This window comes from Gigantopelta aegis, chromosome 13, assembly GCF_016097555.1.
Source record: "Gigantopelta aegis isolate Gae_Host chromosome 13, Gae_host_genome, whole genome shotgun sequence".
Classification (NCBI taxonomy): Eukaryota; Metazoa; Mollusca; class Gastropoda; order Neomphalida; family Peltospiridae; genus Gigantopelta; species Gigantopelta aegis.
The window spans coordinates 33,800,680-33,944,858 of record NC_054711.1 but is presented as its reverse complement, the minus strand read 5'-3'; the positions used below and the strand labels follow the sequence as shown (position 1 = coordinate 33,944,858).

At 37.9% G+C, this 144,179-nt stretch overlaps 3 protein-coding genes across 3 annotated transcripts; 2 read left to right on the top strand and 1 right to left on the bottom strand.

Moving 5' to 3' along the window:
• Positions 1–16,199: 16,199 nt before the first annotated feature.
• On the top strand, positions 16,200–17,585 carry LOC121387276 (protein ALP1-like). Its single transcript, XM_041518301.1, has 2 exons — positions 16,200–16,259; positions 16,767–17,585. Exons 1-2 carry the CDS (start codon positions 16,200–16,202, stop codon positions 17,583–17,585), a joined length of 879 nt encoding a protein of 292 aa, XP_041374235.1.
• A 22,767-nt stretch (positions 17,586–40,352) lies between these two features.
• Positions 40,353–113,574, bottom strand: LOC121387878 (chitin synthase chs-2-like). Its single transcript, XM_041519112.1, has 16 exons — positions 113,444–113,574; positions 100,497–100,606; positions 97,840–98,245; positions 89,943–90,081; positions 89,098–89,911; positions 87,787–87,880; positions 85,683–85,855; positions 83,409–83,485; positions 82,522–82,630; positions 81,972–82,125; positions 81,153–81,363; positions 79,859–80,059; positions 65,344–65,510; positions 47,781–48,011; positions 45,294–45,912; positions 40,353–41,646 (listed from the first exon to the last, which is right to left on the bottom strand). Exons 2-16 carry the CDS (start codon positions 100,565–100,567, stop codon positions 40,571–40,573), a joined length of 4,542 nt encoding a protein of 1,513 aa, XP_041375046.1. The 5' UTR covers positions 100,568–100,606; positions 113,444–113,574; the 3' UTR covers positions 40,353–40,570.
• On the top strand, positions 108,335–108,958 carry LOC121387275. Its single transcript, XM_041518300.1, has 2 exons — positions 108,335–108,467; positions 108,702–108,958. Exons 1-2 carry the CDS (start codon positions 108,359–108,361, stop codon positions 108,956–108,958), a joined length of 366 nt encoding a protein of 121 aa, XP_041374234.1. The 5' UTR covers positions 108,335–108,358.
• Positions 113,575–144,179: the final 30,605 nt, after the last annotated feature.

The window sequence follows — 144,179 nt, the reverse complement described above, 5'->3', positions numbered from 1 at the left end:
TGCATATAACAAAAATGGATTGGGCACAAGTTATCCAACTTACGAGGCCCTCTCCTAATAACATACAATAATGACAATAACGGCGACTACAATTATTACAATAATATACAAACAATTAAATATTCAAAGAGAAGTATTTACATGCTGCGTAACTGATTTAGATTTAATTAGACATTATTATTATTATTATTATTATTATTATTACTATTCAAAACGCTGTGTTTGTTTAATATATTTACTTATGTACAATATAGAATATATGTTTGTTAATAGTACCATTTACAACAGTACTGCCATACAATACTAACTGCAGATTAACCGGTGTAAACGTTTTCAAAGAATCTAAAAGAAGTTTTCTCTGTATGGTAAAAAGATTACATTAAAAACAAAATAATGATAGCAGTTTTCAGAGTGATATCCACAATTACAAGAGGGATCTGGTATAAGTCCACAACGATATAAATCGGCATTTAAAGTACAGCAACCATGTCTTAATCTAGTGTGGGAGATATTTTCCTTTCGATTGCCATATGAATATAATGAAATTACCTTGCAGCTCTGAGGTGCTACTGCTTTTTTGAAAGTGGAAATTCCTTCACGGTTTTGAATTTCTAATGGCAAGGTATTCCACAGGTCTATTGTTCAATATAAAAATGACAAGGATCTTTTATATGCATTTTCCCACAGACAGGTAGGTGGGTCGTTTTGAACGACATATAGACTTTACTAACAACCAACTCCATCACACTTTAATCAGTGGCTGGAGTTAGCTCAGTCGGTTGAGTGCTCGCTTGAGCTGCTTGCGTTGCAGGATCCAATCACCTCGGCGAATCCATTCAACCGATTGGGTTTTTTTCTCGTTACAACCAGTGCACCACAACTAATCAAAGGCCGTGGTAGGTGCATGTTAGTTGTTAGTGAGAGAGAAGTGGATGTAGTGGTGTTACACCTACCCACTGAGTCGTTAAAACTCACTCTGGGTGGGAGCCGGTACCGAGATGCGAACACTACTACCTACCAGCCTTATGTCTGATAGCTCAACTACGACACCACCGAGGCCGGTTTTACTAACCACTTACACTATCCTGTTTTGGTAGTACTCCACCAAATAGCATCTTGGCTGAATGAATGAACGTTTGTTTAACGACACCCCAGCACAAAAATACATATCGGCTATTGGGTGTCACAAATGGTAAGCATATGGAAATATCATTTATATCTATTCATGTAAAACCACAGTGTAAGTAGCTGTGGGGGGAAAGTATAATATAACACATAAAATCAAGGTAAGTATATTTTAAAACTTTGTATAGAAGTCAAAGTGTTTTAAAAACTTTACAATTAATTCTGGATGGAATTTAAAAGATTCAAAAACATTTTTGTTGCCCAATATATCATTTCTCGTCGGCTTGAGATGATCACACTCCACCAAAATGTGCCGCACAGTCAGTGTACAATGACAATGCTCACACTGAGGGGGAGGGTCCTTCTTTACAATAAATGAATGCGTCAGATATGTATGGCCGATGCGGGCACGGCACAAGACTACTTCATCCTTCCTGCATCGCCTGTAGGATGACTGCCACTCTCCCAGGACTGCCTTGACAGAATGAAGCTTGTTCGCAACCGCACCGTCCCAATCGTCTTGCCAAGTCGAAAAGATATATTGGTTAATATGAAATTTAAAATCACTGTAGGGAACACCAACATGGACACGGGGCAAGTTCAAAGCAGACTTGGCAGCAACATCTGCCTTTTCGTTACCCTTAATGCCAACATGGCTGGGTACCCAACAAAATATAACATCTTTATTAGCAATTGATAAAAAGACACACTTTCGTATCACCATCCCAACCAAGGGATGCTCCAATTTCATGTATTGTAGAGCTTGGAGACACGAAAGCGAGTCTGTAAAAATAATATACTTGGATGCACATGAATCCTGAATCTGTTCCAGGGCTTTAATGATTGCCCAAATTTCAGCGGTAAAGATTGATGCTGAATCGGGCAATCTCATGGATATTATTGCGTCTGATGGAAACACTGTAGCACAAGCCACAGAATTCCCATCCCGTGATCCGTCTGTGTAAACAGGAATGTAATCACAGTACCGCTCGTGGATTTCCATGAAATGTTGTTTATAAATAACTGCATCTGTGCGGTCTTTTTTCAGATGCACAAGATCGAATACAATTTTTGGTTGTTTGATACACCAAGGTGGCAAAATAAAACATGAAGGCGTTTCCAAAATGTCTGTCAAATCAATGTTGGAAACTGATAAAAACTGCTTAATGCGAAGACCAAATGTTCGAATCGCATTCGGTTTCGCATCAAATAACTTCATATATTTATCATCAAACACCGCATTGTGTGCAGGATGTTTTGGCATTGATTTAATCTTTGTAGCATACTGCAGAGAAAGCTTTGCACGTCTAGCACCCAAACTAGGTTCGTGTGCATCGACGTACAAGCTCTCCACAGGAGATGTTTTGAAAGCGCCAAGACAAAGCCTAAGTCCCTGGTTGTGTATAGGATCTAGCATTTGCAAGTAAGACTTACGTGCTGACCCATACACAATGCACCCATAATCAAGCTTAGACCGAACTAAAGATCTATAAAGTCGGAGCATAACCTTTCGATCTGCTCCCCATTCAGTCTTGCCAATAACCTTTAAGATATTGAGAGCCTTTAAGCCCTTCTTTTTCACATACTGTAAATGATAGCCTCCTGTCAAAAATAACCACCAGAAATTTGGTCTCCTCCACAACTGGAACTGGAGTTTTGTCCAGAAACAGCTGAGGATCTAAATGGTGACCTCTTTTCTGGCAGATATGCATACAGACGGTTTTTGACTTTGAGAATCGAAAGCCATTGTCAGTTGCCCGTTGTTGAAGTTTATTCAAACAAAGCTGCAACTGACGTTCAATAATACTCATACTGGACGATCTGTAGCAAATCTGAAAATCGTCGACATATAACGAGCTATCAACGCCAGGTTTTAAACACTGGGTGATGCTGTTAATTTTCACGGAAAATAAAGTTACAGACAGGATGCTACCTTGAGGCACACCCATCTCTTGGGAGTGAGAATCGGATAACGTAGATCCCACTCGTACCTTGAAAGACCTATTCTGTAAGAAATTTGAGATAAAGTCAGGCATACGGCCTCTTAAGCCCATGCCATGGAGGTCTTTCAAAATCCCATACTTCCACGTGGTATCATAAGCTTTCTCGAGGTCAAAAAAGACCGATACCAAATGCTGGTTATGGATAAAAGCATCCCGACAAAACGTTTCAAATCTAACAAGATGATCAACCGTGCTACGTCTAGTCCTGAACCCACATTGCATGTTAGTAAGCAATTTGTGGGACTCAAGATACCAGACAAGTCTACGGCTGATCATTCTTTCCATGGTTTTACAAATGCAACTTGTCAAAGCAATAGGGCGATAACTGGTAGGATTTGTTGGATCAGAAGGAAAGTCACCCGAAATCCAGATTTTGTTAAAGATATTTAATAGAACCACTAAGGATGATTCAGGTAAGTGTTTTAAGAGTTAATAATGTATTTCATCTAGTCCTACTGAAGTATCATGGGCTCTACCTAGAGCGTCCTGCAACTGCATTTTCAGATGAAAAGTTAATAGGTTGCTTTTCAGCTTTATTTCTGACAGATGTAAAAGCATCTGTACTAAAAGAAGAAGAAGAGTTATGAGAGAAATTGTCTGCCAATGCATTAGCAATGTCACGATGAGACGTCACATCGGTGTCGTTGACAGACAAATGGCGAACTGTATTATTGGATTCTTTTCCCTTGATTTTACGTATCCTATTCCAGACAGATTTCACAGATGTTTGAGAAGTCAATTTTGAGACATAATTTCTCCAAGATGATTTCTTACTCTGTCTGATAGCTTTACGAGCCTTTGCCCGAGCAATGCGATAAGTATTCAGGTTATCCCCGGTAGGTTCGCGTTTGAACCTCTCGAGGGTCCTGTTACGCTCTTTGATTGCATCTTTGCATGTCTCATTGAACCATGGTTTGTTGAAACGCTTCGGTACTGCCGAAGTCTTAGGAATAGTTTCCTCTGCAATATCTTTCAAGATGGAGGTGAACAAAGACATGGGATCATCGGCACCAAGCATGGCAGTTTGTTGCAGTCGAGTGCTGCATAGATGCCGAAATTGATCCCAGTTTGCCCCCGTCAACCTCCATCTCTGAGTCCTTTCAAGTGATTGAGGTCCATCATTCTCCAAAATAATTGGAAAGTGGTCACTACCACAAGGGTCTGGACAGACTTTCCAGGAGAAATCAAGACAAAGTGATGGACTACAAAGGGTTAAATCAATGGATGTGAAAGAACCACTTGCAGGATGAAAGTATGTATGACTTTTATCATTAAGTAATATTAAGTCATTTTTAAGAATTAAGTCTTCTAATTGTTTACCTCTATTATTTAAGTCATTGCATCCCCACAAAGTGTGGTGAGCATTAAAATCTCCCATGATAATAAAGGGAGTAGGGAGTTGATCAAGAAGACCTTGAAAGTCCCTAGGGTTAAAATTATAATTGTTTCGAGGCGGTAAATAAACTGAACATAGAGTAATAGTTTTATCAGCCGTGATCTTTACAGCCACAGCTTGTAAATTTGATTTTAATATGACTTCACTCTGGGGAATGTTTTCATTTACAATAATGGAAACTCCCCCAGACGCTCTATTTTCAGTTTCTTGACATTTATGGTAGAGATTAAATCCTCTGATGTTAATACTGTCAGTATCCTTCAGGAAGGTTTCCTGAAGACACACTGCAAGAGGATTATACTTTTGAATTAGAAGACTTAATTCATCAAAATTGGGCCTATGCCCACGACAGTTCCACTGGATAACTTTATTTTCCATCGGGAGGAAGTATGGGTTTTATCTTTGGCTTTGCTGGTGGTCTTTGTGATCGGCAATGATCTGGAGATGAAATCTCCATATCATCATCACCGATATCGGCCAAAGTATCATACATATTGCTGATCGGGACCGAACGAAGTTCGATCTTTTTTAGCCTACCAGACAGTACTTCTGTAGCTTTCTTTGGAGATTTCTTTGTGTCATTGCCTGTCTTAGGGAGACTAGTGCTCGACCTATTTGGTGGATTTTTTAAATCCAATGACACTTGTGTTTCAATTTCCTTTTTCTGGGGTGTAATGTTTAGTTTTTGTGCTACTTTTTGCACCTGTTTTTGCGCCTTCTCAATATCGGACAGCTTCTTGTACTTGGCTTCATCACAATGCCAGGTGAGGTCTGTGTTGATCGCAACACTTTTAGTGGCGACTTTGGCAGCAGCTGCATATGACTTGTCACCGACTGTAGGTGTTGCTGTCTCCACCAACCTCCTGGCATCCGTGAAGGACAGTTTATTTTGTACCTTCACCTGTTGAACCCTTTTCTCCAGCTTCCACCGCGGACACTCTTTCGAGTATGCACAGTGGTTTCCCTTGCAGTTGATACAAAGTGTATCGTTCTTACATGTCTTGCTGTCATGGTCAAAGAGACCACAACGAGCACATGTAAGTTTTCCACGACATGTGTTCTGACCATGGCCAAATCTCTGGCATTTGAAGCAACGCAAGGGGTTTGGAATAAAGGGCTCAACAGGAATATTAAGGTAACCGGCTTTGACAGATTGAGGAAGGGTAGGGACGTTAAAGGTGAGGATACAAGTATTCGTCGGTAACAAGTCATTGTTTCGACGAACCTTTATCCTCCTCACCGCAGTAACACCCTGAGAATTTAAATTTTCGCAGATTTCTTCTTCAGTAACACCTTCCAAATCTCTGCATCTGATCACTCCCTTTGACAAGTTGAGGGAGGTATGCGGAGTTATCTTAATCGGCACGTTACAAAAAACTGTTGACTTGAGGAGACAAGTTGAATGCTTGTCGGTTGAACATTCAACCAACAGCCCATTTTTAATTTTTTTAACTGATTTTGGCTCACCAGCCAAGCCAACAATTGCCCTTTGAATGGCAAACGGGGATAATTTGTTCAAGGCCCCATCATCAGTAGAACTGATGACAAGAAACCTTGGCCAATTTTGTGAAGAAATCACTTTTGGATTTCTTCACACTTTTCTTTGATTTCATGGACTCCTCGTCCGAAGACAAGAAGTCCGAAACTTCGGTGTGGACCTGAAAAGGGGTCCCATCAGAATTTGTAATTAATTTTTTGGTTAAATCCATATTTAATGAATAAAAGGTTCATCAACCATGCCCCCCACCCACCACCGAGTCCAACAAGGGAACATGGTGCTGCGGATAACCAGCAGACAGCCATGCCAGGGATACATGGTTGATATACTTGGGCATTAAGAAAACAAAATCACCCAATTGACCCTAGCCACCGCCCCAAGAGTAACAAATACATATGGTATATAAAACAATGTTTGCTCTCGACTAAATGTAAACAAAACAAAGATTGTATGCTCTCGAGCTTGGCGTGACCAGCCGATTGATCAGGTCGGGCCTACCTGACCGCCCGTCTATTTGAACTCCGGACCAAAGTGATGTATTGTCAGAAGTCATACCCGCAGGTATGCCCCAACTCAATCACCAGGATCCCATCATCCATTTTCACGGGTCGCACCTCATGGCAAACAAGGCGCCCCAAAAGGGGAGTTGTACTGTATTAGCCATTCTCAAGGAGAATGTTTCACCCCTGCACCACGGTGAGGTTACAGTTTCATTATATTCATATGGCAATAGAAAGGAAAATATCTCCCACACTAGACTAAGACATGTTTGCAGTACTTTAAATGCCGATTTATATCGTTGTGGACTTATACCAGATCCCAGCCCAGATTATAATAGATTGTTGTACATGCCATCACATTGTAAATCTACTGCATTTGGTTGACAACCCCATATCACAGGAGCCGGAAGTTTTGAACCCCAATAGGCATTTTCGTTAGACCGATCTGCACTGACACATTTGGCTGAGCTGCCTTACGACCTCGACACTTTCGCTTTGGATTGTCGACCTCTGTGTACAAGTTGTACATACCAGAGTGGTATGTATAAATGTTAAATGTTACAGCACAAACGCTGCCGAGTGCACACACCCCTTCTTTCTTCCACCGGGAAGTCCCACATCAGTTGTCCATGGCATTCTGGAGCCAAAGTGCGGTGGTCGTTGTATGTACTATTTATCATTTGCTCCAGTTTGCCCATGTGGAGGACCCTGTATGTGTCGGCCTCTGATCTGATGATAAAACCCAAATAGAAGCCCATAAATACTAGCACTACCTCATTTCTTAATGTTTTCTGGTATCTAGCATTTTCATTGATAGATTATCTCCCTTGGACTGTTGGACTGTTTTCACCAGTACTACAATGCCAAGTTGACATTGTTTGCAAGCCATATTTTTCAAATCCGACTCTTTGTGATTGTGTTTTGTAATCACATAAATAGTGTATTTATCCAACAAAAATGTGATTTGCATGCTACAAAGTATGTAATGTGTCACTTTCATATAAAAGGTATAATTTAATTCCCCTTTTCTCATTTTTTCCCCTTTCCAACCTATCTCTGCCCTGATACGAATGAATGAATGAATGAATGTTTAATGACACCCCAGCACGAAAAATACATCGGCTATTCGGTGTCAACCTATGGTAAATGTAAACCCAATGTGATGATCAACATCAATATAAAAATTCAACAGTTAAATAAAAAACAGTGTAAAGGACTGTGTAAATATACAAATATCACAGATAGATATAATTAAAATTTAGAATAAAATTCAGTATCACGTAAAAACTGCAATAAAAGTTCTGGATGGAATCGAAATGATTCCATCACATTTCTTTGTCCAAATAAATATTTTCGAGTTGCTGACAACTGCTTACACTCCACCAAAATGTGCCGCACAGTCAGAATACACTGACAGTGGTCACACTGAGGTGGAGGATCTTTCTTTAAAGGGATATTCCTGAGTTTGCTGCAGTTTTTAAGATGTTATCGACTAACAGAAACTTTTTAACGATTGTAATTACATATCAAATATATTTTTTTTGCATAAAATATTAGTGGCTGTATATTAAACGTGTTTCTGATCGTTCTAATATTTGTACTAGGTTAAATTTCATCTTATTGTGTAAAATATTGTTTTTTCGTACGTACGAAATTATTTGAAGACAAAATCCAGTTTGGGCTACTTACAAATATTAAGACGACCAGAAACACATTGAATGTACAGACACTGAACAAGAAAATATATTTAATATGCAAGTTTAATCGTAGAAATATTTTATTAGTAGGAAACATCTTACAATGCAGCAAACTCAGGAATGTCCCTTTAAGATAAATGAATGGGTCTGCCCTGATACACGCATGTAAGAACTATTGTAAGAAGTCAATTAGAATATGTAGGGTATTCAGATTAAGTACATTAGCATCATTTACCTTGAACCTATGGTGCTGTTCAAACACTACTCAGTTTCAGTTGGTGGGTCTGCCACAGATCGCAGTATTCTGTATGGCGCTGTCGTTGGCAATTGTCCAACTTCGACACCATGAGCCTCAGTGTCCAAGACTTTTTTTGTCATGGACTTGGTTAGTCTGGCCGTCCGTCTCATTTCGTACACACCTGCATCCACTTTCGCACACTTCCTGGATTTATTGTGTGGAATGTCCCCTTTCTTAAATCCACATTTTGTACTTTTTCTCACTGGCGGCATTTTAAAACGTTAAATATTCTAATAGGAATGGGTGATTATTTTTGGTCAAGTGACAATTGTGAAATGACTGTACCAGCATGCTTGCTTTTAATATAGTTTAAGCAGCTGACCTAATTACCAGTGATTTAAATTCATATTGAGAGGGACACCCATCTGTGAGTTAATTGTTTGACAGTTTGACTCCTCAACACAGTAACCTCTGACCTAGAGGTGTGATAAACCTTGTTTCTTAACTTTGTTTACATTCCTGCAATGCTTGGTCTTGTACAACTTGGCACATTTGAAAAGACCCATGGCACTGGAATACTTTCTTATAAATGTTGGTTAATGAGACCTGCTCGTAGCAGAATTTTCAAATTTTTAGGTTACGAGAGAAAATAGTTCACTAGTCTCTGTATGTAGGTGACATGGTGCATGAATGAATGTTTTTAAGGAAAAAACAACATTTGATCAAATCGAGATTTGAATTATTTCTAAGGAGACGAGAGCTAACACCCGTGAAAAGGACACATAGATTTTGGGAACATGAGATAATAAGGAGGAGATTGGAACAGAGTGCTTTTTTTCAATCTAGTGCGGGAGCTTCAGTTTGATAAAGACAAATTTCATCAATATTTTCGTATGTCTCCCGAGAAACTGGAGTATGTTTTGGAATTTGTGGGTCCAGTTATAAGTAAAAAGACCGTTCTCCGTGAGCCTCTTTCAGCCAAGGAAAGGCTGGTGATATGCATCAGGTATTATACTCTTCAGTGATGTCATGCAGGGCTTAATACTAAACAGCCTACACTCTTAATAATATTATATATCGTTTTATCGGAAACGGCAATACAACAATTAATTAATACATTGTATAATAATACAATGCCACACAGAACCGATCATCTTAGATTGTTGCCATCACAGGCCCGTAGGCAAGGGTGGGCAAAAGGTATCGAGCAAGCCACCACATCGTGAAAATTACTTTAAAAGCATCACAGTTTACCTCCTAAAATAAAAATAATTTTTTGCGATTTAAGGTCTTTTTATTCGTTAAAAAAAAGATTCACGGATGCCGCTGCAGAATCCTGGCTACGAGCCTGCATGGTTGTTACCGATAAAACTATAAATACTGTTATTCTAGACACTACTACTAACAAAATGACAAACACTGACGACTATTTACATTTTTATTTTTACCCCTCCCTTAAAGCCGCACACCCTAGTTCCATCCAGCGAAAATAAATTATAATTTGGTTAATCTACAAACCTGTAACACACTTAGATCACGTTTTTATCAAATGGAGTGAAAAAGCAGGTTTTATATCGATAAATACCATGGGAATCCCCATGTCCCAATTGCTTGAAATAATTTTGAAAGTTAGTATTCTGATGTCACCGGTAGATGTCGCTCGAAGCACAACAATGCCTACGTCACGACAAATTTCACAGAGTGCGCACAGACTTGGGGTACGTTCTTTTCACCTCTCCTGGACATGTTCCAACTGTTCTGTCCTGGTTGTATCCCCTCTCCAGATATCGTAAGACTTAGCAAAATTATTGGTTTTAAGGGTTTGTAACGTTTTGTATTGAGACACTTACTTGTCTGAACTTTATTGTTACTGAAAATGTTCACGAACTGTGAAGAAAAATCTCACAAATGAACAACAAATCGGATGTTGATTGCGCGAACCGTGCACGAGAAAACAAACCGAACCAAAATGATAACGGTCACGTGGTATACCAACATCTGTGACGTTTACACAGGAAGATTCCCTCTAAAACTAGATTGGACCTCGATAGCACGTCTTGTGAAAAAAATGCATTTCGTGGTTTTACAAACATCAGGATTACCAAAAAGCACTTCAGGTGAATGGAAATGTGTCTTCTAAATAATAAAATGTCTTCTAAATAATAAAATGTAAGTAAAGTGCAATTTTATTTGTGAAAAATGGGGTTTAATAGCGAAAAACAACGCCGTAATGGTTAACAAATAACTGTAACTAGGGTGTGTCCTTTTAATTTTGGCATGAGATTAATTTAGCAAAAGGCACAATGGCACACAGAAGAAAGAATAAATTCCAATGATCAAAATCAAACAAGAGTCGAGGGGCCCTACGAATAGCGGTCCCTCGCATATTCAAGATATCAATACAAGGAAACATCAAAGAGATAAGTTGCAGACAGAGGTCAAACAATATCAATCAATATGAAGTCACCCCCATCCCCATCTCAAAGCGACAATATCTAAAACAATAACAAAACATTTTCGCCTCCTAGTAATTAATATTACTGGAATAAATTCAATTAAAGTGCATGCGTACTCTGTAATTTCTATAATTTAAAGTTTCATCTTAGTGTCACAAAAATATTCACACTACAAATTTAAAATAAATTCAGTTATGATCAGGTATGATTGTAGAGAAATCAAAGAAGGCTGGTCTTCTTTATTTGGTACAATTATTTTTATCGATATCGCCAATTGTACTGAATGGTCCTTATGGTTTTTCAAAGTACCCCACCCATATTTCGTAGCGGCCTACTTTTATTCACAAATTCTGGATCTGCCCCTGGTGTTTCCTTACATTTCAAACTTCATTATATACTTAAGCAATAAATATAAATGTTTTGGTTTTAAACTAATTATCTAAATTTCATTCAGTTAATATTTTGTTTACGCATTTCGTTTCATGGCGGACAGTTAACGGCCAATTATCTCACTTTCTGCTATATTTAGTGGCGGATCCAGAATTTGTGCCTTTGTCTTTTAAAAACTGTCTTTTATGACAGATAGGTTTTAAGAATTGATTGATGAAAGAAAAGAAGAAAATACTTCGACAATATAAAGATAAATATATAATGAGTATTGAGTATTTTGATTCATTTATTCATTATATATATTCATTGACCTTGCAGTCATGTCAAAAGCACTTCTCTCAGTTTTTGTATTTACTGGGTGCTGTTGTTGTGAGTGTTGAGTTGGTGTTTGTAGTTGTGTCAGTGTCCGAGTGTTTTGTTTGTTGTCTGTGTGGTTCATGTAAAAAGTTTGGTTTTGCGACTATTGCCCGGGCATGAATGCATGTGTATGCTGCGTTAATCATAGCTGGCCCAGTGTTGGCGCCCATGACGGGCATGCCAGCCTGATCCCTCCTCCTCGATTGCATATACAAGTCCCACACCTGGTTCTCCATCCACAGTTTGGTGTTTGCAGACATCATTCGAACCCATCGAGAAATCATCACGAAGAAGTCATCTTCACGTGTTCTGGCCTCGATGTTTGCCGTCACCTTTCATATTTCTTCATCAGTGGAGTTCATCTGTTTGGACATTTCCATAAGCAAAACATCTAACTTATCAATTGTCTCCGATTGACTCTTTTTTGTTCTCTTTGGTGTTGAGGAGATGGAGCTCACACATGATAATGTGGATGGGGTAGGTGCTGTGAGGCTGGTGGCCTTCCTTCTCTTGGGCATTGGACTACTGAAAACAGAAAGGGTTATTATTGTTGTGGCTATAATATATTTATTAAATGCTAAATTACATGTTGCTGACCTTTCTGATTCCCTTGCTATTTATTTATGAATGTATTTTTATTTCTGTCAGATTCTTGCCACCGGGGAAACATATACATTTCTTGCTACTCAGTACCGTGTGGGTTTGACAACCGTATCGAAAGTAGTACCTGAGGTGTGTTCTGCCATTTGGCAGACCTTGCAGTCAGTTGTTATGAGCATGCCACAGACCTCTACAGACTGGGTGGAGATCGTTGCAAGCTTCGAGAAGAGGTGGAACTACCCGCATTGCACTGGAGCTGTCGATGGAAAACGTAGTCATACGCGCACCATATATATTTTTGCCTCCCAATGCTCTCAACCTGCCAGATGATGCTCCTATTAAAGGAGCTGAAGAGTTTGGTCCCGTCCCTTATGTTGTGGTGGTAGATGAAGCGTTTCCATTGCAGCGACATATAATGCGACCCTATCCTGGACGTAACTGCACTGAGGAGAAACAAGCCTATAATTATAGGCACTCAAGAGCACGAAGGATGGTAGTGTGCCTTTGGGATTTTGGCAGCTAGATGGCGTGTGTATCAAACCAAAATGGCAGTGTTACCGGAGACTGTTAATTCTATTATCCAAGCCTCAATAATCTTGCACAATATGTTGCAAAAATAATCAACCCCTGCACTGGCTACAGAATTGATTGATGGTCAACAACCAAATGATTTAGATTGCTTAGAGGTTCTACGTTCCCTTGGCACTCGGGGAACTACTGAGGCAGCCAACATCAGGGACACAGAAAGAATACTTTGCAAAATATCCACTGCCATGGCAGGCCGATTATGTTAAGAGAGGATTCCGTGATTAAAGATATATGTCTTACCTCAGTGCAGACTCTTAAGTCAGAATGCTCTTCATCAGACGTGGGCAATATAGGACTAACATCTTCTTCTTCCCCACTGAAGAGACGCTCTGGTTGCCTCTGCGGCACATTGCTGACTGTGCTGTGAATCAAATTAAACGTCGTGAATATCGTATCTCCCAATTCACAAGTTGTGAAGAGCGTTCATTTGGCGAAATAACCCGTGAACACAACTTGTGAACTGGGGTAGGTCGTGAAAAAAAATGGCGGCCGGAAGAAAAGTAGTTTATGGTAAATCATGAAATAATTGCAATTTTAGTTGTCATTCAAGAGAGTAGCATAGATATGTATAGTCATTTGTATCTGATAACCATTGCAGATTGAAAACAAAGTTATTTCACTGCTAAATGTTTCCAATTAATGTGTTATCGCCACGATGTATTATTTTCACACGGCTGCAACATCATGATCAATGTGTGTGTGGGGGTGGGGGCGGGGGCGGTAAATCGGGAATAGAAGGTTAGATTGCATCTAGTAGATATATCAGTTAGAACTATTAGCTAATTATAGTCAAAACATTACAGTATGGTAGTGTGCACTTTCACATGAATGCAATATTAATCAGCCGTGTTTAGACACAACACTGACCGGTCTATTTTGTCAACGGTTCTAGGGGTGGGTGGGTGTTTATGCTTCCCTAAATAATTTGCATACACAAATTGTCATTGTGCATGCAAAGTTACTGAAATATGTTTCTAATTAAAAATTAAAAAAACATTTCCTGTTTTATACATGTATTTAATATACATTACTACAAGTAAAACATTATGTAAAAAGATATATTTAAAGCAACCACGAACTGTTCTTAAAGAAAATAGCATCATCCACAGATGATCCATTTGGTTAGGTTGTACCGATCACTGTGCATCATCATTATCATCAGCATCATCTCGCGGACAGCCATCTGGATGATCTGGACAAACGTATCCATCCTCAATCAACATACTGTGTAGAGTACAGGCTGCCAGTATGCGTACTACCAACTCTAGGTTAGTGTTCTGAATGTCACGAACTCTGCATTTCGTCATCCCAAAAGCATTTTCTATTATCACACGTCCTTTAGATATGTTGGTATTTTGTTGAATATCCGCAGCAGTGAGACTGCCATTGTCACGTTTTGGGGTAATGATGAATGGGAAATCATTACTGACATAGGCCGAGTCGCCTAACAGTTTCCACTGGTTTCCCAACAAGACACCTTTTTCAGCATACAAATCTGACTTTCTAAACATTCGTGCATCATGGACCCGTCCTGGAGGTCCAATAAAAACATTTAACAAATTTTCCTTTCCAATCGCAAACCCCCTGTAGTAGTACGGAGTAATATCCTTTTCTGTTTAAATAAGAAATACCAGATTTGGCTGGACGAATAATTGCAAAATGACAACCATCGACAGCTCCAATGATGTTTTCCTGACCTGACGTACGAAAGAATTGTCTGGTATTGTGTATTGTTTCATGTCCGTCTGGCCACTTGATATATCTGTGTGAAAGGTGATGGATGGACATTAATATTTTCGTAATTATTTGATGTGCGCTGCCTTGGCCAACGTTAAATTTGTCAGACATTTCCCTAAATGAATTGGCATTGCTCATGTACCAAAGGAACATCAAAGCTTTTAGTTCTAGTGAAATCTGTGGAGGCCCTCCAAATCTAACATGTGAGCCATCATGGCCAAATTCTGTTAAGAAGCGGATGAATGTATCGAGCTGCTCCCTGTTCAAGCGTATGTGTCTTCTTAAAGTGTAGTTGTCCATATCAAGGAACAGTGTACATGCCTCCCCCGTCTTAATAACTGGCATGTGTATATTCCGCCATCTCTTCTTCATCAGAAGCAGTAGTCTGGAAATACAAATTAAAAATAGCATTAATTATAAAATTAAATTATTTTTAAATAACAATGTACTAGTGTACCTGGTAGCCCATACTTCGGATCTACATAGAAACTACCGAGATGTGAGTGCGTACATAAATTACGAAATTAGCAAATATTTTGAAACTATAAACATGTAGAGAAAAGGGTTTTTTTGTTTACTTTTCGTGCCCCTAAGAGTACATGCATTTCCACTCAAATTGAGTACTGTATATAAAATATATTGTGCGTATATAGGCTACGCATCTGCAATCCACCCCACCCCCGTATGCGCTTTGGACTAGACACTCCTCCCCTTTCAATGCATACGTACTAGTAGTAGTATATGGACGGCTCCTTAACAGACACAATCCTGTGCATTATCATTTTTACTGAACAAAAGTTGTACCTGTTTCTAATTCTCTTCTTCCGTAAAAAAAAATGTAGCATACTGTAGAATTCATCCATAACTAGACCATGGATGGCGCAAACTAGGCCTAGCATGGCGTCCATCTTGTCTATTTCTCACTTTAACGCTCTCCGCTTGGTGAAGTCGTGTTCACATGTTGGAACTGGTGTACTCACGATATTCACGAGCATCAAATGAACACAGCATAACATTTTCTTTGAGAATGGCCAATACAGCACAAAATTGAAGTTTTGAGTAAAATTCATTATCCGTAAAATTCTGTGATATTTGTGTTTTTGCACAGTTCTTTACACTGGTTTCGCCGACGACATGACTTCACCCACGAAAGGCTACTACAGGAATTGCGTTTAAACGAACCAGATGCTTACAGGAACTTCCTCCGAATGGATAGCACTACATATGATGAACTACTTGCGATGGTTACTCCCATCATACAAAAAGAGGATACCATTATGCGTGATGCTATTCCCACAAGTCAACGCCTATCAATAACCTTACGATACTTAGCCACTGGGAACACATTTGAAGATTTGAAATTCACCAGTGCCATATCACCGCAATCAATTGGAAAAATTGTTATGGAAACCTGTGAGGCCATTATATCCTGCTTGAAGAATTATATACGCGTAAGTATGATCTTATTGTGATGTAAAGATTTGCAGCCAAAACACAAAGTAAAATGTAAACTACACATATCATTTTAAACTTTTATTCCTTTTGAACAGACAATACAATTGAGGCCAATGCGTTTGGGTATACAAGTTGCTATGGCTGGAAATTTGCAAAATAATGGCCAAGAGCCGACTGAGAAAGATCTGCTTGATCTTGCTCATAAATGGCCTGGCAACGGTAACTTCCTGAATTACCCATACCTGGCGGAGTAACGGAATTACCGCCTCCGATACTGTATGGAGTACTGGGTCTACTACTAGCGGAACTGTATGGAGTACTAGGTCTACTGACGGGGTTATTTACTGGCACAGAATAATACGGAGTAGGTCTACCAACGAAGGCATTTATTTGTACAGAATATCGTTTAAGTGTTCCCATTTGTCCTTCAAAGATAATGTCATTTATAGCCTTCTTAGCCAGCAACTGTTGATTGTGGGACATTTTGGAGAGTTCAGATGCCCATGCCTTTGCAATTGGCAGATTTTCATCATTTGGTTCACTTAGGCGTTTACACGCTAAAGAAAGTAGTTCCTGCCGTTGATCTTCGTTGTCTGTTTTGGTAGTCTTCCTTTTCTTGTTTGGCTTACTGGTTGAAGTGTTCGGGACTTTCGTTACAACATCAATCTGAAATGATATTTAAATTTGGAAAATAATGCAAATTTAATGTGTCACTTGTATTTTCAGCTACCGGCCACAGAAGAGGAATGGATTGAAGTGGCAAAGGACTTCGAATTGCGATGGAATTTCCCTCACTGCCTGGGAGCAATCGATGGCAAACACATCAGCATAAGAAAGCCCCCTCATTCGGGGTCTTTTTACTATAACTACAAGAAGTTCTTTAGTATTGTGCTAATGGCCGTAGTTAATGCGAACTACGAATTCCTGATGGTAGATGCGGGAGTAAACGGCCGCGTCTCTGATGGAGGAGTCATCACCCATACTGATTTCGGACATATGTTGAGCAATAATACTCTCAACATTCCGCAACCCGCACCCCTCCCTGTGGGCCCTCGCGCCCTTCATCCTTTTACTTTCGTGGGGGACGATGCTTTTGCTATGACCGAGAACTTGTTGAAGCCCTATAGCCCATCGGCTGCATGCAGGTTGGACTTGCAACAGCGCATTTTCAACTATCGTTTGAGCCGTGCGCGTCGAATTGTAGAAAACGCCTTCGGGATTCTTGTCTCTCGATTTGGCATACTCCAAAGGTCCATACTACTTTCGCCCGAAAAAACCTCCACGGTAACTTTAGCATGCTGTTATCTACATAACTTTCTGAGAAGGAAAGTTGCTTCATATATCACACGTGAATCTGTCGATTGGGAAGACAAGGAAGGAGATGTTCAGGACGGCTCATGGCGGAAACAAAACTTACCAATACATGACTTACAGGCAAACACTAGTCGAAACTCCACCAACATAGCAAAGTCGACAAGGGATATGTACCGCGACTTCTTCTGCAGTTATGGGGCTGTTCCTTGGCAATGGAACAAGTGTTCTTAATCATACCATTGCTTATCAATTAACATCTGTGTTGTACTGAATGATTTCCCTCATAGGTATATCGGATGGCCCATTAAATGTTTAAAATATTTTGCACCGTAATTCTCTACAACTGCTGCACATATAATGATGTAACTTACAGAGAACAAATGATCATCATGTGTCAAAATATGCCATGCCGGGAAGTTTAAAATGGTTGAGGTTGTTTCAGGTCACTAGATATACAGATGTAATAAAATTGTTCCCAGAGAAATAGGCTGAGCATTGTCTTTGGGCCATTTTATTGGACCACCCTGTATGTAATTAAACTGATTAGGCCACTGTAATTACCCATAGCGGGCAGTGAACTGTACATCTTTCATTATGTGATAAATCACAAATTTATTAATTGATCATTGTGAAACACAAAGTGTTGTAAGATATCATTTGGCATAGTGTAAACTTCTAATTTCTAATAAATATTTCATACTAACCAAGTCACCCTCGTCTTCTTCGCCGACTTCTGCTTCTGTTTCTGCAGTCATTTTTATCGAACTGACAGATTTTGCCGGTGTCTCCTGGTCCTGCAAAAAGTTCATGGCATCAAAATACCACTGGGTGGATTCGTAGATGTCATCCGTACTGGTGCCGGACTTCATTGACTGCTGCACCTTGTTGAGTTCTTTGCGGTAATTTGTTCGCAGAGAATTGAACTTTTTGGTCAAGTCCTCCCTCGACGCTGTATGGTACTTCTGTTTGTATTTCGCAAGCAAAGTGTCATACGCGGCATCCTTTTTGTTTCTGTCGCTGTACTCTTTACTTTTCACCTTCCAGAACGCTGGTAGACTGCGATACACCTCAATGCATTCGAGGAGGAACTTCCGCTCCTCTTCTTTGGACATCGTGCCTCTATGGTGTCCCGATGTAGAGTGACGAATATTGTGTCAATATTATTGGCAGGACCCATCCACTATCCAATAATATTGCGCAACCGTCAATAAAAATATAATGATTTTGATTTTGCTCAATATATTGTGCAATGCTTCAATATGACAGGTAGACGGTCAATATTATTGCGCAAACCTGAATATTGCACAATAATATTGCACGTGGATGGGCCGCTTTACCATAGTTTGACACCCAATAGCCGATGTATTTTTCGTGCTGGGGTGTCGTTAAACATTCATTTATTCATTGAGAAAAATCGCTCAGCGTTTTATCCCCAGCGGTTTACCGCTCTGCCGTCGGGACGTTCCGCACTCAGTGTAATTGATTCTATGTAAAAAAAACACTAGTTCTAAAAAAAAATTCACCGCGCGGTTTTCCGTTACCGCTCTCCAGTGTAATTAGGCCTTTAAGCCGAATACGAACTTGAATGGGCAAATGTTCAATTCGCATGGGATGCTCGACGCAAACAGTTCCATCCCCAAAGAATGGTGCATTTCAAAGACTGTTAGGCGAGTGATAAAAAAATTGTATTGTCCGTGACTGCATATTACCTATTTTTAAAGAGACATTCCCGAGTTTGCTGCAATGTTTAAGATGTTATCGACTGACAGAGACTTTTTGACGACTGTAATTACATATCAAATATATTTTTCTGCATAAAATATTAGTTGCTGTATATTAAACGTGTTTCTGATCGTCCTAATATTTGTACTAGGTTAAATTTCATTTTATTTCCTAAAAGCTATTTTTTCGTACGTACGAAATTATTTGAAGACAAAATCCAATTTGGGCTTTTTACAAATATTAAGATGGCCAGAAACACATTGAATATACAGACACCGATATTCTAAACAAGAAAATATATTTAATATGTAAGTTTAATCGAAGAAATATTTTATTAGTCGAAAAACATCTTACAATGCAGATGTGAACAAGCTTCATCCTACCAAGCCAGTCCTGGGAGAGTGTCAGTCATCATACAGGCGGTGCAGGAAGGATGAAGTAATCCTGTCCCAGCATCGGCCATACACATTTCTGAGTTTGCTGCAACTTTTTAAAGGTGTTATCGATTAACAGAGCCTTTTTAACTAATGTAATTACATATCAAATATATTTTTCTGCATAAAATATTAGTGGCTGTATACTAAACGTGTTTTTGATCTTTCTAATATTTTTACTAGGTTAAATTTCATACGTACGAAATTATTTGAAAACAGAATCCAGTTTGGGCTCCTTACAGATATGAAAACGACCAGGAACACATTCAATGTACAGACACTGATATTCTAAACAAGAAAATATATTTAATATGTAAGTTTAATCGTAGAAATATTTTATTCGTTGGAAACGTCTTACAATGCAGCACAAACTCAGGAATGTCCCTTTAAAGAAGGACCCTCCTCCTCAGTGTGAACATTGTCAGTGTACACTTACTGTCACATTTTGGTGGAGTGGAATCATTTGAAGCCGACGACAAATGATATAATATTATTTGTCGACAGAAATATTTTGGAATCGTTTCAATTCCACCCAAAATTGATTTTATAGTTTTTAAAGCGCTTTTGATTTCTATACGAAGTTTTAAAATATACCTAGCTTGATATCTATATCGTATTATATTTTTCCGATAGCTCTTTACACTATGCTCTCGCATAATTGTATAAATAAATAATATTCTGGCATATGTTTTCGATACGATAAGCAAAAAATTAAAATATAATATAAGCAATACTTCGTACATATAGTAATACTTTACCTTTCTCAAGTCACATTGGTTTATTGTGAAAATTGTGATAATATCCCATGAACGCCAAGTTTTCCTAAAACAAAAAAAAACCCTAGCCGCTAAGTTGTATAGGTGTTTCCGTTATATTTTGACAAACGTCGTATGTTTTCGATAGTTTCATTGGTTGACTATTTTTGTCCATGTTATTGTAGTGTAGGGTCTATACTCCGTGCAATAATTTACATGAAAATAAATTCATGAAATGTTTGTAACTTGTAAAAAAATATTGAATAATTATAAGACCAATAAACAGTGTTTACTGAAAACATATTTGCATTATGTTTTTGTCATAGGTTAATGTCTAATCCTCTTGTTCTATGTATCAATGGTACCACATCCTTACAGGCGATGCAGGAAGGATGAAGTAGTCTTGTGCCGTGCCCGCATCGGCCATACATATTTGACGCATTCATTTATTTTAAAGTGTGAACACTGTCAGTGTACACTAACTGTGCGCCACATTTTGCTGGAGTGATCATTTCAAGCGACGAAAAATGATATATTTTGCAACAGAAATGTCTTGGAATTTTTATAAAGTTTTTAAAACACTGACTTCTATACAAAGTTTTAAAATATACTTACCTTGATTTTATGTATTGTTTAATATTTTTCACCCACAGCCCTTTACACTGGTTTTACATAAATATACTTACCATTTGTGACTCCCAATAGCCGATGTGTATTTTTGTGCTGGGGTGTCGTTAAACATTCATCCATTCATTCATACTCAGACAGAGGTACAGAACTATACGTTTTCAAAAAATCTAACTCCAGCAAACCACCTTGATTTGTAGTAAATGTAAACATGCCCCCACCACCACCAGAAATTACCGAAAAGAACATTGCTGTGATCTTCATCTTCTCGTCCTCTGACACCCTTTCTCACCAATGTTGCCCAAATTTACAGCGCAAAATAACCAAAATGGAAAACATTTGAATGTTTACTAAAACCATTATTATTAAAAGATCAATATTGAGAGTCAGTATCTCAAATTTCAGAACTCGGACAAAAAAATTTCGAGCTCTTCGTAGAGCCCATGATACTTAAGTAGGACCAGATGAAATTCATTATCAGTTTTAATAAATATATAGCAGAGAAATCGCTGGTAAACGCCAACGCGACGCATGTAGGCGCACACGAGCGGCATGAATGAATGAATGAATGTTTAACGACACCCCAGCACAAAAATATATATTGGCTATTGGGTGTCACAAATGGTAAGTATATGGAAATATCATTTATATATATTCATGTAAAACCACAGTGAGCTGTGGGGGAAAAGTATAATATAATGCATAACATCAAGGTAAGTATATTTTAAAACTTTGTATAGAAGTCAAAGTGTTTTAAAACTTTACAATTAATTCTGGATGGAATTTAAAAGATTCCAAAACATTTCTGTTGCCAAATATACAATTTCTTCTCGGCTTGAGATGATCACACACCACCAAAATGTGCCGCACAGTCAGTGTACACTGACAATGTTCACACTGAGGGGGAGGGTCCGTCTTTAAGGGGACATTCCTGAGTTTGCTTCAATGTTTTAAGATATTATCGACTAATAAAATATTTCTACGATTAAACTTACATATTAAATATATTTTCTTGTTTAGACTATTAGTGGCTGTAAATTAAACGTGTTTCTGGTCGTTATAATATTTGCACTAGGTTAATTTCCTAAAAAATATTTTGTTCATACGTACAAAATTATTTGGAGACAAAAGTCCAGTTTGGGCTTCTTACAAATATTAAGACGACCAGAAACACATTGAATATACAGACACTGATATTCCAAACCAGAAAATATATTTAATATGTAAGTTTAATCGTAGAAATATTTTATTAGTCGGAAACATCTTACAATGCATCAAATTCAGGAATGTCCCTTTAAAATAAACGAATGCGTCAGATATGTATGGCCGATGCGGGCACGGCACAAGACTACTTCATCCTTCCTGCATCGCCAGTAGGATGACTGCCAGTCTCCCAGGACTGCCTTGACAGAATGAAGCTTGTTCGCAACCGCACCGTCCCAATCGTCTTGCCAAGTCGAAAAGATATATTGGTTAATATGAAATTTAAAATCACTGTAGGGGACACCAACATGGACACGGGGCAAGTTCAAAGCAGACTTGGCAGCAACATCTGCCTTTTCGTTACCCATAATGCCAACATGGCTGGGTACCTGTCACGGGGATCCTATAATACCCGTAACCGAATAAAACACGATTATCCAAATATCTCTCCTAACTGTATATCTATTAGATCTCTCTATATCGGGCAGTTTAAAACCCATAGTGGCTCGTCTCTAGGTATAATCAGAGATAGATCTATATATAAATATGTGTTATTATAGCACGTTTAGTTCACTAGAAAACACAACAAAAACACAATACACTTTGGAATCTGTATTAATACTACGCTGACAAATGTACTGCCGCAGTAGTTAATTAACAACAACAATAATAATAACAACCCAGAACTAATCACTTAATTAGTTAATCACTAGGTGTCTAGTTTACACAATATTCTAATCACTTCGCCGTGATACAACACACACACGTGTGATAATTGAGAAACGCTTCCAGGGGAACTTAATTAATAAAGGAATTACAAATCTATTCCTACTTGGTAAATTTTTAATTAACCCTTAACTACTCATTCAGTAACCTTGTAATACAGACTTAATACTGGTACCTATCACAATAAAGACAGTAACATACAGTTTACCTAGGTCCTCTAGGATGACCGGCTAAGCTTTATTTATTTTAGCACAGTGAAGCCTACAATTTACTTTGTCAGTTTACCGGAAACACTGTCTAAATAATATTGGTATAATAGAGTATTACGATATTTTAAGTCACATCAATCACATACAACAGAGCAGAAATGTATATTTACCAGTCCAAATGGACTAACGTTCCCTGGCCTGCCTTCCAATATGTTTCTCCCAGATATCTCTAAAACCCTAGCTATTTATTATAAAAAAAAACGAATATCGCCTGGGGGCACATCGCGGTACTGAATACCTACAAGTGATATTTCCACACCGACCAAGACGGGATTTTTCTCTTAGATGGCCAGACTTACTGTCGCCTAGTCGCCAAATCACGGTCGTAAAAACCGCACTCGCGGAGGTATTACGTAACTACTGGCCACATGGCCTCCCCACTGGTCCGGGTGTGTATTGCAAACAGCTCGACCACCGTCGCGTGGAGGTATTACGTAACAAGGTGCCCACCTGGGCTTAAGTGCATATTGGGACTGCACACTGCCCTCTAAAACAATTAATATCGCCACAGGCGAAAAGAAATTAAGAGCATGTTCCGTCACACACACCCACCTCAAAAAGGATATTTCCTCTACTCTAGGAATAGGAAAATATACTACATTAAAACAAAACAAAAGGTGCGTTAACCGACGCATCCGGGCATTTACAACACATACTAATAAGGTGACTACCAGTAATCACACTGAGTCTCTGAGTCCCTGGTATACAAATAAAATATATAAAAACAAAACAGAAATCAAGAATGTCAACACATTATCATAACGTTCAACTTCGGAACAGAGCATCAGCGATTACATTAGATGTGCCCTTGATATGTTCAATGGTAATTGGGAATTCCTGCAGAAGAAGACTCCATCTCAAAACTCTGGTTGGTGGCTTTCATTCTGTGAATGAAGGTAAGCGGATTATGATCAGTAAAGACCACCACTTGATGCACTGCCGATTTCACGTAGATCTGAAAATGCTTCAGAGCTTGTACCATGGCCAAAGCTTCCTTCTCTATAGTGGAATAGTTCACCTGGTGTTTGTCAAACGTTTTGGAGAAGAAACTTACAGGATGGTCCAGTCCATTTTCCTCTTCTGGAACAGCACAGCTCCAGCTCCCACCGTTTTCCAGGTTTTCTCCGTAGGCAGCTGTCGAATCGGTTGTTAGCGTTGGGTTTCAAGCGTCACTGGCATCCACAGCTAGCTTGAAAGGCATTCGGTAGTCTGGTGCTGCCATCACGGGAGACGAGGAGAGCATCTGCTTAGGACGATTGAATGACTTCTCGCATTCATCTGACCACTGGAACTTCGTTTCCTTCTTTTTCAGTGTCGCACGTTTTCCAGGTTTTCTCCGATAGGCATGCTGTAGGTTATTGTCTTTATTGTGATAGGTACCAGTATTAATTTTGTGTTACAGATTAATGAAAGAGTAGTTAAGGGTTAATTAAAAATTAACCCGTTAGGAATAGAGCTGTAATTCCTTTATTAATTAAGTTCCCCAAGAAGCGTTCCTAAATTATCACACGTTACTGAACGAGTAGTAAGGGTTAATTAAAAATTAACCAGTTAGGAATGGTGTTGTAATTCCTTTATTAATTAACTTCTCCTGTAAGCGTTTCTCAATTATCACACGTGTGGGTGTGGTGTAACGGTGAAGTGATTCGCATATTGTGTAACTAGACACCTAGAGATTAACTAATTAAGTGATCAGTTCTGGGTTGTTATTATTGCTGTTATTAATTTACTACTACGGCTGTACATTTGTCAGCGTAGGATAATACAGATTCCAAAGTGTATTGTGTTTTTGTTGTGTTTCTAGAGAACTACGTGCTATATTAATATATACTTTATATAAGATCGTATCTCTGATCATAACTAGAGACGAGCCATACTAGGGTTTAACAGCCTGTTACAGAGAGATCTAATAGATATACAGTTAGGAGAGAGATTTTGATAATCGTGTTTTATTCAGTTACGGGAATTATAGAATCCCCGTGACAATAACCTTTTAGCAAATTGATGTGACAATACCTACTTTTCCTAACCCTATCAGGAGTGTTTATCACATACCCTGTCTCATTAACCCGTTCGTGCACAACATAGGGCCCGAAATACCTGTTCTGCACAGAACCCCGTTTAATGGGAAGGTACAGCAGCACCTTATCCCCTGGTTTAAATTCCCGACTCCTGGCCTTCCCATCAAACACTGATTTTATTTGAGCATGGCTCAGTTGCTTCCTAGCTAGTTCGGTCGCCTGCCACCTCCTACTCTCTTATTCATTAATACTCCCTTATCCATATAATAACCTGATATCTGATCCTCCATCTCACCCTCTGTTAACAATGTAGTGCGAGCTGCCAACAATTTTGGATCAGCCCCCTGATCTAGAATTAACTCTTGTCTATTACAAGGTAAGTCCCCTCTATCAAACACAACTGGTTCATCTACCCTTTGCGGGAGGTCAACAGGTTCCACCACATTTAGTTCCTCAGTTGACGTATCTACCATTTTACAGATGACCTCACCCACTACAATTTCATGGATCACACACGTATCAGACAATCACAAATATCCTCTGGGTCTCGTGCTACCCTTCTGGCCATAGCCATAGTCATTACACACGCAGGATATCTAATCTCATCAACCTCACTCTCTTCTATTGGTAAAGTGCTGTCTTTTATTAACAATTGTTAACATTTCGGCTGACAACACTGACTAGTCAAATCATTACCCAACAAAACTCCTATGTTTTCAACAGGCAAGTCCTTTACAACACCCATAATGACTGGTCCTGTCACAAACTTCGAACACAAGAAAACCTTATGTAACTGGACAACCATATTGTCTCCAGTAACTGAGGTTAAGGCCAAACTACGTCCTGTATCTGAATTTTCAATACCAGCTAAACACTTTGACGTTATAAGCGACAGGTTACACCCAGTATCTCGATAGATCGATATTGCCTTAGGACACAACTCTTGTTTGACATCACAAACCATACCAGTGGACACATACGGGTTTACTTTCTCTGCCATGGGACGAACCATTAACTCTCTCGCTAACGGAGCTGGCCTCACTAAACCGACCACTTGCGCATTATCGCGTTTCCTTTTAAAACAGTCCCCGACAAGATGGTTATCCTTTTTACAGTAACTGCAATATGGACGAAAAGTTCGTGCATTGGCTGATAATGCAGGTTTATCCTTACTTTGCCCACCAGGTGCATTCCTTACCTGACTAGCTGACCAACTAGACGACTCTCCCCGATAGGTACTTTCCCGGGAAAAACCTGGCTGAAATTTCTTTTTATCACCCTGTTGTAAAGAGCTACCCTGTAGTGCCTGAGCTTTGTGTATTAACACGTAATCATCTGCCACTATGCCTGCCTCCTCTATCTTTTTGACATCACGATCCTCTAAATGAATACGTAAGCTAACTGGTAATCCATTTATAATGTCCTGTAAGATCAACAACTCCCGTAACTCGGTATATGACTCTACCTGATGAGACACCACCCATTTATCAAACATCCCTGCCTTCTTAGCCACAAACTCACTATAAGACTGACCCTGCGTTTTTCTCAACTCGCTATACCGTAAACGATAATCCTCAGGTCGTATTTCATACGCCCTCAACACTGCCGCCTTAACTAGGTCGTACTGACTTGCTCGCTCATCACTTATTGAATTATAGGCTACACTAGCCTTCCCCTTAAACTTAGACACGGCTAACAATGTCCACTTAGACTACGGCCAATTTAGCTGCTTAGCGGCCCGTTCAAAAAGTTGGAAGAACATACCTACCTCCTGGTCATCAAATACAGGCACTGATCTATAAGCCTCCGACATGTTAAACCCATTTCCTACTTCTCATCTGACTTCTTCAGTATTCAACTTTAACTCATGTTCCACCTTTAATTTTACTAACTGGAATTCTCTATCTTCTCTACCCCTCTTCTCTTTCTCTCTCTCTCTATCCCTCTCTCTATCTTCTCTATCTCTATCTTCTTTCTCTCTATCCCTCTCTCTCTCTCTCTCTCTCTCTCTCTCTCTCTCTCTCTCTCTCTCTCTCTCTCTCTCTCTCTCTCTCTCTCTCATGCACGTTCTTGTCTTTCGTACTAAAGTTTTTTAAAAGCTAATTGTTGTTCCACACTTAACTCATTTATCTCTATCTCTGGAACAATCTCACTGTCTTCCATAACAGGCCTATCACGAAAAACTTCCTGGATAATAATTGTCTTTATATCACCTAAGGTTTTAGCTTATGCTAAATCAATTTCCCGCTCACTTGCGATTTCAACTAACTCGGCCTTACGTGCTCGCTTAATCTCCACTACACTGAGCGTAGGCCTATCCAGCAAATTCTTATCCATGTTTCGATATGACGCACTTATTATTAATTAATTTTCTAGTGAACAACGTTGCTACTTCTAGTTAATTTGTAAAAATAATTTATAAGGCCCCCATTTACAAACAATACTTTTTTAAATATGCATGTCCCGTTTCAGATCCGGGACGAAGCCCCCAATTTTCACTCCTGTCACGGGGATCCTATAATACCCGTAACTGAATGAAACACACGATTATCCAAATATCTCTCCTAACTGTATATCTATTAGATCTCTCTGTAACGAGCAGTTATACCCGCGTGGCTCGTCTAGGTATGACCAGAGATAAGATCTTATATACAGTATATGTAATATAGCACGTTTAGTTCAGTAGAAAACACAGCAAAAACACAATACTCTTTGGAATCTGTATTAACCTACGCTGACAAATGTACTGCCGCAGTAGTTAATTAACAACAACAAATAATAACAACCCAGAACTAATCACTTAATTAGTTAATCCCTAGGTGTCTAGTTTACACAATATTCTAATCACTTCACCGTGATACAACACACACACATGTGATAATTGAGAAGCGCTTCCAGGGGAACTTAATTAATAAAGGAATTACAACACTATTCCTAACTGGTTAATTTTTAATTAACCCTTAACTACTCATTCAATAACCTTGTAATACAGACTTAATACTGGTATCTATGACAATAAAGACAATAACCTACAGTTTACCTAGGTCCTCTAGGATGACTGGTTAAGATTTATATATATTAGAACAGTGAGCCTACAGTTTACTGCGTCAGATTACCGGCAGCACCGTCTAAATAATATTGGTATAATACAGAGCAGAAAATATATAATTACCAGTCCGGACGGACAACGATCCCCTGGAGCCTTCCTTTGTTTCTCCTGATATCTCTAAAACCCTAGCTATTTATCATAAAAGCCGAATATCGCCTGGGGGTACATCGCGGCACCGAATACCTCTCTTTCTTAGAAGCCTAGACTGGTCGTCGCCTTGTTCGCCAAATCACGGTCCTAAAAACCACACTCGCGGAGGTATTACGTAACTACTGGCCACATGGCCTCCGCACCTGGGCTGGGTGTGTATTAGAGGGTACAGCTCGACCACTGTCGTGCAGAGTTATTACGTAACAAAGTGCCCACCTTGGCTTAAGTGCATATTGGAACTGCACACGGCCCTCTAAAACAATTAATATCGCCACAGGCGAAAACAAAATTAAGAGCATGTTCCGTCACACACGAATAAATTCGAAGCAAACCATACAGTTATAACTAGTTGAGACACACAGTGGCAACATCTATAATTATAATAAATAATTTACTGACTGTGCGCCACATTTTCATGGAGTGTGATCATCTCATGCCTACGAGACATGATATATTTGGCAACAGAAATGTTTTGGAATCGTTTAAATTCCATCCAATGTTAATTGTAAAGTTTTTAAAACACTTTGACTTCTATACAAAGTTTTAAGATATACATAACTTGATTTTATATATTGTATTATACTCCCCCCCCCCCCCCCCCCCCCCAGCTCCTTACAACTGTGGTTTTACATAAATATATATAAATAATATTTCCATATACTTACCATTTGTGACACCCAATGGCCGATATGTATTTTTGTGCTGGGGTGTCGTTAAACAAACATTCATTCATTCATTCTATAATAATAGGTACCCGTACTCCTACGTCCAACACACTTTTGAGATAGGTACCATGAGTAGGTATTCCTACTCCTCATGAGTAGATACTCCTGCTGAGTTAAAGTTTGTTTGTTTTCTTCCAACGACACCACTAGAGCACATTGCTTAATTGATCATCGGGAGTCAAACATTTGTTAATTCGGATACATAGTCAACTGAGGAAACTTGCTACATTTTTTTCCATTAGCATCAAGGGATCTTTTATATGCACTTTTGCACAGACAGGATAGCACATACCATGTGCTTTGATATACCAGTCGTGGTACACTAGCTGGAACCAGAACTAGCCCAATGGACCCACCGACGGGGATCGATCTTAAACCGACCGCACATCAAACGAGCGCTTTACCACTGACTACGTCCTGCCCACACAGGCAGGAAAGCACACCCCACGGCCTTTGACGAACTGTGGTGCACTGGTTGGAACGAGAAAACCCCAAACAGTTGAATGGATCCACTTAGGTGGTTTGATCCTGCGACACAAGCACCTCGGGTCGAGCACTCAACCGATTGAGCTAAATCCCGCCCACTGCTACTCAGATACTCGGCCTCACCTGTCTTGGGCTGGACACACTCAGGCTAAATAAAAGGTTGTGTTCGCGACAGGCATACTAGAACAGTTCTCTGATGGAACCATATCTAAATTTACCCATACCACACAACCTCGGCAGCGCACTGGATATATCATGGGGATACTGGGTTCGAATTCACTCGGTGATATGGACTTCTTTTTTTTAATCCGGGTATTGGCTCTAACCCAGAGCGAGTGCACCGTCCATCTTAATGGGTAGGTATGATCTAATGACATTCAAATAATTTAAAGTGCCAAATTATTTGAATGTCATTAAATGTTCTTACTTACAATGAGTAATACAATCGAACCGGTATATAACGACCACGCAAGGGATCTAGCAAAAGTGGTCGTTATAGGCAGGTGACTGTTATATACAGATAACTAAAACAAATGAAATAGTTTACTATGAAAACTACTACTACAGTGGAATGCATAAAATTAATGTATCGGCAGTCGTCACAGAAATATAAAATAAGAGAAAAATTATAAATATTTTTTTTACATAAAAATGTCATTCAAAGCATAAATATATACTACTCAAAAGAATTTAAGGGTCAAAAATGTATAACCAAATAAGTTTCAGAGTGTATTAGATTGATGATGTAAACTACACCAAAAATTTAATTTATTGTTCCATATTTACAAAAAAAAACAAATAAACGTCACTGTATACAAGAAAGTCACATGACATGCTGTCAGTTGAAGGTTGTCAAACATGGATTTTACACATTAGAACATTCGTTTAATAGTGTGTGAATCCACCCCTGGCGCGAATACACTCGACACATCGTTGCCTCATGCTGTTGATCAGACGTCTGAAGAACTCTTGGGGAATGGCCTGCCACTCTGCCATAAGAAGTTGACCCAGATCATGAAGGTTGGCCGGAGGGGCATGGTTATCCCGAACTCTCCTGCCTAATTCGTCCCAGGCGGGCTCTATTGGGGCCAAGTCAGGCGAATATGCTGGCCAATCCATCCTGGCGATACCTTGTTCTGAGAAAGTCCGTTACCACCCTGGCGCAAGGGTCTGGCATTGTCATCCTGCAGAACTGCCCCGCCGCCAATCTGCTGAAGGCCTGGGAGAACCAACGGCCGGATAATCTCATTCAGATAGCGGATTCCATTCAGATTGCCATCCACCACATAGAGGGGGGGGGGGGGGGGGGGGGGGGGGTCCTGTGGTGGATAGAGATGCCGCCCCACACCATGACACTGCCACCACCGAAGCGGTGACGTCTAACGTTAACGTCAGCGAAGCGCTCCCCAGGACGTCTGTAGACACGAACCCGACCGTCGTTGAACTGGAGACTAAACCTGGACTCATCAGTGAACATCACTCGACCCCAATGAACACGTTGCCACCGCAGATGAAGCGTGCACCAGTGACGTCTGGCCGTTCTGTGACGTGGTAGGAGTGGTGGTCGAACAGCCTGGCGACGGCAGCGTAGATTATTGGCTCTCAGACGATTGCGTATGGTTTGATCAGACACTCGAGTTCCAGTCGCAGACCGCAGATTGTCACGTAATCGGCGTGCAGTGGTTGTGCGTTGACGTAGAGCCATATTGGTGATGTAGCGGTCCTCTCTATTTGTAGTGCTTCGGGGTCTTCCCGAACGTGGACGATTTCGAACAGAATTCGTTGCTTGGTGCCATTGCCACAGTCGGCCAACGACACTCTGACTGTTACCAAGTCTCAGAGCAACATTTCTTTGCGTATTGCCATCCTGAAGCCAAGCAATAGCCCTTCCTCGATCTTCGATAGTCAGTTGACGTCGTACCATTGTCGAATTTGGACTGTGCACCGTACACGAACGCAAGCTCCAATTATACGGAAATTCAGCATTGGGAACATGGAATACACATGCAAAGCGTGCAAATGAAGCGCTTTGTGAAAAAGCAAGTTATGGGCACTTAGCAGGCCTTTGGTCCTAATTTACGTGCAAATGTAAGCATGTTTTCGCCATTAGAACTAGTCGACAGTGTCAATGACAGTGGATTTTAATTCATTTATGGGTTGCTTAGACCCACTTTCGTCAAAATGGAACAATACCATGCGTGACATTATGGTCTAGCTAATATAATTGACATTCAGAAAATAATGTCGAAAATATCGTCTGACCCTTAAATTCTTTTGAGTAGTATATATATAGAACACGTTTTGTTCAAAGTCACTATTATTTACCTTTTGAAAAGTCATTCATATTTGATTGCTTTCCACTGTATTCTGTTACTTATTAAATTAGTCCACAAGACGCAGAAGCTTGGAGGTAAGTGCAAGTAAGCAGTCATAATAAATCAACTGCCGCAAACTGCTTGTGCCATGTCTTACCAGCAGCAAACACACATTTTGCTGAGGAGTCGTGTATGAAAGTTGGTGTTAGTCTTACTTGATGGACCCACTGACGAGTCGTGTATGTAAGTCCGTGTTAGTCTTACTTGAACCAGTGACACTGACGAGTCGTGTATTAAGTCCGTGTTAGTCTTTCCTGAACCAGTGACACTGACGAGTCGTGTATGTAAGTCGGTGTTAGTCTTACTTGAACCAGTGACACTGACGAGTCGTGTATGCAAGTCCGTGTTAGTCTTACTTGAACCAGTGACACTGACGAGTCGTGTATGTAAGTCCGTGTTAGTCTTACTTGAACCAGTGACACTGACAAGTCGTGTATGTAAGTCCGTGTTAGTCTTACTTGAACCAATGACACTGACGAGTCGTCTTTCAAATGACTGACAACATCACGCAGATGCAATTACCATTGATGGAGCGTGTACGTGTTTTGCTTGAACTTGAGTAAAACAATCACTTTATATTGTGACTGAAACAGACCATTGCATGTATATATCTTGTGACCGTTATGGCAAGTCCAACTGTCCACTAGACAAAACAAATAATAGTGATCAGTATAGCAGTGGTCAACCACGCTTTCTTAAAAAATATTAGCTGCTGGCCATATTGAACAGGTGTGTTATATACAAGTCGAATAAAGGACATGAAATGGGCGGGAATACACTGGACAGGATTTATGGTGGCCGTAATGGACAGGTGACTGATAGTTACAGGTAACCGTTAGACTTCCACTGTATTCGCTTTGCTACAGACCCAGTAAATCTGCTAGTTTAGTGTTTTAGAAAATACAACAAATCTGTTGCCAGTAATTCTGTAAACAAACATATTTTTTAATGCATTACGGGATATGTACATACATTAGTAAAATAAGTGAACACATGGAATTATAAACCAAATTGTATTTACTACAAGCATAGTAATGTCTTCCTTCATACCAAGTTGTAATTTGGGATTGGATGCCAATAGAGTCGAACTGATACCGTTAACGTCTGGCACTATACTGTGTATCGACGGTTTGGCTTCCAATCACTATTTGCTATTCGAATCCTCTTGTGTGTATTATGTATTATATACTCTTCATAACAGTAGGGGAACTCTAATAAGAATTTACAATTGCCAAAATATTATCTGTGGGGAATGGTTATACGATAATAGTGAATTAATTGGGCAAACATGACAACCGGTAGTTCAGTATTACAGTAGGAGGTTTTATGACCACCAAAGATCTTGAAGGACGATTGGGGTCAGAATTGAAATTTGAAAAGTTGAAGGGGTGTTTTTATCAGTAAATCGCAAATTCAAACAATAAAAATGACTAAAAATAAAACAATAAAAACTGTATGATCAACAGAATGAAAATGATTGAGAGAAATATTGTTCCACAGTGATTAATCGACCTTCCTGGAAATTGTCAAAATCGAGAGTGACATCCTACGCACGTGTACGTGGCAATTGCATTATGCACGTGCAAACTATGGAATGTGTGTCGGTGTGTTGATAAACAGACCTGAACGTTCTTTACTAGGATGTCTGTGGTGAAAACGTATTTTCGGTCTAATATTTGATATTAACATTAATATATCAGGTTCCCCTACTTGTTTTGAAGAGTATATATTGTGCGTGAATATCTGCTGTGCTGATAAGATTATAGCTTAAAGCAATAAAAGAATAAAAACAAAACAGTATTATTTGTCTGATCCCTTATTTCTTTCCATCAAAGAAATGTCTTGGTGCTTGTAATTAAATAATTTACTGTCCGAGTGTTTTATTTCATTTGTTCGGTGGCGTCGTGGTTAAGCCATCGGTCTACAGGCTTGTAGGTGCTGGGTTCCGATCTCAGTCGAGGCATGGGATTTTTAATCCAAATACCGACTCCAAACCCTGAGTGAGTGCTCCGCAAGGTTCAATGGGTAGGTGTACCGACCAGTGATCCATAACTGGTTCAACAAATGCCATGGTTTGTGCTACCCTACCTGTGGGAAGCGCAATAAAAGATCCCTTGCTGCCTGTCGTAAAAGAGTAGCCTATGTGGCGACAGCGGGTTTCCTCTAAAAAACAGTGTCAGACTGACCATATGTTTGACGTCCAATAGCCGATGATAAGATAAAAATAAAACAAACTTTACTTTTCATTAAAATATTACTTGTATGATCCTAACCAGCCTGGATTCTAAAACTACTCCAGGTTTATTTCTCAATACTAAATTTTGTTCACATTTTACCAGTAATGTGCTGTTGAAGGGGCCATCTCCGCATCGTTAAATGTGGTTTAATCGTGTTGAAAAAAAAGTTATTTTTAATTATTAAAATAAATTTTGCGAATAAAAATAATTAATCATGTAAGTGACAACAGGATTTGTGAATGTACTACAAGTGCAACGCATATTGCAATTAGTGTTAGCCAATTACGATAGGAGTCGAAATAACGACATGGGTTGCGACATAACATGTCTGTGTTTACATAGCTGTTTCAGTTACATTGGCACGACTTTCAGGCTGGGGAGACAACTGATGAGAAGCTGCTTCATTTTGATCACTCTTCATTTGTCCTGTTCTAGAATAAGCTTCCGAACTTTGGGGTAGTTCTTTCCAGTTACATGGTGCTGAAAATTAAAGAAAAGGGTACAACTTGAAGCTTCAGCCTGTAGGGTAATCACTGTCTTGCCTAAACCTGCGTCACGAACTTCATTACCAGGCGCGTGCAGGGGATGGGTTTCTGTGGTCAGAAACCCCTGCTCAAACCGAATTTAATTTTTAAATTATATTTTTCGTGGAGCATATGCACCGAATCCCACTAGAAACTTCCTTGCTACAGTCTAGACCCTTCTTGCCTAATTTCCAGCACATAGGCGTACAGGTTCCCAATTCTTTAGGAGGGCAGGCTGATTTGTGCTTGAATTAATCGATAATGCCCGAATCTGGATAACCACATTTATTCAATTAGCATCAATTGCAAACAACTATGTAGGTTTGCAAACGACTCACTGCGCATTTTGTGTATTGATTACAACTATTATTATGGATAAAATGATAGAAATACATCGTGAAAAGGTTAGCTATTTTGCACGAATTGGAGGATTAGCTGTAACATTAGGGGAACAATAATTTATATTTTGTATTTATTACTAGCATGAAACAAAATATATTCTTCAAAAAAGTAGTGGAACCTGAAATATTAATATCAACTATTAGACTACAGACATCTTAGGAAAGAACGTTCAGGTCTGTTTATCAACACCGAAACACATTCTATAATTTGCACATGCATCACGCAGTTGCCCCGTACACGTGCGTGGGGTGTCATTCTTGATTTTGACAATTACCAGGAAGGTACATTAATAACTGGAACATTATTTCTGTCAATCTTTTTTAATTCTGTTGATCATACAGTTGTTATTGTTTTGTTTTTAGCCATTTTTATTGTTTGAATTTGCGATTTACTGATAACAAATATCAACTTTCAGATTTCACTTCTGACCCCAATCGTCCTTCAAGATCCTTGGTGGTCATTAAACCTTCTGTAATACTGAACTACCGGTTGTAATGTTATCCCAATTAATTCACTGTTGTCATATAACCATTCCCCACAGCTAATACACCTTACAATTTTGGCAATTGTAAATTCTTATTAGAGTTTCACTGCTTTTTTTTAAGAGTATATGATCAAATTTACCCACAGCAAATAATCGTAGTCATACATATTCACAACTTCTAGAAAATTAAAAAAACAAAAAACTAATTTTTCTTCAACAAATTTATTAAAGTTAGTATCTATTTTCTAAGCTATAGAATAACATACTATTAAATAAATAATAATACTACTAATAAACTAACTCATCATTTTGATTAACTGATTTTAATTTAAATTGTTAAGTGTCAATCGTAACGAGTATTTGTCTGCACGTGCATATTCAGTCTTTTCTTGCATCAAAACTATTATATTTAACACATGAAACAGACGCGGCAAATATGATAGTGTAGTTTATTTATGATAAAACGGTAAAATAAAGAAGTTACTTTTTCAGCCATCTTTGTTTGTTCGTGTAAAATAATGGTTTATTTATCGAATGGATGGAAGAAAAAAAATCCATCATATGTGTTCGTGTGGGATATAAAAAGTACACCCTCAGCGGTGGAAATTTCGACCCTGGGACTCTGCAAGTCTCGTCCCAGGTCGAAATTTCTTCCACCTCGGGTGTACTTTTTCTATCCCACATGACCACATATGATGGAGTGTATTAGTCTTGCATAGCTAGGGGTGGGAGAAATAAGACGTAAATAAGATTAATGATGCACTGGAGCATGTATCGGTTTTATTTCAACTTCAGTAAAACAAAAGCGTTATATTGTGATGGCGCAGGTCAGTACATGTATATATATATATATATATATATATATATATATATAGATAGATATAGATATCTTGTGACCGTTATGGCAAGTTCAAACGTCCGTTTTGGACAAACAAAAATATTGGTCTTTTTAAGTTTGTGGCCAGCAGGTTCAACTATTAATTTTGATCCAAAAAATAGAGGTCGTTGTCCGCAGGGACAGGTGACCGTTATATACAGGTAAAATAAAAAAGGAACATATATATATATACATGTATATACTCTGAAAAGTTTGCATTACCGCTTAAAACAACGAATTAATCAGGCTGTTCAGCAGCTCATGAGAAACGAGGACAAAAGAAGGAAAATAGAAAGAAAAGTAGAACAAAAGTAGGAAAACAGAAAGAAAAGTAGAACAAAAGTAGGAAAATAGAAAGAAAAGTAGAACGAAAGTAGGAAAACAGAAAGAAACGTAGAACAAAAGTAGGAAAACAGAAACAAAAGTAGAACAAAAGTAGGAAAATAGAAACAAAAGTAGGAAAATAGAAAGAAAAGTAGAACGAAAGTAGGAAAACAGAAAGAAAAGTAGAACAAAAGTAGGAAAATAGAAAGAAAAGTAGAACGAAAGTAGGAAAACAGAAAGAAAAGTAGAACGAAAGTAGGAAAACAGAAAGAAAAGTACAACAAAAGTAGGAAAACAGAAAGAAAAGTAGAACGAAAGTAGGAAAACAGAAAGAAAAGTAGAACAAAAGTAGGAAAATAGAAACAAAAGTAGGAAAATAGAAAGAAAAGTAGAACGAAAGTAGGAAAACAGAAAGAAAAGTAGAACAAAAGTAGGAAAACAGAAAGAAAAGTAGAACGAAAGTAGGAAAACAGAAAGAAAAGTAGAACAAAAGTAGGAAAATAGAAACAAACGTAGGACTGAAACAGCATGGGCGGATCCAAGGGGGGGGGGGGGGACCAGGGAGACGCGTCCCCCCAAAAAAATTGTTCAAGTGCCCTCAAAATGTCCAAGTGCCCTTTTTGTTTGTAGAATTTTTTTTTTTTTAAGTAAACAATAATTATATTGTAGATAAATGAAATCAAGATTTTCGTGTACATGCGCAAGCTTGCAAATATGTGTCTGTGTTATTGAGTCTCAATGGGGCCCCATTGAGGTTCTAACGCGAGTGACGCCAATTTACTTCATTATTGCTAGTATATTATGACGTAGAACTGTAGGAATTCATATTAATTGTAAATATCAAAACTTGTAGTAAGGTGCCCTTTTGACGAGTCAATGTGCCCTTCTTTTTTGGTCCCCCCTAAAAATATTTCCTGGATCCGCCCATGAACAGCACATGTAGAACATTGTACATGCTCGTACTGGATACATAAATGTATGAAATACGAATAAAAAACAGAAAGAAGCTATTATTGGGAACATACCTAAACGGACTGTCCTAGTTTGCAACCATTGTAAGATGTTTTCAATTAACAGAACGTTTTAAAATGTCAGTACGTGTATATACAGGTAGCACTAAACCAAATAACATCCTGCTGGGTCAAAGTGCGAGGTGCAGTCCTGTGATTGGTTATAAATGTGAGTGTGTTGGTTGTAAACAAAATTAGTTTCATCTGGGCTAAAAATGTATGCAGTTTTATTTCATCTAGTACCACTGTGTCAAGTAGCCTTGTGCTTGGAAATGTATGGGGTACCTGTACAAAAAAGTACTCAAATTTTGTGTGAAACTAGGGGTGTTGTAAATACATCTGGTTATACCGAAAATGAGTCTTGAAAGGTACCATTTTCTGCAGTTAATACTTTTGAGGTAGGGGTTGTAGTACTGATAGTTATGGGTCATAGATTGGTTGATATATTGCATATAGTGTTTTTAAACACAAACGTTAACATGGTCGCCTATGGATTTACCTACAATATGTTTCTTGTTATCCTAATGTTTGTCGTTGCCAAATCCTTATTTTACCTCCAAATAATTTGATACATACAAGAACAAAAAAAGATATTCGAGCTACAACAAATATTAGGGCGACTCAAGACACATTCGAAATACAGAATCTGATATTCTAAACAATACACTATTCAAGATGTACTGTAGTTGTTAATAGGATTTGGAAATATGTTACAATGGTGACAAACTCAGGATAGTCTCTGATGCTCAATTTGCACCTGCAGTTTTGGTATCCAATATAACAGGAATCGTATGCAACAATTAGATTCGACAATTATTTGAAATTGTTGAATTGTATGAATCAATATACAAATACAATACATGTAATGCTGATGCATCTTCTAGCACACTAAACCAGATTAACATGATAAAGTTGTTCATGAAATATTAAAGCAATAATACATACACAAAAATGACATTGTACATTGTCAAATTATACTGAATTTGAAAATAGTTACTAGACCTTATTTTTTAGACACTAGATATTAGTTACATAAACTTTTAACAAAATATTGTCTGCTAACATAAACTACATGTTAACATGTTAAATGACTTAATTACGTATTCAAAACAATGTACGCATGACATAAGTTTCATAATGACAGGAAATCAAGAAAGCTTCCAACATGAAAATAATATTTATATTATAGTAATTAAAGGGACATTCCTGAGTTCGCTGCATTGTAAGATGTTTCCAACTAATAAAATATTTCTACGAGTAAACTTACATATTAAATATAATTTCTTGCTAAGAATAGCAGTGGATGTATATTCAATATGTTTCTGGTCGTGTTAATATTTGTAAGTAGCCCAAACTGGATTTTGTCTTCAAATAATTTCGTACGTACGAAAAAAACAATATTTTAGGAAATAAGATGAAATTTAACCTAGTACAAATATTTGAACGATCAGAAACGCATTTCATATACAGCCACTAATATTTTATGCAGGAAAATATATTTGATATGTAATTTTTATCGTTAGAAAGTCTATGTTAGTCGATAACATCTTTAAAATTGGAAAAAACTCAGGAATGTCCAGTTAACATTTGAGTACCAGATATACAGACAAATTATAATATGGAACCAACGTTACTGTCCGTAGAAGAGATGGTAAATGCTACAAATGTCAGCCAACATGCTGTAGGTTTTTTTTTTTTCTCATAACATCAGACATTTGTGTTTACTTTTATAACAATACAAGCAATATGCATACGTTTAAAACAAATAACGGCATTTTGAAATTGCACATCACAAAACAAAACAAAAAGTAGGTATTTTGAAGAAAACATAGGAAAAATAGGATGAAGACAAAAAAGTAGGAAGAGGTGGGGTTTTTTTAACAGCCTGATTAATATATAAATGGCAATCCAGCCCACACCCTAGCTGCCTGCATCTTCCGGCGCCTATGGTACATTCATTTCGCGTATTAATCTAAGTAAAACTAAGTAAATAACAAAACCAAATATTTACTCTGATAAATTTGAAATGATGTAAGTATTGTTTTTTATTGGCAAAAGAAAAAACACACCAAAACAGAAGGTATGTATATGTAAGTAACTGCAAAACGTTAAATATAAAGAAAGTTGGTAGAACGTAAATGAGAAACTAAAATAGTAAATGCAGAATAGCACTAAGTATATACTATGTGTAGAAATACATCTCTGTAATACGTATAAAACGAAAGAAACGCTCAAAATAGTATGACGCGATCCAATTCGTTTCAGAGCAAAACCAAAAACCGTCAACGAATATTAGCTTTTTTATCGGAAACCAAACTGTGTCTTTAATTATGTATTACATAACGCGTCTCTCCGCCATGTACAAACACCGACAACGTGTGTTTGTGTGTGTGTGTGTGTGTGTGTGTGTGTGTGTGTATATATATATATATATATATATATATATATATATATATATATATATATATATGATTACTACGCTCGAATCGAGGACAGATTTTGTTTTATTCTATAAAGAAGGGTCACATAATACTTGAATGGAATGCTAGCCTTCTCTCACACATTTATATTAGTCTCGTCAATGTTACTAACAACATTTTGCTTGAACCGATAATCTATTGAATTTGAATGCACACACAATATTCCCTTCATACACAAACGCACACACTTATGTAAGACTGTCACTACATATATTGTACAGGAGAGGGCCTCATATGTAAGTATACTTTTATATGTTTATATATGTGTCCAATCAATCAATGAGAGGGCACCGCCTTGATGTTTTCGTACTTCCCCGACACTTTACCTGCCTCTAGTCGATGTCTGCGAATTCGTCGCTGTGCAGGTCCAGGCGGTGGACCAGAATCAGAAGAGGCAGAGTCAGTCTTCATCCTTGTCGTCTGTTGTCGATTCTGCATGATGGTTGCCTTCCGAGCCAGCGACCGCTTCACCTTGTCTGTAGATGACGCCATTTTGCTTAAGGCCTCGACAGAGACTTTGTTAAAATGTTTCACCGACTTCTGTGTCTTTCTGAACGGCCCCTGGCGAGGTGAAGCGCCGTCGCGCCCTACTCCCGTTACGTCAGAGAAGTTCTCTATAAACACGTCGTCGTAGTTCGTAACAGGTGCACGGGCCATTTTGTTTCCTATGATTTTGCGGCTAACTAGTCTCCTCCATTTGTTGTTTTCGCGATCAGCGATGATGTTATCGGTCTCTGTGGAGTCCAGTACTGTGTAAACCTCTTCTGGTTCTTCTTCTTTTGGTCGCTGTAAGTCCTTGACAAGCTGCACGGCTTCTTCTCCTGTCATGTTCTTCAACATTTTCTCAGATTTCTTTCCTTTCATAGTTCGTCTTATATCGCTAATCTTCGTGAGTGAAGCAATGTGCAGAAATGTAGACAGCCGGTGGAAGAACATCCCAAAAAACTGAATGACCAGCAACACGCCAAAGACTAACATGAAAGCAAAGGAGATTGGTTCAAAATTTTGTCCATTTGAGTCTCCAGTGGCACAGGGAAGGTTGATGGACAGATTTGGGGTAGACTCTGACACTAGTTGAAGAGTGGAGATGAGGATGATGAAGAGGCCATTGATAAGGAAGAAGAACAAGCAGGTTCTGTTTCTGAGTTCGAGTAACTCAGTCTGCATAGCTTTCTTGTGCTCGACATTTTCCTCTATTGGGTACAGATACTCTTCGATGAGTTCATCCCAGAACGTCTTCTCCTCGGTGTTCAGTGTATCCAGCTGTCCATTGCCAAGGGTAGAATCATCAATCCACATGGGTTCCGCTGACGTCAGCTGGAACACTTCTGGTTGCTGTGTTTTCGTGCTCTCTAAAATGATATAGAAAAGGGCTTGTTTAAGGACACTCGAGACTTAAATTACTAATTGATTAGTAGCTATTTGACGTTGGACAATTAAAGGGACATTCCTGAGTTTGCTGGAATTTTTAAGACGTTATCGACTACCTGAGGCTTTTTAACGATTGTAATTACATATTAAATATATTTGTCTGCATAAAATATTAGTGGCTGTATATTAAACGTGGTTCTGATCGTTCTAATATTTGCACTAGGTTAAATTTCATTTTATTTGCTTAAATATATTTTTTCGTACGTACGAAATTATTTGAAGAAAAAAATCCACTTTGGGCTTCTTACAAATATTAAGACGACCAGAAATACATTGAATATACAGACACTGATATTCTTAACAAGAAAATATATTTAATATGTACGTTTAATCGTAGAAATATTTTATTTTTCGGAAACATTTTACAATGCAGCAAACTCAGGAATGTCCCTTTAAGTGGAGCCTATAGAATATTTGTGATATTTGTTTTAATTAAAAGTAATGATGAAGGCCCAGAAATTATCTCCCCCTTAGAGGTCGCGTCGTCACTATACACCCTAGAGTCTCGCTTTAAACAGCTGTTCGGTAGTGTGCTTTGAAGCCACTGGTCGTATAAAATTACTTTGTCCACCACTATACCAACAGAAAAAGTGGTCATATTTTGTTTAGACGATGAGGCACTGCAAAACGAATGTCTGGACTGCATAACGGATCTAGTATATGACAAAATACAATAAAAACCAAACAGTGAATCGCTGGAAAATGAGACGTTTGTGTGTCATTGCCAAAAACATATCCATTCTCGGTGTGTGGATTTTAAAAAGATTTATTATTTATATATTATTTGAATAAAATCTAGTGGAAATATTATATTTTCTTCCTCTTATATATGCTACATGTATGTGGACATTTGTTTATTTGTGTGTTTTGTTCACTGCTTTTTGGTGAAGGGGGAGAGTTTTGGTGGGTTCATCCTACCCCCTCCCCCCCCCCCCCCCATGGCATTGATCATGTTTGTTGTCGATTATTAATCAATTAATTTATTTATTTTGAATCAATAATTTCACAAAACTAAAAGATAAAGTGTTGTAGAAACAACACACTTTTAACTTTCTGTACAGGGCCAGCGGAGTGTATTTGAAAGTGGGGATGGGGTTGGGGTTATACTGTCAGTTAAAAGGTTGTGGTGTGTGTGTGTGTGTGTGTGTGTGTGTGTGTGTGTGTGTGTGTGTGTGTGTGTGTGTGAAAGAGAGAGAGAGAGACACACACACACAGAGATAGAGAGAGAGAGAGAGAGAGAGAGAGAGAGAGAGAGAGAGAGAGAGAGACGTATTTGAGGGCCCAAACCTGTTGGTTGGGGTTCGAAGGCATACTTATCCGGAATAAACTTAAATATCAGATGTTAACATAGGGCCTATGACATCTCCAGACGTTTGAGCACAGTAACAGGAAAAAAGAGGAGACCATGGCCCTATCGGCCCTCACCTCTTCCGCAGGCCCTAATACACAATTTGAAGAACAAGACAAGTTTTTCGAGACATGCAAATACAATATAGACACAGAATAGTGAAGATGTTTCTTGAAACCGACCCCCATTTTTTTTTAAGTTAAAAAGAGTACAAGTGTAGTTTTTTTTAATAAGTTTAGACCAATCTAATTAAAATTAGCTCCACTGTTACATGTGGATCTAACACCAGCCAGTTGGGAGTTCATGTCCACTAATCAAAACCTTACTTGCAGAATCCTGCCAGTGATTTAAAACTAATTTGAAAACATTCCGAATTATCCTGAGGGTATACGACATGTTTCGTGTGAATTACGAATGCCTTAAAACATGTTTTATTTGATAAAATAAATAATTTGTAATGTAAAACTGAAGACTGATTTAGTTAGTTTTTGTTTAATAAATAAATAAATTATTTTTAATGTAAAGTTGAAGACTGATAACCCACCCCGTACGTATTGGTATCGTTCGCTGTATTGCGGCCACTAAAATAGACTCGCCCGATATTTTTAGAATTTGTATGCTCCCAAATAACGTTATAAAAGGCGAAGTGTGATTGGTCAATATTTAAATTATTATTTACAGACGAAATGTTACCTGGACATTGGGGACTACGCAGTGTTGTTAGCAATCCGATTAAAATTAGTTCTACTGGTCTAAATAAGGCATTCGTAATTCACATGAAACATATCGTATACCCTCAGGATAATTCGGAATGTTTTCACATTATTTTTAAATCACTGGCAGGATTCTGCAAGTAAGGTTTTGATTGGTGGACATGAGCTCCAACTGGCTGGTGTTAGATCCACATGTAATAGTGGAGCTAATTTTAATTAGATTGAAGTTTAGACTGACCTAACCTAATTTCTTAACTAGGAACAACTTTAATATGTACCTCATATACAGTAACAAAGCATTGATTCATATTGGAATTGACATATGTCTGTACGGAACTGACATATGTTGGTCATGGATTGGATGCGTGCCATCTTGCCCATTTGTCAACCATATAGCAAACGTATAGCAGTGAACTATAGTCCGTCCCATCCTTCTACAAATGTGTTTGTGTAAATAATTTGGTTTGCTTTAAGAAAAAAAAGTCAAAGTATTTTGTGTGAAAAAAGCGTTCCCCGTGTGGCGGATTATAGACATTTAGACTTAGACGCGTTTAATTGCGTACATTTACTATGCCTAAACACCTGCGTCTACGAAAAATAGGCTTCGTAAATTCGGCCCTTAGAATATTGCTTTCATATAGGGTGTATACTACCAAATCAAATCCCATAGACGACAATAGTAACATATGAGGCTAAAACTCCTACCTGCAGCGTATCAATCAACATAAACGCCACGGATATAAATACTACAACTCCTCGCCCTTAAAGTGAATCAGAAAATTGGGGGTCAAGCTGCTCGTTTCTGAGATAACGGGTAGCGTCTATGACTACCCTAGTTCCGCACAAAATTCGAGTACTTTTTTTTACAGGCACCCCATACATGTTTCAAGCACAAGGCTACTTGACACATTGGTACTAGATGAAATAAAATTGCATACTTTTTTTACCCAGATGAAACTATTATTTTTTATAACCAACACACTCACATTTATAACCAATCACAGGACTTGTGGTGCTCACTTCTCTATCAAAAGTTGGGTGCACCTCGAACTTTGACCCAGCCGGACGTTATTTGGTTTAGTACTACCTCTAGTAACTAAGAACGTATGATGTTGTTTTGTTAATGAATTTGGGCCCTGGTTTTCTACATGTTATTATAATGATAACTGGACGTTAATTAAGCACCACCTAATGGCTTATGCATCGTATAAACACTGACATTAATGTTCTCTGTATACAGACTTTCATGACATCAGTATTTAATATGTTTTAGGGGAAAAGACAGAAACCGTAAATATGCTTGAAAATGTATGGCAATTAATTATGGAACTGGAATCACACTGATGTGTTTCTCATAAGTAATTTATTCATGCTATCTTAGTAAACTGCCAGTAGTTATAGAAACCTCATCGGCATTGACAACTACTTCTGGGCCTCCTTTTGGCTGCAGTACAATTCAGGTGGTGCTTAGTTAATTTCCAGGTGTATACAACAAAGAAATACCAACCTTCTTGAATGTCATCGAAGTGTACAGACACGGGACGTGACCTTCTTCTGCTAGTGACACCTGGTGACCGTCTGTCGGACTCGGACCTCGAAACACTCCCGCCTGTTAGCGCCTGCTCGATACCGTCCAGTCTTGACATGATGACCTTCAACTTACTGTCGTCGTCCTTGACAACGGTCTCTGAGAAACACGTGCACTTAAAGAGGGAATCCAGCCACAGCGAACGGCCCCCTGAGCGCGAGTCTGGACTTCCGATGAACTTTCCCCACCAACCTTCAACTCTGCTTCCAGTTGGTTTGTTGTCTTCCGGTTTGGCAGGTGGCGCTGCTTGCTTGTTTTCGCGCGTGCCCCACGAGACGACGTGCAGGTTTCCGAGGGAGTAGATCATGAGAAGCATGGACATTGACGGGATGGAGAGGAAGTAGAGGAAGCCGTGCAGGATGCACGTGAACTCCTGTGGGTGGAGGACGGCCGCCATTAGGAAGATGGCGATCACAGCGGTCAGGAAGATGGTTGTCACGGAGCAGTAGCCGAACTCGGCCGCCTGGCTGATCAGTCCCACCAGAATCAGCATCATCAGCAGACTGTATATAGCCGAGAGGACACCCGCATACGCCAACTGAATCAAACAAACAGAATTAAAATTTAAACAGAATAGAAAAGAATTTGTTTTTTAAAGTAGAAGTGATTAAAATAAATGAAAGTTAATAAATAAAACATTAGTCTGTTTACGGCTATAACCCCCAGATCTATTAGCATATACTAAGTCAAATTAAAAACTTCACAATATAAAATTTGAAGAAAGTCAACGAGTGTTGAAAGCAGACATTTTTCAGGAATAAACGTTGTAATGGCAATGTCGACACTCCATCACAACCCACGTGACCCGATCCATAGCAAGAGCACATCACCATTGAGGCAAACGTGATTTTGCACGTGCCACTGGTCACGTGACTACAATAGCACACGTGTTTTCATCGTTACTTGTTCACAGTAATCCGATACAAAGAAAAAAAACATTAAAACAATATTTGTTACGACCTGTTTCGATGCCACGCCTCACAGATGTGCAGCGTGAACATGCCGTCGGCACGCGGGAATGTCAGTAGCTGACGTTGCAAGGACGCTGGGTTGCAGTCCATGGGTAATTTGTGATCTGCGGACACGAACATAACAAACGGGCACCACAGCTGATCGCCCCCGACCGGGCAGACCACGTGTGACATCACAGGCAGATGACCGTCATATTGTGTTACGTCACCCTCGCAACCGTTTCAGACATCGGGTCTCCGCGCAAACGATCCGAAATCGGCTGTGAACCGTCACCTCCACGCACGGCGCCCATTTGTTGAAACCATTTTGACATCAACGTCAACTGTGGGTACAACACTATGGAATAGAGTCGTGTTTAGCGATGGATCAAGATTCACACTGCTATTTATCGATGGCAGGCAGAGGGTTTGGAGACGACGTGGTGAACGTCATACTCAGTGTTGTGTCAGTGAAGTTGACAGATACGGAGGCGAAAGTGTAATGGTTTGAGGTGCTTTCTGTGGAAATGGACGTTCTCGAAGTCTTGTCATCCATGGCAACCTCAACGCTGCTGCATGCCGCGACCAGATGCTGGCCCAGAAATTTGTGCCCTTCATGGCAGCTCATGATCCAGGCCGGATCTTTCAGCATGACAACGCCAGACTCCACACGGCCATCTTGACAAGGGAATACCCGAGGAACGCGGGCATCAATGTCATGGATTGGCCTTCAAGGTCGCCCGACTTGAATCCCATCGAACACTCCTCGGATGTGCTGGGAAGACGTCTGTGCACTCTTAGGAACCCTCCATAGACTTTGCAGGAACTTGATACCTCATTAGTGGAACAATGGCGCCGTATCCCTAATGCAGTCTTTACACTCATCAGGCAGTCAGTGAGAAGATGTTGCCTTGCAGTTGTGGGTACACATGGAGCGTATACGCATTACTGAACCTGTGATTTCATCAGACGACCCTGCTTGTGAATTACCATTTTTACTGTTTGTAGTTTTGACGAATGATGTGGGCGCATCGAACTGATTTGTGACTCAACATTTATTCCTATTCTTTTTTTGGACGTCATACAATAATAAAAAAAAAACTTATTTAACACGTTCGTCTGTCATATTTGCTAATTAGTCAAGATGAAACGGTTGTGAAGTTTTGAATTCGATTCAGTATATATTAAACCATATACTGTATAATGCTAAAACTCATATGAAACATTTCTTTTGTGCAAACTAAATGAAAATGCTGAAATCTGAACATTTATTCATATTAGCATTACTGTCAAACAGCTATATGTGGCTGAAAACGAATCAGTGTGCATTTTAACATGGATTACAACTAATAGTGTGGGTAAAATGATGGAAATACTTGGTTAAATGGTCTAAAATGGTTAAATGGTTAAAATATCTAGAAAATTCATTCCTGGATCACATAACAAAACAAATTACCTGGGTATCGCTTTTGGCGAACAACACAAGCAGAACAAAGATGGCGATGGGGATAACGTTCAGTATAAATGCGCCATACAATGGGATCGACGGTAAAGCGACATTGATGGCGCCAGTGACGAGGAGAAAAATAGTTCCAGGTGTGATGATAGAAGACGCCATCATGATCATCTGGTAGATGATGTATAGACACGAGATGTCCTGGTTCTTCCGTGTTACATTCTTCCAGTCCTGATTAAATAAAGTAAATAATAATAATAATAATAATAATAATAATAATAATAATAATTCATAATCATAATCATAATCATAATCAAAGAAAAGTTTAGACGGGGAGTGGTTGTCTTACACTGGGGTTTCTCCCAAAATACCACTAATGTATACTGACACACAATGAAAACGCAAAAACAACTTTTCATTGCAAATAACGACAAACTATTGATGAATTGATGGATAATGTAATATGACATTAATGACTGGTATTCATGAGATACATTCACATGGAAACATGGCCAGTTATCATCAGTAATCGAGTTGCATTCACCCCCACCCACCCACCCCCCATATCAAGGTCAGTATCTGGTGTGTCCACCATTGGCTCGTGAGCATGCGTGAAGACGGCGGGGAAAGGATTGGCACAAACATCTCAAATAAGCCGCAGGAATTTCCTCCACTCCTCCTGCAACGCCTGTGCAAGCTTAGCGACGTTACGCGGTGGTGGCTGGCGGTGACGTACACGACGTCCTAACTCATCCCACATGTGTTCAATTGGGTTCAAATCCGGTGAAACGGCGGGCAAGTTCATAACTGTGATACCGGCTTGTTGCAGGACTGCCTGGGTAAGTCTTGCAGTATGTGGACGGGCATTATCTTGTTGAAACAGAAGGGGACCTCCTGGTTTTCGGTGACGGCGCAAAAGTGGCTAGAGAACGGGTCTTAGAATAACGTCAACATAACGCTGGGCTGTAAGGACATCGTGGACAATGCTGAGATCACTCCTGAAATCATAGTTGATTGCCCCCCCCCCATACCATCAGACAACCGCCGCCAAACCGATCACGTTCCCTCACACATCCGTCAGCGTACCGTTCATGGAGTCTCCTGTACACACGTGCTCTTCCATCGGCAAAGGAGAAAGAGAAACGGGACTCATCTGAGAAAACAATGCTCCGGTAAAAGGCTGGTGGATGATTACCATTCTGGAGAGCAAACTGTAGTCTCGCAGCACGATGTCGTGGTGTCATGATGTTACCGTTGTACGGGCGTCTGCATCCGAGTCCAGCCGTTCTGAGTCTACGGATGACCGTCATCGGATAGATATGCCTTCCATGACGTCATATCGTGTTGCTTGCTGTCATCGTCGCAGTTCTGAACCGGTCACGAAGGTGGTGTCGTCGAATCTGCCGATCTTGGCGTGGGGTCGTAACGGGACGTTGACCAGGTCGAGGTTGATCACGGACACTCCCGGTCTGTTGATGACGTTCAACAAGTCGTCCAATAGTTGATGGATGTACTTTGAAGGTCCTAGCAACTTGCCTTTACGAAGTCCACCCTTGAACCATGCCCAACGCTCGTTCCCTTTGTTCTTCTCGGGAGTCGTGGGATTCTTAATGTGACGAGGAATATGACACCGTTACGTGACTTTTATGTGTCCACATACTGGCATTTCGTATGCATTGCATGCAGCATGATTGAGCATGTAGTGAACGCATTTCACAACATGTTCTGCTATTGTATGTGTAACGAGAACAAACCCAGGATTAAAACCCAGACAAATGTACCAATCAGTGGCTTCCTCTCATAAATTGTTATTTTAAGTCCAATAAAAAAAAAAATTCATTAATCACAACAAAATATTGAAAAATATCTGTTTTGCGTTTTCATTGTGTGTCAGTATAGATAACTGAGGCTAAATATACGGCTGCCATGTATAAAGTCACTTCTATGTTTAGTGGCAAAGATGGCGGCGTCCACGGAGGTTGTATTTATGGAATTCATCTCTAATAAGCAATATTTAGTAAGATGTGATCCTGGCGAAGTTTGGCATCGGTAAAGTAAATATAAGGGCGTCGGTAGTGCAAATCAAAACATGATAACTGATCAGAACAATTGGAACCTGGTAAAACGATCTTGTATATTATTATAGTACTAGATATACAACCCATTTGGTGTGGTGTGGTCTAGTGATAGATAGGAAGGAAGGAATATTTTATTTACGGTTATATGGCGTCGGACATATGGTTAAGGACCACACAGATACTGAGAGAGGAAACCCACTGTCGCCACTTCATGGGCTACTCTTTTCGATAAGCAGCAAGGGATCTTTTATATGCACCATCCCACACACAGGGTAGCACATACCACGGCCTTTGATATACCAGTCGTGGCGCACTGGCCGAAACGAGAAATAGCCCAATGGGCCCACCGACGGGGATCGATCCCACACCGACCGCGCATCGAGCGAGCATTGTACCACTGAGCTACGTCCCGCCCCCTAATTGACAGAGTCGGTCCGGGTAATATCGTACGGTAAGGTAACTCCATACACACGAAATAAACATATCTATTTAATGTTGTTGTGTTTTCATTACCCAACATTCAATTTTATGGTCCCAAACTTAGTTACTGTGAAATTCCAGCTATTTATGTCTATATTTAGTACTAGCTATCGCGTGGTGAGCTGATTGGCTGAGAGTTCTTTCCGCGGCAAGCCTGAACATCACATCCTTGACAAGAAAGCATCAGCAAAAAATCTTAGCGTATATATATAATAGATTTCATAATGTAAATTAATTATCATTTAAATTAAATAAAGTATATGCATGCTTGATTGTTTTTAATAAAACAATTAAATTTAATAATGAAATTAGCCTCACTCAATGAGTGCGTTATTACATAACAGAAGCAAATTCCGTACATACTGATTGATTGTTTGGATAAAAATATTCTAAAACAAAGTAATTTTATGTTGTGTTTTGTACATACAGATATGGAAAATATTGTGATGAAATTAAGAAAACGAGAATTGGGATGTAACACGGATCTGGAAAAAGTCATCCTTTAACAAGAACTTAACGAAGCTATTTATTGAGAGCCACGTTTCGATAATGAACAATTTATTATCCAAAATCTGCTCTCCGATCTACTTGCAGACCCAGTAATTGGAAAAGATGCAACATATGCAATGTGTGCATTCAGCAAAGTGAATTATGCTGAATACGAACTTGTATTAATTTGAATAAGATGGTTTGGCCAATTAGGCAGAAAACCATGTTATCTGCACCACTATAATTAACCTAATAACCTACATAAAATCGATGTAAATAAAATATGTCTGTTTGATTTTCGACATTGTCAGTGTTTCTTTTCTTTTTTTCACAGACATTTAACACTTTTGTTTTCAGCACAATGCCGCAAAAGAAAAGTAAAGAAAATGTTAAAAGTAAATACGCCCCAAACAATCTTCTTGATGCCGTGAATACAGTTCGAAACAAGGCATTATCACTGAGAAAAGTGGTATCTCATTTCGGGGTACCAATGTTGACGATACAAAATAGAGTGAGCGGCTAAATAGATGACACAGCCAGCCCCGGAAGACCGACCGTCAAACCAGCTGAAGTAGAAGACCTGCTTGTCAGCAAAGTGAAAACAGCCGCTTTGCAGGGATTTGGTTTGACGAGGAGAATGTCGGCTATTCGTGTGGCTAGGCCCGTCAAACGTTTTCAATTAAAAACGCCATTTAGAAATGGTATTCCTGGTAAAGATTGGATTTCGAGGTTCTTAAAAAAACACCCGGATCTAAGTATAAGGTCCCCCACAGCGCTGTCAACTGTCCGCGCTAGGATACTTAATCATACAGTTACCGAAAAGTACTTTCTGGAAATATTAGTTTCGCTCAGGATTAAGGATATCCCCGTGCGCACTAACTAACGACCGCCGGTAGTAGGGATGCATAGTAGGTGGTTACAAGTGCCTCTTAACAATGCCAGAAGTAACTACTGAACACACCCCGAAGTGGTCAGACTAAGCCCACAGCTAAAAGCTCATGTGGAACAGGCGTGTGGCACAGATAGCCACAAGAGACAAGCACCTGTCGCGGTTGGAGAGACAAGGACTGGGATGTGGAGGTGAACAACAAAAGAAGTTGAACGATAGGAGTTGCCAGATCGGGAAGAAATGAGATGGAATTCACAGGAGAGAAAGGAAAGTGGGTAGTAGGATAAACAAAATAAAAATAAAAAATAATAATAATATATATATATATATATATATATATATATATATATATATATATATATATCCCCGTGCGCATTTGGAATATAGATGAGACCAGTGTGCCACTGTTGCATAAGCCTGCAAAAATAATAGCAGAGAAGGGAATTAAAGACATTCCGGGAGGCTGGGAAATAGTAGGGATAACGTGTCTGTGCTAGCCTGCATAAATGCCGAAGGGGAGAGATACCACCAATGATAATCGTGAAAGATACAACAGACAGAAGCCTACATGCATATAATACAAAAGATGGTGTTCCTGGGGCTGTGTACACTTACCAGCAGCAAGCGTGGATGAAAGATGCGTTGGGAGAAATCTGGTTTAAAAAATCATTTCCACAAATAATAATGCTAGATTCGCATTCTTCACATGAAACGTTAGGGTTTCTTGAGGCACAACATGAAAATAACATCACTGTAATGGCATTCCCTCCCGACACAACCCATTGGCTTTGCCCTCTTGAGAAATCTGTATTTTGCCCTTTGAGTCGTGAATATAACCGTATCTGTTCAGAATTCATGGCGCAAAATCCAAATAATATGATTAACAAATGAGAATGGTTTAAACTATTTCGGCAAGGGCATGATCTTGTCTCTACCACTAAAGCATAAAAAGTGGATTTAAAAAATGCTGTATTTTCCCTCTAGATCCCAGTGCTGCCTATTACCAGTCCAGAAGACAGTTTTCTTTCTATCTCAGGTAATTGGTCGAATGAAATTGATATGTTCTCTCTGGGTGTTGAAAGCCCAAAGGAAATGATAAAGACACCACATAAAAGATTATTAGTGTCCCAATGAACCCCATACTACATTGTTGGATGAACATAGTTATAAGCCATATTTGCTACCAACCTGCCAACAGTAAAATTATAACACTATTTAATATAAATTATAGCTATATATCCTGTATATCAAGGATAAATGTAGTTTAAATTATAATAGGTCTACGTGTACTTTTTACATCTTAAGCGAAAGTTCGATGAATAGGTCATTAAAATGTTCAGGGGCGTGGCGTATTTCAGTGGTAGAGCATGCGCGCAAGGTTAAATGGGTCGTCGGATCGTTCATCCTTGGTGGACACACTAAGCTATTTCTCGTTACAACCAGTGGTGCTGCAAGAGTAGCCTATGTGGTGGCAATGGGTTTCTTGTGTATGTCATATGTCAAAAATAACATACGTTTGAAGCCTAGTAGCTACTTGAAAAATAATGTGCTGGGGTATTATTAAACAAACACAGCTTTCTTTTTTAAAACTTTGTTTAGGACCATGGTAAGAAATAGAAAAAGAAAGTCCCAGACCCGTGGTCAGACCTCTGAAAACTTGATGAAAATAGCAAGTACTTTGAACATATCGAAGTCAACACTTCATTTAAATTGCCAAGAAAAAATGCATAGTTAATATGCGTTTCAAAGCCAACTACAACAATGAAAAAGAAGAAAATTATTTGAAAAACGACTTAATTACAGCATCAAAGCATCACCATGGTCTGACAACACTAGAAACTAGGGAGTTGGCATAACAAGAGAAAACCACCTATATGGAATGTAAACCTAAAAGCAGGTAAAACCGGTAGACTAAAGTACAATAGGTCTATGGAATGATAGTTTACATGAATTAGCTTATAATTATTAAAAATATTAAATCTGCACTGATCATATTGTTGGTAGGTATTACTATTAGGCATACACATTAGAGATGTTCTGATTAATATATCACAAAATATCAGCTGGTTCCAAACACTACTATAGAAATGTTAAATTGTTTTAGGCCATGACTGGTTGTATGATTTCATGACACGGCATCCCCGTCTTTCCATCAGGAAGCCAGAAGCTACAAGTCTTAGTCGGGCTACGAGCTTCAACAGGAAAAGATTTTGATGACTTTTTTGACAACTTAGAAAGTGTCATGGCTCGTCACGCTTATGAAGCCAGGTCAATATATAACTGATAAAACTGGTGTGACCACTGTGCACAAGCCACCAGATGTTATTTGAAAAACGGGATCAAAGCAAGTGGAACAGGTTACGTCCAGAGAACGGGGGTTACTAATAACTTTGAATTGCACTGTAAATTCTCATCTTTCCACGTGTTCATTTCAAAGAATGTATGATAACAAATGCACCGCCGGGCACTGTTGGTGTTGCCCACAACAGTGGCTGGATGACCAGCCTTAATCTGAAACACCTCGTGTTCTCTTGAAAATCCTGTGCCATTGACATTTGCTGTTATAGTGTCCCAATGTGCCCCAGCCTTTGTCCCATTGTATCCCAAGCGTGGGGTACATTGGGACAAATATTTTACTTTATAAAAGTCATATTTCACATACAAAAAATCAATAGATATCTCAGGTACTGAATATGTATATGATGAGCAAAAGATTATAGCAGGATATTATATAATTAATTTTGTTGTATATTTTCTAACAGAGAAGATTTATTTACTCCCCTACATGGCATTCTCGTAGCTTAATACTTAAAACTAACAATGTGTCGAATGCATGGCATTCTGACACCTTAATACAAAAAAATGCGTCGAATGCATTCTCGTAGCCTATTGTACAAGGAAACTATTGAAGATTGAAGTTCTTGTGAATGAACCCTCGTTTTAAATTGTTATTAACAGTTTTATTAAACTCAGTGTTGTCGTGGACCATTGTATCGTGACAGCAAAGAATGCACCAAGTAATATTCAGATGGATGTTTCGATTCATGTTAGGCTGGTACTGCCTTTTAAGTTGGTCAAACCGCTGCAGGTGGGGGTTGATAGTTTCAGCTATTGCTGACTGGCAGTAGTTTATCTAGCAAGGTGGCATATTTTACCCCACCTACAATAGTGTTTATTATGACTGATGCGTATATTTTGGACAGCACAGTTATCATGTGCTTTTAACATTTATTATGTAATGTTATTATGTCTTTTTTTCTTTTTTAAAATTTATTTATTGCCCCAGATCAATGTGACAATGTCAAGGATGGGGTGTCTTGAATCATTGACTTACAAAGTGTTTGTAGCATACATATACATATCCATACATTATACATATGTATACATACAATAACATATTTTCACAGATATACACATATATTTTTAGTGATTCAAATGTACCAAGTTATTTTGTTACTCGTACCTGAGTAAGTTTTTATCTGACGAGAAAAGAAAGAAAGAAAAAAAAAAAAAAAAAAAGTGGAATTTTTTATTTTCTTTGGTTTTATATATATATATATTTTTTTTTGATGAAGTAGAAATACTGATAAGAAAAATGAGTACAGTTAGCAGACAGACATTTTACTGAATTCGTGTATCTTGTTTTCCTTTGTTTTCAAATAAAAAGGTCAAACCACTTGCCCCAGCAGTCATTAAATTGTTCATACTCGCAATTTTTAAAATAAGTGTATTTCTCTATTTCAAATTTCCTTTTTAAAATAACTTTTATAGCATTAACACATAAATTTCTTTTAAGCATTTTCATTGTGTAAATATAATATTTAATATTAATTGTTAACCAGTTTATAGTTTTAACCAAATCAGTATCTATCATCCCAAAGATAACTACATTTTTATTAAGTGAAGTGTGAACTCCTATTTTTGTCAAATATCCAATTTTCTACAGCTATCCAAAGCTGTCGTACTTTGGCACAATCATAAAACAAATGTACATTTATCTGCATCTACGTAGTTTATTATATGCAAAAAGGTATTTGTACCAATAATTCTGTGTAACAGTCTATACTGAAACCATATCAAAGTGGTGTCTTTTAAACGTTTAAAAGGTAAAACATAATATTTTTTCCATGTAAAGCAGTCAAATGTTAGACCCTTATTTGCATATTTTGTTTGTTCCTTTGGAAGTGTAATTTTATTGTTCAAAATGTTGTATAAAACCTTACCGTGTTTGTATTCACCAAGAGTTTTAATTTAAATGGCAAACAGAACTGGTCATTTAACAGCAGTAAATGAATTATTTATAATATGTAGTGGGTTTTTTAAATATTTGATACCATTCATTAGCGATGCATAATATGAAAAAAATAGTTTTTATGTTATATTTTTGGGTGAAAGTTTCAACTTCAAAAAGGTTTCCTTGTTCATCAAGTAAGTCGTTAATGAAAATAATGCTTTTGTTAATAAAACTGCAATATAACAATGGTGTTTTTGGGGTTTTTTTCGTATTATACCAAATATTAAGTCCCTGGATATCTTTTGTGTTTTGTAACGTTTGGTTTTGTTGAACTAGTACCCAGCTGTATAAGGCATCTCTCAAAAACACATTTGTTATATATTCGTTTTTCATTGCAATAAATTAATCTCCATATATAGTGAGATCTTTAGTGTTTAAGCCAGTATAGTATAATCCATTTTGTGGTTTGCCGAAAATGTTTTTGTATTCATGTAGATTTTAGAGATGAAACAAAGTGTTGTGTATCTGGAACTTTTAGGCCACTATGTTTATAATCTTGTGTTAATATTTCTCGCTTTACTTTTTGGGGTTTATTTTGCCAAATAAATTTGTAAAACATTCTTTTATGGGTTTCTATCATATGTTTTGGTGGATTTGGTAGTGTTAATAGTAAATGGATCATTTTTGTTATTATTAAAGTTTTAAGGACTGTAACTCTTTCAAGGGCAGACACTTTTCTAATTGACCAAGTTTTAATTAAGTGCTGCATTTCTATAATATTTGGGTTATAATTATATTCTATTATACAATCTAAATTGACTGTAAAGTTTATACCAAGTAGATTAAATTTTTCCGCACCCCATTCTAGTTTCCATCGTGTGTGGTGATAGACTTCTTTGGAATGTATTTTGCTACTTATCCAAATGGCTTTCGACTTAGTGTAATTAATTCTTAAACCAGAAATAGTTGAGTAATAGTCAAGTAAAACTATAGTATTATTCAGAGACCGGGATGATCCGTCTAAAATAAACGTAGTATCATCAGCGTATTGTGATACCAGGTATTCTTCGCCATCAATAGTAATGCCCTTTATTTCTTTGTTGTTTCTAACCACAATAGCAAGAATTTCAGCGCAAATTATAAAAATATACGGAGAAAGTGGATCTCCTTGCCTGCATCCTCTTTCGAGCTTAAACGATTCTGATATATGACCATTTTGAATTATACTAGACATAGAGTTATTATAAATGTTTTTACCCATCTTTTTATTGATGATCCAAAGTTAAATATTTCTAATGCTTTATCTATAAAGGACCAAGATACAGAATCAAATGCCTTTTCAAAATCTACTAGTGACCAGGTATGTAATGCGTTTCGGTATACTGCATAATGTCGTATACTATGTGTATGTTTTCTCCAATATATCGACCCTTAATGAAACCCGTCTGTTAATCATTTATTATTCTATCGACCGGCCTCGGTGGCGTCGTGGCAGGCCATCGGTCTACAGGCTGGTAGGTACTGGGTTCGGATCCCAGTCGAGGCATGGGATTTTTAATCCAGATACCGACTCCAAACCCTGAGTGAGTGCTCCGCAAGGCTCAATGGGTAGGTGTAAACCACTTGCACCGACCAGTGATCCATAACTGGTTCAACAAAGGCCATGGTTTGTGCTATCCTGCCTGTGGGAAGCGCAAATAAAAGATCCCTTGCTGCCTGTCGTAAAAAGAGTAGCCTATGTGGCGACAGCGGGTTTCCTCTAAAAACAGTGTCAGAATGACCATATGTTTGACGTCCAATAGCCGATGATAAGATAAAAAAATCAATGTGCTCTAGTGGCGTCGTTAAATAAAACAAACTTTACTTTATTATTCTATCGAGAACCGTTTTAATTCTGTTAGCTATGCAACCTGCAGCTATTTTATATGAGCAATTTAAAAGAGTTATAGGTCTCCAATTTTCTTAAAAATTGCTTAGGCTTATTTGGCTTTGGAATGCATGTTATAATTTCTAACTTTTGAACCACTGACATTTCTCCAACAGCATAGCTGTAATTAATTGATCTAATTATAAAATATCCTAAATCAGACCCAAATTTTTTCTTGAAAAATTCAGCAGTGAATCCATCCGAGCCAGGACCTTTATCGTTTTTCATATTTCAAAGAAAATTCAGAGCTTCTGAATAAGTAATATGTCCTTCTAATGATTGCGCTTCGTCATTGGTTAATTTATTAAAAGTATAATCAGAAATTGTGTCTGCTATATCATTAACTGATAGAAACATTTTATTACTTTTAAAATTTGTTTTTCGTCACTGACTATTGTTCCATTATTTAATTCAATTCGTGATATTAATTTTCTGTATTAGATTATAGATTCCATATTGCAAAAATAGTTTGTTGGTTTTTCACCTTCTTCAATCCATTTTGCTCTGGCCCGGTCATAATGACCTTTTAGTTTTGCTCTCCTCAAATCTACCAATTCCTGTTTTATTTGTTCTAACAATTCATTATTATCACTGTCAGTTTCTTCCAACTCTTTAATATTCTGACAACGTATATTTTCTAATTCATTACCTTTTTCTTTTTAAATGCTGAATATGCTATTGTTTTATCTCTTATTTCCATTAGTAATGTTTCTAGATAAAGTTGATCATTTATCATAAACTGTATTTCATCTTTTGGAAGTGTGTTTAAAATTAGTGGGTTGTAAATTAAGACAGCATATTGAATTATTACATTATTTATAATTTCCTTTACAGTTTTTACATATCCTTTCTCAGTTAATAGTGAATTATTAAATTTCCATAAACCTTGGCCTTTTTTATTTCGTTTAATTCCATATATAACACTACGGGTGAATGGTCTGATCTATAGCTATTCTCTTTTATATCCTTCTTAGTATGTGGCAATCTAATCTTGCAAGTTTCAGTGGGTTTGGTTTCCTCCAAGTATATTTTCTCAAAGAAGGATACAATTCCCTAAAAGGATCTTTCAAGTCAAAACCTTCAATGTTCTGTAAAAGAGTTTGTCTCGCATTAGGGTTATTAATATGTAAATAATTTTTAGTATCCAACTTTTGGTCCTGAACTAAATTAAAATCACAACAAATTGAAAACTGTTCATTAGCAAATTCTTCAATATATTTTAAAATTTCCAAAATAGAATTAGAAAAGGGAAATTTAATCACAGACCAAGCTGAAATATTGAAAGAAACAAAACATTTTTATGAAAAACTGTATTCAAAACAGGAATCTGAATGTGAAGATATAACAAAATTAATTAAAAACTGTAATTTTAATATTCTCTCTGATAACGAAGCAGCAGAGTTGGAGGGGGAATTAACGTACGCTGAAGCTTTATTATTTCTTTAAAATATGAAGAATGAAAAAAGTCCTGGTTCTGATGGATTTCCAGCAGAATTTTTAAAATTCTTTTGGCTTGATTTGGGGCACTTTGTAGTTAGATCCATCAATTATAGTTACAGTATTCAAGAAATGTCACATGTACAAAAACTAGGCATCATAACCTGCATACCAAAAGCAAACAAACCTAAGCAATTTTTAAAAAATTGGGAGGCCACTCACCCTTTTAAATTGTACTTATAAAATAGCATCTGGTTGCATTGCAAATAGGATAAAAACCGTATTGGACAAAATTATTGAAAAAGATCAAACAGGATTTATAAAGGGGAGATACATAGGAGAAATATAAGGTTGATATATGACATTATGCAATACACACAAACATATAAATTACCAGGTCAGCTATTATTAGTAGATTTTCAAAAAGGCGTTTGACTCCTTATCCTGGAAATTTATTCAAAAAGCTCTAGAATTTTTTTATTTTAAGTGTTCAATAAAAACTTGGATACAAACACTGTATAAAAATTCAGTTTCAGCTGTAATCCAAAATGGACATCTATCAGAAAGTTTTAAGTTATACAGAGGCTGCAGACAAGGCGATCCGTTATCGCCCTATATTTTTATAATATGTGCAGAAATACTGGCCATTTTAATACGCAATAACAAGAATATTAAGGGAATTTATATTGATGGAGAAGAATATCTTATTTCGCAGTATGCAGATGATACTACTTTTATTTTGGATGGATCTCCCGAGTCACTGTACGGCACACTTACTACTCTAGACTGCTTTGCAAAAATGTCAGGTTTGAAGCTACATTATTCTAAATCAAAGACAATATGGATTGGCAGAAAAAAATTCTCAAATGAATTCTTTTATCATACTAGATGGAAATTAGAATGGGGTTCAACTAAGTTTACTTTATTAGGAATTCGCTTCTCTTTAAATCTAAAAGATATAGTTAAAGAAAATTTTGAACCAAAAGTATTAGAAATGGAAAGTACAATGAAAATCTGGAGTGCACGAAAATTGACGCTATTAGGCAGACTCAGTTTTAAAAACATTAATAATACCCAAAATAATAAATTTACTAGTCTCATTACCAACTCTTTCTGAACAATTAGTCCAAAAGTTAAAAAACAGATTTTATAGTTTTATATGGGAAAATAAACCAGAAAAAATAAAACGTAAAACTATAATTCAAGATTATCAAAACGGAGGATTAAGAATGATTAATATTTCAATTTATATAACAGCCTTAAAATCAACATGGATAAGAAGACTACTTACAAATGATTTAAAATGGGTACATCTTTTTTCATCTATTACAAAGGTATCAATACGTGATTTAATTATATATGGGGATCAATTTGTTAGCAAGAAAATGCAAAATACAAGTAATCCTTTTTGGAAAGATGTTCTTGAAAGCTGGAGAAAAATTCAATGTGAAGAAATCATTGAAAGTATAGACGACATAGTTGGTGTCAATATTTGGCACAACAGTAAAATATTAAAAGATAAAAAACCTATTTTCTACAAAAAGTATGCCGAAAAGGGAATTATTTTTATAAATGATTTAATTGGTGTACATTGTGGCTTTCTAACTGTTGACGAATTTATGGTGAAGTATAATATAATAACGAATTTATGGTGAAGTATAATATAATAACGATTTTTTTAGATTATACGTCTTTAATTAAAGCAGTAAAATGTTTCATTGAAAAATATGGAAAATTAAATTGTCAAACTCTGAATTGTTTCCCTAATTATAAACCAGTTTATCCACAAAAGTTAAAGCAGATTTTAAAAGAGAAACAAGGTTGCAAGAAACAATTTAAAATATCAGGAAAAAGGTTTTAACTATTCATTAAGAGAATGGAAAATATATTATAGCATACCCTTTAAATGTACTAGAGATACAACTTTGCGGTGGTTTCAGTACAGAATATTGCATCGAATATTCGCAACTAACCATTTTTTATATACTGTTCACTATATAGATACCAATAAATGTATTTTCTGTAATCTGCTGCCAGAGACAATGGAACACTTATTCAATGATTGTCATTTTGTTAAAAAAAACTATGGAAATTTATTGCAAATTGAATAACAAATACTATAGGTGAACATATTACTTTTGATAAACATATAGTTATCTTAGGTTTGCCTAATGAACAAAACAGCAGTGTTGTAAATTGGATGATTATTAATATAAAATATTATATTTATTCTATAAAAATGCAAAAACAAAAATTGAACTTACGATCATTACAACGGACAATTAAAAACAAATTAGAAATTCAAAGGTGTATTCTGCTTAAAAACTGTGAATACGAATATTTTGAAACATATTGGAAGAAATGGTATAATTTATTTATTGACAATTTTACATGAAATTTTTCAACTGTAGTTTAACATACTGGCTTAGAGACAAACATTAAAAGATAAAATTTGCAACTAGTTATTCTTTTCTTTCACTTGTGATATTTCGTTTTTCCCCTTTCTTCTTTCTCTTCTTTCTCTTCTTTCTTGCTCCCAGAAATAATTAACACTAATTACCGACATGTATGAAAACTGATGTACTTGGATATTTGTGTGTGTGTGGGGGGGGGGGGGGGGGGGGGGGGGAGAGGTGAGTGGGGGTGGTGAGTAGGTGAGTGGATGAGAGAGTGTTTTTGAATGCAGTATATGTTTTAAACATGTACATGTAAATAGTCTGTATATACAGTGTATATATATATATATATATATATATATATATATATATATGAAATATAATTAAAATATGTGTACGTCAGTGAGCTCAGGGCACCTCAACCCTGACACTGCCAAATATTTCTGGGGACAATAAAAAAAAAAAAAAAAAAAAAAAAAAATATATATATATATATATATATATATATATATATATATATATATATATATATATTTAAAAATTCTTTCAAAGAAACTGGGCTTTTCAGTATTAGGTCCATATATGTTTACAAGTATTATTCGTTCTCCCTCTACAGTAATATCTAAAATAATAAAGTTACCAGAGTTGTCTGATTTGATTTTATGAAGTTCATATTCAAAGTTGTTGTTTAGCTTAACTGCCACCCATCTTGCCTTGTTTGTGAAAGAATTAGAAAAGCATTTGTATCCCCATTGAGTTTTTATATATGGTTCTAGTTCATGAGTAAAATGTGTGTCTTGCAAGCAATATATATTGAACTGTTTACATTTTAGATAGTTTAAGACATCTTTCTGCTTCTCCGGATCACCAAGTGCCTGGCAATTGAACGTCATTATTTGAAAACGTATCATTTTAAAATATCAATTAATTGATCAAACTTTACTGTTTTTGCTGGCTTGGTTTGTAAAACCGATGTGTAATTAACACATTTAATAGTACTTTGTGAGTCAGTAGAAATAGGGAAGCCGAAATATGTTTACTTCATCTGATTGTTAAACTGAGTAGATTGTGAGAGAAAACAAGAGTAAAACATAAAAAGGTAGGAAGTAGAATGTTGAGTGTGATCAAACAATAGTAGCATCAGAACTAGATTCAACATTAAAAACAACATATGTCATGGGTTATTTCCCTTTGCCCAAGCCTCTTAAGTCAGTACACACGCACACACACACACACACACACATATATATATATACATATATATATATATATATATATATATATATATATATATATATATATATATATATATATATAAATGATAAAAGAAAACAAGTGTACAGTATATATGTATTTTTAAAAAACAATTTAAAGAAATAATTATCCTTTTACATGTTTCAGTCTTTACTTATCTTCAGAAAGGAATATATATATTCTTAAATATAACTTTGTTGACATGGGTTATAATTTGTTTTGATTTTTACATACATACACACACACACACACACACACACACATATATATATATTGTGTTTAATTTGAAATATTAAGCTCACTTTTTTAAAAATAAGACGAAATACTACATAAGTGGCCGTTAGATGCAGGGCTCAATCTTAGCAGTAGCTAGGAGTGTTTCGCCTACCAATGTGTTGGTCGGGCTACCAGATGTTTAAACCCAGTAGTCCGCTGGGCTACTAAATGTTTTTTGGTACATCCAGTTACTCCGCAATCAACAAGACGCTAAAATCCCTAAAACACCCACCTAAAACAACATGATTAAATAAAAATAATTGATTTTGCTTTTTACTCTTTTTTCTTTTAATTTATTAAAATTATGGGGCTACCAATTTTTACTGAAGGCTACCAATTGTATAACCTGGCAGACTGGTGGGCTACCACTACAAAATGTTACGGTCAAGGCCTGAGATGGTATTTAATTTACAATAAGTTGTTTCAAAACGTATCTAACGAGAGAAAGCGATTGTTGAAAATGGTGTCTAATGAAGAAGAATGTAGCATTCTGTTTCATAAATATCCTTTAAAAGGGGGGGGGGGGGGGGGGAGAAAAAGAAAACTATTTTCTTTAATAAAAATGTCTTCTAATTCAAAATAATTTACGTTGGATATCGCTGTTATACAATAAATCTCGCATGGTTTTCTTTCAAAATGATTTACACTTTTTATTTGAAAATGTTTGCTAAATAGCGATGCAGACAGAACAAAGCACCGAGCTAAGTTGATTCCTCACCCACCTCCATATTACCATTTATAGTACCTGGATTTGTAAAACATAAATTGTTTATTTGCTATTATTAGAGCTGATCTGGGACGGATTCAGGAATTTGGAAAATGGTGTCCGATTTTATTATTATTATTATTATTATTATTATTATTTATTTATTTGTAGGTATTTCCCGTTCCAATCAGTGGCACGTAACGGTCATTTTCAGGGATCGATAGCTGATTTTGTAATCTGTATTAATACACACACCCGCGCGCGCGCACGCACACACAGATACATACATCATTATACAGATACACTGATTAATTATCCTATATTACATTGTAACGAATTAGGCAACATCGAGTACTGAATTAACCGACGATGTACGACATTAGCCACCTTCAACATCTTCCAGTAAACCCATTCCTGAACAATGTGAAGCAGTCTATTGGTGGAAATCCCGAATTATTTTAGTTTGAAAAAGGGAGAGCATTCTTATTTAGGCTTCTAGTGATGCACGTTGCGTCATGGTAGAGCTGTACGAACGTTACTAGCCAAAGGTGTACGAGATTTCCCGGAGGGCCCTGTTAACAGTTTCCGATCCTTCTGCGAGTTTATTAAAGCAGTAGTTGTGTTTGTTTCGTTAATAAATCTGATCGCTAAAAACCGTAATACACGATCCGGGCCGTACAATGCAGAATCCAATGTGGATTTGGAAAACTAATGGTTGATTCCATCAATCTCTATCCAGGTAGTACTAAACCAAATAACTTCTGGCTGGGTCAAAGTTCGAGGTGCACCCAACTTTTGATAGAGAAGTGAACACCACAAGTCCTGTCATTGGTGATAAATGTGAGTGTGTTGGTTGTAAAAACAAAATAGTTTCATCTGGGTAAAAAAAAAAAAAGTACCACTGAGTCAAGTAGCATTGTTCTTCAAACATGTATGGGGTACCTGTAAAAAACAGTACTCGAATTTCGTGCTGAATAAGGTAGTCATAGACGCTACCCATTATCTCAGAAATAAGCAGCTTGACCCCCATTTTTTTCTGATTCACTTTAAGGGCGAGGAGTTGTAGTATTTATATCCGTGGCGTTTATGTCGATTGATAGGCTGTAGATAGGAGTTTTAGCCACATGTTACTATTATCGTCTATGGGATTTGATTTGATATACACCCTATAGTCCCTCGTCTGTTGGGAGGACAGTCATCCCGAGGAGATCCCATACTGGATATTTCATCCCTCTTGCACCGCCACAAAGAGGACTACCGCTCCCAGACTAGAATACTAAACCAAAACTAGCACCGGACAGAGCTCATTAGAATTAGTACAGCTGTGATGACATGCACTCATCAATCACTATGTTATATTATGGCGAGGCGAGTATGCGACTTTAAGTGTATATCACCTGCAGGAGATCCAATGTGTTGGCCATCGTTGAAGGTGTCCACCTGCGACGCTGATTGAAAAACTCGTAAAAGCCTTCAGGGGCGTACGTGAACGAGTCTGATGCTGCGCAGTACTCCACTCGGTAGCCTTGTTGAAGCAGAAGAGTGCACAGCCACCTATCTTCACCTGTCAAAGAGAATAATCAGTATATACAGCAGTGCACAGCCACCTGTCAAAGATAATAATGAGTATATAGAGCAGTACACGGCCACCTGTCCAAGATAATAATGAGTATATAGACCAGTACACGGCCACCTGTCCAAGATAATAATGAGTATATAGACCAGTACACGGCCACCTGTCCAAGATAATAATGAGTATATAGACCAGTACACGGCCACCTGTCCAAGATAATAATGAGTATATAGACCAGTACACGGCCACCTGTCCAAGATAATAATGAGTATATAGACCAGTACACGGCCACCTGTCAAAGAGAATATTTAGTATATAGACCAGTACACGGCCACCTGTCCAAGATAATAATGAGTATATAGACCAGTACACGGCCACCTGTCCAAGATAATAATGAGTATATAGACCAGTACACGGCCACCTGTCCAAGCTAATAATGAGTATATAGACCAGTACACGGCCACCTGTCAAAGAGAATATTTAGTATATAGAGCAGTACACGGCCACCTGTCAAGGAGAATAATTAGTATATAGAGCAGTACACAGCCACCTGTCAACGAGAATAATGAGTATATAGAGCAGTACACAGCCACCTGCCAAAGAGAATATTTAGTATATAGAGCAGTACACGGCCACCTGTCAAAGAGAATATTTAGTATATAGAGCAGTACACAGCCACCTGTCAAAGAATATTTAGTATATAGAGCAGTACACAGCCACCTGTCAAGGAGAATAATTAGTATATAGAGCAATACACAGCCACCTGTCAACGAGAATAATGAGTATATAGAGCAGTACACAGCCACCTGTCAAAGAGAATAATGAGTATGTAGAGCAGTACACAGCCACCTGACAAAGAGAATAATTAGTATATAGACCAGTACACAGCCACCTGACAAAGAGAATAATGAGTATGTAGAGCAGTACACAGCCACCTGACAAAGAGAATAATTAGTATATAGAGCAGTACACAGCCACCTGACAAAGAGAATAATGAGTATATAGAGCAGTACACAGCCACCTGTCCAAGATAATAATGAGTATATAGACCAGTACACGGCCACCTGTCCAAGCTAATAATGAGTATATAGACCAGTACACGGCCACCTGTCCAAGATAATAATGAGTATATAGACCAGTACACGGCCACCTGTCAAAGAGAATATTTAGTATATAGAGCAGTACACGGCCACCTGTCAAGGAGAATAATTAGTATATAGAGCAGTACACAGCCACCTGTCAACGAGAATAATGAGTATATAGAGCAGTACACAGCCACCTGCCAAAGAGAATATTTAGTATATAGAGCAGTACACGGCCACCTGTCAAAGAGAATATTTAGTATATAGAGCAGTACACAGCCACCTGTCAAAGAGAATATTTAGTATATAGAGCAGTACACAGCCACCTGTCAAGGAGAATAATTAGTATATAGAGCAATACACAGCCACCTGCCAACGAGAATAATGAGTATATAGAGCAGTACACAGCCACCTGTCAAAGAGAATAATGAGTATGTAGAGCAGTACACAGCCACCTGACAAAGAGAATAATTAGTATATAGACCAGTACACAGCCACCTGACAAAGAGAATAATGAGTATGTAGAGCAGTACACAGCCACCTGACAAAGAGAATAATTAGTATATAGAGCAGTACACAGCCACCTGACAAAGAGAATGAGTATATAGAGCAGTACACAGCCACCTGTCAACGAGAATAATGAGTATATAGAGCAGTACACAGCCACCTGACAAAGAGAATAATTAGTATATAGAGCAGTACACAGCCACCTGTCAAAGAGAATAATGAGTATGTAGAGCAGTACACAGCCACCACTCTTCGCCTGTCAAAGAGAAAAAATAATGTATAAATGAATGAATGAATGAATGTTTAACAAGACCCCAGCACGAAAAATACATCGGCTATTGGATGTCAAACTATGGTAAGTCAAAACATGAAGTGATGATCAAACTAATTCTGGATGGAAACGAAATGATTCCATCACATTTCTCTGACCAAATATATCTTTTCGAGTTTCTTTCACATATTTACACTCCACCAAAATGTGGCGTACCATCAAAGTACACTGACAGTTGTCACACTGAGGTGGAGGATCTTTCTTGAAGATACATGAATAGGTCAAGTAAGTATGACCGATGCGAGCACGACACAATTTCTTCATTCCTGCACTGCCTATAGGAGGACTGCCACTCTACCAAGGCTGGCTTGATAGCATGAAGCTTGTTCGCAACCGCACCGTCCCAATCATGTTGTCAAGTCGAAAAGAAAAATTGCTTAATACTATGTTTAAAAGAAGTATAAGGTAAAATAATGTATAGAGCATTACACATCCACCTGCCAAAGAGAATAATGAGTATATAGAGCAGTACACAGCCACCTGTCAAAGAGAATATGTAGTATATAGAGCAGTACACAGCCACCTGTCAAAGAGAGTAATGAGTATATAGACAAGTACACAGCCACCTGTCAAAGAGAATATTTAGTACATAGAGCAGTACACAGCCACCTGTCAAAGAGAATATATAGTATGTAGAGCAGTACACAGCCACCTGTCAAAGAATAATGAGTATATAGAGCAGTACACAGCCACCTGACAAAGAGAATATTTATTATATAGAGCAGTACACAGCCACCTGTCAAAGAGAATATTTAGTATGTAGAGCAGTACACAGCCACCTGTCAAAGAGAATATTTAGTATGTAGAGCAGTACACAGCCACCTGTCAAATAGAATATTTAGTATGTAGAGCAGTACACAGCCACCTGTCAAAGAATAAGAGTATATAGAGCAGTACACAGCCACCTGTCAAAGAGAATAATGAGTATATAGAGCAGTACACAACTACCTGTCAAAGAGAATAATGTGTATATACAGCAGTACACAGCCACCTGTCAAAGAGTAATGAGTATATAGAGCAGTACACAGCCACCTGTCGAAGACAATATATAGTATATAGAGCAGTACACAGCCACGTGTCAAAGACAATATATTGTATATATAGCAGTACACAGCCATGTCAAAGACAATATATAGTATATAGAGCAGTACACAGCCAACTGTCAAAGAGATGTCAATATAGACAGTATCAAAGACAATATATAGTATATAGATCAGTACACAGCCACCTGCCAACGAGAATATTCGGTATATAGAGCAGTATACAGCCACCTGTCAAAGAGAATAATGAGTATATAGAGCAGTACACAGCCACCTGACAAAGAGAATAATGAGTATATAGAGCAGTACACAGCCACATGACAAAGAGAATATATAGTATATAGAGCAGTACACAGCCACCTGTCAAAGAGAATAATTAGTATGTAGAGCAGTACACTGCCACCTGTCAAAGAATAATGAGTATATAGAGCAGTACACAGCCATCTGTCAAAGAGAATAATTAGTATATAGAGCAGTACACAGCCACCTGTCAAAGAGAATATTTAGTATATAGAGCCGTACACAGCCACCTGTCAAAGAATAATGAGTATATAGAGCAGTACACAGCCACCTGTCAAAGAGAATAATGTGTATACAGAGCAGTACACAGCCACCTGCCAAAGAGTAATGAGTATATAGAGCAGTACACAGCCACCTGTCAAAGACAATATATAGTATATAGAGCAGTACACAGCCACCTGTCAAAGACAATATATAGTATATAGAGCAGTACACAGCCACCTGTCAAAGAGTAATGAGTATATAAAGCAGTACACAGCCACCTGTCAAAGAGAATAATGAGTATATAGAGCAGTACACAGCGACCTGTCAAAGACTATATATAGTATATAGATCAGTACACAGCCACCTGTCAAAGAGAATATTCAGTATATAGAGCCGTACACAGCCACCTGTCAAAGAGAATAATGAGTATGTAGAGCAGTACACAGCCACCTGACAAAGAGAATAATCAGTATATAGAGCAGTACACAGCCACCTGTCAAAAAGAATATTTAGTATGTAGAGCAGTACACAGCCACCTGTCAAAGAGAGTAATGAGTATATAGACAAGTACACAGTCACCTGTCAAAGAGAATATTTAGTACATAGAGCAGTACACAGCCACCTGTCAAAGAGAATATTTAGTATATAGAGCAGTACACAGCCACCTGACAAAGTGAATATTTAGTATATAGAGCAGTACACAGCCACCTGTCAAAGGGAATAATTCGTATATAGAGCAATACACAGCCACCTGTCAAAGAGAATATTTAGTATATAGAGAAGTACACAGCCACATGTCAAAGAGAATATTTAGTATGTAGAGCAGTACACAGCCACTTGTCAAAGAGAATATTTAGTATGTAGAGCAGTACACAGCTACCTGTCAAAGAATAATGAGTATATAGAGCAGTACACAGCCACCTGTCAAAGAGAATATTTAGTATGTGGAGCAGTACACAGCCACCTGTCAAAGAATAATGAGTATATAGAGCAGTACACAGCCACCTGTCAAAGAATAATGAGTATATAGAGCAGTACACAGCCACATGTAAAAGACAATATATAGTATGTAGAGCAGTACACAGCCACCTGTCAAAGAATAATGAGTATATAGAGCAGTACACAGCCACCTGACAAAGAGAATATTTATTATATAGAGCAGTACACAGCCACCTGTCAAAGAGAATATTTAGTATGTAGAGCAGTACACAGCCACCTGTCAAAGAGAATATTTAGTATGTAGAGCAGTACACAGCCACCTGTCAAATAGAATATTTAGTATGTAGAGCAGTACACAGCCACCTGTCAAAGAATAAGAGTATATAGAGCAGTACACAGCCACCTGTCAAAGAGAATAATGAGTATATAGAGCAGTACACAGCCACCTGTCAAAGAATAATGAGTATATAGAGCAGTACACAGCCACCTGTCAAAGATAATAATGTGTATATAGAGCAGTACACAGCCACCTGCCAAAGATTAATGAGTATATAGAGCAGTACACAGCCACCTGTCAAAGACAATACATAGTATATAGAGCAGTACACAGCCACCTGTCAAAGACAATATATAGTATATAGAGCAGTACACAGCCACCTGTCAAAGAGTAATGAGTATATAAAGCAGTACACAGTCACCTGTCAAAGAGAATAATGAGTATATAGAGCAGTACACAGCGACCTGTCAAAGACTATATATAGTATATAGATCAGTACACAGCCACCTGTCAAAGAGAATATTCAGTATATAGAGCCGTACACAGCCACCTGACAAAGAGAATAATGAGTATGTAGAGCAGTACACAGCCACCTGACAAAGAGAATAATTAGTATATAGAGCAGTACACAGCCACCTGTGAAAAAGAATATTTAGTATGTAGAGCAGTACACAGCCACCTGTCAAAGAGAGTAATGTGTATATAGACTAGTACACAGCCACCTGTCAAAGAGAATATTTAGTACATAGAGCAGTACACAGCCACCTGTCAAAGAGAATATTTAGTATATAGAGCAGTACACAGCCACCTGACAAAGTGAATATTTAGTATATAGAGCAGTACACAGCCACCTGTCAAAGGGAATAATTCGTATATAGAGCAATACACAGCCACCTGTCAAAGAGAATATTTAGTATGTAGAGCAGTACACAGCCACCTGTCAAAGAATAATGAGTATATAGAGCAGTACACAGCCACCTGTCAAAGAATAATGAGTATATAGAGCAGTACACAGCCACATGTCAAAGACAATATATAGTATGTAGAGCAGTACACAGCCACCTGTCAAAGAATAATGAGTATATAGAGCAGTACACAGCCACCTGACAAAGAGAATATTTATTATATAGAGCAGTAGACAGCCACCTGTCAAAGAGAATATTTAGTATGTAGAGCAGTACACAGCCACCTGTCAAATAGAATATTTAGTATGTAGAGCAGTACACAGCCACCTGTCAAAGAATAAGAGTATATAGAGCAGTACACAGCCACCTGTCAAAGAGAATAATGAGTATATAAAGCAGTACACAACTACCTGTCAAAGAGAATAATGTGTATATAGAGCAGTACACAGCCACCTGTCAGAGTAATGAGTATATAGAGCAGTACACAGCCACCTGTCAAAGACAATATATAGTATATAGAGCAGTACACAGCCACGTGTCAAAGACAATATATAGTATATAGATCAGTACACAGCCACCTGACAAAGAGAATAATGAGTATATAGAGCAGTACACAGCCACATGACAAAGAGAATATATAGTATATAGAGCAGTACACAGCCACCTGTCAAAGAGAATAATTAGTATGTAGAGCAGTACACTGCCACCTGTCAAAGAATAATGAGTATATAGAGCAGTACACAGCCATCTGTCAAACAGAATAATTAGTATATAGAGCAGTACACAGCCACCTGTCAAAGAGAATATTTAGTATATAGAGCCGTACACAGCCACCTGTCAAAGAATAATGAGTATATAGAGCAGTACACAGCCACCTGTCAAAGAGAATAATGTGTATATAGAGCAGTACACAGCCACCTGCCAAAGAGTAATGAGTATATAGAGCAGTACACAGCCACCTGTCAAAGACAATATATAGTATATAGAGCAGTACACAGCCACCTGTCAAAGACAATATATAGTATATAGAGCAGTACACAGCCACCTGTCAAAGAGTAATGAGTATATAAAGCAGTACACAGCCACCTGTCAAAGAGAATAATGAGTATATAGAGCAGTACACAGCGACCTGTCAAAGACTATATATAGTATATAGATCAGTACACAGCCACCTGTCAAAGAGAATATTCAGTATATAGAGCCGTACACAGCCACCTGTCAAAGAGAATAATGAGTATGTAGAGCAGTACACAGCCACCTGACAAAGAGAATAATTAGTATATAGAGCAGTACACAGCCACCTGTCAAAAAGAATATTTAGTATGTAGAGCAGTACACAGCCACCTCTCAAAGACAATATATAGTATATAGAGCAGTACACAGCCACCTCTCAAAGACAATATATAGTATATAGAGCAGTACACAGCCACCTGTCAAAGAGAATAATTAGTATGTAGAGCAGTACACAGCTACCTGTCAAAGAGAATAATGAGTATATAGAGCAGTACACAGCCACCTCTCAAAGACAATATATAGTATATAGAGCAGTACACAGCCACCTGTCAAAGAGAATAATTAGTATGTAGAGCAGTACACAGCTACCTGTCAAAGAGAATAATGAGTATATAGAGCAGTACACAGCCACCTGTCAACGAGAATAATGAGTATATAGAGTAGGACACAGCCACCTGTCAAAGAGAATATTTAGTATGTAGAGCAGTACACAGCCACCTCTCAAAGACAATATATAGTATATAGAGCAGTACACAGCCACCTGTCAAAGACAATATTTAGTATGTAGAGCAGTACACAGCCACCTGTCAAAGAGAATAATGAGTATATAGACCAGTACACAGCCACCTGTCTTCGCCTGTGATGAATGACAAGCACCAGTTGAGGCATCATTTTCCCCAAGAAATATAGTCAGTTATTCATTTTAAGGATACAATACAGGACACAGTCAATAATAACTAATAATATTTTCAACATACCATTACAAGGTGTTTGTTTGGTATTTTATGTGCACATATATTTCTAGTCACTAATAGTGTTAGTAATTTTTGGTATTATAATATGGCATTCTCCGTCTTAATAGGATTGAAATATATTATTGTCGTGATATATAACTTTTATGGAGAAGGCCTAGTAATTAAAAAAAGGTATACCCAATCCATTTGTTTTTCAAAAGCAATAAAACATGTTTTGATCAAACAGAGTAGTATGTAGAACCGTTTTGTTGTTCATACATGAACTTTAAAAAATATTCGATTTTTATAATTCCAAGTACACATGTATTTAACTTCATGCATTTCATGTGTAAAATAACAATTATACTCTTTCTTCGTGTAATTAATACATGCAATAAGGATAATTCCCATTTATTCGGTTAACTGAGCACGTAAGTTTCTTTATTATAGCTTGAATAGCGTAATGTCTACTGAGCACAGATCCGCCCACCACCACAAACATACTGCGTAGAGCTTTAACCCCAACACCACCCCACTGATAATTTAGAATAGGAAAATGAACGATATAGGGCTCTGGGAGGTGATCACTAGCTAACCGGAGACTCGAACCGTTCAGATTAGACATTCTATACGGCCTCCATACAAAGGACAATACCTGTGTTTGCGAACATGGTGAAGATTATAATCAGCATGACGTGTGCTTTTGAAAATATGAGGTTGGCATAAGAGTCAGAGCAGCATGGCGGGTTCGGGGTCCTAACATGCCTATGGAGTTGAAGAACAGTGTTTCTGCCAGAAAGATATTTATCGCTGTACAACTGTCACAAACTGCATACAATTGCGTAGTGTAGTGAAGGATTATAAACTAAACACCTAAGAAAATAAATGGCCTTCGTTACGTGAAATGTGACGTCATTACGTAAAACAGATCGTGGGAAGAACGTTAAAAACTGATTTATGAATCATGTGTAGTTTAACTAAATAAGTTGTGCTGTTCGCTAAACTGACGAACAATTCTTCGCTGCAAAAGTTTAGACTCACAATGCAAATACCACCATTTGTAACCAAATGGGTCCTTTGACATATACGTTGAGATAATGCTAATAATGTAATTGCTTACAGTCTTTGTGGCGTATGGCTACACGTATTTTGAAACCCATAACGTTACGTGACTCGTAACAGGTAACCTAACAAATTGAAAAAAAAAATGCATGCTGTTAGTGCGTACTCTATATGAACGGTGCAGATGAAAAGGTATGGGTCGTAGGCGATCTCTATCAACAGAAAATCATCAAAGAGCAGATCTCGACGATATGTGGCCAGGCAGAAAAGGCCATATCCAATCTATGGATGCGATATCGGCAAACAAATGCGGTGCAAGATCGACCCCGTTCAGGACGACCAAGGGTGACAACGCCACGTTAAGATCGCCTTCTGCGGTTGATTACCCCGAGCGAGGGACAGACACACTACTTCAAGAGTTCTGGCAAATTCAACGCAAGCTGCAAATCCGCGATCCACAGGTCTCTAAGCCCTCAGAAAATGGGTTCAACCTGACTTCACCTAATACACTTTTATTTTGTGTTTTATTTGTTTGAAAAAGCCTTCTTGTGATAGAATTGGGTGGTCTGCTTTGCCAAATATTTTGCAAACAAAAATTATTGCTACATTTATACATATACTATGCAATATCTTTGTAGGAAAAAAAAAAAATATATATATATATATATATATATAAAATGTATTATGTTCTTCCCTATAAAACCTCTTGTTACTGTAGCTCATTAAATGTATTCTAATAATGGCAAACAATTAACCATTAACCCACTGACCTGGACATACAGCCCAGATAACTGATGTAAGTACCCAGGATAGCATGCTAGAACATTAATTGGAAATATGCACGAACCTCAAATTAAAAGTGAAGAAAAGAAACAAAAAATCAGTTCAACAGATGCTATGCGTTCTGATGCATGGATTCATAGACGTGTTATACATGTACCAGGAAGATTGTGAACAACCATTTGATTCGTTTGCACGGAATGAAAACTAACAGTAAATTGTAACAAGACAAAGGTCTTAATCTTTACTGGGAACAAGAAAGATTACAAAAAGGTGTTTTACCTTGGAAAATCAAAGCTTGATAACGTAGAAAGTTATAAATATCTTGGTATTATATTTTACAAATAGAATAGATTTACAAAGGCAAGAAACATGTTATATACACAAGCACAAAAGGCTATGTTTTTTATTCTACGACAAGGCAGATGTCATAATATTTCTATCCAGTGCCAACTAAAATTATTTGACTACATAGTTTTACCAGTCCTATTATATGGCAGCGAAATATGGGGTTTTGAAAATTTGTCATTAACTGAAACATTATGTAACCAGTTTATAAAATTGTTATTACCTGTAAGAAAATCAACACCATTGTATATATTATATGGAGAACTTGGACGTTACCCGGTATATATTACCGTAAAAATAAGAATGATAATTTTCTGATATCGACTAATTACTAGAAAACAGTCCAAGTTGTCATTATTGGTGTACACATTATTACTGAATGATGTTAATAATAACTTTTATAATCACAAATGGATTATGTATGTTAAATCTGTTTGAGATGATATTGGTTATCACAATGAAATGCTATTACTAGTGCTTCCATGTTGAAAACGTATATTAATACAAAGCTTACGGATCAATACTTACAATCATGGTATTCTTATATTGATAACTCATCCAAAGCTTCAAATTATAAATTATTTACAAATACTGTTGAATTTGAGACATACATCACAATTATAGAGAGAAACCATTGGTGTCCATTATTACGCTTCAGATTATCAAACGATAATCTTCCAATTGAAACGGGCAGATGGAACAATGTACCACTACAAAATAGAATATGTCCATTGTGTAATAATTACGATATCGGAGATGAATTTCATTATATATTTACATGTTTGTTTTTTAAGAATGAAAGAAAGCGTTACTTACCATCTTTCTGTCAGTCTAAACCAAATATATATACATTTTATAAATTATTCAACTCTAAGAAAGCTGGTGTCCTTAGAAAACTTTCTATATTTTGTAATCTAATTATGAATACTTTCAAATCCTCTGGCTGATATTCTGTGTATTTTTTTAAATTTATTAATATGTATTTATTGTATTTATGTACATTTATGTACACCCACCGTCTTGTTACAATTATATTGACTGCTGTATGTATATATATCCTCATATGCCGTAGACTACGGCCTGAGTGTAAATAAAGTTCAGTTGAGTTCAGTTCAGGCCCGCCCATTGTCAGTCTACCCCCAGCATTGTGTCCCCACACCTCTACTCTGGATCTACAAAGAATAAAGTAATGTTTAAACACCTATCGGAAGAAACACTGGCTATGCAGCCACCTGTCTTAGTTCATTGTAGTGCCTAGATGATTCGTCTCGCCTTTACGAAGTAAAAAGACGAGATATAAGTATTACCTTTACAGCGGCGCCGGTATCTGTGGTAACGGCATCATCTTTTATATTTAGCTCAACTTTAATTTTTTTGCATTTAGCCCCATTTCTCACAAACTGTTTCATATCATTGACACTTGGTTTATAGTTTCATCTATGAAACTTTATCACAATGACTGTTTAAAAAATCAAATGTATTAAATAAAATATTATTTGATGGTATTTTTTGGAAAGGTTTGTTTTTTAACATGTATGTACACTGAGAAAAACATCTATGGATGTAACCATAAGCTACACTGAATATTGAATAAGATTATGGTAGACATTTAATTTCACCGAATTCTTGATTGCTAAGTGACCCCTATTAACCTGTTACCTGTCTAGCATTGCCAGTAACAGCCTATATAAATGTACGAGATAAGTGGTGGGGAGAACAACTGCCCCCTAGTGCTGGAGCTAAACATAAAATTCGGGCAGAAATAATACAGATATTCCAGAAAAATGTGCTAACCTGAGACCTTTTTACCATGCATTTCCATCATTCTACCCTCATAATTAGTTACAATCCATGTAACAATATGTAGTGATTCGTTTAAAACCCTATATAGCTGTTTGGTAGTAATGCTAAGATGAATAAAAGTTGTTATTCAGATTCGGCCATTTTCTTTAATTTGGACAAAAGCCTGCCTGCCTACAATATGGGAACCCAAACGCCTATGACATCCTAAAATGAATCCCAACTCAGTATACCTGCGTTATGTGGCCACAATTAAAAGATTGCATGTAAATAGATTATTTTACGCAACCAGGAGTACAGGCATCAAACCATAAACCAAAAGGAAAATGCAAGTGAGGAATATATTCTTCGAGTAAACTAAACTTGGTATTTGTCATTCACCCAGTTTGATTATATATTTCAAGAAAGTTCAGCTACACTCGTTTGATTCAAACTGAATCCACAGCAACGGTATTTGTTTTTTTAGTTTACAGCGACAGACCACAGCCTAAGAGGAGATGCCCTAGGACGAAGACGTAACCAGGATCAGCACAAGGAGACGACAGCCAGTTGCACCAGTGGCTGGCCTTTCTACAATGCAGTCCCTCTCTCGTCCTGCGATGCTAGCTAGTACTCATGTCTACACATCGAGTCGCTAACCAGTTCACTTATACTTTGTTTTATTTAACGACGCCATTGGAACACATTGATTTATTGATTATCGGCTAATGTCAAATATTTAATAATTCGGACATAATTTTAATTCTGATGGAAACCCGCTGTATTTTCCTTTAGCAGCAATTGATATTTCATAATAAGCACTTTCCCATAGACAAGGCAGCACTAATCATGGTGTTTGATATACCAGTTGTATGCCACTGGATGTATGTCTACGGCCGTCGTTGAAGTGAAGATTGAACCTTGATTCGCCAGAGAATAGGACACGTGCCCATCTACGGTTTCCCCACGTGACTTGCTCTCCAGCCCATCGGAGTTTGTTCACTCTGTGTTGGTGTGTTAAAGGGGGAAGAACTGCTAGACGACGTGCCTGAATGCCGCTTACCCTCAGACGCCGTGTAACTGTCGTCCGGGATACACGCACACCTGTATAGTCCGGGAGCCAAGGGCTTGGAATTTTGATGGATCTGACTCTGCATAACATACTTTTAAGCACTAATAATGCCGTGACATGGAAACCAACATACACACCTTGATCATACTACACTAATAATGTCCGTGACATGGAAACCAACATACACACCTTGATCATACTGCACTAATAATGCCGTCACATGGAAACCAGCATACACACCTTGATCATACTGCACTAATAATGCCGTCACATGGAAACCAGCATACACACCTTGATCATACTGCACTAATAATGCCGTCACATGGAACCCAGCATACACACCTTGATCATACTGCATTAATAATGCCGTCACATGGAACCCAGCATACACACCTTGATCATACTGCACTAATAATGCCGTCACATGGAACCCAGCATACACACATTGATCATACTGCACTAATAATGCCGTCACATGGAACCCAGCATACACACATTGATCATACTGCACTAATAATGCCGTCACATGGAACCCAGCATACACACCTTGATCATACTGCACTAATAATGCCGTCACATGGAACCCAGCATACACACCTTGATCATACTGCACTAATAATGTCGTCACATGGAACCCAGCATACACACCTTGATCACACTGCACTAATAATGTCGTCACATGGAACCCAGCATACACACCTTGATCACACTACACTAATAATGTCGTGACATGGAACCCAGCATACACACCTTGATCACACTACACTAATAATGTCGTGACATGGAACCCAGCATACACACCTTGATCACACTACACTAATAATGTTGTGACATGGAAATCATCATACATACCTTGATCATACTACACTAATAATGTCGTGACATGGAAACCAGCATACATACCTTGATCATACTACACGTAATGTCGTGATATCGAAACCATCATACATGCCTTGATCATACTATACTAATAATGCCGTGACATGGAAACCATACTATACTAATAATGCCGTGACATGGAAACCATCATACATGCCTTGATCATACTACACTAATAATGCCGTGACATGGAAACCAGCATACATACCTTGTTCATACTACACTAATAATGTCGTGACATGGAAACCAGCATACATACCTTGAGCATACTACACTAATAATGTCGTGACATGGAAACCATCATACATACCTTGATCATACTACACTAATAATGTCGTGACATGGAAACCAGCATACACACCTTGAGCATACTACACTAATAATGTCGTGACATGGAACCCAGCATACATACCTTGATCATACTACACTAATAATGTCGTGACATGGAAACCATCATACATACCTTGATCATACTACACTTAATGTCGTGACATGGAAACCAGCATACATACCTTGATCATACTACACGTGATGTCGTGACATGGAAACCAGCATACATACCTTGATCATACTACACTAATAATGTCGTTACATGGAAAACATCATACACACCTTGATCATACTACACTAATAATGTCGTGACATGGAAAACATCATACACACCTTGATCATACTGCACTAATAATGTCGTGACATGGAAACCAGCATACATACCTTGATCATACTACACTAATAATGTCGTGACATGGAAAACATCATACATACCTTGATCATACTGCACTAATAATGCCGTGACATGGAAACCAGCATACACACCTTGATCATACTACACTAATAATGTTGTGACATGGAAACCAGCATACATACCTTGATCATACTGCACGTAATGTCGTGACTCGGTAGGTGGCGTGGTGTATTTTCTCATCACATTATCGTCCATAAGCGCTGATCCCCGGAACAGGCTGAAACACCCAGGGCTGCACAGAACACAACCAATCACATGCTCTGTTGCTTTCTGCAACCAATGACTGACGGCATACTCAAATTTCTGGTACCATACCATAGGACCTAGATAAGACAGTTTTCAATAAGAATATTATACACATGTATAGTATAATTAATTTGATATATTGTACACATGTATAGTAGAATTACTTTGATATATTGTACACATGTATAGTAGAATTAATTTGATATATTGTACACATTGATTTATTAATCATCAGCCACTGGATGTCAAAATGTGGTAATTTGTACATGTACAGTCTTAGAGAGGAAACCCGCTACCTTGTTTCCATTAGTAGGATGGTGTCTTGGTATTATATTCCACACATCAAACAGATTTACTAAGGCAAGAAACATGTTATATACACAGGCACAAAAGGCTATATACTTCGTTCTAAGACAAGGCGGATATAATATTTCCATACAGTGTCACCTAAAATTATTGGACTGTATGGTTTTACCAGTCTTTTTATATGGTAGCCTAATTTGGGGTTTCAAAAACTTTAAAAATAATTTTAGTATACAAAACATAAACCTATCTAAAGCAGTAATAATGAAATCTTGTGGAATCCAACCAAAACGAACATCTCCAACGGTCTTGATGCGTACACGTCGCATCCTGCTACGTTTGTGTATAATTAGTCACGGAATTGCGCTCGCGTGAGGTGCTTGCGTCGCAGGATCAAACCACCTCGAGAAATCCATTCAACTGATTGGGTATTTTCTCGTTCCAACCAGTGTACCACAACTGTCAAAGTCAGTCGTATGTGCTTTTCTGCCTGCGGAAAAGTGCATATATAAAAGATCCCTTGCTACTAATGGAAAAATGTAACGTATTTCCTCTGACGACTACGAGTAAGAAGTACCAAATGTTTGACACCCAGTAGCCGATAATGAATTAAGCAATGTGCTCTAGTGGTGTCGTTAACAAAATACACTTCTGTACGAACACAAACGTCTTCATTGTTAAATATTATATTGATATATTAAACCAGCAACACGCATCTGTATTAAAACTTCAATAATGGTACTGTTCCGCCTCATTCATAGATCTACTTGAACTAAAAGGGCGGATGACTGTACAAGCCCACATACCAATCTATCCTTTAGGCCCCGCCTCATACTGTTCAGTGTTCAATGTTCAATGTAGGTATACCTGAACCAATAGGATGTATCCGCCCACAGGCCGCTCCAACATTTGGGTCCCGCCTCATTCTGTCAATCAACATCCGAAGAGCTTCAGCCTGGAAATCCACATCACCATCGAGAGCCAGCAGGAATGTGTTTTCGGCCATGATACGTTTCCGTTTGGCTTCTATCGGGAGGGACATGAGTTGGTGCGCCAGAAAGTAATAAATGTACATGACCTAAATACAGTAAAAGAAAATCATGTATTTTATTTTACATATTCTCTGCCAGTCTGTGTGGCGGAAACGATCTAAATATGGATTTGAATTATTATTAACAGTAGAATGGCGCTCATAATTATCCGTGTTATTAGAAACTGTTTTAATACGACCAAAGTTAATTCTAAACATTCTAAATTGGTTTTGAAATTACACACACACACACACACACATACACACATAACACACATACACATACATAACACACACACACACACACACACATAACACACACACACACTCACATACACACACACATAACACACACACACACATACATAACACACACACACACATAACACACACACACACACACACATAGCACACACACATAACACACACACACATACACACACAACACATACACTCACACACAACACGTACACACACATACACACACACACAAACGAAATTAATGAAATAAAGAAAACATTGGTCGAATTTACAAAACTTGTTTATATCTTACAGTACATACATTTACAATGCTTATACACCTGCGTTTAAGAAAAACCGACTTGATAAATTCGACCCAATATGTTCCGTATGTCGTGACGAGTCGTTACTTGTACCTGACTCCAGCGCTTTCGGTGACGTATTTTCATTTTGTCTTTAAGATGTGCGGTCAGAATGTTACCACCCGGTAACATCCACTCCAACCTACCCCCATAGGGGGTCACGGTTTTCGTGGGGTCTGGTATGTTCACCTGCATATTCAACTCCGTCCTGTGGTAAACGCGTAAGTTTGTAAAAAAAAACAATTATTCCATCACATTTTAAATACATTTTTGTTGCAAATGTTTCAAACGAATGTTGTTTAGCCAGATTTTATATCTGTTTTTACAATTGTTGAAAAGTAACTCAGTGAGCTATCATCTAAATATTATTTACAGTATGTTGTTGATATTTAAAAAAAGGTAACTGATAATTGAAATTTGCAAATACATGTACACAAACTGGGTTTAGAGTATAAAATATCCTACGTAAAAAGTTGACAAATCTAAACTTTTACATCTTCTATCTCGATCGAAGGAAGTCTTGTGACAAAGGTAACTGCGTGTGTACGCCCGCCCCTCCCTAACGCCCACCCACGGTCAACTCCTGAACATAGTGGCTACTTACTCTGCGGCGACGTTGATGACCCTGCAGAGCTGTTTGACGAAGTTGTTCACCGTGAAGCTGAAGTCGTTTTCATTGTGGGGTTCAAACGCGTCATCAAAGAAAATGTGAGCTGAAAAAAATATATACATCTGTAGCCGACCCCTGGAGATAACATGATGTAATGATGGACCATGTTTCTATCCTACTTAAAGTGACAGATCCTAGTTTTTAAAAACAAAGTTCTATTTTCCACTATTAGAGATGGTTTTTGATAACTGAAATCAGACATTACTTAGATTTCATTGCTTATATTATACACCAAAATACATCCTGATGTTCTTAATATCACAAAATGCATTTACCATATGTTAAAAACGCCCATGCGGCTGAGAGCTGAGACTTATTATGGAGTTGAGTTCTAGTCTATTTTAAGGAGATGTCACCGTTTCAACGTCACAAACTCTTGTTTTATTCTGCTGTAACTTTATACAGATGTGTTGAAACTAGGCTCTGCGCCTTTAAGATATTGCCACTGGCCTCGGTGGTGCTGTGGTTAAGCCACTGGACACCAGTGGTAGGTGTACGACCACTACACCGACTTCTCTCTCACTAAACACTAACAACTAACTAACCAGCTCACTGTCCTGGACAGCCAGCCAGATAGCTTAGGTATTTGCCCAGGAAAGTGTGCTTGAACCTTAATTAGATATAAGCACAACAATTAGTTGGAATGAATAGATGAAGATATTGCTTGTGCGTGTGTGTGTGTGTGTGTGTGTGTGTGTGTGTGTGTGTGTGTTTGTGAGAGAAGGTATGCATACATATGTTTGTGAATGTGTGCATTTTGACACTCATAATATATTCAACTGAAGATGACCAAGACACTGCTTGGTTACGCGCTTACTTACCTTCGAACTCGTAGTAATCAATGTCGGTTTCAAAGGTCTTGATGGCTTTGCGCCTAGCACTTTGATCCTCATCAAGTCTAAAGGAGAACTATCATTAATACATTTTTTGTGTGTGTTTCTAGAACATAAAATTCTGACTGATATCCTTTGCACATGCAGTAAAAATGTCCAGTGATGGAGATAGCGCTATACATGTACTCGCTTCATATACCCGCAATCTAATTAAAATTAGCTCCACTGGTTAATTACTATGACCTGTGGACCCTTTGGAGCTCATGTCCAGTCGACCTTTCATTTGACCAATCAAACCCTTACTTGCAAAATCATGCCAGTGATTTGAAAAGAATTTGAAAATATTCGGGATTATGCCGAGGGTATACTAAATGATTCGGGTGGATTACGAAGTATGCCGGAAACTAATTTCCATACAAAATTTTATATAAAATTCTTTTCAAGACGAAAAAAACCCGTGTTGGTATAGCCATAAAATCTGTTTATACATGTACTAGTATACAATCCAGAGTTTATTACTGCACTTTTCCCCTGTTTTTTAAATGTTGAAATAGACCAACAAGTTCGCCTATTGCATAAATAGTCTGACCCGATATTTTTAGAATTTGTATGCTTTCGAATAACGCTATAAAAGGCGAAGTGTAATTGGTCGATATTTAAATTGTTAGCTATAGATGCAATGTCACCTGGACATGGGAGTCCACGAAATGCTGTTAGATCTACCGGTAGACCAGTAGAGCTAATTTTAATCAGACTGATATACTCGCTTCCTTACCCCATCCACCTTTCTCCCGTTGAAGTGTGTACACACTAATACCAACAACATCCATCAATGAAGTGTTTTACTAAAATTCAACATTCAAATAGGAAGAAACCCGAAAGAATGAGGAAACAGTAAAACAGGGTATTTCCCAGCTAGAGAAAAAGACACTTTTTAAGAGGAAAGGGCATATGCTATTTTTCTTGACAAATAAACTAAACCCCTTGCCCCCAACCCAACCCTATCTCAACTGGGTACCGTCCTGCTTGTTCATGTTGGGGTAGAGTAGTGGTGCTCTTGGTTTCTTCTTCTTTTTTGTTCTTTTAAATCCAACCTATTTGATAAGAATAAGAACAATTCGATACTTTGCACAGCACCGCATCCCCAAATGGCGGGACGTAGCCTAGTGGTAAAACGCTCGATTGATGCGTGCTCAGTCTGGGATCGATCCCCACCAGAGGGCCCATTGGACTATTTCTCTGCCCAGCCAGTGCATCAAAACTAGTATAGCAAAGGTCGTGGCATGTGCTATCCTGTCTGTAAAATGGTGTGTATAAAAGATCATTTGCTACTAATGGAAACATGTTGTGGGTTTCCTCTCTAAGACTATGTCAAAATTACCAAATGTTTGAAATCCAATAACCGATGATTAATAAATGGAGAGTAATACATGAGTGGCCGTTAGATACAATTTATCTCACAAAGAGTTGTTTTAAAATGTATCTAACGAGCGAAATTAAGTTTGATACGTTTTAAAACATTGAATCGTGAGATAAATGGTATCTAACGGACACGAATGTATTATTATATAACTTAAATATCCTCAAAAGCCAGGTTCTAAGCAAATGTTAACATCTTGTTCGACTAATAGTTATTTTCAGCCGTTGCACTTATAGCTAACTTACGCGTCACAGACCCACGATTGTTAGACAATCGATTTCCATCGTGTCGTTTTTCATTGGATGTATGGCAGTGGAGACCTGGTCTTCACCTAGGAGCAGCCAGTCGTATGTCTTGCAATTATTAACACACGTACATGTGTAAACAACCATGTGTTATCAAACATAATGCATGGTGTTCTCACCAACGGGTGTGTAAGAAATCAATATGCATCAGTGGTGTGCTTAAACAAAACATATTGTAACTTTAACTTTATAAACGATCCTAACGAGTAAATGTAGAAGATTTCCTTTCTAACACTATGTCAATATTGCCAAGTGCTTGACATTCAATAGCCGATGCTTAATAAAGCAATGTGCTCTAGTGGTGTCAATAAAAAATTAAAAACTTTATAAAAGACGCAAATGGAAAAATTTACCAGGCTTCCTCTATAAGACTATGTCAAAATTACCAAATGTTTGACACCCAATAGCCGATGTATTTTTCGTGCTGGGGTGTCTTTAAACAATATTTCATTCATTCCAATAGCCGATGATTAATGAAGCAATGCGTTCTAATGGAGCTCAAACAAACCATATTATGAACTGGGAAAGCAGCTTTACCTGAGAACTGATCGCATCATCTGAATCATCTCGTTCTCGGTCTCGTGCCACATAGTCGCGCAGACGTAAACTATGGGAGTCGTGTCAGTCCGGATTGTAGACGTGTCCATCAGATCAAAATCTTCCGCGTCATCAGAGAAATGTTCCACACTCGCCCACGGCGCTGTAAACTCCTGAAACAAATTCCATTTCAGATATCACTGAATCCGACTAATAAAATATTTCTACGATTAAGCTTACATATTATATATTGTTTCTCGTTTAGAATATCAGTGTCTGTATATCCAATGTGTTTCTGGTCGTCTTAATATTTCTAAGAAGCCCGAACTGGATTTTTTCTTCAAATAATTTCGTACGTACAATAAAACAATATATTAGGAAATAAAACGAAATTTAACCTAGTACAAATAACCTAGTTCCAAAATATAAAATATACTTTAACTTTAACTTTATAAAAGATCCTTTAATTTTGGTAACACATACATGTGTTAACAATTTCAACACATACGGCTCCAGGTCACCTGATTTCATGTCTCATATATATACATGTATATATATATATGTATATATATATATATATATATATATATATATATATATACATAGACAGATAGATAGACAGACAGACAGACAGACAGAGACACACACACACACATACATATATGTGTATATGTGTGTGTGTGCGTGCGTGTGTGTGTGTGTGTGTGTGTGTGTGTGTGTGTGTGTGTGTGTGTGTGTGTGTGTTACCTTTGATTCTTGCTGGTATTGTCTTGAATGTGTTTGATATTTTGAATTAATTGTTTTTGCGTGTCATTTTGCCTTTTGTTGTCGGCAGCAAATTTTCAAAGAATCTAGCCGTGGCCAATATTAAGTCGAACTTGGGGGAGGGGAAAATTAAAATGTAAATAGTGATAGGTGTTAGTTATTTTGTTTACAGCAGTGTCTAGAATAACAGGATGTATTCATCTAGGAATAAATCAGATTACTATAGCAACGACAATCGTAATTGTTTTGGAAAAACCAGTATATTAATTCTTTAAATGTTAAAAAAAAAACCATTTCTTCATTTCGGCAAAGTCCGTCGATCTTTCTGGAAATTGAACAAGAAGAAAATATGTCGCTGAACGGTTCGGCAAATAATTTCTTTTTAATTTTGCTTTGCATGATTTAATTGACGTGTGTGTGTCCCGATACTGCTGTCTTTACTTTGCCTTTTCAGGTCAGAACCACAAGGACAGGGCCAAACATACTAGGAAAGGATCATTGCACTGGAACTGCTTCTGACTGGATCATTGTGAAGATCGGCCAGTAATACCGATGGATGGACTATTAGGGACACATATTGTTGTTACGGACACATTGTTGTTACGGACACATAATATTGTTGTTACGGACACATATTGTTGGTCAAAGCGGAAAATACCAATGGAAAACTATCGCGTTTTCCAGAGTCAGTCTGTTTTTTTAGAGCGAGGTGAAAAATTACGTGAAAAAAAGTTGTCACGGCTAGTGAAATAGTAATTCTGGCATAATGTGTCAAACTTTAACATTTATTGAGGAGAGGTTCTCAGGGCTTGGCATCTCTCCCCAAATTATCATCATTGTATTGGTTGCTCTATGACGGAGCGAGAAGCAATTATTCATTATTTGTTTGGACTCTTCTGTGATATTGTTTTGAATCGATTGTTATTGCGTGCCTATTTGCCTTTTGTTGTGGGCAGCAAATGTTTTAAAATTCTAGCCGTGGCCAATATTAAACTAAACTTCGGGGGAGGGGAAAAATTAAAATGTAGTTAGTGATAGGTGTTAGTTATTTTGTTTAGAGTAGTCTCAAGAATAAATAATCGCTATTCACATGAAAACAAGTCTGAAATAAACGTTATTAACTTAAATGTCAAGCCAATTTTGAGCTTGTTATCAGTTGCCCCTCTCCAGTTTGACGAAACGAAAGAAAGAAATGTTGTATTTAGCGACACACTCAACACATTTTATTTACGGCTATATGACGTCAGACATATGGTTACAGACCATTCCACAGACAGGGTTGACGAAACGAAACCCCGGAGTTATATATCCGTACCTCTCCACTTATTTTTTGCCTTACCTCACTTAGTGTCTCTCGCTCCTTGATTCGTTTCCTGTTCAACACCAGTGACTGGTCCAGCAAAATACCACAGTACATCGGCTTAGCAAATAGTCTATAATAAGAAAATCAATGTGAATAATCTAATAAAAGGCATACTGTCACAGATTTAAGGACCTTATTTCTCTAAAAATGGATAATAAATAAAAATTACATTAATTGTTGGAAACCAAATGTAGCTATCGCATCACCTTAACTGAACCATGATGGAGTGAAATCCATGTCATCCCTCTTGCCAATATTAGTTTTTCAATTATGGACCATTGCCATAATTCAATTATTTTTACAAAATGTTATTAATAAATGGAGTATGGTGGTTATGAAGATGGTTGAATAAAGTACATTTAGGGAGAAATCAAATTATATGTGTTCAGGTAATACTTTGTTAGATCATTAAATAGGTCAGTGGACTGTGACAATATGCCTTTAACACATATTTAACCAGATAATAGGACATATAATTAATATATATTGAGTCAAACGTTAACACATATTTAACCAGATAATAGGAAATATAATTAATATATATTGAGTCAAACGTTAAAACCGTAACACACACACACGCGCGCACACACAGAGAGAGAAAGAGAGAGAGAGAGAGAGAGAGAGAGAGAGAGAGAGAGAGAGAGAGAGAGAGAGAGAGAGAGAGAGAGTTGAATCCCGTTATCTCAAAACCCATCAGTTATAACAATGTTTTTACAAACCTTATCGTGGTGGCTTTCTATATTCATTATTTATTGTTTAAAATACAAAATGTTTTTCAAATTTAATCAGATACATGGGTAACCATTGAACTGAATAACAACAACGATGCAATACTGACCTCACTAATGAGACCTTAATAATATACTAGGCAGATAACTGAAATATGAAGTTATTTCATCTAAAAACATTCTAGCAATATTCAAAATATTACTTTTCACTTATGGTTTCTGCAGATCTCCAGGACAATATATCTACTTATTCATTCATTTATTTCATTTCAACTTATTTTCGTGCTTATTATCCAATTACGGTTCAATCACGCTGTTCACGCTGGCACACACCTCAGGTATCTGGGCTGTCTGTCCAGGACAGTGAGTTAGTGGCTGTTATTAATGGTTAGTGAGCGAGAAGTCGGTGTAGTGGCTTTACACCTACCCATTGAGTCATTAAACCTCTTCGAGTGGTCCCGGTACCGTGCTGCGAACCCAGTGCCTACCAGCCTTTTGTCTCATGGCTTAACCACGACACCACCGAGGCCGGTATATATCAACTATAAAAGGTACTTACTTATATGTTCTGGCTAATCTCTCATCGCGCGGTGTCCAGATGTGTCCAGTGAGATAGAGAAGCGCCACGTACGAGATGATGCCGAGTGGCATCCAGAAGTCCGTGGTGAATGCTCGCAGGGCAGCAGACATGTCTGAGATAGGCGTCACCCACGGAGAGACGCACTGGAGGAACGTCTTGTTCTGGTTGCTCGTCGAGTAGGAGAGGAGAAGCAATGCAAACGTGGCGGGGGTCACCAGCACGAGAGGGAGGGAGAAACAAGGGATCTGAGCCCGGACCTTGCAGCACGCCTGGGCGATCTTGTAGCAGAAGGCACTACACAGGATGTTGACGGCGGCAATGATAAGGGGGAAGTCGGCATGGCAGGACGATCCTGTAGGTGGACGGAAGTCGGTCAAGACAAGGTTACCAAACACCGAACAGTCTGTGGCATTGGCGCTCATGAAGTAAAACGTCTTGGCGCAGTCCTCACCACCTGTCGCAAACAGCACTGAAGGCACAACGAAGGTCACGATTATTTTCCACAATGAGGTTAATAGTTCTATCCTCACTTGCTGATTCCGAATTCTTTTACTGAGGTTACCGAGGACCGTGTCATTTCTCACAAAATTTTGCCACCATGAGATGGATATGAAAACAAGGCTAACCGGAAGTATTACTGTCAAGGACCAAGAGTCCACTTTGGCCTGGATGCGCCACGTCCATAACACGAGAACCCCGATTTGTGCGGCTGCACATAATATGTTCAAAGCAATTTTGAGAACTCTTACAGCTGGGTGAGTGTTTCTCTGCATACTGGCAGACGCAGGCCGTGAGTTCTGCAGGTAGGTTGTGTCCGTGGATGTGTTTGAATAGTTTTAAAATGCTTGGAATGACGGCCACACTGGTTGTCAGCAGACATCCTATGAGAGGGTCGAGAGCCGGGATCACAAAGAAGACGAGCAGACAGAGGCCAATGGAGTGAATGGTTTCCACAATGAAAGCCTGAAAAATAGAAATTAGAACGGATAATAGTCATAGATTTCACTTTGTGAAAAGTAGTGATAGTACTAATAGTAGTAGTAGTAGTAGTAGTAGTAGTAGTAGTAGTAGTAGTAGTAGTAGTAGTAGCTGTTGTATTAGAAGTAGAGTTAGTAGTATCAGTAGTGGTGGTAATGGTACAAGTAGTGGTAGTGGTAGTAGTATTAGTTGCTGTAATATTAGTAGTAGTAGTAATAGTAGTAGTAGAACACGTAGTAGTAGTAGTAGTAATAGTAGTAGTAGTAGTAGTAATAGTAGTAGTAGTAGTAGTAGTAGTAATATTAGTGGTAGTAGTAGTAGTAGTAGTAGTAGTAGTAATAGTAATAGTTGTAGTAGTAGTAGTAGTGGTAGTGGTAGTGATGCTGCTGCTGCTGCTGGTATTAGCAGCAGACATATGTAATGTATAAGCATATTATTCATTACATGTTAATTATTATTAATAGTGATTATAAAGTTCTTAGGACATTTTTTTTTTTTTTTTTTTTTGTATTTTTAGTACAAATTTACGGTACATACAGAAGTAGGGCTAGTAGATTTTTAAACATGGCTGATCACATGTCTACTGAAATTTTAACATTTTAATTGTAAATTCATCGGTTTGGCTCTACCGATATGATGACCGATTATAAAAATCTACTACAGATTGTGTGGTAAAACGTTAACTGTAAATGTTCCACTACTTGAGATAATGGAATTGATGTAAATGTGTTGGGATGGTGTTCGTTTTCATGTGTACATACCTGTAATGACAAAATAAAAATTATTAAAGGAAACATTAACCATGTGTAGGCTCTAGGTGTATAGTCCTTGTGATTCTAATCCTCCACCTGTTCCTATAACTCTACACGATTGTGTAACGAATGTTGATCAGTTGGTGCCAGCCGATTATATCCGATGATCGATGATTAAATTACAATCGATTCCCAACACTAGTACACATTTTCTGTCTTCACATATCCTCCCTCCTTTATTTAACTTCCCTTTATATTTTTTAACAATGTCAAGTCACACTATATAGAGAGAACGCTACATAAGCGGCTGTTAGATACCGTTTATCTTACAAGTGTTTAAACGCGCTCTCTCACAGATGGCTGACCTAATTATTGACCCAACAAGGTATTATATGACAATATATACATTTGATGTGTACCTAAAAGTACTTTATTGAACCATCTACATAACCACCATATCACACTTATTATTGATATTTTATTAAAAAAAAAAAAATGAATTATGGGTACGGTCCATAATTCTGAGAAAAATAACGGCTATTTGGAGAGCAGAGGTGTGACGTATTATGTAAACGTCGACAATCCCGACTAGTTAGGCCTTTGCATCTATAGGTAATTTTATCGTTAGTCGTACGCAAAAACCTCTAAACATCTGGATCACAAACACAGTCATTTTCCACCTTGTCAAATTCATTATTATGCAAAATATGCCATAACAGCTGACTTGGGATAGGAACTGTTACATTTAAAAAAAAAATACTCTGAACTAGACCGTGTTTATATACGATGTGACTATATATACGAAGGCCGTGTCTACAGCCTCCACTAACGAGCGCTGGCTATATTCACAGCAAAAATGTATATAGGCGGTAAATAAGTACATGTATTTGATTGATCCATATTACCGAACCATCTGGAACAGGAGGAATACATACTAAGTACTGTACGAACAGTGCATTTTCTGAACAGGGGAGGTGGTGGGGGAGTATATGAATGTAGCGGACCCTTTTGTGTACGTTTTCCATAGATATATGAATAGCGTCATATTGTCCCTACAGTACTAACACAATTTTTTAAATAATAAATAAATAAATAAATAAATAAATAATAATCATAATCATAATCATCATAATGATGATGATGATGGTGAATAAATAAATAACTAAAAATAACAATTACAAATTACCAGCGGCCGAGGTAGATTAACTGAAAGAGAAACTAACTACGGACAGTACACAAACTAACAACAGGGCTTGAACATAATAATTTTTCACTGATTGCAATTTTGAGGCTGCTTACGTAAATTTTGTAAAAAAGTTAATTTTACCGCAAATAAATATGACTAAAAAGTGATTATGCTGTATTTAGTCACATTTCATATGCTCAAAATTGCAAGGGGCAATAAAAGTCAAAATACATTTTTTTTTATCGGCTACTAGTAAATCTGATACCACTCCCGGGTCCCCCTATAAATTTATGTAATGTTTCTGTAACAACCGACCCCACCCACCCCACCCCACTCCACCGCGACGTGATTTTACTAACATAAAAAAAACATGTAAATAATTAAATTTCTGTTACATTCATTACAACGTAACGTCATCCAGACGTAGCAACGAGAGTTTGTTCATTTTTCGATGAACGTAAAAATTACGTCGTCAGGGAACGTCATGTGTGATGACGTCATTTTATATGGGCACGTTGTCTTAATGAGCGTTATTGTTTATGGATAAAAAATAATTCAAAATAAAGTATGACGTTTTAGTGTTATTATTAGCATGTATCATTCAAATTTAATTATAAGTATTGTCTGTTATTTCCTTTACGTTCATCTGGGTATGAACAAACAAAATCATCCGCAAACTTATGTGAGAACGGCTTCGCCGATTCACACAGTTTGCGGATGATTTTGTTTGTTCATACCCCGATGAACGTAAAAGAAACAACAGACAATCCTTAATAATAATAATAATAATAATAATAATAATACACAATTATTATTCCTATTTCTAGTACTACTACTACTAGTATTATTATTATTATTATTATTATTATTATTAGACTACTACTACCTTTTTGGGGTGGAGGGGCGGTGTTTTATCTGGAGGAGTTTTGGCTATAAAAATGCAAGATTAACGTGCGTGCACACACGCACAAACGGCAGGCTGTACTTGTCCCTGCACGTGGAACTGGATTCAACTGGGTTAAGTAATAATTAGCCAACCTTTGGACGACAAAACATGCAACAGTACACTGTTTTTTTTACGCTATACATTAAAACCGAAATACCACTTTGCGAACCAGTCAAAATAATTTGCACACGCGCCTAATAATAATAATAATAATAATAATAATAAATGGTGAGTTCATGTTCCGACTGTTTATTATTTTATTTCAGCGTATTCGCAGTTATTTTCGTCATGAAATAATATACACGGCGATAGTTTATATAAAATCCAAAAATACATTATACGGTTGACGTATATATAGCCTCATCACTACGAGTCTGTTTTTCCATATTTTGTATGTCTTATCAAAGAAGAGTTCCAAATTTTAAAAATGAAGCGTATCATGGAATTCCCTCGATTGTAGTTCAATTAAAATATTTTGGCTCGTACAATAACTAGGTTTGGTATTCCAAATGAATGTAAGTTTCATTTATAACGCATATTTAGAGAAACAAGGCCCACTAAATCCGTGATTGAGCTCCTTTAAAAATGTATCGAACGCGCGAAAGCGCTTATAGTTACCTAAAGTACTGTCGGAAATAGAATAAAAATGATTTTCGTCGATTATTTCTTTCATATTAAACTGACAAGTAAATATATTGCAAATACCTATTCAATGATACTTTACCTAATTTAGTATTTACTTGTTTTGGCTCTCATTGATGTACAAAGTAGTGTTTACTCTTGAAATTAAACTAAAGATGTCAGTAAACAGGCGATTTGTGACCTTTATTGGAACAGACTATCACACATTTTGATTGATATGTATCAATTTCATTTACCCTTAAACAAACTTTTAATTTAAAACTGCAAGTTAACTGATTATTTTGAACTGCAGCATAAATTATTAATTATGACAAGCATATTTATTGAATATAAATTCAATATAAGTACATTAGAAATTTACACAATCTTGTAACAATTTAAAGGTGCTATAAAATGCGAACTGTGATAAAGATTCTCCAATAAAAATGTATTTTCTACCAGTAGATAAAATTATTTCCTATAATCATTTATGGGCATATTGTTAAAGGTGTCTTCTTTAAATGTTAAATCAAAATTTTATTAAAAAAAAACAAAAAACAATTTGCAATAGCTGTCATTGGGCAACATTGAGATAGCACCGTTAATACCGGTATAATTGATCACTCTTAATGGTTCTTGACAGTTTTGCTCAAAAGTTACTTATAAATGACTACAAATATTTTGTTTTGGAGAGGGATGGGGGCAAACCATCATCAGAAACAGTCCCTCACATATTGTAACAGCCATGAAATTGGCACACGTTGACCAAAATTTGTTATAGTCTGTTCCAATAAAGTGCACAAATCACCTGTTTATTGACATTTTTCTTTTAATTTAAAGAGTAAACACCAGCTTGAACATCAATGAGCGCCCAAACAAGTAACTGCTAAATTAGGTAGACTATCATTAAATAGATATTTACAAAATATTTACTTGTCAATTTAATATGTAAGAAATAATCGACGAAAATCAGTTTTATTCTATTGCCGACAGTTCTATAGTGTGTCACAGACGATTCAATTTCAGGTAAACTTGTACGTTACATCTAGTTTTCAATTTCTACCGTGCTTTTCCACTAAATGGTATGGCATTGGTGACCTGGGCTTCGTTCCACGAAGCGATCTTAGCCCTAAGATCAACTTAAGTGCATATGGTAGCTATACGCTTACGGTAATCTTAGGGCTAAGATCGCTTCTTGGAACGGGGCCCTGATTTTCACCTAGGTGCAGCCAGTCGTATGTCTGTAAAATGTTATCGCACGTATATGTGTTATAAAAAATAACGAATAATGTTCTAACTAACAGGTGTGTAAGAAAGGTAGATTATTGCATGAGCGGGAGTGCCATACCGAATTTATGAAACGAGTTTGGGAATTATTTTATTCCCCCGAGCTGGAGCGAGGAGCATAAAACAATTTCCAAACGTGTTTCATAAATTTCGAATGGTACTCCTGCGAATGTTATAATTTATTTATTATCCACAAACTATAATTTTGAACAAACGTTAAATATGATTATAATCGCTTCACAATCGATCTTAATGACATCCAGCGATGTCAAATACAGTGATTGATGTCAATTTCAGAAAACGCGACTGTCACAAGCTTGCAGCTGCTATAGCGACACGTGACGTCAGTAGTGTGCAATAACAGCACTAAGTTCATCCACTGAACGTTTCGTTAACGTTCGCGAACTATTTGATTGGTTACCGAAGTGGTAATTCGTTTACTGTGTAGCGTAAAAATCGGGCTAGCGAACGGTATTTCCTGTGACCCTTTGAGCCTTTAAACCACCAACCCTCTCCAGACAAGGGCTTAAGTAATTAATATGAAGTAGATTATGAGAGTATTATTTCAGTAGCCCGTTCAAAATTTGGTGTTTAATTTTAAGATTTATTTTGAAATTATATTATATATATTTAACTAAATTGTTTTGGGATTACACCAAACAAATTTATATATATTTTTTTAATTTGTCCCCATATCTATTTTATTATTTAGAGTAAATATCCAAATTGTCCCGTTAAATTTCTGGCCCGGAGCAGACCCCTGGCTATCCAGGACTCGGCCCGGGGCAGACATGCTTGAAGCTCTAGTGGCATATAAGCATGTACAAATTTACAACCAACCAACCCTAGCGAACGTTAGCGACAAACGGTTGACTGAACTTACGTCAGTTTTCAAGGCGTTGCTATGACCCAGGCAACAAAGATTACGTTGGGAAATAATATATACATGTATATTTATATAATAATAATAATAATAATAATAATAATAATAAATATAACCGCAAGTGGTAATGGCGGATTCCCAAGCTATAATAGCTGTATATTACTGAGACATATTTATGTTATTTAATTACAGCAATAATTACGCACTCACAAACCACATACATGCACTTATTTATGTTATCTAATTATAGCAATAATTACACACCCACACCCACCCCTCAGTGTACATACACGCATATACTGCCACCTAATCAACTACCAAATTTCAGCCAAATCGTTCCAGAACTTAATTTACAAACAACAATAAAACCTTTTAAAAACACCACAAAAAAAAACTATAAAGACCTTTAACAGGGTCAGCTGTCGACGGCTGACCTCTACTGTCACTTATTACTCAGACTTCCTTATGTTATCTAATTATAGCAACAATTACCCGTTCACCCTCACCCCAATTCACATATACGCACACACTCAACTACCAAATTTCAGCCAAATCATCCCAGAACTTAATTTACAAACATCAATAATACCTTTTAAAAGCAAAACACATAAAACCCTAAAAAGGCCCCTTAACGACAGCTCTCGACGGCTGACCTCTTACACATTGAGCTGACCTATTGCCCAGTGCATCTGACAAATCGAAAGTAGCCACACGTGCAGAATGCGTTGTAGTTAGGCTATTTCATTAAATGTGTCATATTAACAACTAACACTGCACTTGTTTCATACTATACATGTTACTAAAGCAGTAAATGAGTCATCATACCATATACATTGTATATCTGTCACGTTAATCTATTTAAAGATACAAACTGCGGAAATAAGCGCAGTTTTCATTTACAAAATGAATCTGACAAATTTCAAAAATTAACGTAAATTTACAGTTTATTACGCTCTAACGAATAGATTATAGCAGTGAAAACAATATCATCGTAACTTCAAAACTTCTCCACATACACTGATTTTCGCTTTTTAAAAACGAAAAAATTGCCTGAAACGAGCCGGACTTAACATTAGACATCCCATTTCCCCTGGAAGCAAGCAGCGGATTAATTGAATATTTTGACACTTTTATATAGATAGGCAGTAGAAAGTAAATATAGAATTTCAAGAGTTTTCACTTGTAAATTTCATAGACACTGACATACAATACGAAACTCGCGATAGAGACAAATACACTTAACGTATTAACACAATTTTTAATGCGATCAATCCCCCTTATGGGCCTAAATACTTACCAAATTTCAGCTATATGGGCCTAGAACGTTTTTCACAATATGACAATAAAGACGTCTGAAGCATTTTTTCATAAAACAAATTCACATAATTCGCGATAGATATCAATACACATAACCAATGCATACAATTTATTAATACGATCAATCCCCCCGATGCACCAAACTACCCACCAAATTTCAGGTAAATCGGCCCAGAAACGACCAAACAGACGGCTTAAAAAATAGTAATACAAAATTAATAATAATAAATAATAATAATAATCCCAGCAAAAACAATAGGTTCCCCACCCTTGACTCAATATCTGTCCAAATGTCCGTCTAGACCTCCACAGTCAGATTACTCTGGCTACCCAAGTTCTATCACGATAACAGATTACGCATTGCTATATCCTAGAATTAGCTTTCAATACGCGAAAAACTACAATCTAGCACATTTTGGGGCCAAATATGCACAAGAAATCTTCAAAGAAACAGTAAAAATAAAATTTACCGAGTTGTGGTATTCCCATTCATAATAAATTCAAGACGTCCAACAAATTTAATCAGTGAGGCGTGTTGCAAAAATATGGTCGGTCTCATCCGCAGTTGGTACAACCAGTCAAGCAAATCACGTAACATTTTTTACACCCCGACAAATACTGTATTTTCCCGCAAATGACATGGTGTACCTGTGTTATGGATTAGCTATTGAAATTTACCTAAAAGGTAAAAATAAAATGTAACTTCTGATAAAATTTGGGTTATGCACCTCTAAATTGGAAGTAGACTCACCACTAGAAAAGGCACACACTGCATCCGTTTAGTGTTCTTAGTAATAAGCTGCCAAAAACAGCGAATGAACGTGAAGACGTACGGAGTCCATATGCATATCATCAAGCCCCACAACCATTTCACGTCAACCGCTCCCGACCGTTTGATCGTGAAGATCGCGTCACGCCCAGCAGTCGAGTTAGCATACGACACGTCGAAGTCTTTGTCGAGTGGATTGATGTGAAAAGTCATCATGAGGAAACTGAGCTTCGACATGACGGCCGTGCCCAGAACGATTCCAAAGAAAACGGTGCACGTAAGAAGTTTTATTATGGCATTGATGGTCTTCCATATTTCGAACCCCGCAGAGGTAGAAATCTCTTCATCGTTCACTATTCGGAATATGTCCCATTTCTTGGGTTGATATCTGAAGGATAAAGGAGAAATTATTTATAGCAGTGTTCTAACGTTGAGGCTGAGGCTGTCGGTGGAATGGATCCTGAGTATTAAAAATATTATTCAGTTCAGTGAACTTCGAGTGTGAATTATTACATCATTAGGCAAAAAAAGAAATACACAACGTAACAGTTATAAAACAAACTGCATAATACATAATTATGCACGTATTGTGTTGTCCTGTCATCACCACTATGGTTGAACTATTACATAATGTTTTACATTAAACGTTTTTATTATCTTAGATGTGTTATCATTATTACATCATTAGGCAAAAAGAGAAATACTCAATCATAAAATAAACTGCATAATGTATAATTATGAACGTATTGTGTTGTCCTGTCATCACCACGATTGTTGGTCTAATACATAATGCTTTACATGAAACGATTTTCTTCTCTCATAATTATATATCCATCACACAATTAAACATACACTTAATACATTATCCATAATCCTCTTACGACCGCTCAACAGTTCGCTGTTAGAATGTAAGACAAAACATGGTTTGCTTGGTGACGTGTGGTGTCAGAACGACCAAATTCAAATTTTTCCTCCATAAGTTAATGAAACTTCCAAGCACATTTAGTTGGAACTAGTCTAGTAGATCTGAACAAATTACAGTTTAAATGCATTTCTTTATGTAACTATAGTAAACCTCACCCTACCTGAGTAACTTGACAAACGGGGGATCTGACATTAATGCCATTCACAGATTAGACCCCTGTGGTGATAGAATAACCAAATTCACAATTTGTTCCATGTGCCAAAGAAGATTCCTTTACAAATCTGTTTGGAATTGGTTAAGTGGTATTGCAGAAGAAGTCGAAGAAATATCAGTTTAAATGCATGTTTCTGTATAACCATAGAAAAACGTCATCCCATTTTCGGAGACAAAAGGGGGACACAAAATTGTTGAACATTCACAAATTAGATAAATCATCTGTAGACCGTTTCTTATATGAAAACTATTCGGTTATAGCATTTCTGGAAGTAGAGAACACGATTTGTTAGTTTTTTTGCTTAATTGTTTCCTTTTACACACACACACACACACACACACACACACACACACACACACTTCCAGGCCCCTGATGGGATCAGAATGACAAAGGTAATAAATGTGTTTCTCTATGTGCCAAGAAAGCGTGACACAAAATTCGGTTGGAAATGATCGAGTAATTTGATATTGTTTTTAATTTTCCTCATTTCAGCCCCAACTCTCGCGCCCCCGGTTTGGCGGCAGAATGAGCACATTCACAAACAAGTAGTTTTGAAAAGAAGTAAAACAAAATGTGGCACGATGAAGGACGAAAACGGATCGCAATACGTCACTTGATACTTCTACTCAGGTGACCTAAACATGTCATCTCCGATAACATTTTCTTTATATATAGATTGCTTATAAAACCATTTTAGGATATGTAGAACCAGAAATAATATGCAATGCTTTTTTTTTTTTTTTTTTTTTTTTTGGGGGGGGGGGAGGTGGGGAGATTGACAAGAAGTGGTAGTTAACTTGACAACTCCTACCCCTCTAACTACAGCTCTGCACCTTGCTTGGTTTTAACAGGCGTGTCGCATTGTAACTCATAGTAACTTGGTTTTAACAGGCGTGTCGCACTGTAACTCATAACAACTTGGTTTTAACAGGCGTGTCGCACTGTAACTCATAATAACTTGATTTAAGAGGCGTGTCGCACTGTAACTCATAATAACTTGGTTTTAACAGGCGTGTTACTCACAGTAACTGTTATGAATAGTGCGCGTAGTGGTTGCAATATTAAGAAAACATAATTTGAACTTTGTTATATGCAAATAATGGGTGTCACCAAGCAAACCGATGTTTGTATTATTTAATAACAGCGAACTGCGCTGATCGGGTCGTAAATGTGAAAATAAGCCAGCGTGCATATACATGTATGGACGTAAGAATGGAATGGAGATTGGTTTGGTCAAACTGACAGTCGAATTCATCACATATTTGTATTTTGTTATTATATATTATTTCCAGTTATATAACAACGTTATTGGATACAAAGCGTGCCATGCGATGGCGAGCACATGAAGCGAGTGCAATGCAGCAATGATTTTAAAATATAAACCAATCATACGTTGAACTTTGTGTGCCACTAGTTTTACTCGTCCCAGATGTTAGCTGAAGATTTTCATAAACAGTGTTTCCGTCTTCGGAGGATTTGGCATTTTGTATTTTGTTATACCTTCCAGCGTCAGGTGCGTCCTGGGCGTCTTCCACATAGCCCTCATTTTCAACCCCTGATTTCGACGCCATTGTGATCTCAATTCCAGGAATTCATATCACGGTCGAAATCTGTAAAAGAGAAAAATTAGAGCTAATTATATTTCCTAGTGATAGCATCAGAAAAGAGATGGACATCTGTCACACACACACACACACACACACACACACACACACACACATGTATACAGCATGACATTGGTTTTTTACAAACACTGACACACACACACGGACGGACACACACACCATATATATATATACACACACACACACACACACATACATGTATATACGCACGCGCGCACATACATACACACACACACACCAACACACACACACACACACACACACACATACGCAGGTAAGAAAACTACAAACTGAACGCACATATTAAAGGGACACACCCTAGTTACGGCTAGTTGTTAACCATTACGGCGTTGTTTTTCGCTATTTGTCACGGGGATTCTATAATACCCGTAACTGAATAAAACACGATTGTCCAAATATCTCTCCTAACTGTATATCTATTATATCTCTCTGTAACGGGCAGTTCAAAACCGCTTTGGCTCGTCTAGGTATCAGAGATACGATCTTATATAAAGTATATATTATTATAGCACGTTTAGTTCACTAGAAAACACAACAAAAACACAATACACTTTGGAATCTGTATTAACCTACGCTGACAAATGTACTGCCGCAGTAGTTAATTAATAACAACAAATAATAACAACCCAGAACTAATCACGTAATTAGTTAATATCTAGGTGTCTAGTTTACACAATCTGCTAATCACTTCACCGTGACACAACACCCACACGTGTGATAATTGAGAAACGCTTCTAGGGGAACTTAATTAATAAAGGAATTACAACACTATTCCTAACTGGTTAATTTTTAATTAACCCTTACTACTCGTTCAATAACGTGTGATAATTGAGAAACGCTAACACACACACGTGCGATAATGGAGAAACGCTTCCAGGGGAACTTAATTAATAAAGGAATTACAACACTATTCCTAACTGGTTAAGTTTTAATTAACCCTAACTACTCATTCAATAACCTTGTAATACAGAATTAATACTGGTACCTATCACAATAAAGACAATAACCTACAGTTTACCTAGGTCTTCTAGGATGACTGGCTAAGCTTTATATTACCAAATACTCGTATAATGTTAGAACAAAAAGTCAACGATTTACTTCGTCTGATGACCGAAGACACTGTCTAAAGAATATTGGTATAATAATAATAATATTTAAAGTCACATCAATCACATCAAGGTTATACAACAGAGCAGAAATAATATATTTACCAAAGTCCGGACGGACAACGTTCCCCCGGGATACCTTCCTATGGTTCTCCTAGATATCTCTAAACCCTAGCTATTTATTCAAAACTCTCAGAGACAGCGAATATCGCCTGGGGGTACAACGCGGTACCTCACCTATCATCTGATATTCCACCTCTCCCAGAGTCGGTATATTTTTCTCTGATAGTCAGACTGGCTGTCGCCATCGTCGCCAAATCACGGTTGTAAAAACCGCACTCGCGGAGGTATTACGTAACTACTCGCCACATGGCCTCCGCACCTGGCTGGGTGTGTATTAGAAGTACAGCTCGAGGACCGTCGCGCAGAAGTATTACGTAACAAGTTGCCCACCTGGGCTAAGTGCAATGAAACTGTACACGGCCCTCTAACACAATTAATATCGCCACAGGCGAAACCAAAATTAAGAGCATGTTCCGTCACACACCCCTACCTCAAAAAGGATATTTCCTCTACTCTAGGAATAGGGAAATATACTACATTAAAACAAAAGTGCGTTAACCGACGCATCCGGGCATTTATAACACATGTAATAATAAGGTGACCACCAGTAATCACACTGAGTCTCTGAGTCCCTGGTATACAAATAAAATATATAAAAACAAAACAGAAATCAAGAATGTCAACACATTATCATAACGTTCAACTTCGGGACAGGGCATCAGCGATTATATTGGGTGTGCCCTTGATATGTTCAATGGTAATTGGGTATTCTTGCAGAAGAAGACTCTTTCTCAAACTCTCTGGTTGGAGGCTTTCATTAGGATGGTCCAGTCCGTCTTCGTCTTCCTGGAACAGCACAGCTCCAGCTCCCACGTCACTGGCATCCACAGCTAGCTTGAACGGCATCGGTAGTCTGGTGCTGCCATCACGGGAGACGAGTAGCGCCTCTGCTTGAGACGGTTGAATGACTTCTCGCATTCATCTGACCACTGGGACTTCGTTTCCTTCTTTTTCAGTGGTGCACGTTTTGCAGGTTTTCTCCGATAGGCATGCTGTCGAATCGGTGTAGCGTTGGGTTCCAAGAGCACACCCTGGCTTAAGGTATTGGTAACCGTTGGAAGGTTCTGACAAATGGAAACATTGTCTTGTTTCAACGTAGTCAACTTTGCTCGCTGGGGGTTCAAGTCTGCTAGAATCTGGCTGTTGGTTAATTTTCTCTCTGCAGTCTTGACGTCATCACAGGAAATTGAGTGACTCTCAATTTGGACCGGTAACTCTGGAACTATCGGCAGTCTGTCAAAATAACCTTTTAGCAAATTGATGTGACAATACCTACTTTTCCTAACCCTATCAGGAGTGTTTATCACATACCCTCTCTCATTGACCCGTTTGTGCACAACATAGGGCCCGAAATACCTGTTCTGCACAGAACCCCGTTTAATGGGAAGGTACAGCAGCACCTTATCCCCTGGTTTAAAATTCCGACTCCTAGCCTTCCTATCACACACTGATTTTATTTTCCTCTGAGCATGGCTCAGTTGCTTCCTAGCCTTCCTATCAAACACTGATTTTATTTTTCCTCTGAGCATGGCTCAGTTGCTTCCTAGCCTTCCTATCTCTAACTCTATTATTCATTGATATTTCCTTGTCCATATCATAACCTGACATCTGATCCTCCATCTCACCCTCTGTTAACAATGTAGTGCGAGCTGCCAACAATTCTGGATCAGCCCCCTGCTCTAGAATTAACTCTTGTCTATTACAAGGTAAATCCCCTCTATCAAACACAACTGGTTCAATTCTCCTCTGCGGGAGATCAACAGGTTCCACCACATTAGTTTCGTCAGTTGACTTATCTACCATTTTACTGATAACTTTATCCACTCCAATTTCATGGCTCACACACGTATCAGACAAATCACAAATATCCTCTGGGTCTCGTTTTACCCTTCTGGCCATAGCCCTAGTCTTTACACACGCAGGATAACTAATTTCATCAACCTCACTCTCTCTTACTGATAAAGGGCTGTCTTTAATTAACAACTGGTCACATTTCGGCTCACAACACTGACTAGTCAAATCATTACCCAACAAAACTCCTATGTTTTCAACAGGCAAGTCCTTCACAACACCCATAACGACTGGTCCCGTCACAAACTTCGAACACAAGAAAACGTTATCTTACCGGACAACCATATTTTCTCCAGTAACTGAGGTTAAAGCCGAACTACGTCCTGTATCTGAATTTTCAATACCAGCTAAACACTTTTGCGTGATCAGACTCTGACTACACCCGGTATCTCTATAGATTGATATTGCCTTAGGACTCAATTCTTCTTTCACATCACAAACCATACCAGTGGACACATACGGGTTTACTTTCTCTGCCATGGGACTAACCATTAACTCTCTCGCTAACGGAGCTGACCTCACTAAACCGACCACGTGCGCATTATCGCGTTTCCTTTTAAAAACAGTCCCCGACAAGATGGTTATCCATTTTACAGTAACTGCAATGTGGACGAAAAGTTCGTGCATTGGCTGATAACGCAGGCTTATCCTTACTTTGCCCACCAGGTGCATTCCTTGCCTGACTAGCTGACCAACTAGATGACTCTCCCCGATAGTTACTTTCCCGGGAAAAACCTGGCTGAAATTTCTTCTTATCACCCTGTTGTATAGAACTGCCCTGTACTGCCTGACTTTGTGTATTAACACGTAGTCATCTGCCACTATGCCTGCCTTCTCTATCTTTTTGACATCACGATCCTCTAAATGAATACGTAAGCTAACTGGTAATCCATTTTTAATGTCCTGTAAGATCAACAACTCCCGTAACTCGGTATATGACTCTACCTGGTGAGACACCACCCATTTATCAAACATCCCTGCCTTCTTAGCCACAAACTCACTATAAGACTGACCCTGCGTTTTTCTCAACTCGTTATACTGTAAACGATAATCCTCAGGTCGTAATTCATAAGCCCTCAACACTGCAGCCTTAACTAGGTCGTACTGACTTGCTCGCTCATCACTCACTGAATTATAAGCTACACTAGCCTTCCCCTTAAACTTTGACACGGCTAACAATGTCCACTTAGACTGCGACCAATTTAGCTGCTTAGCGGCCCGTTCAAAAAGTTGGAAGAACATATCTACCTCCTGGTCATCAAATACAGGCACTGATCTATAAGCCTCCGACATGTTAAAACCATTTCCGGCTTCCCGTCTAACTTCTTCAGTATTCAACTTTACCTCATGTTCCACTTTTAATTTTGCTAACTGGAATTCTCTATCCCTATCTCTCTCTTCTCTCTCTCTCTCTCTCTCTCTCTCTCTCCTCTATCCCTTCCTTCTGTTTCTCTCTCTATCTCTATCTTCTTTGTCTCTCTCTCTCTCTCTCTCTCTCTCTCTCTCTCTCTCTCTCTCTCTCTCTCTCTCTCTCTCTCTCTCTCTCTCTCTCTCTCTCTCTCTCTCTCTCTCTCTCTCTCTCTCTCTCTCTCTCTCTCTCTCTCTCTATCCCTCTCTCTATCTCTCTCTTCTCTCTCTCTATCTAATGCACGTTCTTCTCTTTCGTACTCAAGCTTTTTAAAAGCTAATTGTTGTTCCACACTTAACTCATTTATCTCTATCTCTGGAACAATCCCACTGTCTTCCATAACAGGACTATCACCAAAAACTTCCTGGATAATAATTGTCCTTATATCTCCTAAGGTTTTAGCTGATGTTAAATCAATTTCTCGCTCACCCGCGATTTCAACTAACTCGGCCTTACGTGCTCGCTTAATCTCCACTACACTGAGCGTAGGCCTATCCAGCAAATTCTTATCCATGTTTAGATATGACGCACTTATTATTAATTAATTTTCTAGTGAACAACGTTGCTACTTCTGGTAATTTGTAAAAATAATTTATAAAGCCCCCATTTACAAACAATACTTTTTTAAATATGCATGTCCCGTTTCAGATCCGGGACGAGCGCCCCAATTTTCTACTCCTGTCACGGGGATTCTATAATACCCGTAACTGAATAAAACACGATTGTCCAAATATCTCTCCTAACTGTATATCTATTAGATCTCTCTGTAACGGGCAGTTCAAAACCGCTTTGGCTCGTCTAGGTATGATCAGAGATACGATCTTATATAAAGTATATATTATTATAGCACGTTTAGTTCACTAGAAAACACAACAAAAACACAATACACTTTGGAATCTGTATTAACCTACGCTGACAAATGTACTGCCGCAGTAGTTAATTAATAACAACAAATAATAACAACCCAGAACTAATCACTTAATTAGTTAATCTCTAGGTGTCTAGGTTACACAATCTGCTAATCACTTCACCGTGACACAACACCCACACGTGTGATAATTGAGAAACGCTTCTAGGGGAACTTAATTAATAAAGGAATTACAACACTATTCCTAACTGGTTAATTTTTAATTAACCCTTACTACTCGTTCAATAACGTGTGATAATTGAGAAACGCTAGCACACACGTGCGATAATGGAGAAACGCTTCCAGGGGAACTTAATTAATAAAAGAATTACAACACTATTCCTAACTGGTTAATTTTTAATTAACCCTAACTACTCATTCAATAACCTTGTAATACAGAATTAATACTGGTACCTATCACAATAAAGACAATAACCTACAGTTTACCTAGGTCTTCTAGGATGACTGGCTAAGCTTTATATTACCAAACACTCGTATAATGTTAGAACAAAAAGTCTACGATTTACTTCGACAGATGACCGAAGACACTGTCTAAAGAATATTGGTATAATACAGTATTAAAATATTTAAAGTCACATCAATCACATCAAGGTTATACAACAGAGCAGAAATAATATATTTACCAAAGTCCGGACTGACAACGTTCCCCCGGGATACCTTCCTATGGTTCTCCTACCTATGGTTCTCCTAGATATCTCTAAACCCTAGCTATTTATTCAAAACTCTCAGAGACAGCGAATATCGCCTGGGGGTACAACGCGGTACCGCACCTATCATCTGATATCCACCTCTCCCAGAGTCGGTATATTTTTCTCTGATCGTCAGACTGGCTGTCGCCATCGTCGCCAAATCACGGTTGTAAAAAGCGCACTCGCGGAGGTATTACGTAACTACTCGCCACATGGCCTCCGCACCTGGCTGGGTGTGTATTAGAAGTACAGCTCGAGGACCGTCACGCAGAAGTATTACGTAACAAGTTGCCCACCTGAGCTAAGTGCAATGAAACTGTACACGGCCCTCTAACACAATTAGTATCGCCACAGGCGAAAACAAAATTAAGAGCATGTTCCGTCACACTATTAAACCCATTTTTTTCACAAATAAAATTACACTTTACTTACCGTTTATTATTTAGAATATACATTTCCATTCACATGAAGTGTTTTTTGGTAATCCTGGTAATCCTGGTTTTTGTAATACCACAAAATGCATTTTTCTTATTTCTTAAAAACGAACGCATGTTTGAGAAAAAACCGTTGAGCAGACAAGATCTAATCTATTTTTAGACGGGATATTTCCATTTCAATTTCACAGACGTTGGTATACCACGTGACCGTTATCATTTTGGTTCGGTTTGTTTTCTCGTGCACGGTTCGCGCAATCAACATCTGATTTGTTGTTGTTCATTTGTGAGATTTTTCTTCACAGTTCGTGAACATTTTCAGTAAAAATAAAGTTCAGACAAGTAAGTGTCTCAATACAAAACGTTACAAACCCTTAAAACCAATAAAGTCTTACGATATCTGGAGAGGGGATACAACCAGGACAGAACAGTTGGAACATGTCCAGGAGAGGTGAAAAGAACGTACCCCAAGTCTGTGCGCACTCTGTGAAATTTGTCGTCACGTAGGCATTGTTGTGCTTCGAGCGACATCTACCGGTGACATCAGAATACTAACTTTCAAAATTATTTCGAGCAATTGGGACATGGGGATTCCCATGGTATTTATCGATATAAAACCTGCTTTTTCACTCCATTTGATAAAAACGTGATCTAAGTGTACGACTTAATTAACAATTCTCACCTCGGGCTGTTATTGTCTTTCTCGGTTTACCCTTCTACTTTGCAGCTGCAACCAACACTTAGTTTATCTCCTATTTGGTCATTTAATAATAATGTAAATCTATGTATATATCCTGCTTAGTCGTGTAACATATATCTTGAACAAATGTAAGAACATGAAAGTTAAGCATTATTGCAGCCTATCCCAATCGGTGATTTAAGGGTAATAAATACTTGCTGTATACCCGACGGCGGATTAAGAAGGATATGTAAACGACACCGTGGAGACAGACCGTGTATTTCCACCAGAGACACTCGTACACGATGAAGCGGATATATAAGTGTGTTTACTGATCACAGCGCTACGCTCGTATATGTGATCTGATATCATTTGTCCTTAAAATCCGGTTCAATACTTGGACCCTTTTATAGTGTTCACACAGGGTGCAAAGCGGTTCACAGTTCTACCGTTACGTCTTAATTGTGTGTATGGTGTATACATGTATGTCTGGTGTATATGTCGATTGATACCCTGAATGTAGGAGTTTTAGACACACATGTTACTATTGTCGTCTATGTGATTTGGTTTGGTGGTATTCATCCTAATGCGCAGATACCCCAAATAGGTATTTGTGTGCATGAACCTTAATTGGAATAAAATATAAAAAACCCACTTTAAAATGCTTCAGTTATCTATTTTAGAACTAAACAATTTTAAAGAATAGTATTTTATGTCTTTAATTAGTTGCTTAATTGTTTGTTTTTACTTAACTCCATTTGATATTCATTTTTGATTTTGATCAGGTCTTTTCTTTTCAATTTATTTATTTGTTATCTTTTAACTTTTATGTTTATTATAGATTATCAGTGTCTCCCCACCCCCATCCCCGACTCTACTCCAGTGTGGATACGACTCTACTCCAGTGTGGATACGACTCTACTCCAGTGTGGATACGACTCTACTCCAGCGTGGATACGACCCTACTCCAGTGTGGATACGACTCTACTCCAGTGTGGATACGACTCTACTCCAGCGTGGATACGACTCTACTCCAGCGTGGATACGACTCTACTCCAGTGTGGATACGACTCTACTCCAGCGTGGATACGTGCTTAGTGCTCTCTTGACCCAATAACACTGAAGAGGATTTAAAACTAACTGTAAACATAACATACCTTATCGTGTATTTTGTTTGCTGTCTTAAAGTGTGTCTATTGTCAACACTTGACTTCCACACACGTCAAACAGCCACGGATCTTTGTATTCCACTGGGCTTGGTCAAGTAAGATATGATTACAAACAATTTCATCAAGAGAACTCTGTCAAATCTTATGTTATAAATTTATCATCCAAAGTGTTTATGTAAACATGTAGTTTGTTTCGGCGAGTATATATGAACATGTTAGGGTTGTTTTTTTGTCTGTGTGTGTGGGGGGGGGGGGGGGGGGGGGTAGGTATTCTTGCTTTATTCATATTAGCATTATACCTAAACAGCTATATAGGGTTGCAAACGAATCACTACGCATTTTTACCTGGATTACAACTATTATTGTGGATTGAATGGTGCAAACACATGGTTTAATTGTTTTAGGCCAGCTGATTTTGCCTGAATATCTCTATCGTTTTTGCCCGAATTTAATGATGTGCTCCAAAACTATGGGGGGTAGTTCACACTCCACCGCCACCCCACCCCACCCCCGGTGCACCCACTGTCTTGTACGTCTGTGTGCTGTCCTGGATCCACTCCGCAGCTATCCGAGTTTTCTGTCCGGGCAGACGTGAATGGTTAGTTTTGGGCGGCTAGTGGGAGACAAGTGGATGCAGCAGTCTTAGGACGGGGGGCGGAACGTGAATGGTTAGTTTTGGGCGGCTAGTGGGAGACAACTGGATGCAGCAGTCTTAGGACAGGGGGCGGAACGTGAATGGTTAGTTTTGGCGGCTAGTGGGAGACAAGTGGATGCAGCAGTCTTAGGACAGGGGGCGGAACGTGAATGGTTAGTTTTGGGCGGCTGATGGGAGACAAGTGGATGCAGCAATCTTAGGACAGGGGGCGGAACGTGAATGGTTAGTTTTGGGCGGCTAGTGTGAGACAAGTGGATGCAGCAGTCTTAGGACAGGGGGCGGAACGTGAATGGTTAGTTTTGGGCGGCTGGTGGGAGACAAGTGGATGCAGCAGTCTTAGGACAGGGGGCGGAACGTGAATGGTTAGTTTTGGGCGGCTGGTGGGAGACAAGTGGATGCAGCAGTCTTAGGACAGGGGGCGGAACGTGAATGGTTAGTTTTGGGCGGCTGGTGGGAGACAAGTGGATGCAGCAGTCTTAGGACAGGGGGTGGAACGTGAATGGTTAGTTTTGGCGGCTAGTGGGAGACAAGTGGATGCAGCAGTCTTAGGACAGGGGGCGGAACGTGAATGGTTAGTTTTGGGCGGCTAGAGGGAGACAAGTGGATGCAGCAGTCTTAGGACAGGGGGCGGAACGTGAATGGTTAGTTTTGGCGGCTAGTGGGAGACAAGTGGATGCAGCAGTCTTAGGACAGGGGGCGGAACGTGAATGGTTAGTTTTGGGCGGCTGGTGGGAGACAAGTGGATGCAGCAGTCTTAGGACAGGGGGCGGAACGTGAATGGTTAGTTTTGGCGGCTAGTGGGAGACAAGTGGATGCAGCAGTCTTAGGACAGGGGGTGGAACGTCAATGGTTAGTTTTGGGCGGCTGGTGGGAGACAAGTGGATGCAGCAGTCTTAGGACAGGGGGCGGAACGTGGCACAGTGGTAAAAGGGCTTGTTCGATACGTGATCGGTCCGGGATCGATCTCCGTCGGTGGGCCCATTTGGGCTATTTCTCGTTCCAGCTAGTTCACCACGACTGGTATACCAAAGGCCGTGGTATGTACTACCCTGTCTGTGGGATGGTGCGTATAAAAGATCCCTTGGTGCTAATCGAAAACTGTTCACATACACATCAACATGTAAACAACACATACACATCAACATGTAAACAATACATACACATCAACATGCAAACAGCACATACACATCAGCATGCAAACAGCACATACACATCAGCATGCAAACAGCACATACACATCAACATGCAAACAACACATACACATCAACATGCAAACAGCACATACACATCGGCATGCAAACAGCACATACACATCGGCATGCAAACAACACATACACATCAACATGCAGACAACACATACACATCAACATGCAGACAACACATACACATCAACATGCAAACAGTCCATACACATCAACATGCAAACAGCACATACACATCAACATGCAAAAAACACATACACATCAGCATGCAAACAACACATACACACGAGCATGCAAACAACACATACATATCAACATGTAAACAACACATACATATCAACATGCAAACATCACATACACATCAACATGCAAACAGCACATACACATCAGCATGCAAACAGCACATACACATCGGCATGCAAACAGCACATACACATCAATGCAAACAACACATACACATCAACATGCAGACAACACATACACATCAACATGCAGACAACACATACACATCAACATGCAAACAGTCCATACACATCAACATGCAAACAGCACATACACATCAACATGCAAACAACACATACACATCAGCATGCAAACAACACATACACACGAGCATGTAAACAACACATACACATCAGCATGCAAACAACACATACATATCAACATGTAAACAACACATACACATCAACATGCAAACAGCACATACACATCAGCATGCAAACAGCACATACACATCAGCATGCAAACAGCACATACACATCAGCATGTAAACAGCACATACACATCAACATGCAAACAGCACATACACACATCGGCTTGCAAACAGCACATACACATCAACATGCAGACAACACATACACATCAACATGCAGACAACACATACACATCAACATGCAGACAACACATAGACATCAACATGGAAACAGCACATACACATCAACATGCAAACAGCACATACACATCAACATGCAAACAACACATACACATCAGCATGCAAACAACACATACACACGAGCATGTAAACAACACATACACATCAGCATGCAAACAACACATACACATCAACATGCAAACAGCACATACACATCAACATGTCAACAACACATACATATCAACATGTAAACAGCACATACACATCAACATGTAAACAACAATGAAATTTTAATAATTAGTCACAATTACAATTAAAAGTACCATATGTCAGTAATGAAAGTGAAAATCAGTTTATATTTTTGAACCGTCAATGTAACCATAGTTCAAGTGTTTTAGGATTAGGTTGACCTAACTCATCGGTTACGAGAACTATAGTCACGTAACCAAGCAATCGGTTACCTGAGTAAAACTCACGTGAACCGGTTACCTAAGGTTTTGAAATATTGTCCCCTGCAAATCTCGTACACTAACTTCTTACACCTCCCTATCGAGCTGTCCACTCAGCGTGGACTGGAGCTGACACGGGGATACGAACCAAGTACCCACCAGGCCTAATGACTTCATCGCTACGCTCATAAGATTCGATGGTCTTTAGTTCTTCCCCGGGGGCCACATCGGACTGGCCACATAACTGCGTAAATTTAACAGATGCCTCGTATAATACGACATTGTTTAACTTCAAACTGAAAATAATCTACCAGATCACGAGCCGAAATATTATCAGGTGTGTAAAAACACTAGTAGGTGCATGGGTGTGTTTGCCCGGTAACCAAGATTTGTATTGTTGCCTTTGCTCTTTGTGGGTGATTTTCACGACATTTTTCCTTTTTTGTGTGTGCGTGCGTGCGTATGAGCGTATACATGTTTGTGTTTAAACCAACAAAAAATCAGTTTGTTTCGATTTGGGGCAAGTGGGTGAACGAACCATTAAAGACGCACTCAACACATTTTATTTACGGTCATATGGCGTCGGACATATGGTTAAAGACCGACCACATAGATATTGAGAGAGGAAACCCGCTGTCGCCACTTCATGGACTACTCTTTTCGATTAGCAGCAAGGGATCTTTTAGATACACCATCCCACAGACAGGATAGCACATACCACGCACCACATCCACTCTATATGAGCCTTTAGAGTGACAGTCGATCCACCCCACACCTCCACTCCTGCCCAGACCCACTGTGCCTCCGAGGAAAAGGAAGGGGTAATAGTTTAACGACACCTCAGCACATTTGAAAAGTACGGCAATCCGATTGAAATCATCTTTAATAGTTATTAACCAGTGGAGCTAATTTTAATAGGATTGAAATATACGGTTACTAATTGTGCTTTGTTATATATGGTTATTTCTACATTTATTTTAAAGATTTGGAGGAAACCCGTTGCAGCTGCTCCTATCGATAACAAGCAAAGTATTTTTATATGCCCTTTCCCAAAGACAGGCCAGTTCTTGTCACGACCTTAAGGTACGACTTCTACTGGTTAGGACGGGTACAAAACGAGTATGTTGAGGGCGGTTGCCACTAAGGTGATCGCTTTAGCGCCGAGCTCGACCCCACCCCCTGGATCCGAGTCGTAATAAAAACCAACATAATACAGTTATAGTATTCGAAATGTTACCTCCAACAATGACACTTGCTTCTAAGTGTGGTTGTTGTCCAACACACGGAATGTTCTTCCCATCAATCGGCCAGTTTCTTCTCCAGACTCTCCAACGTATGTTGGGTGAAGACAGCCACTGTGCAGTGTCACCTCCAGACGTTTAAGCGAGTAGATAACAGGTACACAATGCTATAAAATGCTATCACTCCTTTGTGACGTCTCACATTTCGCCGTTGGAAGTGCAGAATAAACTGAAAGCAATCGCGCGTCCGTGCGTGCCCCGACCTGCCGGACATTTAAAGCTGGTGTCTAGTGGGTTGCCTTTCCACTCTAACTTCAATGGTGAGAGTGAGTGAATGATTGTGGGTGGAAATGCTAATGCATTACAGGTTCTATAGGACGACATTAATTCTCAGTATTGCTAATGTTATCATGTTTTAAAAACCTGAAATAAGTATCAAATCGGTACAGCCCGGCACTACACGTATAACAAGTATCGCACCTTCATTTGAATGAATGAATGAATGAATGTTTAACGACACCCCAGCACGATACAATATCGGCTATTGGGTGTCAAACTATGGTAATGCAAATAAATAAAGTGATGATCAACATAAAGATTCAAGGTTTAAACAAAAACAGTGTAAAGAAATGTGCAAACATACAAATACAAATATCACAGAATTTTACGGACACCGAATTTTACTCTAAACTTCAATTTGTGCTGTATTGGCCATTCTCAAAGAGAATGTTACACCCCTGCACCACGGTGAGGTTACAGCACGCGCAGGGGCACCTTCATTTAACCAATCTGCAAGGACATAGGGTGTCACGTGGTTTTTTTACTTTTTTATTGTTCAGAAAATCGTATGTCCATTTTTATTGTACCATGTAATAATGGGGGTGCTATTTTGCCACTTAAAACATTACCCCTTAAAACATGTTAGTAATCTATCTGATTACAAAGCTGTCTTTGTTTGATCAGCTGACTGATGCTAAACCCCTGAACATACCCATGAAAGTTGTGACTATTAAAACCTGTTTGAAAACCATTGTTAGTTTTGTTGAGAATGAAAGTAATAGCCTCAACATTAATGTGTGACCGTTAAGTATCACGATTTGACTGGCTGAAATAAAATATATGATAGATAGAGATGTTCACGTCGGTGGTGTAGTGGTTAAGCCGTCGGATTTAAGGCTGACAGGTACTGAGTTCGCATCCCGATACCGGCTCCCACCCAGAGCGAGTTTACATTGACTTCTCTCTCACTAACCACTTACAACGTTAACTCACTGTTCTGGACAGACAACCCAGACAGCTGAGGTGTGTACCCAGGACAGAACCTTGATTGGATATAAGCACGAACATATAAAACTAAATGATAGTTTGTAGCCTACTCAAATGGTTTGACCATGGAAACAAAATAGTAACACACATCTTTGAACTTCAGTAAAAATATCTTCTTTCCTTCATGAGGCCGAGGTGAGGGCTCGCAGCGAGCGTTTAGTATACAAGACACACTATTTCATGAGAACCGTTGTTCTGTTCGCGTATCGGTTATGCAACTTTAAAATCACGAAATCCGCCAATCGGTTACGTGAACAATTACATTCTAGAATTAAAAGTACCATATGTCAGTAATGAAAGTGAAAATCAGTTTATATTTTTGAACCGTCAATGTAACCATAGTTCAAGTGTTTTAGGATTAGGTTGGCCTAACTCATCGGTTACTATAGTCACGTAACCAAGCAATCGGTTACCTAAGTAAAACTCATGTGAACTGAATTCCGGTTACGTAAGATTTTGAAATATTGTCCCCGGAGTATATTTATGTATGGTGTTATGTATTTAATAGATCTATGAATGTGTTTGTTAGCTTTGACTGAGGGGATTCGAACCACGGGCTGTCAGTACGAGAATCCAGCGCACTACCAAGTGAGCTAATAGGGAATTTCCTTCTAGCCTGTTGGAGCACGTTATACCAACACTACTACATACTTCCCCCTCAAGTGAAGCTACGTCCCGGAGCTGTGGGTCACAGGCATTTGAACTGTTACGGGTTCTAACTGGGTTATAATTGTATTCTTGTGTTAAGAACATTATGTTGGCTCTAAATGTAACAAAAAAATGAATCTCGGATACCGAGACATTCTTAGAAAGAACGTGGGTCTTGCAAATCACGCGGTCACCCATTAACATGTTCGTTCAATTTATAACAATATGCATGCATATCTTTACGGATATCGTTAAGCAAATCATATATATCCCTGCACTATCTATTAGTTTAATCAAATGTCGACCCGACCTTGGGTGTGCAGTATTGATAACAGTTACTGCTACAGTTATTTGAAAAATAACACTAGTAGTGATATATTGTATTAGGTGCGTGACTTCCTTGTTGATACTGTATATGTTAAATGTCACGCACACACGAAACCAAGGTACAGACGGTCAAATAACTGTCAATTGTGTTCCATCGAAGGTGTACTTGAAAAAATAATGTTCTTTACATACTAAATTAATAATGCACATAAAGAAACAAGGCTCAAAAGTAACTATTTTGTTTCATTCCAATGATCTACACTCACACCAACCATATTTTAATGCCAGGATTGTGCGTGTGTGGGGAGGGGTGGGGGCACAATGTCTAGTGGGGGTTACAAGCCATAGTTTGGTATTTGTTTAGAATAAGACAAAACACCGTGCATTTTGTCCTCGTGTGAGAGGGGGGGGGGGGGGGCGGGCATGCCAAAGCCCCCACCCAACCTGGTTCATTCGGAACTGAACAAAACAAGATAAATTATTATATACTCTGTCAAAAAAGAAACGCATAGGCGAAATATTCATGGAATTATCTGATCGTATCACAGTCAGATTTGACATGAGTATGTGACAATGTTATTGCTATGGACTGACGGCAGTGGGGGCGTTTTCGTAATCAAACAGCGTCGCAGGAGGGCGCTGAAATCGGTACCTTGTGTGGCCACCAGCAGCAGCAATCACTGCGCGACTGGCATAGACTGAATGAGTCTCTGAATCCGGGCACGTGGATTCCTAGCCCATTCTTCCTGCAATGCATGTGGCAGTTGTGGAAGCGTCTGAGGCTCCGGGTCACGCTGGCGTACACGTCTGTTCAGTTCGTCCCATAGACGTTCAATGGGTTTGAAATCTGGCGATCTTGATGGCCATGGCAGCACATTAATGTTTACATTCTGTAGGAAATCCATTGTTACCCGTGCCGTATGCGGCCTGGCATTGTCCTGCTGAAAGAGTTCTCTCTGTCGATCCAAAATGGGAAGCATGTGACGGCAAAGAATTTCATCCCGGTAGCGTACAGCTGTCAGGTTGCCTTGTACGAACATAAGTTCACTTCTGCCGGTGTATGAGATGGCTCCCCACATCATGACACTCCAACCACCGAATCTGTCAACTTGTGCGATGCATTTGTTGGCAAAACGTTCATTGCGGCGTCTGTAAACACGTTGTCGTCCATCAGGTCTGCGTCCAGCAGTGTTCGTTGCTGTGGCAGTTCGGTGACGCAAGTGCAAAACCCGGATGTAGCGATCTTGTGCTGCCGTTGTTATGCGAGGTCTTCCACTTCTGGGCCGGTCTTCGTGGAAATGAGGCATTATTGCCAGCATTGCAGCTGTGAATACCCATCACAACCCCAATCTTTTCCCCCGAGTTTCACGCGCATTCGCCAAAATCTGACCATTTCACGCCGATTTCCTGCAATTGTCGCATAACGTGCGTTAAATTTGTTTTAGGATGCATTTGGGCATGCTGTCCCATTCCAGGAACATTAACATAGATGGTCATTCAGCAACATTGTACAAAAAACACACGATATTTTGTAAAATCAACACTTTTTTCTTTCCCTATCACCTATGCGTCAAGTACAGTGACATGACAAAGGCTTCTCTATATTGTTGTTTTGCACCTGTAAAGAGCGGGAATCAGACTGCGACTCGTGTGTTGTGACGTCCTCAATACACTGAAGTGGTGATGTATCACTGGCTGTAACCGTAACCGTGCGGCTAAGAAATAGCTTTAGTCTTCAACAGCAGTAGTGTCAAGTTTGTTTAAATCATTTAAATAAACTTAACTTCTGTTTTTACCTGAATGCTTTCACACTTTGAAATATATATGCAATCCGTGTTTTAGGGGATACAATATTGATGAATACCTACACCTGGAGGGGGGGGGGGGGGGTGGTTGGGGTTTGGCGTAATGATTAAAGGTACAAAAGGTGTCACAGATTCCAGCAATTGTACGTACGTATTTTATGGATGGCTCTTATGTTGGTAAACCCACCCACCCACACCAGGCGCACACATGTGACCAAAACAAATCACAAAATAATCAGTGTACTCGATCTTGCGCATCTGAACAACACCTCACGGTCATTCAAGAAACGTACCGTGCTTACATTCATGTTGATACGGACGGATCCCTGGATTGGAATACTCTGGCTTGTGCTACAGTTGTCCTCTCAGTGTGTCCATTGTAATCTCTCGTTCAGCATCAATGTTTGTCTTGACAACTGATTTTATAGATATATTATTTTTACGGAAAAAAATTAATATAATTCCTTTATGCTGTACTGATAGTAGTAAATTGCGCTGGTTTCAGTTTAAAATAATTCATAATATACTTCCTGTTAATACCTTCTTATATAAAATTGGTTATATTTCTTGTCCGAAGTGTAATTTTTGTAATTTAGAACTTGGTATAATTACCCATTTATTTTGGGAATGCACTTTAGTCAACTCAATTTGGAATGATATTCAGAACTGGATTAATGTAAAAACGGGTAGCAATATTAAATTTAATTTAAAAAATGTAATTTTTGGCTTTAAACCTAGAAATAATGATCCCATTAATGCCATTGTACTCGTTACAAAACACGTAATATTTCAGTCATTTTAATGCATATGTACCCAGTTTGAAATGGATCCAAAAAGAGTTGACTGAGTACTATTATGTTACAAAAGCAGCGGCTTTTTCCACGTGCAATTATGATAAATTCACCAAATTTTGGTCAATTTGTCACAATATATTTAAAACTTAGATTGTATTTCTTCTCTTCTTTTTTTTTATACTTATTATGTCCTTAGTCTCCTTTTGAATTTTTCATACATGTATGTCTGATTGTCAGTCACATATATTCGATTTTTGCTAAATATCTCCTTAGCTACTTCAGGGTTTTTTCTTTCATGTGGATCTTTTTATCTTATGTACTGTATACATCTGTGTGTGGATATCATGTCAATAAAAATGGGAATAATAAAATAAACATTTCCAAAATATGAAGCTGGGACATCCATTAATTAGGATGTCGATACGAAAGTGTCTTTTCTGTATCCATTTCATTTAAAACATATTTTGTTGGATACCCAGCTATACTGGCATCAGGGGTAATGAAAAGGCAGATCATCAATATTAACCAATAATTATGGTCTTTTTCTAACTTGGAAATATGACTGGAATAAGCTTCATTCTGACAAGTCTATCCTTGGAAAGTGGCAGTCCACTTACACGCGATGCAGGAAGGTTCAAATAGTTTTGTGCCGTGCGTACGTCGATCGCATATATTTGACACATTAATTTATCGTGAAGAAGGATCCCCCACCTCCGTGTAGACTGATGCTAACATCTTGGATGGAAAAGGAACGATACATATTTGATATGTGATGGAATCGTTTCGATTCCAGCATGAACTTATTTGCAAATTTATACATCTCTCTCTCTCTCTCTCTCCCCTGCGCGTGCTGTAACCTCACCGTGGTGCAGGGGTGTAACATTCTCTTTGAGAATGGCCAATACAGCACAAATTGAAGTTTAGAGTAAAATTCGGTGTCCGTAAAATTCTGTGATATTTGTATTTGTATTTTTGGCACAGTTCTTTACACTGTTTTTGTTTAAACCTTGAATTTTTATATTGATGTTGATCATCACTTTATTTGCATTACCATAGTTTGACACCCAATAGCCGATGTATTTTTCGTGCTGGGGTGTCGTTAAACATTCATTCATTCATTCATTCTCTCTCTCTCTCTCTCTCTCTCTCTCTCTCTCTCTCTCTCTCTCTCTCTCTCTCTCTCTCTCTCTCTCTCTCTCTCTCTCTCGTAAATATTTCTTATTTATCATTTTTTTAATTACTAATAGTTCAGCCCAACTGACCTATTAATTGTTAGCATAGACGAATCACGTATTTTGTATAGAGACGATATCCACAATTACACGAGGTATGATGTATCAATAGTAAGACGAATTTACGAACCCTGTTTGTCTTTAACGCAGGTGTTTAAGCATTGTAAATGTATATAGTTACACGCGTGTAAGACCTAAACAGGTGTTTAACCATTGTAAATGTATGTAGTTACACGCGTGTAAGACCCAAACAGGGGTTTAAGCATTGTAAATGTATGTAGTTACACGCCTGTAAGACCTAAACAGTTGTTTAAGCATTGTAAATGTATGTAGTTACAAGCCTGTAAGACCCAAACAAGTGTTTAACCATTGTAAATGTATGTAGTTACACGCGTGTAAGACCCAAACAGGGGTTTAACCATTGTAAATGTATGTAGTTACACGCGTGTAAGACCCAAACAGGGGTTTAACCATTGTAAATGTATGTAGTTACACGCGTGTAAGATCCAAACAGGGGTTTAACCATTGTAAATGTATGTAGTTACACGGCTGTAAGACCTAAACAGGTGTTTAACCATTGTAAATGTATGTAGTTACACGCGTGTAAGACCCAAACAGGGGTTTAACCATTGTAAATGTATGTAGTTACACGCCTGTAAGACCTAAACAGGTGTTTAACCATTGTAAATGTATGTAGTTACACGCGTGTAAGACCCAAACAGGTGTTTAACCATTGTAAATGTATGTAGTTACACGCCTGTAAGACCTAAACAGGTGTTTAACCATTGTAAATGTATGTAGTTACACGCGTGTAAGACCCAAACAGGTGTTTAACCATTGTAAATGTATGTAGTTACACGCGTGTAAGACCCAAACAGGGGTTTAACCATTGTAAATGTATGTAGTTACACGGCTGTAAGACCTAAACAGGTGTTTAACCATTGTAAATGTATGTAGTTACACGCCTGTAAGACCCAAACAGGTGTTTAACCATTGTAAATGTATGTAGTTACACGCCTGTAAGACCTAACCAGTTGTTTAACCATTGTAAATGTATGTAGTTACACGCGTGTAAGACCCAAACAGTGTTTAACCATTGTAAATGTATGTAGTTACACGCGTGTAATACCGAAACAGGTGTTTAACCATTGTAAATGTATGTAGTTACACGCGTGTAAGACCCAAACAGGTGTTTAACCATTGTAAATGTATGTAGTTACAAGCGTGTAAGACCCAAACAGGGGTTTAACCATTGTAAATGTATGTAGTTACACGCGTGTAAGACCCAAACAGGGGTTTAACCATTGTAAATGTATGTAGTTACACGCGTGTAAGACCCAAACAGGGGTTTAAGCATTGTAAATGTATGTAGTTACACGCCTGTAAGACCCAAACAGGTGTTTAACCATTGTAAATGTATGTAGTTACACGCGTGTAAGACCCAAACAGGTGTTTAAGCATTGTAAATGTATGTAGTTACACGCCTGTAAGACCTAAACAGTTGTTTAAGCATTGTAAATGTATGTAGTTACACGCCTGTAAGACCCAAACAAGTGTTTAACCATTGTAAATGTATGTAGTTACACGCGTGTAAGACCCAAACAGGGGTTTAACCATTGTAAATTTATGTAGTTACAAGCGTGTAAGACCCAAACAGGGGTTTAACCATTGTAAATGTATGTAGTTACACGCGTGTAAGACCCAAACAGGGGTTTAACCATTGTAAATGTATGTAGTTACACGCGTGTAAGACCCAAACAGGGGTTTAACCATTGTAAATGTATGTAGTTACACGCGTGTAAGACCCAAACAGGGGTTTAACCATTGTAAATGTATGTAGTTACACGCGTGTAAGACCCAAACAGGGGTTTAACCATTGTAAATGTATGTAGTTACACGGCTGTAAGACCTAAACAGGTGTTTAACCATTGTAAATGTATGTAGTTACACGCGTGTAAGACCCAAACAGGTGTTTAACCATTGTAAATGTATGTAGTTACACGCCTGTAAGACCCAAACAGGTGTTTAACCATTGTAAATGTATGTAGTTACACGCCTGTAAGACCTAAACAGGTGTTTAACCATTGTAAATGTATGTAGTTACACGCGTGTAAGACCCAAACAGGTGTTTAACCATTGTAAATGTATGTAGTTACACGCCTGTAAGACCCAAACAGGTGTTTAACCATTGTAAATGTATGTAGTTACACGCCTGTAAGACCCAAACAGGTGTTTAACCATTGTAAATGTATGTAGTTACACGCGTGTAAGACCCAAACAGGTGTTTAACCATTGTAAATGTATGTAGTTACACGCGTGTAAGACCCAAACAGGGGTTTAACCATTGTAAATGTATGTAGTTACACGGCTGTAAGACCTAAACAGGTGTTTAACCATTGTAAATGTATGTAGTTACACGCCTGTAAGACCCAAACAGGTGTTTAACCATTGTAAATGTATGTAGTTACACGCCTGTAAGACCTAACCAGTTGTTTAACCATTGTAAATGTATGTAGTTACACGCGTGTAAGACCCAAACAGGTGTTTAACCATTGTAAATGTATGTAGTTACACGCGTGTAATACCGAAACAGGTGTTTAACCATTGTAAATGTATGTAGTTACACGCGTGTAAGACCCAAACAGGTGTTTAACCATTGTAAATGTATGTAGTTACAAGCGTGTAAGACCCAAACAGGGGTTTAACCATTGTAAATGTATGTAGTTACACGCGTGTAAGACCCAAACAGGGGTTTAACCATTGTAAATGTATGTAGTTACACGCGTGTAAGACCCAAACAGGGGTTTAAGCATTGTAAATGTATGTAGTTACACGCCTGTAAGACCCAAACAGGTGTTTAACCATTGTAAATGTATGTAGTTACACGCGTGTAAGACCCAAGCATTGTAAATGTATGTAGTTACACGCGTGTAAGACCCAAACAGGGGTTTAAGCATTGTAAATGTATGTAGTTACACGCGTGTAATACCGAAACAGGTGTTTAACCATTGTAAATGTATGTAGATACAAGCGTGTAAGACCTAAATAGGGTTTGTTAATTCCGCCCAATATATAACAGCCCAGCACACAAATACACCATCGGCCAATGGATGTCAAACAAATAGATGGGAGGGGGGGGGGGGGGGGGGGGGGGGGCAGCATGAACCAACTCCCCACCTAAAAAAAAAAACCTCCCCTTGTTTTAGTCTGGACCCCTCCTTGTACAGAGCCTAACCGTGCAAATCGATATCAAATGCGTCTCTAGACTAGCAATGACCTGTGAGAAACTTTAGGGATGATATTTAGATAAAAGGTTGAAGTTTGTTTTGTTTAACGACACCACTAAAGCACTATTTTATAATTATTTTTTCGTGTTGGGGTGTCGTTAAACATTCATTCCACTAGAGCACATGTTATAGTTACAGTCATCATCCTTTTACGAGAGATTCGTCTAGTTAGGCCACGGTTATTGCGACCGTTAACAGACGGGGGTAATGATCGAAGGCGTAGCCCAAGATCTATTACACCCATCACTCAACGGCCGCAATAACCGTGATATTATTTTATATTTACATATTTATATTGTAATTTTATTAGTAATATTAGTGAAAGTGTTACTTTTAAAACAATATTCTAATTTAGTTCCTGCTGAACTATATGTGACCTGTAGCCGTAACTTTCTTCAGCCATTCAGCAATCGCTAAAATTTAGGTCAGACACGCCCGTGGTCTAACTATGGGTTGTACCATGATTTGGTGTTTTTCTCTTTGATGTCAATTGGGGTGTAACTGCAATACCATGGTATAACTGAAACTATGCGTCAGAACAGAACAGAACAGAACAAAACTTTATTACACCTAGGCCGTTAGGCAACGGCATATGGGGAAACATGAACAATTACATAATATAGTATGTGACAAGACAGGACAGGGTTTACAGGAGAACATTAAATAGTAAATAATATAGTATATGAATAGTTAAATTATATAAATACATTAATACTGAAATACAACAAGTGGATATAACAAAAATACATATATACAATAAGCCAATAATATTCGGTATAGTAGAGTAATTGAAGTTCATTATATAATTTGTTATACAATGTCATGAACTAGTATATTTCAATTTATTAAAATAGTGATATCTGTGATATAATAATAAAGCATATTTAACTCGAGTGATGTGGTATATGTTGATACAAATAGCTATGGTCTTTTAAATTTATCATTAATAATCAGGCCTTCGTTTTTGACGGGCGCGAGCGTTAACACGCCCGTCAACCCCCGTCAACTCAATCTGACGGGCGCGAAATAATGCGGCCCTAAATTGAACAAATCACGCTTGTATTTTTTTTATTTTTTTTAACTCTGCCATTTTATTTGTTTACTGAATCCAATCCACAACGCCACAAACCTTTTCATTCTGTTCACAATGAACTTTCTAGAATACATTTTATAAATTGAAACACGATTGGTTGGTTATCTTTACACTGAGCCAATCAGCTAGGAGTTCACTTATTATTAAGATCTCATCGGTGTTTTTTTGGTGTTTTTTAATTTCGTACAATACAGGTAATGATCGCAAAATTTTATTTTACACTGTCGTCGTTTTGATCACGTGCAGACAAAATAATAGGTGTGTTGTCCAATAATTCTATGATGTGTATAATGTGTATACATGTTGATATCACAGTAAACGCGTACACCAGCAACAAACGAATGTAGTAAAGCAGGTTTTGGTTTTGTTAATAGCATAGCGACGTACTCCAGACATTTCTACTTTCTGTTTCACGATACTGCCACGTGATTTAAAGCCAAGAAGATTGACCTTGGTAGAGTCAGATTTCAAGTACATGTGATCGGTTGACGGGCACCTGAAACAAACACACCGATTTAATTTCAACTCAGTAATTCCAATTTATGATTCGTGTGTATAATAAATGACGTGTTAACTATAGTACACCGAAAATTAAAGCTAATCCTGTTTGTAAAAAAAAAATATTTATAAAAATTGTAGTAAGATATATTTGGGTAGAAAACAATAGATGTTGACATTTTCTCTGTTATGACGGTTTTTTGTGTTGTTTTATTTTTAATAAAGAATTTGCAGGTACATAACCTGTATATTATGATATTATGATAAATGTGATAACCCTGTGCCATGTGGTTGTTACACTTTTGCATTCAGTTCACAGGTTTGTGTCCATGGAGAAATCATATCATTCTGCGATGAAAACCAAAATTATTGTACTTGTTTTAAATAAAACAGAATAAGCACAAACAAATCAGTTTCAATTTCTTATTCATGAATAGTCAACAGATTATCATGATTCAGAAAAAAAGAAAGAAAGAAAAGTTTTATTTAACGATGCACTCAGCACATTTTATTTACGGTTATATGGCGTCGGACATATGGTTAAGGACCACACAGATATTGAGAGATGAAACCCGCTGTCGCCACTTCATGGGCTACTCTTTTCGATTAGCAGCAAGGGATGTTTTATATGCACCATCCCACAGACAGGGCAGTACATACCACGGCCTTTGATATACCAGTTGTTGTGCACTGGCTGGAACGAGAAATAGTCCAATGGGCAATCATGATTCAGAATTGTAATGCAACATGCTATGCATATAATACATAAGAAATCGATAAATATTGTGTTCATAGTGTTTCTTTTTCTTGTGTAAGACTGCAATGGCCCATTCCTTCATCTTTGAGAATAACCATCATATTAGTTAAATTAGGATATTTATTTTGAAAACACAAAACATTAACCCTTAAGATATTTAATTTAGAAATCATTACTCCTCAGACTTAATCATGTTCATGGGTGCAATTCCTCTCGGTCTCTTGCCTCTAATTCTGATTATTTTGAGGGGTGCGATTTCCCCCTCTGCATTTTGAGGTGTGTGATTTCCGCCCGCGACCCCCCCCCCCCCCCCCCCCCCGTAAGCATTTTGAGGAGTGCGATTTTTAGCACTCCCGGGTTTTTCAAAAACGAAGGTCTGCATTAATTTCTTTCATTAATTTGCTGACTTTTCTTTGGACACCTATTTTATTACTAGTCATTAACTCTTTAAATTTTAGGGTACTGGGGTTCACATAATAATATTGTTTTAGGAGTGTTTTTCGAGACTTAGTAAAGAAGGCACAAGTGAATAGATAATGTTATTCATCACCAATATCGTTAGAATCACAAAGTGTGCATAACCTATTTTCTACTGGTGTATTATTCCACCGTCCTATTTCAATCGGGAGATAAAGATTTGATGTTCTGAATTTAAGAATAATGATCCATAGTTTTTCAGGCATTATGGAGAGGTATTTTTTAAAAATTAGCTGATTTTTTAAAATTGTATAATTTTTTCCTCTACACCATAATGCAATGTTATTGTTCCACGTTTGAAGGTACTGGTCATGCTGCCTCAATTTGATATATTCAAGAAGTTTTTAGTTTTTTTTGGAAATCTTCGAGACAACCATATATCCGTCATACCTTGGTTGTTAAATAATTGTTTGGTATGTTGGATCCAAGTGTAGTTGTGTCCATTTACGGATGAGTCCTGTAACATAAATGCATGCAATAGAAAGGATAGTTTTGTTTGTTTTCCTGATACAATTGTGGCCCAGAAATTTATCATTCTTTGTTGAATAATTAGTTTAATCGGTCTACGTCCTTGTTCTCCGTATAACATAAATATCGGTGTACCTTTTTTAACCGGGAGCAGGCGTCTCATGAAATTTATGTGTATGTTTTCAATGATGTCAGTGTTTTCATAACCCCATAATTCACATCCATACAGAAGAATAGGTAATACCATTGTGTCAAACAATTTTATCTTACATTCTATTGATAGATTGTTATCTTTAGATTTAGATAAAACGAAATACATTACTTTTGTAGCTTGTTGGGATAAAAATGTTCTTGTTGTGTTGAACTTATTTTGCTTATTAAAAGTTAAACCTAAGTATTTATATTCTTTAACGTTTTCGAGAACCGTATTTCCGATGGTAAATGTTTTCTTGTAATCATTGGTTGTGCCATTGAAAATTAATATTTTTGTCTTGTTGATATTGATTGTAGAACATGTTACGGGTATGTTGTAAATCACGTGGGTTCGTTGCTAGGAGGGCTGTGTCGTCCGCATATAGCAGGAAAAGCAAGCAAATACCAGCTTCAAGAAATATATCGAGATCATCGATAACAGGAGAGACTCCAATGCAGTTTTGGCTAAGAAGATACGTTTCCAGGTCATTTAAATATAAAGAAAATAGGACAGGTGACAAATGCTCACCTTGACGCACGCCGATGTTACATGCGAATAGTTCTGAGTATATATATTTTAGTGCAAATGCAAGATTTAATACCTTGATACATTTGGTGGATAATTTTTTTTGAATTTCCATTTATATTATTGTCTAATAATTTTTGCCACAAACAGGTTCTGGGGATCATATCAAAGGCCTTTTGAAAATCGATAAAAGCACAGTATAGTTTCTTTTTCCTATTTTTCAAATTTTTTATTAAAAAGATGGTCGGTAGTAGAATAGCCTTTTCTGAATGCTGTTTGGGATTCGCTCAATATGCTATGTTCGTCAATAAATGAATTTAGTCTTATGTTTAAAATTGTGATAAATAATTTAGAACAGCAGCATAACAACGTTATTGGTCTGTAGTTTTCAGGCATCAGTCGGGTTCCTTTATTTTAAAAATCGGTTTAATAATTCCTATTAACCATTCATTAGGAAAAATACTATGGTCTAGCATAAGGTTAAATAGTTTAACGTAGATCGGGATCATCAGATCGATAGAAGATTTTATATACTCGTGTACAATGTTATCTATTCCAGTTGCTTTGCCATTTTTCAGATATTTAGTTGCATTTCTTATTTCGCCTTCTTCAATTTTTCTGTTTAAGATATTATCGTTATTTATATCGATATCGTCAAGATTTAATTCGTTCTCGTGATCAGATTCAGGCGGCTCTCCTTCATTGAGGTTTTTATAAAAATTTAAAACATCTTCTATGGGCGGTAGGTTTTTCTCCTGTTTCTCAGGTTTAAGGATTTTATCAAAAGCTTTGGGTTCGTTTACTCTCAGATTTCTCATTTGCTATTCAATTTTAAATTTCTGAGCGGACTGTTCATTTTTTAAGCATTTTTTTATATGATTTACTTGCATGGTACAAAACAGTTATATCATTGGTTTTGATTCGTTAACTGTATTTAGACGGTGGGCACTCGACTCCGTCTCGTGCCGCTGTCTTAATAGAGTTAACTCGTCAAAACCGTGATACAACTATTACATACACCACGGGTAAAATCAAAGGGACTGTGACACCAAAGCGTGGTACAATTATTTGTTCATAACCGGATATTGTATGTCAAACATTTTGCTGTTAATAGCAAGGGATCTTTTTCCACAGATAGGATAACACATACCTTTGATATACCAGTCGTGGTACACTGGCTGGAACGATAAATAGTCCAAAAAGGGCAATTTTGAGTTTGATAAAGGCAATAGAGCATGATATTTATAATTATTTACGAAGAAATGTATTTAAGAATTGAACGTTATATTTCTGACGTTCATGCGATGATAAAAACCAAAACCATCGTATACACTGTATGAATCGCGTAGCGCGTTAGCGCGAAGCCGTTCATACAGAAGCATGTAAAACGGTTTTACTGTTTATCATCGCATGAACGTCAAAAATATAACGTTCAATACTTATAATTCCAAATGCATTAATATTGCCATTATACAAAACTGTATTAAAAACCCCAATCGAACTCTATTCCACAATGATTTACAACTGTATCAATACACAAATAAGGGAATTCTCTTAGAAAGTTACATTCGGGTTGTTTTTTCTCCGTCAAATCTCCGATTCATTATAATGATTAAATTTTAACTTTCTTAATTAAATGTGCATAAAAAGTTATAAAAATTAAAATAACTGAACATCAAGTGATAACGCGAACAGTTTTTTTGTTTGTTTTTTTTAAATATCGAGCGATAATTAATTAACAATTGAACGATCTATATACTTAAATGGAAGATTTATTGTAAAGCGGTTCGAGTATGAATTTTGAACTAATTAACATAAGGGAGAGCATCAAATTATTTAGAAGATTTATCAATTACTATATTAAAATTGCGGTTGTCAAAAGTTGAATTGGTGAAAAGTGAATGTGAAGACTTACTTGAAATAAAAGGAATAAAGTGCTTTCAGTGTTACTGTGCGTGTGTGTGTGTGTGTGTGTGTGTGTCTGTGTGCGTGTGTGTGTGGATTTCAGAGGAAGTTCGTGATTGTGCGATATTATTATTGAAAAAAGACAGGTCGCGTAATTGTGCACGAAGGCGTATGTGTTTTCGCGCGTGTAAGTGGTCGATTTGTCAAATATGACAGCGCTGCGCTCATGTCTGTCTTTTGATTTGTTGAGCTTTCTCTGCTATAACTTCTAAAATCTCCACCAAGACTTTCGTGTCTGTCATCCGACATTGTGATTGTCGTCTGCCAGTTTGTCACTGTCACTCACAGTGCAGACGATATTGTGATTGTCGTCTGCCAGTTTATCACTGTCACCCACAGTGCAGACGATATTGTGATTGTCGTCTGCCAGTTTGTCACAGTGCAGACGATATTGTGATTGTCGTCTGCCAGTTTATCACAGTGCAGACGATATTGTGATTGTCGTCTGCCAGTTTGTCACAGTGCAGACGATATTGGGATACACATAGAAACGATGGAATCCTCGGGGACGTAATTGATAAAAAGTAGTTTTTTTTTTGTTTACCGAAAAAGTGCAGTTTTCACGTTTTCATTGAAGAATGAACGTTGGTGTTTTAGATCATGTGATAGCATTTGAACAAATCCAGACGCTTATTACAAAACAATAATTATAAAATGGAATTATAGTTTTATAAATGGAAAATAAAGTATGATGACTAGTTTAGTTTGATACTTAGTGTTTCACTAAAATTAGGTATTTTTAAAATGAAAGTTAAAGTTTGTTTTGTTTAATGACAGCACTGGAGCACATTACTTTATTAATAATCGGTTACTGGATGTCAACATATGGTAAACTCGTAGTCTTAGAAACCCCGCTACAATGTTCCATTACCAGCAAAGTACCCACGGGTCTGCCCTATACTCCTGAAACAAACTTTGTGATTTCATTTAGTTATCGTTCTTTCTTGCATGTCTACACCAACTAACTTATTATTCGGGAGGATAAGAGTTGTGTCCCATTACCCGTTTGACGTATCGGTTGTACTATAGCAAATACAATTCCGTAGGCGACAAATCAAACGTATGTAATTGGCAGATGTACATGATGATAACCTTGTAATATGCCTTTGAAAGCTCGTCCCCGGGGCGAGACGTAGCCCAGTGGTACAGCACTCGCTCGATGTGCGGTCGGTGTGGGATCGATCCCCGTCGTTGGGCTCATTGGGCTATTTCTCGTTCCAGCCAGTGCACCACGATTGCTATATCAAAGGCCGTGGTATGTACTACCCTGTCTGTGGGATGGTGCATATAAAAGATCCCTTGCTGCTAATCGAAAAGAGTAGCCCATGAACTGGCGACAGCGGGTTTCTCTCTCAATATCTGTGTGGTCCTTAACCATATGTCTGACGCCATATAACCGTAAATACAATGTGTTGAGTGAGTCGTTAATAAAACATTTTTTTCTTTCTTTTTTGAAAGCTCGTCCCCGATTGGTTATTAAAAGGTAATTAGGGTATGTAAGTATGTAAGGGTTTTTTAACGGCACCACTAGAGCACATTGATTAATTAATCATCGGGTTTTAGAGAAGAAACCCGCTACATTTTTCCAAATGAAGCAAGGGAAGTTTTACATGCGCTTTCCCATAGATAAGAAGGGACAGACCTTTGACCAGCTGTGGTGTTTTGGTTGGAACGAGAAAAAAACCCAATCAGTTGAATGGATCCAGTGATGTGGTTCGATCCTGCGACGCAAGCACCGTAAGTGACATTTTCACTAAGTTACGCTTTGGTATGATCGTATATACATGACACTAGTAGCAGATGGTAATAGCCGTCTATAATTTAATTTTCATGTCTGCAAACAAAGAGAAAAACGTATTGTCCCCCCCCCCCCCCCAAAAAAAAAAAAAAAAAAAAAAGAAGAAAAAAAGAAAGAAAAGAGAAGCAAAAACAAAAAGAAGCGCTTAAAGTGAGTATAGTCGTCATATTTTGCCATTAAAGAATTTTTCAAAATCTGTTTATACGCTTTCAATCACTGGTGATTTTAAGTCTAGCTGTCTCAAGAATTTTGCTTTTAGTACACTGTCGATTTTTGTATTCCACATGTCGTTTGTTGAGCGGTGAGTCGGGTTATCGTGTTGACACATTCTTACGATGTTAATGTCGGTATGGTGTAGGCCTAGCTCCGCAGGCACGAAACCTCCCATTCAACCAATGAAACATCGATCTGAATAGTAATCTATATTACACGGCAGTTTCATGCGGTATCGATAAGAAAGCGGCGGGGGTTAGGGTGGTGGTGGATCTAAAATCAGCACAACCTGACAAGACGTGAACATTTCATACGAATAAAAATACAGATAAAGTTATCTGTCTTCGATGCTACAAATATCCGAACGGTTTATGCTATCTCCTTATCAACCGAATGCTACGAGCTTATTGAAGTCGGTCAAGTCTTGACTTTCACTTCCAGACCTAATGTGATCGATCATTCGTTAAACAAAGTTGAGCAGGCTATATGAAGTATATTCTGGGTTGGTGAGTAAAAAGAACATATTATTATTTTCTTTTAAATTAAAGGGACATTCCTGAGTTTGCTGCATTGTAAGATGTTTCCGACTAATAAAATATTTCTACGATTTAACTTACATATTAAATATATTTTTTTGTTTAAAATATCAACGTCTGTATATTCAATGTGTTTCTGGTCGTCTTAATACGTCATTTTCTGAGGTTTATCGAAGGTTAACATTAAGTTTTTCTTCGACGTCGTCCAATCAGAATTGAGGAAATCGTATAAATGCGGAAATTTTATAATTATGTAGAAATAAATCATATTTAATTAGAGTTTTCTGTTGGTCAACCGCTCATGGTTAAAGCGCCATTCTCAAACTGTCTGTATTTCCAAGTTGCTTGTGTCAGCCAGTAAGTTAGAGATACCGTTACATTCGAGATAACTATACATGGTATTACGTCACGTATTTTGTGGACAAAACCCACATTGTGTATTTTGGCATAGTATGATTTCAAATTATTAAAATCCATTGGTTACATGAAATTGTGGTTGGAAATTCTAAAGTTACATGATTTTAGCAAAGTCAGGTCAAAGGTAAAATTCAAAATTAAAAGAATGTTATTTCTCATTTGTTGGTGTATATCATTCTCTTCAAAATATAAAATCTTTAAAATGACACCAAAATAACACCTATGTCTTCTAGAAGCGGATTTTCAATGGTAGGTACAACTTAGATTGCTTGTACCTCTGGAAGGAAAACAGACTGAACTGAAATGTTCATGGAAACACTTTTTTCATGAAGATAAAACAACCCAAGTGGCGGTCATGTAAATTTCACCCTGTTTTTGATGGACTTGATATGGCATGTCAAGATGGTATTAACTTTGTTTGCTTCACATCTGTTGTCGCCCAGTGGGTGTTTTCTAAGATAATAAGATAACCAGGTCAAATTATTTCAGGTTCAGTTTTCTCACCCCTGTTATTAAACATTTTCAATTATCATAACCGATTTGCAGATCGTAAATTGCAGTGTTCTGCTCCTCATATAGTGAACAGTAACAATTGTAATTACTGTTGAATGAATAATTTCTTTTAATTAAGAATCAGTTCATTGCACACTATACACTGGTATTGGCATCAAGCGTTGAAAGCAATAATGGAATTAATCTGAACGACAAAACCGTAATGCATGACCAGGGACGTATTTCTGCACAGTGCAGATTCGAATGGGCATTTGGCAAAATAGTGCTTGATTCTGAGCAATTCCATGAAATATCACGAAGATAGTACTGCACCAAATAACTTCCGGCTGGGTCAAAGTTCGAGGTGCACCTAACTTTTGATAGATCAGTTAATACCACAAGTCTTGTCACTGGTGATAAATGTGAGTTTGTTTGTTCTAAAACATTATGTAATTTTATTTCATCTAGTACAACTGTGTAGCCTTGTGCTTAATACATGTATGAGGTACCTGTAAAAAAAGGTACACACAATTTGTCTGGAACTAGTGTAGTCAAAGACGCTAACCGTTATCTCTGAAATGAGCAGCTTAACCCCCAGTTTGTTCTGATTTACCGTGGTCTATATGTCGATTGATACGCTGCAAGTAGGAGTTTTAGCCACATATGTTACTATTGTCGTCTATGGGATTTGATTTGGTGGTATACACCCTGAAGGATGATGGATGTAAAAAAACATTTAAAAAATATTTTTTTAAAAGTGCCTCGAGGTGAAATGGCTGCTCTTGGCAATTTCAAGTTTTCTTTTTAAACATATAAATTACACTTTTTGTCTACTGTACATATTCCAGAAACGTGTTTTGTTCTCACCTTATTTGATATCTTCTTGTCTGTTGTCTATAAACTGCCATTGCCCGTCTGACCAATATACAAACCTGCACAGTTACTACATATAATAACCGGCCTCGAAGGTGTCATGGTTAGCCATCGAACATAAGGCTTGTAGGTACAGGGTTCGCATCCCGGTACCGGCTTCCACCCAGAGCGAGTTTTAACGACTCAATGGGTAGGTGTAAGACCACTACACCGACTTATCTTTAACTAACCACTAACAACTAACCCACAGTCCTGGACTGACAGCTCAGATAACTGAGGTGCGTGGCCATGATAGCGTGCTTGAACCTTAATTGGATACAAGCACGAAAATGAGTTGAAATGAATTACATGATAAATATAATTGCATATATTACATTTTTAGATTTACAATCTATGTTTTCTCATACTGTAAATTTAAAATCATGTTTAGATGTCAATTTCATATCAATAAACAATAATTGCATTATTATATATGTTAATGCAATTATTGTTTATTGATATGACTTTAATAAAGTTCAGACTTTAACGTAAAGCTATTTGAATGGCGTTGCCATGACGTTAAAGTCTGGACTTTATTAAAGTCTAGACTTTAAGGTTTATAAGCACGGGGCCAGATCTATTTATTATGTGATAAGAAGCAAGCCGGGTGTTTAAATCTGACATGAAATCGATACCACTAGTTAATATGGTATCAACTTTGTTTGCAGCACATTCTGGAGACTCGCAATAAGCTCTTTCTTAGATAATCAATAGTTTAACCTCACTGAGCAGCACATTCTGGAGACTCGCAATAAGTTCTTTCTAAGATAATCAATAGTTTAACATCATTGAACAGCATACAGAGACTCGCAATAAGTTCTTTGTAAGATAATCAATAGTTTAACCTCACTGAGCAGCACATTCTGGAGACTCGCAATAAGTTCTTTCTAAGATAATCAATAGTTTAACCTCACTGAGCAGCACATTCTGGAGACTCGCAATAAGTTCTTTCTAAATAATCAATAGTTTAACATCACTGAACAGCATACAGAGACTCGCAATAAGTTCTTTCTAAGATAATCAATAGTTTAACCTCATTCTGGAGACTCGCAATAAGTTCTTTCTAAGATAATCAATAGTTTAACCTCACTGAGCAGCACATTCTGGAGACTCGCAATAAGTTCTTTCTAAGATAACCAATAGTTTAACCTCACAGAGCAGCACATTCTGGAGACTCGCAATAAGTTCTTTCTAAGATAACCAATAGTTTAACCTCACTGAGCAACATACAGAGACTCGCAATAAGTTCTTTCTAAAATAATCAATAGTTTAACCTCACTGAACAGCATACAGAGGCTGTTTTATAGGACTTTTGGAATACTTTTGTTTTTGTCAGTGAATGATGTGTTAAAATCATATTTTAACGAATTTTAGTACATATGGTTTTCACACATCACTCGTTGACATAACATGGTATTGGATAAAACACCGTGAAACGTTATGTTTATTTTACACATCTTTTGTAATTTTTGACAAAAGAAAGCACTATTAGAAAAATAAAAGAAACATTCCTAAAGATTGACAAGAGCCAAACCTTATTCTCAAGCCAGAAATAAAGAGTACTCCTTAAAACAAATCAAATTGCATAATGTATTTGTTTACTTTTAAAATCTGTCCTAAACTTGTATGTCAAAACGTTACGTTTGTTATATTACATGTGCTTCTTAATAACAATGACTGTTTTCAGACCTTACATGTGATTCTTAATAACAATGACTGTTTTCAGACCTTAGTTTTTTGAAAAACCCAGGCGGGTGACAAATTGCACACGCCTTTCGAAAACGCCTGTCTCGGGCTTAACCTCTGACATCGCCAGTGACTAAGTCCGGGACAGGAGGGAGGGGGGGGGGGGGAGATTAAGTTTGACTGTGGCGGAATTTGAAATAAAAAATTAGAAGTTAGGTTACAAACCTAAGACCAAAGATCACTTGATTCACTCTACTCATGTCTGGACATAAAAAAAACTTAAGTTAAAAAGTTGATTTGAGGAATTTAGATGGGCAGTTAAAATAAAGTGCGTCGGACTATTTATAAAAAAATAAACATAACATTTTGAACTGCGGTCAAAAAATTTAAAGTCCGACTAAGCCCTTACATGGAGGAAATGGTTCTAGGAGAGGTTGGCATACGGCGAGCTGATGAGCGGAGAGCCGACAAAGGCGGGGATGAAGTGCTTCCATCTCTGGTCGTCTAGCATGGTGATGACACTCCGGTAGTCGTTGCCGATCATGTGGATGGTGTGGCTATCCATCTCTGTAACCAGGACCGCTTGTCGGTAGACACTTTCTTGGCGCTGAGTTAGTACCAGTCCCGTCTTGCCGACTGTAGACTTGATGGTGTGTAGCTCGTAAGCGCTTCCAGCAGACAGTTGTTTCAGCTCTGATTCCACTATTCCGCTCATCAGTGTCGCGGGATCCGAGGTGTCCCCCTGTACGAACTTCTGATCTTCCCGATCTGAGAGAACATGGACTGGCGTCTAGCTTGATCGAAAGCAGTATTAGAAATGGCATACCTTTAAGCGATTACGCGAATGAAAACATAGCACTCTTCAAAATACTAAAACCATGTATTATTAATTTATGAAGAAATTGGTAAATATTGTGACATATGTTGAAAAGATGAATAAATAATCGTAAACCAAATTCTTCTATTTTTATTATCAGTTTGGTTCATGACTTGTTTCCTCTATCAGTAATGGAGTTGTTCAAAAATTTCATGGGCAATGATTTGACAATGAAATTAAGATATTAGCACAATTTATGACATAAGTACGTTTTTAAGCAAAGGAATATTTCATTAAGGATATCTCAGCTCATCTAACATATGGTTACTGCGACACTGTCTAGGCCGCGACACTGTCTAGGCCGCAACATGGATATTTTATATAAACTTTGTCACAGACGTATCAGTTATTGCCAGTGTGTGTGTGTGTGTGTGTGTGTGTGTGTGTGTGTGTGTGTGTTTGTGTGCGTATGTATGTGTGTTTGGTGTATTTGTATGTGCGCTGTATGTGTGTGTGTGTGTGTGTGGCGTGTGTGGCGTGTGTGTGTGTATATATACATTGCAGCTGGACGTATAAAGAAATTTATAACATTTATTGGTTGGAGATAACAGCTATGACTTCCTTGTTGGATTTAAATTGATTTCACCTCTTTAGTAACGCCATTCACTTGAAAACTGATAAAGCCAAATACTGATACTATTTTGGGCCAGAACTGGCAAGGTCGACGAATGTGCCAACGACAAAGGCATTTGAACATTCCATACACGCGTGTCTGTTGGTCACTCATAAGCGAATCTTGTGTTATCAAATATCGTTAAACAAAACTTTAAAAAACAAACACAAGCTAAATTGTTTTAAAGAAATCATTATTCTACTACTCAAATATGCCTGTGTAAGACAAGAGTTAGAATACTTAGAAGAAATATATATTCTGAAAAACAAACACTGCCACAATGGCTGTTAATATCGCAAACCTACATAAAAGTCCACCTGTTATAGTTATTTAAAAAAATATTTTTTCTTTCTCTTTTGGGTGGTGTTTTTTTTTTTTTTGGGGGGGGGGTAGTTTTTTTGCTTTTTTTTTTTTTTTTTTTTTTTTTTTGGTGTTTGTGTTTGTGTTTGTTTTTGTTTTTACTTCTTTTTGCGGAGGAATTGAGTGGATTAAACAAATGTATTATACGTTATCAGTATTCTTCACGTTAAAAGTCGATAAAGCAAAGCATTGATGCTATTTATTGGCAACAATCTCTGGCGAATCTAGACCAGATATCAATAACTAACTGCAGTACGTCTACTCCCTGGTGAGTCACGGGCCATTAACGAGTGGTTGTGGGGTTTTATTTCCTGTATGTTTCATTTACTTTCATCTTTTGTAACCCATCCTCTTTTTGATATCTCCATTCTACTTTAGTCATATCTAGCATGTTTCGGTCATATCCATCCTGTCTTTTGTCATCTCCATTCTACTTTAGTCATATCTAGCGTGTTTCGGTCATATTCATCCTGTTTATGTCATCTCCATTCTACTTTAGTCATATCTAGCGTGTTTCGGTCATATCCATCCTGTCTTTTGTCATCTCCATTCTACTTTAGTCATATCTAGCGTGTTTCGGTCATATTCATCCTGTTTATGTCATCTCCATTCTACTTTAGTCATATCTAGCGTGTTTCGGTCACATTCATCCTGGTTTTGTCATCTCTATTCTACTTTAGTCATATCTATCGTGTTTCGGTCATATGCGTCCTCTTTTTGTCATCTCCATTCTACTTTAGTCATATCTAGCGTGTTTCGGTCAAATCCATCCTCTTTTTGTCATCTCCATTCTACTTTAGTCATATCTAGCGTGTTTCGATCATATTCATCATGTTTTTGTCATCTCCATTCTACTTTAGTCATATCCATCAACATACAGACCACGTGTTTCCATAAGGGAGTCTTAAAATTATTGCTTACTTTATAGCCTTTCCTCCTAACCTCCCATGGGCTTAATGAATACTGTTCAATAATTATTATTAATTTTAGACCAGCCCATCTAAATTTGCGCCGAAATTATATCATATTAATAATTTATATAGGTTAAGAATGTTAATATTTCTCTTTGAGGGCGCAGCCAAAGTTTATTAACCCCAATTTTCCCCTTTTTTTAATATTATTTTGGTGTTAATATTCAACATTTCAAAATTGACCGTATTTGTTAGGTTATCCCTGTCCCGAGTCAGACCCCTGATCCTATCGGAGGCCGGACTCGGGATAGGCGTGTTCGAAACCCTAGTGGTATATGGACACGTTAAACCAGTTACTAACCTAAGATTACATACTATTATTTGTAGTAGAATTGTTTTTGACCACGTACTGTGGTCATCTCTCCAGCTTGTCTACTTGAAAACTTGATTTAGCACAGGTTTTGTTTCGAAATGTATAAACAGCGTACTTTAAAGAAAAGGTCTACAGAGAAACTTAGTTATGAACGAATAACATGCTGCAAAGGTCATATCACAGTGACATAATGAAATAAGTGTCAAATTGTTGTAAAGAAAGGGTTTAACCAGCATTACACATAGGCTGATAACGGGTAAGATTAATTGGTTGAGAAATGGGTTCTAGATAACGTCCATTGCTGGTTTCCGTTACGCTGGTGTAAGTATGCCGTTATATATAACGCAAATAAATGTAATACAATAGATATATATATATATATATATTAAAATACTATGTCTTGAGTTCGTTCTTTAAATGATTTAAAGGTATGAAATACGAAATCTACAATTTTATATTCTTTTCAAGAAACTGTTTTGTAAAACTCGCCATTTCATTTACTGTGGGGGTTTTTAAACCTCCAGTGGCATAGGAAGGTGGAAAAAAGTGGGAAGGGGTGCACACACACACACACACACACACACATATACATATATATATATATATATATATATATATATATATATACACACCGCTTCCTACGCTAGAGACCCCATTCTGTCTTAAAAATCAAAACCAATTTTACTGCATGTGTCTTCTGCGTTATGAGCTCATCTTGTACCTGCTACACCGCCTGTTGATCAGCTAGATATGGATCCCGATTCAAGAAGAGATCTTGTTTCACTCGGGACATAAACATGATACGAAATGGAAGCTCGTTTAATATCCTATAAATAGGACTACTCACACGTAATTGTGACGTCACGTTACATCACACGCTTTGCACTGACATAATTGATTATTTTTCTTCGTCTGTAAATGTCTGTGTCTGTGTATGTGTCAGTAGGCTAGGCATGTAGAGTTTGTTTTTATAATAATACACAGGCCCGTGAAGGTTTGTTTTACACATTAATGTTTGCCTTTGTCACCAAAAGCTTATATAGAGTTTGTACCCGATCCATCAGTGCCAACCCCCCCCCCCCCCTTCACACACACACACACACACACACACACACACACACACACAACACACACACACACACACACACACACACACACACACACACACTCTCAAAGTCGTCCCTACAGGCCTGATACGTCCGCGAATAACAAAATTCAAATATGTTATTTTCAATTCAAAACGAGGTAGGCAAAATCAGTTCTTATGTTTAGTTTTGTCTTACTACATGTAGTTTAAAAGAAATGCATGGTTTCTTTACCAATGGCTTGTGGCTTATCGTTTGTTCGTATTATACAAAATATGTGCCAGTCTGACAAAATAATTTAAAATACATTTCCAGCAATGGGATGGGTGAGTATTATTTTTCATCGAAAAGAAATGGATTATTCTTCAACACGTTTAGATTTGACTCCAGAGATAACAAATCAAAATACTGGTAATTTTAATCGAACATTTAAAAAACTCGCTTCTAAACAGAAGATAAGAGGCTACTTAAAGCTACGGTACAGATCCATAACTGGTCTTTGGTCGAGACTAATATTGCGATAATGTATGTTTTTTAACGTTATTATTTTAATTGGTATTTTGTTATTGTTCTATGGTTGAAACCACCGAACAAATGATCAAATGATTATATAAATAATTATTATTTTAGCCTGAATCTTCAACTAGTCAGTTTGATTTTCGTCTGGAGGGCCATCTTTCTATCTTCACATAGTCAACATACAATCTAATGGATCAGTTGGAAATGCAACGATACCAAGACGACGAATCAGACGAAAATAATAGGGTGTCGAACGATGACGTCCAGTCAGAGTCTGAAGACACAGACAATGAAATGAGGCAAAACGCTGAAGCAATCTTCGATCCGCCTCCAGTGCAACACAAGGCACCAACAAGGAACGCATCTACTAAGTATCAATATATTTATGTTAGGAGTTTGCTTTTATTTATATAACTAGCATCGATGCCGCAGTGATTACATATTTTACGACTTATTTATGGGTGTTTCATCTGAGAGAGAGAGAGAGAGAGAGAGAGAGAGAGAGAGAGAGAGAGAGAGAGAGAGAGAGAGAGAGAGAGAGAGAGAGTGTGTGTATATATATATATATATATATATATATATATATGTGTGTGTGTGTGTGTGTGTGTGTGTGTGCGTGCGTTTGTGTGTGTGTGCGTTTGTGTGGGTGTTTAAGTGTGTTGGAAACTTATATATAACGAAATGAAAGAAGAAAACTATATTTTTAAAAACAAAGTTTTGGGCAGCTTATGCAATCAATCCCCAGTTTCACTATACTATATTCGAGTAGTGTATCAAACGCAATGGTATGCATTATTCCATTTGAGAAAATGTGAATATAAAACTACCATTTGCTATGTTTACATAATACGAGTAGTGTTCGTGATCACAATGGGTAGTGTTATTTGTACGGATACTTTTTTACAATTAGGACATCAATTCATAAAGTACTTAAATTGTTGAATAATGGCCCATTGGTTCCAGTGAATCGATCCATCAAATCTGAGATGAAAATCTGCAATTGCGCTGCCGTACATTATCATCGTGTTGAGCAAATGGAATACTTTGTCAAAGTATTGTGTGTTCCTGTTACCCGTAAAATGCGAAACAATACAGTAAGGTCGAATTCCATTATTATACACTTTGTTTTTGTTCACTGAAAGCATATTTAAAAATTTCAGTGCATTCTATATTTTGTGGATATACAATTTTTCACAAGTAAATAGTTTGTTTCCTAGAATAGCGTATGCTCTTTGTCTATTTCAGGAAGAAAAGTAAATGGGACATTTTCAAAGAGTCTGGCAGCGAGCTATCAAGTATATCAGAAAAACAAAAATGGCGAACGGTTTACGTCATATTGACTGTTACACTTTGTTGTTTCTTCTTCATTATCGTCCTGGCAACTGCAACCCTGTCGAAGCTGACCTTTCTCTTGATGACACACAACATTTACCCACGTGATAACTTCACATTTGAATATAACAATGAAACATATACTTTAAAATCGCACGATCACGTGATCGAGGTGAAGTGGGTATGGGCGTTGCTAATGGTGATATGTGCTCCATATTTGTTCACAGCATGTTCCAGTTTGTGGAGGCTGATATTCAAGAAAACAGGAAAACTAAAATGTGTTCCTCTACTGATGGTGAGTAATCTGTTGTTGTATTATATCAGAAACATGTTTTAGTCCGAATAAAACCTAGCATTATTTAGGGGTGGGATTTAGAAACATGTTTCAGTCGGAATAAAACCAGACATTAGCATTATTTAGGGGTGGGATTTAGAAACATGTTTCAGTCGGAATAAAACCAGACATTAGCATTATTTACGGGTGGGATTTAGAAACATTTTTCAGTCGGAATAAAACCAGACATTAGCATTATTTACGGGTGGGATTTAGAAACATGTTTCAGTCGGAATAAAACCAGACATTAGCATTATTTACGGGTGGGATTTAGCTCAGTTCGTTAAGAGGTCCTTGTGTCGAAGGATCGAACCACTTCGATGGATCCATTCAACTGATTGGGTTTGTTCTCGTTCCAACCAGTGCAACACAACTGGTGAAAGGCCGTGGTATGTGCTTTCCTGTCTGTGGAAAATTGCATGTAAAAGATAAATTGTTACTAATGGGAAAATGTAGAAAACGCTTATTAAAACACCCTCGTACCATACGTATTTTATCAAGCACATAGATTAGCATTTCTACTGGATTTCTGTCAGATTGATATGTACATGTGCGAGCTATACAACAAATTCAGTGCTAGTTGCTTTCTGGTATAATGAGTACATCAGTCAAGGCATTCCTATGCATATGCGCCCCAGTTCTCTTTTCATGTGTCCGTAATGCATCTTTAAGCCATCATTTTTAAGACAGGCCCATCCACAGTTCGCATCCCAGGATTGGTTGTAGCAGGCTTCAGCTGATGACTACGTATAAGAATTACAAAATGTTTGACATCCAATAGCCAATGATTAATTAATCAATGTGCTCTAGTGGCATAATTAAACAAAACAAACACACTGTGTGTAGGTGTAGAAAAACTACCGTAATTTGTTTTCTTCCACTAACGTCGTAATACTAATCAGGCTTAATTCCCTGACGTTTTTCTATACTTGTGTGTTATGGCCCATTTTGTCGCCGGGCTTGCCGGATCATTTTGTCGCCCTTCAAACAATTGTGTCACCCTTGAAACCATTTTGTTGCCGGCGACAAAATGGTTCAATACTACACAAATTTTAGGATACCAAAATTGTGAGGTGTATTAGTGAGACTGGCAAACAGAGTAATGTTGTGCTTCTTAGTAGAAAGATTTCCTGTTCAACGGAGATACTATTGTCTGTAGCAATTATGTTAGGCGACAGACACACGATCACAATAACCTCTAATAGGTTCAGTGATCAATATAAAAGTCCAATCAATGCTTTTATGACACAATCGAGATACCGTAGGTTATACATTGCAAATATCAATTTCGCGACGTCACACCTGATATGACGTCATCAGGCGCTGTAGCAATACACACACTACTCAGTGAAGTTTGCAGTTTTTACTTGGTTTACTGTCCTTATTGTTTTAAATATCGTTTTAATTCATTTGAATCATTGAAAACTAGCTGATTGTAATACATTTATTTGGGCAAAGAACGGTTCTTTCCTTTTAAATTATAATTACTAGGAATGGGATACACTGCATTGCAATATGTATGGAAACCCGTCTGGGCCAAAAACATTTATTCGAACTTTATGCTTCGTAGTTCCGTGAATTGTAGTTAGCCGTGCCTCGAGACAACCCAGATAAACCATTTCAATGTTGAAATGATGATGAATTAACTATTGCCAGGAATCTATGTACATTGTGCCAGGTCCCTTCAAACAATGCACCCCTAATATGTCACGCTATGGGGAGAGAACGGAGCAGACTACATCTGCGTTTCTCAGAATTTGATATCTTTTCAAGAAATAGACGAGTCACCAATACCTGTTCCTCTTATCTAAAATGAATGAAGAGTTTGGGTTTCAAGAAACTTTCAGAACTCATAAGGCATCCTAGCAAATCATGTCACACAAAAGTAAGCAAGACTATTTTGAATAGGACACGAAAGGTAATAGACGATCATCCTAGCCCTCTGAAAACAGATGACTCGTTTAGTGACGAACCAAAACAAACATTGTCTGGGGGGTTTATGCAATGGTTCACCTGACACTGTAGGATTTCATCGAGCTCTGTCACTGGAATACAAAGTTAGCGCGCATTATCAGCAACTGAAAGACTGGGAGCCACTCAGGAAGCTTTCCCTCAAAGACATGGTGACGCAGGATTCTTACTATCAGAACAAATGTTTTTTTCTGCTTTTAACAGGCATGTACCAGTGAATCACGATTGTTTTTACAGAAGTTGTGGCATACATTGAAAACTTACGTGATGACCCTCCCACTGCCCCTGTTTTTATTATGGGTTAACTATCTCGAATCTATTTCTCCCGACTTAATCTTCTTGGTTTAAAGGATAATGCACATACTACTCGCTTTCAACAAAAGATTGAGGCAACCATACCAGACCTGGTACATGCAAAACAGGGAAGAGATGTCATACTTCTGTTTGATAAAGATATTAGACATACCTTAAAACAAGCATGTACTCGTGACTCCGCAGCCTTTGAGCTATTTAAGCAGCCCAGATCATAAGGAAGGACATCTTCCGGAAAGGTGTGTGTGTGCTGGTGTGTGGTGGTGGTGGTGGTGGTGGTGGGGGGGGGGGGGATTCAATGGAACATTCAATGACAACTGTCAAGAAGAATCAGTGCCAGCCTCTCTGAAAGCATGCACTCATGAGTTTTATCCTGGATGGTCCAACAAGTATAGAACAGTTTGACGTGGATGTCAAACCACAAAGACAGCTGTACTTTGTGTTTCACAGACGATTGCTTTCAACTGCCGAATGACTGAAAAGATACTATTTTTAAAGACCCCTCTTCCTATTTTTCTCGGTTAAAATTGCACGCAGAAAAAAAAGAAGCTTATTGATACACTTCCCACCCTTAGACTACGTATTTCATATGATAG

Bases quoted from the DNA above. Each gene is read 5' to 3' on its own strand.
- LOC121387276 (XM_041518301.1), top strand. From the start codon at position 16,200: ATGGCCAAGAGCCGACTGAGAAAGATCTGCTTGATCTTGCTCATAAAT. The intron at 16,260-16,766 runs GTAACTTCCTGA...TTGTATTTTCAG, and splicing joins TCATAAATGGCCTGGCAACG to CTACCGGCCACAGAAGAGGA.
- LOC121387878 (XM_041519112.1), bottom strand. From the start codon at position 100,567: ATGGCGTCGAAATCAGGGGTTGAAAATGAGGGCTATGTGGAAGACGCC. The intron at 85,856-87,786 runs GTAAGGCAAAAA...AATTTGTTTCAG, and splicing joins AGCGAGAGACACTAAGTGAG to GAGTTTACAGCGCCGTGGGC. The intron at 48,012-65,343 runs GTGATATACACT...TTATTTAATCAG, and splicing joins ACACATTGGATCTCCTGCAG to GACTGGAAGAATGTAACACG.
- LOC121387275 (XM_041518300.1), top strand. From the start codon at position 108,359: ATGTCGATTGATACCCTGAATGTAGGAGTTTTAGACACACATGTTACT. The intron at 108,468-108,701 runs GTATTTGTGTGC...TGTTTATTATAG, and splicing joins TGCGCAGATACCCCAAATAG to ATTATCAGTGTCTCCCCACC.